Here is a 144,179-nt window from a genome sequence, read left to right on the forward strand (position 1 = left end):
CATAGCAATCAATCAATCAATCAATCAGATGCTTGCTTTAAGGATAGGTTCACAAAAGTTTGCATGATACAGTGCAGCTTTTTTACAGTGCAGGCTAGAGACAGTTCACACAGCAGTGCAAATCACATTTCAGAGCATCTCATTACTTAATGTTTTTTTTTTATTAACTTTATTTGAAGTGTCATATAGTGAGACTTCAATGTCACTGTACACCAGCATAGTGTGTCGTATTGCTATGTGGTGACATGCAGTGCCTTTAAGTGCAGTCCAGTGCTGCATTTTTCTGCATTGCACCACATCACAACAGCACTTTGGTGTCAACAGGGCACATAGAAAACAATAGCAGTGATCTGCATTTATCCAGTATAAAAAAAAAAAACACAGGTCACCGTAGATAATGTGAGTGAGTCCTAACAAAGAATTCCAATCAGAGCAAAAACTACCAATAAACTGTACAAATTTTCTGCCAGCAATGTTTTTTTTCTAAATGTAAAGTAAACATAGCAAATGTTTAAACTGAGAAAAAGTACCATTTTAAGAAAAAATAATATGGTCATTTTGAATTTGATGGCAGCAACACATCTAAAAATAGTTGGGACAGGGTAATGAAAAGCTGGCAAAGTACATGGCACTAACCAGGAAGAGCTGGAGAAACATCTGGAAAATTATTAGATTAATTGGCAAGACGTCAGTAACATGACTGGGTATAAAAAGAGCATCTTGGCAAGTCATAGTGTCTCAGAAGTAAAGATGGGCAGAGGTTCACCAATTTTTGAAAAGCTGTGTCAAAAAAACGTTGAACACTATTCAAAATAATGTTCCTCAATGTAAAATTGCAAAGACTTTTAATATACCAGTATTCACAGTAGATAATATCATCAAAAGATTCCGAGGATCTGGAGGAATCTCTCTTCGCAGGGGACAAGGCTGAAACACAATATTGGATGCCTGTGATCTTCGGGCTGTCAGGCAGCACTTCATTAAAAACAGGCATGAATCTGTGATGGACATCACTGCATGGGCTGTGAACACAGTTCACCGTGCCATCCAAAAATCCAAGGTAAAGCTCTATCGTGCAAAGAAGAAGCCACGTCTGCACACTGCCATTTTCTCTGGGTCAAAGCTCATTCAAAATGGTCTGTTGCAAAGTGGAAAACTGTTCTGTCATTAGACAAATCAAAATGTGACATGCATTTTGGCAACTATGGGTGCTGCATCCTCCAGACTACTAAGCAAAGGGACCTTTTGGCTTGTTATCAGCGTTCACTTCAAAAGCCTGCATCTCTAATGGTATGGGGGTGTATTAGTGTATATGGAATTGACAACTTGCACATCTAGGAAGCCACCAGCAATGCTAAAAGATATATCCTGGATTTAAAGCAGCGTATGCGCTCATCCAGACTTCTTTTTGAGGGAAGACCTTGCATATTTCAACAGGACAATGCGATACCACATACTGCATCTATAACTACAGTATGGCTTTGTAGTAGAAGAATCTGGCTGCCTAAGTGACCTGCCTGCAGTCAAGACCTTACACCAATTGAATGTATGAAATTAAAAATATGACAAAGAAAACCCAGGACTGTTGAGCAGTTAGACTCCTATATCAGGCAAGAAGGGGACAACATTCCTCTTCTAATATTCCATCAACTGGTCTCCTCAGTTCCCAGACGGTTACAGAGTGTTTTGAAAAGAAGAGGGGATGCTATACCATAGTAAACATGACCCTATCCTAGCTTTTTTGAATGTGCTTCTGCCATCAATTTCAAAATGACATTTTTTCTTAAAATGGTGCATTTTTTTAGTTTAAACATTTGATATGTTTTCTTCTATTGTGAATAAAATATGGCTTTCTGAGATTTGCAAAGAATTCTGCTTTTATATAGATTTTACACAGTATCCCACCTTTTTTGGAATTGGGATTTTATGTGCAGCTTAGTGTACAATTCCAGCATCTGCCAGGCACAGGAATTTAATTAACTCCCGTGTGCATATGTGGGGAGTTGCTTCATCCCAGGGCAGGATGTCAAGATGGGCGATGATATGGGACTTTGTAGAAAAGTGAGAAAGATGTCAGTGGCAGCAACAAAGTAATAAAGGACATTGCAGTGTTGGAAGAGTCCCTCTGGCAGGTAACGCTGTGATGATGTGCAAATAAACTGTGCATACTTGCACGTTATGCCAAAAACCCTGGGTATGGGCAGTGGAGTTTAATCTGCTTTAACCCTCCACTCACTGCATTTACTCAGTTTTTTTGGAATGACTAAGTCATGCCAATAGCAGCAGCTGGTCAGCCTATATAAACTAATGATGGGCTGACAGATGCCACTGTTGTTCATCTTTAGCCACACGCGGCGCATTTACCTGTGGATGTCCAAGTCTTGACACAGCTGACCAAGCATGTGAAGGGAGGGCTTTGGGACACTGTTTGGACAATGATGAGGCACCAGCACTGTCATCTAGGGGAGGGGAAGTGAATCCCATACTGCCCCATGCCTGGAAATGCCAGAATTTTTTTTCTCCCTAGGGCCCGGGGAGTGGGGGGCCAAAAGGAAAGGTGAATATATTGCTTCTAATCTAGATGAAAGTTATGGAAACCTTTTGCTTTACCCTACTTGGATAAATAAGAGGTTACTTTAGGTGACAGTGTTGAATGTAACCAAAGTAGGATTTATGCATGTATGGGGGGGAATGATCACTGTTGGACTTCTTGGCCACTAAACACGGAACCAGACATTTTTAGAAGCATGCACCTTTTCCTGTTAAAGGCACAGAATGTTATGGGGAAATATTTTTTTAAAAAGCTCATACAAAAAATGATACTGTATATAATCAACTATTTATAACTGCATTTGTGCTTTTTCTGCAAATAATTTTTTTCTGAATTTCCCAGGTTAACCCATATAATAACTGGATACTAATATTTATAGGTAAAGTTGATCCAGGGAATATCCAATTGCCTCTTGGGGGATCAGGATGGCTTTTTTCCCCTGCTGGAGTGAATTGGATCATCCTTTTTTTCGTTTTTTTTTTTTGTCTTCCTCTGGAACAGCTGTGGGTATGGGAATGTACATACAGCAGGATTATATAATGTTTTTTCCTTTTGCTTGGTTTACCTGGATGGACTTGTGTTTTTTTTCAACAAGACTATGTAAACATTCAGATATAACAAGTGATCAGTATTAATTAGAACTGTTTCACTGTTAGCACTGGTCTCTAAGGAAAGAGTAGTGATAAGGAGAAGTAGGGATCGGAGAGAGATATTCTGTGGGCCGAAGTGATGAGAAGACATTATTACCCAACTTGACTAGATTTCATACCCCCTTCACCATTAGGCATTCAATAAAAGGAGCACAAGAGCTATTAATATCTGTCACAAATATGTAAGTAAACATACTCATACCTTTACAGAAATGAAGGTATGGGACTAAATGCTATGCACGTTACTCCACTATTCTATTTAATCTGCCATTCCAGGCTACAAATCTTAGTTGTTCATCTTTGGGAATACTGCAAAGCAACATGTGATAACCACAAGGCTACTTTAATTTCCAATATCTTTTCAATTACTGATCAGTTTCTGAAATGATGATTTTACATATTTATCAGTGAATGTCTTCAGAAGCTCATTTATATGAGCCAACTTGTAAACTTGTATTTACTGGCATTAATGATGTTCTGCATCCTAAGATGTCTACAGGTAGGCCATACCTGTATAGCTGTTTACATGTTTTACTGCAGAAAATAAAATGATTTTTAGGAGAATTTACTATTAACATATAGAAATAAGTGATATTTTTGTGACTGTGCCTTTTTCTGCATGGAGAAAAATCTAAACATATGCCCGGGCAATGAGTTTACTATGAATTTTATCTTTGTATCCTGGATGTAACAGGGCTACGCATAGATATTAATGTTTGCTATATGTCTATACTACAGGTCTCATCTATCACCAGATTTTATAAATATTATATATGTAAATATATAAGAAATGAAAGTTTTTATTCAGTTGCACAGTTTTAGGTATTTTTAACTTGTATAACTCTGGCTAAAAGTAAAACTATAAAAAAAAAAAATTATTAATATAAAAATAAAACAAATTGCTACCTAGACATAGAGTTCTGTTCCATTTTGCAGATTAGACAAACTCAGTTGAGAATGTGTTTCAGTTTTCTAGTGAAACTGCGGAGGCAACTTTCCAAGAATTTTATGACAACTATGAGGTGTTTTATAATTTATATTTAATAAATAATCTTTATTTGTCACTATTAAACTGTCTTAAGAGTCGACAGCACATTTTGAGTGTTATGCACATTATGCTCCCTCTTTATCAGGGCTTATATTTATTGTGCAAGAGAAGTCTGGACAGATGGTTAATCCTGGGTTTTAACTCTTTGTAAACTAAAGTTAGAAGTTCACTCAGCTAAGTTGTCTGGCAGTAACAGTTAACTGAGCCTTCCCATCCTTTTACTCCCTATAAGCTGGTTTTCCTTGGACCCTGTCAAGGTCTCCAGTGGACAGCTGCCATACTATAAGTACCACTGACTCTTTTTGAACCGCTACCAAACTGGAGTCCAACACTCCACTGCTCAAATCCCAAAACGTATTAGATTTTATTTTTTTACTGATCTCATAAAAACAAACCCCAGTTTATAATGGGTATTATACCTTTCCTTTTCATTGCTGTGCTGAATAAGCCCATTTATGCACTGAATTTGAATGTTACAATTGAAACCACTTTTGAATGTTTTCAGTGATATTTGACAACCTTATCCCCATGACCTTGTCTCATAGTAATATCTGATTTTATTTCATGCTTTGTGTGACAAGACCACAGTATCTCTTAATTGGCTTTATAGCACAACCTTCTTTATAAAGTCAGGACTGGGGTAAGCTGTTCAAAAATGGCTATCAGCATGAAATTCATTTGAAAGCATTTAGTTGATATACTCTTCATCTGACAGTATACTGTACAAACAAAATGTACACAAATGCCATCAAACATTTGAAACTATAATAATGATGGAAACGGGAAATTTTGTATTAAATTTAAGCAGATTGCAATCTGCAAGTATAAGATTATGTAGAATTATATAATGTTTTGTTGGTGGTATGTGAGATTACAGTACCTTGAAAAAGTATTCATCCCCCTTGATATTCACATTTTGTCATGTTACAACCAAAAACGTAAATTTATTTTTTGAGGATTTTATGTGATAGACCAACACAAAGCGGCACATACTTGTGAAGTGGAAGGAAAATGATAAATGGTTTTCCACATTTTTTACTAATAAATATCTGAAAAGGGTGGCGTGCATTTGTATTCAGCCCCCTTTACTCTGATTCTCTTAACTAAAATCTAGTGGAACCAGTTGCCTTCAGAAGTCACCTAATTAATAAATAGAGTCCACCTGTGTGTAATTTAATCTCAGTATAAATACAGCTATTCTGTGATGCCCTCAGAGGTTTGTTAGAGAACATTATTGAACAAACAGCACAATGAAGGCCAAGGAACACACTAGACAGGTCAGAGATAATGTTGTGGAGAAGTTTAAAGCAGGGTTAGGTTATAAAAAAAATCCCAAGCTTTGAACATCTCACGGAGCACTGTTCCATCCATCATTCGAAAATGGAAAGAGTATGGCACAACTGCAAACCTACCAAGACATGGCTGTCCACCTAAACTGACAGGCCGGGCAAGGAGAGCATTAATTAGAGAAGCAGCCAAGGGGCCCATGGTAACTCTGGAGGAGCTGCAGAGATCCACAGCTCAGGTGGGAGAATCTGTCCACAGGACAACTATTAGTTGTGCACTCCACTCCATACTCTAAATGGTCTAGGGTTGTGAGTGGTGTGCCCCAAGGTTCAGTGTTGGGACCCTTACCGTTTTAATATATTTATAAACGATATAGGGTCTGGATTTAAAAATCCCATTTCAGTCTTTGCAGATGACACCAAGCTGTGCAGTGGAATAACTTCCTTACAGGATGTCTCCAACTTACAAGCCGACCTCAATGCACTGTTTAATTGGGCAACTATGTGGCAAATGAGGTTTAATGTTGATAAATGTAAGGTTATGCACTTGGGGGCTAAGAATATGCATGCATCATACATACTAGGGGGGAGTACAACTGGGGGAATCAATGGTGGAGAAGGATCTGGGAGTTCTGGTAGATCACAAGCTTAATAATGGCATGCAATGCCAAGCTGCGGTTTCTAAAGCAAGTAAAATCCTCTCTTGTATTAAAAGAGGTATAGACTCCAGAGAGAGAGAGATATCATATTACCCCTGTGCAAATCATTAGTAAGAACTCATCTGGAATATGCAGTTCAGTTTTGGGCACCAATTCACAAAAAGAACATTGGGGAACTGGAGAAAGTACAGAGAAGGGCAACCAAACTGATAAGAGGCATGGAGGAGCTCAGCTATGAGGAAAGATTAGAGGAACTGAATTTATTCTCTTTTGAGAAGAGGAGATTAAGGGGGGATATGATCAACATGTATAAATACATCAGTGGTTCATATAGTGAACTCGGTGTAGAGCTATTCACCCTGAGGTCATCACAGAGGACAAGGTGGCACTCTTTACGTCTGGAGGAATTTAATCTCCAAACACAGAAAGGTTTCTTCACAGTAAGAGCTGTGAAAATGTGGAATAGACTCCCTCAAGAGTTGGTTCTGGCCAGCTCAGTGGAATGCTTTAAAAAAGGCCTGGATTCTTTCTTGGATACACAGAATATAACTGGATACTAACATTTATAGGTAAAGTTGATCCAGGGAATATCCGATTGCCTCTCGAGGATCAGAAAGGAGTTTTTTCCCCTGCAGGAGCAAATTGGATCGTGCTTTGCTGGGTTTTTTGCCTTCCTGTGGATTAACTGTGGGTGTAGGATTATAACTTTTTTTTTCTTTAATGGTTGAACAAATGCACGCCACACTTTTCACAGATTTGTAAAAAATTTTGAAAACCATTTATCATTTTTCTTCCACTTCACAATTATGTGACACTTTGGGGTTTATTTACTAAAGCTGTCTACTGACAGTCTATCACATCAAATCCCAATAAAATAAATTTACGTTTTTGGTTGTAACATGACAAAATGTGGAACATTTCAAGGGTGATGAATACATTTTCAAGGCACTGTATACTATCAAACGTTTGCTGCTTACCATATAACCTCATCCTTTTATATAATCAGCATAAGATTGTCAACATTTTTTAGGTGCCACATGTCAACTTTGTGTGAAAATATCTTTTCTTAACAGTGTATTACATGGCATAGGTACATTGGGTTATGTTAAACACTAGCAAAACAGCTGTAACAGCCTAGTATAACCTCTCCAACTCCCAGTATGCCTCTGTTTTTTGCTAGTGTCTTAGAAGAACGGACATCATCTCTCCTCAGAGAAGAAAACACTTTTCTTAGTTTTTATCAAGATTTATCGATCATCTAGCAAGTTTATTCAATGGCTGCAGACCCAGAAGGGGCTCACTTTGAAGCTTGTGGATTGATTGAGTCTTTGCAATGCTGCTATAGCCATGCTTTGTGTGAAGAGGAAGAAGGGCTAGGCTGTAATGCATTTGTTAGCACTTAACTCTGCATAAGGCAGTCAACTAGATACCTACGGTGCATTGTGTTTTGTAACTCGCAGAGGGGTTTACAGGCTCGGAGCAGTGCACCCTGTCCCTGAAGAACTCCTAAATGGTATGCCTGTCGAAGGGTCAAAGACTGGTGGGAGTTGCATGTCCCCTGGATCCTGCTTCTCTATTCATTGATCTGCCTGGGGGTGGGGGTGGGGGAGGGATTACTGCAGGACCTTTCCTTTACCCAAGCTGTGGTAAGTACTATCTTTTGACCATGTTTTAGAGGGAGCCTGTGTTGGTGCATATTGTTTAGTTCCATCCTGAGGGGTTAAACCACTAGGCTCCAGCTGCAACAAAATTGGCCTCACTCCTGGTGATGGGGGCCTGGCCAGCTTGCAGTCTACTAACAGTGCTGGGTTCTTGCAATATCCTCTCTATAGGACTTGACACCGATAATTTAGATCACTGTCCCCTGCCTAAATGACAGCACTCCTCTGAGTCTTCCTTAACCACTTCAGGGGTTAACCCATCCTCTGAGGAGGCATTCTCAGTCACTATGCCTGAGTTCATGAGCAAAATTGTAGCCATGATAGCTGACGCAGAATGCACAAGTCTGGTGAGGATGAGCACGACTGTACTGTACGTTATTCCTATTTGAGGATTTTGTACATGAAGAGTCAGGGTACTTAAGGGTACTGCACAGTCCGCACATGCCTAGATTTGGAGCTATCTATATCAGCTACACCAAAAGTGACTTGGCTGGGTTGTTGTAGTCTTTTCTAGTGCATTCCCTATTGTATCTTGTCCTCTATAGTGATTGGCCTAACCCAAAAATGTCTTTGCTTCTCCTAAGTGTTTTGCCCAGCAATACCATATGGAGGGGTTCCTAAAGAAACAGTCTGTCCCCATTGTGGACCTGTTTCCTGTCTTAGCAAGGCTGACTGTCCTTGTTGAGGGCATCCCTTTGTTTAAAGGCCCAGTGGATAAGAAGCTAGAAGCCCTTTTCAAAGCCTTATTCTCCTTCACAGGTACTGCTCCTGCAACCTGTCATTGCGATCATGTCCATATGCCAGGCCTTGGGTGCCTGGTCCAAGGTTATGTCCAGGAATCCCAGATCTACCCTGATGGATTCTTCTGTCCTCAAGCAACTGAAGTTCATGCCTGTTCTCTTTTGTGTGGGCTGGCTAGTGAACATTATATGCCAAATATCAAGAATGGGCCTCAATTCTGTACATATGTCAAAGATCCTTTGACTTAAATATTGGTCTGTGGAGCACCAATTAAAGAAACACCTCTTGTGTATGGTGAGGCAAATCCTTAGACAACTTCATTAAAGTGTAACTAAAGGCAAAACTTTTTTTGGCCAACACAGCGATCACATGATCAGAAAGCTCCCAATCGCAAGTATGCATTGGAAGCTTACGGATCACTACTGGCTATCTGCTGGGAACGTGCAGGTAGTAGTTTTAACAGGGCTGTATATATGCAGCCGCCCACCCACCAAGCAGCCACATATATGTGTGTAATCACAGGTCGCTTTCACTGAAAAGCTGATCACTGGCTTTAACAAAATGTTACCAAGCTCACAACTTCAGCAATGAGGTTGTTTTAGCCACTTGAAGACTCAGCTTTTTGTGTATGGTGAAAACACCAGAGGAAAGAGTTTTGCCCCAGAAAAAGAAAGCAACTTCTCCATCTGGGAAATGTTTTACCCCTGAGACCAAAAGAGATCCTTACATTGCTCTCAGGTCTGTAGTGAAGAACAAAAGAGAGAGCGTACCAACCTTGCGCATTACCTCAGTAAGCCGTCGATGAATTTATTAATAAAATATACTCACAAGAGTAGCAATAAAATAGGCATATATTAACCATAGCCAGCACAGGGTTATAGGTCACGTACAAGTTCCATCCGAAGGGGAGATGAACTCTTGTTCAAACTAACGCGTTTCGAAGGGTAATCCTTTCTTCATCAGAGGTAGTCATAAAGAGATAAGTTACCTCTCAATAGATTGTTGTTAAACCCCACGGGGCCTACCCCCATAGGTTAGACGGCCTCATTCTTCAGAAAAATGGGAAAAGGGATAAGGGGAGTTATTTTGGCTACAGTGTGTCACAGCAGAGAATAGCATTTTATACAACATAATATCAAACATGGCATACATAAACATACAAATAACATAAGTAATAATAGAATAAGCACATAAAAAGTTAGAAAGTTAAAACTATTAGCATATATGAAAGCTTCAAATGTTCGAAAATGGAGAGGGATATGATGAAAATATTAAGCTCTTAAGAAAAATGGCATTATAAATATACTATCATTAAATTTAAAGTTAATAAAAAAAAACAAATTAAAAATTGAAATTGGATTAAAATTAGAGTAAAAATAGGGGCGTCTGTCAAGGTCCTACCTTTCTTCAGAGCTTGTGCATCTCCATGAGCTGGCATCCATCTTGGTTTTCTGCAAAGCATGGTGGGAACCTTTATGCCTTCAGGCTTCTGCGGCTCCTCCTCAGAAGGGTGTGGTTGAGCACATTTAAACCTGCTGTCTGCAAGTGTGCTCTGCACTTGTGTCCTGTATGTTGCCCTGTTGCAAGCTCTTGTGTTGTTCCCATTGCTCTCCTGGTAACCGACTCGGCTTGGACAAGACTACTCTCTGCGTTAACCCTTTACCTGACCTCCCGTTGCTGAACCCGACCCGTGACCTGAGTATTCTTTGCCTACCGTCTAGTACTGTCTGCTCCGTTGTTATTGACCCGGCTTGTCTGACTACTCTACTCGTGTTCCCATCTAGCTCCCACCAGCTGTACGCCATTGGCGGCAGTCGTTATCGCAGCTGGGGTCACTCGGGGGCCGCGACCTGGTCTCAGGCTGCGTCAAGTCCATCCCCACCATCAGGGGCCCTGGTGAAGGGTAGCCTGGGGCTTAGACTCCGCGCCCTGAGGGACTCTGGTCTGTGGGTAGTAGTTGTCGTCAGTCGCAGCGTGACCGTACCATAGGCCTGTCTGCCCATTCCAGCGTTCCTGCCCTGACAGCGTCTTAGTTCAACGTAACCGACATACGTGGAAAATAAGATCAGCATCAGGACGGAATCATTAATCTAAAATAGATCAAATTAATATACCAAAAATACTTTGTGTAAACACACACACACACATATATATATATATATATGTAAAAAATAAAATAAAAAATATATATCTATATATAAAGATTATGTACATACATACATATATATTATTCTTTTATTTTTTTTAGAAGATCCACTGTGATTACTATTTCTACTTAGATTTTGGAGTTTATTAAGATAATTTTTTATACGCACACACGCATATATATAGATATATATATATGTGTGTGTGTGTATAAAAAATATCTTAATAAACTCCAAAATCTAAGTAGAAATAGTAATCACAGTGGATCTTATAAAATATATAAATATAGAGAGAGAGAGAGAGGGGGAAGCACGCAGTATTCAGGGAAAGCACATTCTGTATCATAAATTTAAATTTTTATTTTAGAAGGTCAGAAGTAGATACCTGGATAAATAGATAGGAATCATCAATTCGGATTCAGTTCACATAGCTAGGAGGCATTCAGCCACTAAGTGTCAGTATTTCAGCCTGTGAAACAGAATTGGCAGTGAAACTGGTGAAATAAATACTGCAGAGCGCCTGCAGGTGGCAGTGGAACGCACGCCAGCTTCTTCACTACAGTTTATATCAAGCTTCCCCAGCTTCATGACAGAGCTGCACAACCTCTGATCAGTATTGGATGAACATATTTTATCATCATTAACATTCTTCCTCTGATCGGAGCCCCTGAGTGCAGGAGATGGTGGATGTATGTCATTTCTCTCAGGTCTCCAGGTCCAAAGCAGTTCTCCCATATATATTGAACCCCTAGTCATCTGAATCTTCAGGCAAATCCTTCTCACAATAAGGAGGCATCCCCTATTTGTCAGAGTGGCTGCATATCTGTTGGCCTTTGTAGTCATCAGGTCCCGGGACTTTTTAGATGGTTGGGTCCAGAACATCCAGGGGCTACAAACTGACAAAAAAAAGCAGGGTGGAGACAGAGACCAAAATTCCAAACTTGCCAACATCCCGCCAAAGATTGGCAGACCTTCACCCTACTCTAGCACAGCTCCTCTCTCAAGGAGTCAAAGCCCAGAAGTAGAACTTTCAAGGTTAATTTTCAAACCCTTTCACCATTCCCAAAGCAAAAGAGGGCATCTGCCCTATATTGGATCTAAAGTTTCTCAGTACCTTAATCTGGGTACAAAAACTCTGTATGGAATCCACCTGGTCCATCATTACTTCCCTAAATGCATGAGACATGCTGGCCATTGTGGGCATCAAGGATGCCTATTTCCATATCTCCATTTTTCTGATGCATCAATGATGCTGTGATATACCGGCCCCCTGGATCCATACCCCGCTTCCTGGAAGACTTCTCCTCCTGGCTACCCTTCTTCCTCTCCTCACCCCTCTCCCACGGCCCCACCACTGCTCTGACCTCCTCTCCCACCCCACCCTACATTCCTCATACTGAAGCTCCCCCAACACTCCGCACCTTTGACCTTACTACCATCGAAGAAGTCTCCAAGATCCTCTCTGATGCTCGCCTCACCACCTGCCCCCTCGACCCTATCCCCTCACAACTCCTACAACCTCCCTCCCCCTCCATCCTACGCTCCCTCACCCACATCTTCAATCTCTCCCTCTCCTCCGGCACTTTCCCTTCCCCTCTGAAACATGCACACATCACCCCCATACTTAAAAAGCCCTCCCTGGACCCCAATGACCCGAACAACCTTAGACCCATCTCCCTGCTCCCATTTACATCTAAACTCGAGCGCCTAGTCTACGCCCGCCTATGCTCTCACCTCAACGACAACAACCTCCTCGATCCCCTACAGTCCGGCTTCCGTCCCCTACACTCCACCGAAACTGCCTTACTCAAACTCTCCAACGACCTGCTAACCGCCAAAGCTAATGGCCACTATTCAGTGCTCCTACTCCTTGACCTCTCTGCGGCCTTTGACACAGTCGACCACCCCCTCCTCCTCAAAAAACTACACTCCCTCGGCCTCAGAGATTCTGCTCTCTCCTGGCTCTCATCCTACCTGTCACAACGCTCTTTCAGCGTTACCTATAATGCCACCACCTCCCTCTCACTCCCCCTCTCTGTTGGGGTCCCTCAAGGCTCTGTCCTCGGGCCCCTTCTCTTCTCCATCTACACCTCCTCCCTTGGCCAACTCATACACTCTCACGGCTTCAACTACCACCTCTATGCCGACGACACACAAATCTATCTCTCAACTCCCCACCTCACCCCCTCGGTCTGCGCCCAAATCACACACCTGTTGAGCGACATATCAGACTGGATGTCGCTCCACTTCCTTAAACTGAACCTCTCCAAAACCGAGTTTCTTGTCTTCCCTCCAGCCTGGACACCACCCCCCATTGACTTCTCCATCATGTCCAACAACACCACCATCAAACCCGCCCCGCAGGCCAGAGTACTTGGTGTCATTTTGGACTCCAACCTATCCTTCCAGCCCCAAGTCCACTCTTTAACAAACTCGTGCAGACTCCACCTCCGCAACATCGCCAAAATCCTCACGTTCCTAACTCCAGAAACCACTAAACAGCTCATCAACTCCCTCATCATATCACGACTCGACTACTGCAACTCCCTCCTCACTGGCCTGCCTCGCCGCTGGCTATCCCCGCTTCAGTCCATCCTGAATACGGCTGCCAGACTCATTCACCTTTCCAACCGCTCCGTGTCCACCACCCCCCTCTGCCAATCTCTCCACTGGCTTCCGATTGCGCAACGGATCAAATTCAAAATCCTAAACGCTGACGTACAAAGCTGTCCACCATACTGCCCCGAACTACATCACTGACCTGATATCTAAGTACCGCCCAGCACGCACACTCCGCTCCTCACAAGACCTCCTTCTCTCTAGTTCCCTGGCCTCCTCCTCCCATGCCCGCCTCCAGGACTTCTCCAGGGTGTCACCCATCCTCTGGAACTCCCTGCCCCAACCCATCAGATTATCACCTACTCTCCTCTCCTTTAGGCGCACCCTGAAAACCCATCTCTTCAGGGAAGCCTACCCCGCCCCCTGCTAACTTGCCGACCTCCTCCACTCTTCCTACCACTCCATCCCCCACAGCTATCTCCTCCTGTGCCACCATCCCCTCCCTCCTAGATTGTAAGCTCGAAAGAGCAGGGCCCTCGATCCCCTCATGTTTTGCATTGTATTGGTATTTTTCTGTCACATGTTCTGTTCCCCTCTGTAATGTACAGCGCTGAGCGAACTATCGGCGCTTTATAAATACTGTATAATAATAATAATAATACCTGCAATTTGCTGTAGACACACCGAATTACCAATTTGTTGTCAATCCCTTTCACCTGTCCACTGAACCTTGGGTCTTCTTCAACATATTATGCACCTCCCATGTAAACTTTGTTTTTGAAGTGTTCAATCTCTTGACATTGGCAGCTTAACCCAATGTGCATGAATACCCGTTCAGTGTCCTGTAATGTACTCCAAGGAAAGGATTTTATGGTAAATCAAAAGTCCAATTGTAACAGCCAGTTTGGACTGAAATAAAAGCTGGGTTTTATTTCTTCTTCTCCTTATTCTCCTTCTCCTCCCAACCATTTACAGCCTGTTAGGCACAAGACAATAAATGTTGGTGGCCAAGCATAATATAATCATTACATGGGTGTGTTGATTTAAGCGTTACTTGCAACAACTGGATGTTATCTAGTTGCTTCTGAGCACCCATACCACACAAAAACCAGGATATGGGTGCTGGTCACTCTTGTTTTATTCAGAAAAGGTACTGTTATCCACCTTATTGATGTTGCATGTCAGTCAGTTTGGCAAGAAAACTACTATGGATCTCCGCAATCTAGTGATAAATATGAGAAAGGGAATAGGGATAGGGATCATACTGAGTGAAAACATCTTCCTATTAATAGCCAGCCTGTGCTTTTACTGTACATCCACTAAAATGCTAGCTCCATGTATTGCGTATACTTGGTTTTTACTTTAATCCACCACACTCTTTGGCCATCTGAAGCAGAGAAATACCTTGAAATCTTTGATGTGGAGAGCATTTGATTTGTTTACCTTCTTCCCAGGATGCAGTGAGCAGCTACTTCTCAGGCAACAGTGTTGTCATGCCAGGACAGCGATAAAGCCATTAAGCCCTTGAAGAGGGCTTATTCTTGTCTCTCATACTGGCAAATGGAGTATGGGAGAGTGAAGGAAAATGGAAAAATGTATACTTATCTTTCCATATTTTTATTTTCCTGGTGCATCTTCATGGCAGCACACAAACACGTGCTGCCATGAAGATGCAGCAGAAAGGGAAAATTACAGAAAGATTAGTATACTATTTGCGGTTTTCCTGGGGCATCATGGCAGCACAGAATCGGATATACTAGAGTTCTATTATATTATTTATTCAGCATTGGACAAGCTGCTGGGAGAAATGATTCTCCTTCTGAACTCCAAGGTTGTAAGAGCCGCTGGATCAATTCTGTAGTGATTTATAAAGGTACTTCCTAAGGGCCATGTAGCTGCCTTACAGATGGTCTCAGCTGTGACCTTGGATAGTGCTACTTATGATGCTGCCATCCCCCTTGTTGAGTGTGTCCAGACCTCATGTGGTGCAGAAAACAAATTTGATCTTGTAAGATTTCCAGATTCATTTAAAGGCTAAGTTCACCTTTTGAGAAAAAAAAAAATTATAAATGCACATTTTTTGTAGGTAAAAAAAGTGTGATTATTTTTTTCCTAAGGAGTCTATAGAGCATTGCACCCATGATCAGCAGATCACAGGTGCAATGCCAGGCTCAGGCAGATAGCTGTCAGCACATACCTCGTACAGGCAGTTAATTGGGAGCAGGAAGGTCAATGAACTTTGAGAGCGCTCACCAATGCCATCAGATTGAGCTTATTTGGAAGCAAATATCAGAATAGACCCTGGCTCAGAAGGTCTGGCCTCATTGGAAGTTTCAGGGGAGGTTCCAGACTTATGTGGAGAAGTACAATATTGTATTATAGCTATCACCACTCTTTGAGAACAAACCACTCTCTGCTGCAACCTCAAAATCAGAGGCTGAGGAGGAAAGGTGTACACTATTGATAAGGTCTAAGGATGGGAAAGGGTGTCCACACCCAGAGCTCCTGGAAGCCTGTAACAGGTTACAAAGGAGATGCACTTTGTGTTTTCAGGAGGGGCTAAGAGATCTATTTCTAGTATTCCCCAAAACTATGCAATTTGACTGAGAACTTCTGTGTTTAGGGACCATTCTTTCTTGTCTACTTGAGAATGGCTGAGAGGGCTTGCAGATTGTTCTGCTCTCCTGTGTAGATTGTTCCTAAATCTAATAAGTTGCATTGAGTCCAGACCATCATTGGCTCCAGCTCGCATAACATCAATCTGATGTGTATTCCCCCCTTCTAGTGGATGTACACCACGGCTGTTTTACTGTTCATCCTTACTTGAACAATTTTTCCCAGGTGAAAGAAAGATTGAAGGTCCATGAAGGAAGCTCTGATCTCCAGGCTTAGGCTTTCACTGAGCTACAAGGTCTTTGAAGTGGTCTTCCTCTGCGTATTTTAACTACTTAACCTCCAGAAGATTTTACCCCCTTCACCACCAGGGCATTTGTTTGCTATTCAGCACTGCGCTACTTTAACTGACAATTTCTCAGTCATATAACAAATTACATTTTTAGCATTTTTTTTACACAAGCAGAGCTTTCTTTTGGTGGTATTTAATCACCACTGGGTTTTTCATTTTTTGCTATATAAAAGAAAAAATAAAAATTTTGAAAAAATAAATAGGTTTTCCTTAGTTTCTGTAATAAATATTTGCAAAAAAATAATCTCTCTTCAAAAATGTAGGCCTAAATGTATTCAGCAACATTCCTTTGGTGAAAATAACCCAAATCAATGTTTATTATTTAGTCTGTAGGAAGGTTATAGAGTCCACTCACTGGCCTGTTTATTGGGTACAGCTGCTCAATTGCTTGGTAATACAAATGACTAATCAGCCAATCACATGGCAGCAACTCAATGCATTTAGGCGTGTAGACGTGGTGAACATGACTTGCTGAGGTTCAAATCAAGCATCGGAATGGGGAAAAAAAGGGGATTTAAGTGACTTTGCATGCGGCATGGTTGTTGGTGCCAGATGGGCTGGTCTGAGTATTTCAAAAACTGCTGATCTACTGGGATTTTCACACACAACCATCTCTAGAGATTACAGATGGTCCACAAAAGAACATATCAAGTGACCGCAGTTGTGTGGACAAAAATGCCTTGTTAATGTCGGAGGAAAATGGGTAGACTGGTTAGAGATTATAGAAAGGCAACAGTAACACAAATAAACACTTGTTACAACCAAGGTATGCAGAATACCATCTCTGAGCGCACCTTGAACCGGATGAGCTACAGCAGCAGAAGACCACACCGAGTGCCAATTCTGTCTGCTACAAACAGGAAATGGAGGCTACAATTCACACAGGCACACCAAAATTGAACAATAGAAGATTGGAAAAATGTTGCCTGATCTGATGAGCCTCAATTTCAGCTGCGATATTCAGATGGTAGGGTCAGAATTTCAACAGTTCAGGCTGGTGGTGGTGTAATGGGGGATATTTTCTTGGCACACGTTGGGCCCCTTAGTACCAAGTGAGCATCATTTAAATGCCATGGCCTACCCGAGTCTTGTTGCTGACCATGTCCACCCCTTTATGACTACAATGTACCCATTTTCTGATGGCTACTTCTAGCAGGATAATGCACCATGTCACAAAACTCAAATCATCTCAAACTAGTTTCTTGAATATGACAATGAGTTCACTGTACTCCAATGGCCTCCACAGTCATCAGATCCAATAGAGCACCTTTGGGTTCTGGTGGAACAGGAGATTCACATCATGGATGTGCAGCTGATAAATTTGCAACTGCGTGATGCCATCATGTCAATATGGACCAAAATCTCTGAGGAATGTTTCCAACACTTTGTTGAATCTATGCCACAAAGAAGGCAGTTCTGAAGGCAAAAGGGGGTCCAACCTGGTACTAGCAAGGTGTACTTAATAAAGTGGCCAGTGAGTGTATATCTGAAAATTGATCAGTCCTGATGTACTGACAGCCTCATTTCTTAAAAATGTCCATAAAAAGCCAGGACAGTAACACTACCCCCCCCCCAATGACCCATTTTTTTAAAAAAGCCTCATCATATGACTGGTGTGGCAGTGATCAGGCATACAGACTGGTGACAATAGGGGGGGAAAGGGGTGATCAGGGTTTTTTTTTTCCACCTTAATTGCATATAACAGTGATGATCAGTTATAAGCAATAGTTAACTGTCAGGAATGGCTTTCCATTCATGACAGCTTGCTTACTGCTGGGACTGGCTACAGCTAATCACATGGTACAGGGTGCCAGGTACCATGTGATTGCTGTGGGTCATTCACAGAATCACAACAGTAAGCAAGCTTTTCATGAATAAAAGCCATTCATGACAGTTTGCTTACGTAATATCATATGATCACTATGATTGGTCAGTGAGTGGCCCAGTACCAAGCACAGTGATCCGCTGTGTCAGGTGGACAGAGCAGTCATGGTATTGCGTCTCTGCATACCCCACGAGGCATGCTACTTCGCATGTGTACGGGCGACATACCTGTATGTTTTTGTGCCACTGGCTAGCAGCAGATCTACTGTGAGTGGGTCGGCAAGAGATTAAGGTCACTTTGCAAGCAAGGAAGCGTAGAAACCTAAAGTATTGTATTAATGTGCTTTTGCTAAACAGATATGCTGCACATACAAACCATTTACATTTATAGAATAATAATACAAGATATACATGTAGCACACGCTACCTACGTCCTAGCTAATAAGCATGTACAATGTATGTGATTGGCATACACCAAAAAGTTACTTTGTTCAAGTCCTCTTTTCCCCTCCCTGTACTTACTGTAGCATCTTTTCCTGTCCTGAGCTCACGAAGCAGTCCAATAGGTTTGTTAGCAAATGAATAGGGAGGGCCTTAGCTTCTAAACAATATATGTTCTTTAATATTGTTCTATATTTATGCTATTAAAAAAATCACTAAAATAGCCACAGTAACACAGTAGTGAGTACCCCAGCCCTGGTGACTGGCATCAGATGTAAGGAATGCCATTGTATCTCGAACAATGAAATGGTGTATGGATACATTTGAGTGGCATAACACTACTATAGCAAATCCTTCATAAGATGGGAGTTTATTATACACTGTTGTAGAACTCATTTGTTCTATTAAGCTAGGAAGCCTACCTCCAGTTTCTGCATTCACCAATGTGCCCACCTTACGAAGGAAATCATGAATAAAAGAGTGCCCAGGTGACTCAGGCACTTGGATGCATACATCCATTATGAACGCATTGCTGGCTGGAATTTGGTCTGGATATTAAAGATCTTCTCCAGTGGTATTTGAACTGATCTGTTGACCATATCTAGCAATGCACCAAGAAAAACCAGGTGTTTGGTTTGCATTCATTGATGAGCCAGGTATTGGGCCCTGGGCCAATAGAGGGGTGTCATCTAGATAATAGTTCCGTCTGAGGCCCTTTACTCTTACTTATGCAATGTGGGGCAGAAGGACCTTTATGAATGTTCTTGAAACAATTAGGATGCCAAAAGGTAGGCATATAAATTGGAAGTGGTGCCCCAGGAATGTAAAGCATTGAAATTTTTGGAATCAAGGATGAATAGAGAGGTGGAGGTATGGGTCAGAAAGATCTACCAATATCATCCAGGGCCCCAACTGGACAGCCATAATTATAGACGTGAGAGTCCATGCGAAGGGGTGATACCTGGATGCGTCTATTGGGAGATTTCTGGTGTAGAAACTGTCTTAGGTTGCCTGTCTCTGTCTCCACTAAGGAGTGAGAATAGCAACCACAGATTTCTTCTGTTTGTGATAATGGATGAATAGATATATTGAAGGAACCTCAGTGATTTTTCTCGAAAGGCTGGCAGATTGGTCATATGAGGTGGTTCGGAGGAGGACAAGACTTGAAGGTCCAGCGATGACCCCTTGAGATAGTGGAAATCACCCAAGAATCCTTGAAGGTGCTTGCCCAGACCTACCAATTCCTGAAGATGGAAGCACCATTAAAATTTCCTAGGTTCTTGAGAAGTAAAAGAGGAGCCTTGTTTTGTCAGTTTCAGGAGAGAATACTGGGTACCTGTCCAGTCTCTACGATATTCTCTTCCCAGTTTGTATGAGCGAGAACGTTTTGCCCTAGCTCTAGGGCCTCCTGTCGGTTAGTTGTTTCTGGCAGTGGTTTTTCCTGTCTTGTGGCAGTAGACCCAAACGGCTACTGGTTACTTTTGAAATGGCTGAATCTAGGTTTCCCCCAAAAATATTGGAGCTATCATAAGGTATCTTGCACCAGTTCGATTTTGAAGAAGAATCAGTTGACTGCGTCTGACAACATTGATGGTAGCCTCTACCATAAAGTCACCTGTTATATTAAGTTTCTGGAGGGCAGTAATTACAGTTAGGTACATATATATTTGCACACAGGCACAATTTTCATACCTTTGGCTCTGTATGCCACCAAAATAAATGAAAACGAAACAATCCAAATGAATTTGAAGTGCAGATTTTCGGCTTTAATTCAAGGGGTTGAACATAAATATCAAGTACAAATTTTAGAAACTGCAGCCATTTTTATACACAGTCCCTCCATTTTCAGGGGCTCAAATGTAATAGGAGAAATTAATATAATCATAAATAAAATGTTCATTTTTAATATTTTGTTGAGAATCCTTTACTGGCAATGACTGCCTGAAGTCTGGAACCCATGGACATTACCAAATACTTTGTTTCCTCCTTTCTGATGCTTTGCCAGGTTCTAACTGCAGCTGTCTTCAGTTGTTCTTTGTTTGTGGGTCTTTCTGCCTTTAGTTTTGCCTTCAGCAAGTGAAATGCATGCTCAATTGAGTTGAGATCAGGTGATTGACTTGGCCATTACAGAATATTCCACTTCTTTTTCTTCAAAAGCTCCTGGGTTGCTTTTTCAGTGTGTTTTGGATCATTGTCCATCTGTATTGTGAAGCGCCATCCAATCAACTTTGCTGCATTTGGATGAATCTGAGCTGACAGTAGATCTCTAAACACTGCAGAATTCATCGAGCTGCTTCTGTCTTCTGTCACATCATCAATAAACACCAATGACCCAATGCCACTGGAATCCATGCATGCACATGCTATCACACTGCCTCCACCATGTTTTACAGATGATGTTGTGTACTTTGGATCGTGAGCTGTTCCAAGCCTTCTCCACACTTTTTCTTCCTGTCATTCTGGTACAGATTAATCTTAGTTTCATCTGTCCAAAGAATGCTTTTCCAGAACTGGCCTGGCTTTTTTTTTTTTAGATTTCTTTTGGCAAAGTCTAATCTGGCTTTTCTATTCTTCAGGCTTATGAATGGTTTGCACCTTGTGGTGAACCCTCTGTATTTGCTCTTGTGAAGTCTTCTCTTGATTGTACACTTTGACAATGATACAACCACCTCCTGGAGAGTGTCCTTCACTTGTCTGGATGTTATGAATAGGTTTTTCTTTGCATAGAGAGGATCCTGCGATCATCCACCACTGTTGTCTCCGTGGACGTCCATGCCTTTTTATGTTTCGCAGCTCACCAGTGTGTTCTCTTTCCTCAGAATGTACCAAACTGTTGATTTGGCCACTCGTAATGTTGCTGCTATCTCTCTGATGGATTTTTTTTATTTTTTTAATCCTTACAATGGCCTGTTTCACTTGCATGGACAGCTCCTTTGAACGCATAATGTAGGTTCACAGCAATAGACTCCAAATGCAAATAAGACACTTAGAATCAACTCCAGACCTTATACCTGCTTAATTGATGAAGAAATCACGATGGAGTAACCCACACCTGGCTATGAAACAGCTTTTGATTCAATTGTCAAATTACTTTTGGTCCCTTGAAAAAGGGGGATGGCTACTCTTAAGAGCTGTAATTCCTAAACCCTTCCTCCAATTTGAATTTACATACCCTCAAATTAAACTTGAGAGTGTGCACTTTCAGCCTATATCCATTATGTAACTATAGCTTGAATATGTTTTGGTAAATGCCTGAAAAAGTGTTGTGTCTGTGTACAAATATATACGGACCTAATGGGCGGAATGACCATTCGAGCAACCGGGCACTGCCCGAAGGACCGGGGTCAGTAGGAGCCCCATGAAATACCCCTGGTACCTTTTATAGGCTTTTTTGGGTGTGCTTTGAGTGTGGGCAAGGACACAGGGGCCCCATGATCCCTATTGCCCGGGGCCCCATGAGTTGTCAGTCTGCTCCTGGGACCTAACTGTATCTGTTTCTTGCGGACATTGGCCCTGAGTGGCTTTTCAATGTTGTTGGTCCAGGAAGAAATAGCGCTGGCAACAAATGTCAAGGCTATAGTGAGACACCATGCAGTTTCAGAAGACAGATAGGCCCTTTTGAGGTCAAGATCTGCCTTCCTGTTGAGTAGGTCTGTGTCCCTTATTGGTAAGGTAACATCGTGGACCAGGCTTATCATAAGAAGCATCAATGAAGGGAAGATTGTTGAGCCTGGGTGTGTCTTTTACGTGGTACAGCTTAGTAAGCCTGTTATTCAGGCAATGCTTCTCTATTTTTTTTAATCTTTTATAATTATTTACTGGTCCAGCTGTGAAAAAAAGTTTTCAATTCGTGCCAACATCCCAATAAAGTTATACATTACAATCTATAATTCCACAGGACTTTTTGACACATTTACCAAACAAGATAAAAAAACATTATTTTATCCAGACGTACATCATAAAAAGTTTTGACATAAAATATTGGCTGAAAAGGTTTTGTACAGTCACAATTCTGCTCATAATTGCATTTTCCCATCTGGGATTATATGTGTTTGCATCTGTAGAAACAAAAGCTAGAAGCATATCAAAGAAACTCGTCCTCAGGGGCCTGAGTAGGATCACATATGTATATGGTGAAAATATACTTATCAGCCCAAAGATAAAATCAATTCCAGCTGTCATCAGAAGAATCCCAGGGGGCAGGAAAAGAGGAAGTGATAAAGCACTCAGAGACCCAGGGTGATCAAATCCACCAAAAAAAAAAGCTATAAACAAGATCAAAACTGTAGGGATACAATCTCCGAGAGTCCAATCCAGACCTGCCACACCTGATGAGAGCAGAGTAACATAATTAAATACTAATACATACATAATACATACATTAATACATAATTAAATAATAATTTTTGCCATGGAAGGGAAGGAAGGAACCCATGGATGTTTTTTTTAAGTGAGAAAAGTGTCTTTTTACTTTCTCTGGCTTTTTGACCAAATCTTTCTATTAAGTAATATCTTTTATGGCTGTGACAAAAGGATCCACCAGGCTGAAATTGAAGCCTGTGGGGCACGGCTTGTCTGGTTCCTCTGAGTGGTCACTGAAATCAGCCCTGAAGCCTCCTCTTCAAAGTGAAAGGTACCAGGAACAGGCTGCTTTGGTGGCTCTCTAAGCTCTCTGATGCAGTCCCTAATAGATTGCTTTATAATGTACAGTGTACATTGTACACTACATCCGAGGTAGGCACCATTTGATCTTGCATTGCTTTGCTGCGGTAGGATTGGCATACCAATTTAGAAGGCAGTGCTTTGCGGCCACAAGGTTTTGTGTGTGAGGATGTCCAAGTCTCGAACATGAATGATAATTTTGGTGGTGGACTGGTTCCAGTGATGGTGTTGGTGTCCATACAAAAGGGACCTCTAAACAGCATGTGTGTGTTTGGGGGATGATAATGAAAAAGTCATAATGTTGTTATGAAACAGAAACCAAACTAACAATCTTTTTTTTTTTTTTCTTCACTTACCCTACCCTTACCGTTAGAAGAGGCAGTGACTTCAAGGTGGCACTGTCCATCGTAATGCAGAATAGATGCTGAAAGGCAGAGAAGGAAAAAGATTGCTGTAATAAAAAATAAATACTGTAGAAAGAATCGCTGCCTCAATGAGGGCACCACTGAGGACAGCAGATCCTGTGAGGGGAAGCAGGACATAAAGCAATGTCAAACCAGCAGCAGAGTTGCAAAATAACTTGCAACTCAGTGGGGTAAATTAAGCCACAACAGGGACCATTTTTAAAACCCCAACTGTGCAAAACCTTGCACCAATCTTGTGGCCATCTGCATATTCTCATAAGCCATTATTTGATGCAGCTGCCATCTTGGAAGCAGGCAAGAGGCCTACAGAGGCTGAGCTGGCCATGGGAAGCTGTGTTGACCTCTCACACATGCTCAGAAGCCTCTAGCATGGCACGACCCATCTCGGAAAAGGGAGAAGTGGGACATCATGATGGAATGATGGATAATACCTATATGACAATGCTATTCAAGTGTTTTCAATATAGAATTAGTCATGTGAATAAAATCCTATAATGTTGCGCTCCCAAAACACTCCAATTTATATATGGAATCACTTTATCTACAGTTGTGACCAAAATTATTCAACCCCCACTGAAATTGAGTGTTTTGGCCAGTTTGACATTGCTTTTGATCATTCAGTCATCTTGCTTACATTTACATTAAAGAGGCACTTGTAGGTCAGACAAATATAACATAACAGTTATAATGAAATAACCACAAATGTCTTTTCTGTGCTCACAGCATTATCAGTTTTATTCAACCCCCAAGTGACATTCAATCTTAGTACTTAGTACAGCATCCTTTTACAGTTATAACAGCTTTTAAACGTGAAGCATAGCTTGACACAAGTGTCTTGCAGCGATCTACGGGTATCTTCGCCCATTCTTCATGGGCAAAGGCCTCCAGTTCAGTCACATTCTTAGGCTTGCGCACTGCAACTGCTTTCTTTAAGTCCCACCAGAGGTTCTCAATCGGATTTAAGTCTGGTGACTGCGATGGCCACTCCAAAATGTTCCAGCCTTTCCTCTGCAACCATGCTCTAGTGGACTTGGAGGTATGCTTGGGATCATTGTCCTGTTGAAAGGTCCAACGTCTCCCAAGCCTCAGGTGTGTGACGGACTGCATCACGTTTCCATCCAATATCTCCTGGTACTGAAGAGAATTCATGGTACCTTGCACACGCTGAAGCTTCCCTGTACCTGCAGAAGCAAAACAGCCCCAAAGCATGATTGACCCTCCACCATGCTTCACAGTAGGCAAGGTGTTCTTTTCATCATAGGCCTTGTTCTTCCTCCTCCAAACATAGCGTTGATCCATGGGCCCAAACAGTTCTAATTTTGTTTCATCAGTCCACAGAACACTATCCCACAACTTTTGTGGTTTGTCCACATGGCTTTTGGCATACTGCAGTCGACTCTTCTTATTCTTTGGAGACAGCAAGGGGGTACGCCTGGGAGTTCTGGCACGGAGGCCTTCATTACGCAGTGTGCGTCTTATTGTCTGGGCTGAAACTTCTGTACCCACATCTGACAAATCTTTTCTCAGTTCCTCAGCAGTCACACGGGGACTTCTCTCCACTCTACGCTTCAGGTAGCGCACAGCAGTCGAAGTCAGCATCTTCTTTCTGCCACGACCAGGTAGCGTTTCAACAGTGCCCTTTGCCTTGAATTTGCGAATGATGCTTCCTAAGGTGTCTCTTGGTATGTTTAACATCTTTGCAATCTTCTTATAGCCATTGCCCTTCCTGTGAAGAGAAATCACCTCTTCTCTTGTCTTCCTGGACCATTCTCTTGCCTTCACCATGTTTGTAACCACACCAGTAAATGTCTAGAAGGAGCTGAGTATCACAGTCATTTTAAAGCTGCCTAATTGGTGCTTATTATGCTTGATTGCTGCTCGGTGACATCCACAGGTGTTTTCAATACCTGATGGAAAGCACCTGTATGAACCTCTGTTCTTCAGAGTGGTAGTCTTTAAGGGGTTGAATAATTGTGGCAATGAAGAAACCACATAAGAACCATTTACTACTGTATTACATAAACAATTGATGTCATTTTAGTTGCATTTGGGTAGTTACAACGTCCTTGTAGGATTTGATTCTGAATACAATTCCAAATGTACACTATAGTCCCTAAACCCCTTTACAGCATTGGGGGTTGAATAATTTTGGTCACAACTGTATGTCCTAAGAACCATATACAGAAAAAATAAAAAATATATATATAGTAGATCAAATGACATGAAAAATATACTGAATTGATATTAAAAGATACCTCCGTGATTATACTAAAATAATACCTGTGATTAAAGAATGAATATAACTTCACTTAAAAAATTATTCAAATGTTCAATGTGCATAAATAAATTAATAAATGCATATGTGAAAACAGTGTCCCATATAATAAAAGTGACTTCGTGCTGTTAATTAATCTTCAATCCATATTGCATGTGAATCCGTGACTGATTGTGAATCCTCCCATTAGTGCAGATGTACGCTCACCTCCTTCTCTGCCTATAATTAGGCTATATGCGCTTTTGGTTCTCCTCCTATGGAACCTACTTGACTAGGACTCCCTCCTTTGGAACAATGGATATCCGCCGCTATTAGCATATGCTCTGGGATTGATCCCGTCTCCAGAGGATACAACTCCTCTATACTCTCATCTCCATACGGCTCTCCACATAGGAAAAAGATCTCAACATGGTGTTTTATCCTTTATAAAGATTGGCTTTATTGACTCCAAGTATAACACTCACATGTGTTGTATTAAAATCCGTATCACAGTATGAACCGAGTCCTCCGCTGACTGTCAGAGGCATGCACCCGTGGTCCGGCAAACGAACTGACTCCCTCCGAGTGACGTTACAGTCCCACCCCAAGGGGTGGGACTGTAACACTGTTTTCACATATGCATTTATTAATTTATTTATGCACATTGAACATTTGAATAATTTTTTAAGTGAAGTTATATTCATTCTTTAATCACAGGTATTATTTTAGTATATCACGGAGGTATCTTTTAATATCAATTCAGTATATTTTTCATGTCATTTGATCTACTATATATATATTTTTTATTTTTTCTGTATATGGTTCTTAGGACATAGATAAAGTGATTCCATATATAAATTGGAGTGTTTTGGGAGCGCAACATTATAGTATTTTATTCACATTTTTTTCACATTGGTAGTTATGTGTTAGATGTTTGCGATCCGACTATATAGAGGACATATATTTTATGTTGTATATTAGGGAGACCTTTTTTTTGTTTGTTTTCTGGCTCGCAAGACACTTTAAATATAGAATTAGTCATCCTCATCAGGAAATTTTGTGATTTACACAGCCATGCAGCTTTGCCAACCAAGCGGGTGACACCACCCTTTGTAGCTTCAGTTTACCGGTTTCCTTCTTAAGCTTCAACCTGTTAATTGGCCTTTGCCTTTATTATAATCACACTACTTGAGTCAGCAAAACACAGCAAGCTGTAAATCTTGAACATTAATTAGTGGTCACTTTCAGGCTATGATGTGTAGTGGAATCTTTGCTTCACAATACTAGCTGAACAAAATCACATATTTTGGAGGATAACATTTTTCAGATGTGAATTTGTCAGTTTACCTTGAAACCTGCAGGGAGACTTCAGGATGAAATTATGAGCTGAGACCACATATGTTACACACAAGTTGGAAATTACTGATCTTTGGAAAAAAAACTTTGGTGAAAAAATGGTCTATGAAAAGTGCTCAGCAGATAAAGCCCTTAACATATGTGTTTTCTGAAATGACTGTACACTTATTTTAATGATGTAGAAAAACTATTCTGCTTATATTAATCAGCATGATTACAGAAGCTTACTAGTAGTGCACTTCACAGATGAGAAAATCTATCACTCTTTATCACAGCTGTAGTAAAGCAACATCTGACATTCTGCAACTCAAATGGAAAATAAACTGGTTGCATATTTTTTTTCCTGGTCTCTGTAATATGGTTATTGGAAAAGTATCACCAACATTCATATTTTTTTCTAGAGCTCTCAACCTTCTATATGATATACCACATGCAAACTCATGAAACAACTTTTTTTTAACTGCAGGAAAATGTATTCCTAAAATATACATTAAATAAAAATATGCATATTGACAATTGGATTTGCTTTGTTCTTTCCTATATGAAAGAAGGTGAAAAATGATTTGCTGAAAAAAGGCAGTTGTACCTATGAAGGAGAATTGTGTGACTACAGTCCTGGAAGTGGCATGGACATTATTAGATTACAGTTACTTCCCTAAGGTCCATGTTTGGTGGGTCTTTTCATTTCTTAAAATTTCTTAATAAGGCAGACTTTGCATCAGCACAAGTTTTTCAATAAATGGGTGAAGATAGTATGAGGTTTGGACACAAAGGATACAGCTTTTTGTTGAGTGCTGGATGGTGAATCTGGAGAGGAAGTCCAAGCCATTGCTTTTCTGGTTTTGGGAGTTTTAGGCCTTAGGCATACAGGTCATTTTCCTAACTCTCCTAGAAGCCTGTCCTCCTGGGAGCAGCGTTTTGATAGAAAAAAACTGCCTGATGCTTGTAAAAGTGTGTAATGCGTTCAGGCACATTTAACTTCGTCAAGCGTTTGGCCATTAATTAATTTTATTGGCCAGAAAATATAATTTATTCTGGTCATTGAAATGAATTATTTCGCAAGTGTTAAAAGCGCCTAGTGTTAACATGCATTTAGAAGCATCAAACATTTTTCTGCCAAAACTGCTGCTCCTGGACGCACTGGTAGTGGGGGTGGGGTGGGGGGGTTTCCTGCCTCTAAAAGCCTATTACTCTAAACTTCTCTTAAAGCTTATATGTGCTAACATGCAAGGGAGTTTAGAGGCAAGAAAAAAAACAAAACCGCAAGACACCCCTAGAAGCAGCTGTAAAAACATCAAGTGTGTATGAGGCCAAATTGATTGCTACTCTTAGGCTATGTTTAGGTGCGTACTACCATAACTCCATACCATAGAATGGCCAGCAAAAAAAATCACCACCAGGTATCAGTGCTGAACAATAATCTCCCAACATTGCACAATAATTAAACCTAAACATTGCACAATAATATAAGCCCTGCACTGCACAATAATTATCTCCCAACCTGAAGAGGTCAGCAATATGTAACTTATAACGTTTGGGAGTTAGGAGTATGTACAACTTGAGTTGATTAGTATGCCCGCTTACATTGGCAGTACTCACTATGACCCCTTATATTGGTGGTCATGGTACCAACTTACACTGGCAGCCAGTGCTCAGTGTGCCTCTTTACAATGGTGATTTGTGCAGTGTGCCTCTTTAGAATGGTGGTCAGTGCGCCCATTCCAATAGTGTTGAATGTACCCCCTTACATTGGCAGCCAGTCCTCAGCGTGCCCCTTTACAATGTTGATCAGTGCACAGAGTGCCCCTTTACAATGGTGATCAGTGTGCTTCCCTTTGATTAATGGTCAGTGTGCTCCCCTTACATTGGTGGTTTGTGTGTTCCTACATTGGTGATCAATGTGCCACTTTATGCTAGTGGTCATTGTGCTCCCCCTACATTAGTGATCAGTGTGTTCCCCTTAGATTGGTGGTCAATGTGCCCCTACATGAGTGATCAGTCTACCACCTTACTTTGGTGAATAGTGTGTTCCCGTTACATTAGTGGTCATTGATCTACCCTTACATTGGTTGTCAATGAGTTCCTTTGCCATTGATGGTTAGTGTTCTCCCTTTACATTAGTAATCATTGTGCCACCTTACATTAGTAGACAGTGTGCTCCCCTTATATTGGTGGTCAGTGGTTTTCCCCTTACATTGGTGATCAGTGTGCTCCCCATACACTGGTGATCTTTGCGCTCCTCTCACATTGGTGGACAGTGTGTGCCCCTTACATTGGTGGACAGTGTGTGCCCCTTACATTGGTAGACCGTGTGCGCCCCTTACATTGGTGGTCTGTGTGCTCTAATTGTCACCCTGGCTACCCCCCTTCTCTCACAATGCAGCATACTTACTACTTTATAATCTTGGCAACAACAGCAGGCAGGCAGATGAGCAGGGGACTGATGGATGGTAGTGTACAAGTGTTGATTTACAGCAGGGCTGTTCCCACCACCTTTCACGCATGAGGCAGGCTTAGAGGTGGAAGCAGCACCTGTACCAGGATGCCGGGTCTGCCCACACTCAATATGACAGTTGGGGGGACCGGAGGAGAGGTGAGACAGATGATGGTGGTAACAGCTAAGGGGTTACTTGAAGAATCTTTGAAGGGTGCTTCAGCATACTCATGCACTGCCCCTGGATGACAACATTGTTCCGTCATTGATAAGAGTATTGTATATTAGTCCTGTCACCCTAAGACAGGAAGCGTGCTACTGGCAAGATCATCCAGCCAAACAAAAGGAGAAAAAAAAAAGTAAAAGCTGTCACATCTAAAGACGAAAGCTGCAGTTTATTACATATTTGTTCTTGAGTTTAGATATGCTTTACAACAGTATTAAATCCAAAAGCAAACATTTTTCTATCTTGCAGTTTACCAATTTTTAGATGTCGTGATTGCACTCGGTTTCTTTTTTAGGCTTTCTTTCCCTAATTTTCATTTGGTCATCTGGCCATTAGGTCTATTGTTTTTCAAAAGAACAAGCTCTCTTGTAGAAGTAGTATTTAGAAGAATGAGACAATCCATTTACCACTGACAAGGGCTGCTTAAAATAATCAGCTTTTATTTATGTAAAACATTTATCTCCTCCCTCCCCCCCCCCCCCAAAAAAAAGAACCTGTTGCTGTGATTGCTTATAAATTGTGAGCTGGAGTTTGGCTTCAATCTCTTAGTGAATCTAAATCTGCTAGTACATCTTACACTCCCCTTCCCTCAGGCTGACAATGACACTGTCCAAAGGTGTCCCTGTGCTCCTTCATCCAGAATGGGGGGACACTAATACAGGAGGTGTATTACTGGCCATATCACCAGGTAAAAACAGAAGGGAAAAGCCTATAAAAAGAAAAGGAATGCAGCCACCACATGTAATGACTGCAATATATGTTTGGTTTTGGATTTAATACCAGCTTCATTCATATGGTGAAATTATCCTCTACTGCCACCTAGCGGCTTCCCCGCTGATCTTCAGTAAAACAATTTTTAGCTAACATTACCAAACATATACAGTATAACCACATTTTGTGTTTATTATTATTACGTATGAATTATACATGGTTTTAGTGGTTTGCATTTTTAAAAACTTTACTAAAAAGCATAAAATACGTTTGCACTGTTATGAAATATTTAAACCTGCTATAAATAAACAATGTCGTTGTGGAAGGCCAGTGTAAAAGCAGGATTTCTAAATGTTCGCTATTGGGCTCGCCCTTTAACATAAAAAAAGCCTTAAGTAAAACTCATGATATGTCAGCAGTTTAACAAGAAGCAGAATGGCCAACACAGCTTTCTAAAACTGGAACAAAGTCTGAAATCAGAGCTGTGTCATCAGACAATCTCTGACTCAGTTGGAAAAACCCCAGTTTATGTGTTTGAAGTAAACAGGAACTCACATTTCACTGCATCCGTGTAATATTCATGGTGTGTCAATGACATAAAGCTGATTTGCTGCCAGTTTTCATGCTTACACTCTATGGGACACAGATAAAAAAAAAAAAAAAAAAGAGTCACTACCTGGGGAGGACTGACAACTCACGGGGCCCCCGGGCAATAGGGGATCATGGGGCCCCTGTGTCCTTGCCCAAACTCAAAAAAGCCTATGAAAAAGGTACCAGGGGCATCTCATGGGGCCCCCTACTGACCCCAGGCCCTCGGGCAATGCCCGAGTTTCCAAATGGTCAGTCCGCCCCTGGTCGCTACTGTCACACACAAATCAATTCGGCCAATACTTTTTTTGTAACCCCAAAACAATTTGCCATTGCGTGTGCGAAACTTTTATGTTAATGGTTCTACACACTTCTGCAGGCTTAATATATTCAATCAGGGTTGAGATTAAAATCACAATAATTTCATTAAAATTTTAATTTTTTTAAAACACTGGTTGACACACTCGTTAAAAAGATTGAACTGAAAATACTTACAGCCTAGGTTCACATATGTGTGCGAAGCATTTTGGTGCATGTGCAACGGTACAGCAGCCCATTCTTTGAATGGGCTGCTGTACCCATGAGAAATGAGGGGAAAAGTGTGCAATCCTTTTTAAAACATTCACTGCTCAATGCCACAGCAAGGGTACGAATGTGTGGGGGCACCATTAGGAATTAATGGCACCTTCACGCATCTACTAAAGAGCATTGTGTTTCTGTGCAACGCACAGATGTGAAGTTAGAGGGGATTTAAAGGGAACTATTTTACATATGCTTTGGTTGCGCTAGGAAGGTGCGTTTTAATGAGGCAAAAGCACAGGGCCTTAGAATGGTCTATATATCCCCACATTGCACTGGAAAATGGCACTTGGAAACCTCAAGTTTGACTTTTGATTTTAGCTCTGGGGCTTTAAAGACGTTACTTATAACCAACACCATGAATGAGTCTGGATTTAGTTTGTGGAAAGTTCATTGAACCCTGCGTGATGTCCAAAAATTCCAAACTTGAAATCGAACCCCAGCTGAAATTTATGGGAGTGAATCTTGATAATCAGTTCTGGCAAGGGACTGTCAAAAAAGGCTTGGGAGCTGAGTAGTACCCTGGGGACATGTACCTGTTGGAATACAGTGTTTGTGTATTTTGTGCAACAACTACATCAGTATTCAGTAGAGACATATTCTTCAACCAGTAGGTGGCGGTGTTCATAATTTGTAGCTGCATCTATGGTAAAACTATGTCTTTTCTCTAAAGTAAAGTTTCCTGTTTGCAGAAAAGCACATGCAGACTGGTGGAAATGTTTATATCTGCATCTATGGTAAAACTGTATGTTTTTTCTCTAAAATAAAGTTTCCTGTAGTGACTGATGCGTTGGTGTCAGAAATTGTATCCCTGATTTGGTGATTCAAAACGTTCCGGGTACAATCGACTTTGGGCACCTCAGAACCCAGAATACCCTGTGGGCTGGTACAGGAACATCCTCCCCCCCCAGGGTTGATTGGCCAAGGGCTAATGTCCAGCCCACATCCATATTTCAATAAATTGAGGACCCTGAGATGTGGACGGTGCGATTCGTATGGAGCCGGTTCTATTTGACTGGTGAATCACGGACTTTCTCTGACTTGCTCCAGTCGCAGGAAAACTCTTGGTAAAAGTTTAATTTCTGTTTTTATTCCCTTTTATTTTATAGTGAATAGCCAATTGTGTGTCTTTTTGTATTTTCTGTAACTCTTTATACTTTGTACATATTTTATGCACTGCCCACTTTCGGGATATTAATCATAAAATTAATAAGTGACTTCTGGGTACCTAAGCTCGGGCTCATATCTCCGGAGAGATTGTAGTGTCTATGTGCTCAGTCTAAGTTCATTGCCAATCTGTATGCAATTGCACTGCGTGTTGGCAGATTGCATGCAGATTGTAAAGTAGCAGATCTGCTAGACGGAGATCTGTGTGTGTGTGGTGGCCCAGCAGACCAGTCTGCGGATAAACTGTTGCGTGGTGGCAAGCTACTGTTTGTTGTGTGTCTGGTGTGGGGGTGTGTGGACAATGGAAGAGTGATTAACTCCGGGGTTCTAGCTTGTAGGATAGCTGGAGGAATCCTAGAAGGGTATGCCAATTGCTAGACTGCTCCCCAACCCTTAGAGTGCACCAGATTGTATATAAGATTTGTATCTGCCTGTGTGTGGTCAGCCAGCTGGATTGGAGTTTCCCTCTAGTGGTGGCAGAGGCAGTGCAGGCTGTGAAAGTGTTTCACGGCCAGTCTTATGTGTTAAAAGTAAGTCCCCCTCATTCCCTCTTTTACCCCAAGTCACGGCCGGACATTCATGCCTTGGTTATCACTGTGGGCGTGCGTGGGTTTGGATCTGTGACACACAGTGATATGGGTTGGTGTGTATTTGGTCAGGGAAGCAGTATCAGAAGGGTGTGAGGTAACTGTATCAGGATGAGGTGGGGGGGATAGTAGCTTGTAAGCTGGCCTAGGTGAAAAAAAGGCAAAGCTCAAAGTGGGAGACATGTGAAGCATGGGTTGAGGAGAAGCAGTGTAGGAAGAGCTGATATAAGGGTGGGAAGTAAGTAGATCTGAGTGGATACCGCATACCTCTAGGTACTATCACCCTTGTTATCACCAACACCCATGTCAGTCATTACTCCCTTCCATTTTGCAGCTCCCTTTACAGCACGCCCTCTGGATTTAGTCCTAATATGCAAGGCCAGTGCTACACTATTTTGTGTGCTGGGCAAGACCAGCTACTTGCACCCCCCCCCCAAAATAAAACCTAATCTGTAGTTATACTTCACCCCTCCCAACAAACATCCTCTTTCCCCTCAAATTTTGCACCCTAGTATAAATCATCTCCCCCAAATCCCCCCTCCTAGCATAAATCCCCCCAATCTCGCCTCTTGGCACAAATCCACCTAAGTCCCTCGTCATAGCACCCCCCCCTCCCAATCCCCCCTCCTAGCACAAATCCCCTCCTAATCCTCCTCATCTTGCACACATTTTCCCAAATTCACTCTCCTAGCACAAATTTCCTCAAATTCCCTCTCCTAGCATAAATCCCCCCCCCCACCCCCAACACAAGTCCCACCCAATCACCCTCCCTAGTACAAATGCCCTCCCAATCCCCCCTCCTAACAGAAATCAAAAATCTCTCCCCATCCCCCTTCTAACACAAATCCCTCCAAGCCCCCCTCCCAGCACCAATCCTCTTCCTTCAATCTCCCCACCTAAGACTAATTTCCCCATATCCGTCTTCTAGCTAAAACCCCTCCAAATTTGCCTTTGCAACATAAAATCATCCCACCTTACCCAAATCCCCCCCAAACCTACTCCTAGCACACATCCTCCTATTCCTTCTCCTAGCACAAATTCCTCCCCACCCTATTATCCCTTATACCCTTCCAAGCACAAATAGCCCCCATCCTCCCTCCTGCATAAACCTTTCATCTCAGCACAAATAACTGTTACCCCTCCCCCACTCATTTCACTGTGTACTGTTCCCCCAACCTGTAAGCCCCCCTTGAACTTACAGGCAGTAAACCAGGTAACAGTGGGGGTTGTGCTGTGCTCTCACTCCTATCAGTGGAGCGATCCTCCATACAGCAGAGAACACAGGATCACTCTTTGATCGGGCTATACACAGTTTGATTACCCTGCCCCTATCTCCAATGACAGCTCATCTCACGGCAGCAGGGAGGCAGGGAACAAATCAAACACTGAACGTGCTGATGTAAGAGCAATCCTGTGTCATCTGTTTTATGGAGGATCACTCCACTGAGCGGAAAGGAGAGCACAGCCTGCACCTCCCAGCTCTCTCCTGTACTTTCTTCTTTTCAGGCTTCACAGCTCCAGGCTGCTCTCCCCTTGTCCCACCCGTGAGTGCGGAGATGGTGGAAGGCACAGCGTTCATGGAAAGACCAGCCTGGGGGGGGCCCACAACTTAAATCTGAACCCCACAAGATCCAGCTATGGTGGACAGTAGGGAAACCAGCAGTTGTGGCTGCGTCCCTAGGCGGCATTGCGCCCTAGGTGGTTGCCTAGTTTGCCTAGTGGTAGTACCAACCCTGCCAATACTCCCCTTTTTGAACACCCTTCCTCCTCTCTTGATACAGCTTCTGAATCCACAGGTGCTGTCTCTCCATCTTCAGGGACCTTCCTGAAACACCTGGTACTGCACTCCTCCACTCAGTACCTATGATATTCCCATGCTATTTCATGCTCATTTCTTTTGATATTGAGCTGCCCCCATTTTAAGTTACGGTTACACCGTTCTCACTTCCAGACACCCCCCCCCCCCCGAATCCCTGACTTGCCCATGTAACGCCCTCCTGGAACACCTGTTGCAGCAAGCTGGTCAATCAAAAGCAATTGTTGCTTCAATCTAAGCATACCGCACCTGGGATTCTAACTCACCAACCTACTTCTAGCACCCAAGTTTCCCCCAATATCTAACATCCCTGATAATCCTTCCCCCACTCCACAGAATTCTCTGAAGCGGTGTTTCTCAACCTTTTTTCAGTAAAGGCACCCTCTAAAATTATGGGACAGTCTCAAGGTACCCCATTCTAAAATGTAAAAACTATTCTAATAGTTTCCATAATGTGTCAACATCCACACATGTAGGACACCCAATGTTAGAGATAATTTATTCTTCCAAATCAAAATCAAATACACTTTTGCACACTGGTACTGACTAGTATTCCAGTGTTTCTCTTTTCACTAGGCTTTTCTCCATTACTCAGCTAATGTGACCCCCATCGCTGACAGAGAGGGACAGGGGAGCGGCAAACAAGGATGCTGTGCAGACAACCAACATCCTGCTTATCGATTGATGTCTTTGGCTGTTGTGATGCCGGCGACTAGAAGGTTCTAATAGGGCACAATGAAAACCTGTGGCTTTGTGTAACTAACAGGCAGACTTATTATTAATAGTATTGATCCACCTCTGGCTTGTATACATTTTTTAGGCATTTTGTCAAGGCACCCCTGAAGAAACCTCAAGGCACCCTGGTCGAAAAAGGCTGCTCTGAAGCAAAAGAAAGTAAACCCTCCCCCACTTCCACAGGAACAGAACAGGAGAGAGACACTAAAGTGTGTTGCTTATCCTCCTTGAGATCCGATGTCTCTCAGAGGGTGTTGAGTTTTCTCATAAAACCCACCATACAAGAGGAAAATTCCTCTCTGCTCAAACCTGAGGACAGGAGAGTACCAGAGGGAATTGATGAGGAATATGAAGTGGAGAGATGAAGACCAAAATAGCATCCTCTGTAAGAGAGAGAAAAATCCCCTTGGACCCACTGCAGATGATGTGCCCGAAAGCCTCTTAACCCCATATTCCCTCTGCTTTATATTCTTCATAGCAGTGAGTCCTCACTTAAATTGCAGTGGAAGGAGTTATTAACCATTAGAAACTCTATAGGTTAAGATGTCTCAAACAGCCATACCCATTCCATGTAAAAAAAAAAAAAAACTGCCAGTACAGTCGCCCTGCAGACCTCAGATGTCGAGAGTAAGCACAGGCTAAAATAAATTGACTTTACTAGAAGGAGATAGAAGATGGTTAAAGTTTCTGATATTGCATCCAAAACAGAAAATAGCAGTATAGCACTATGCCTTCTTTGACTTCAATCTTTCCTCTTAGGTGAGTGGTCATAATATGTCTGATTGGTGTGTATATATACTGTACTATATATACACAGCGGTCTGCCATACATTATGATAATTCATATATTACTGACTAGATCCCCTTTTTGTCACCAAAACAGTGTCTTTCGACGCCAAAACTGCTCTGACCCATTGTGCTATGGACACCACTAGGCCTCTGAAAGCATGTTGTGGTATCTGGCACTCAGTAGCAGATCCTTTAAGTCCTAAGTTACAAGGAGGGACCTCCATGGATCGGACTTGTTTTTCCAGCACATCCTACAAATTCTTTATGGATTGAGATTTGGAGACTTTGGAGGCCAAGTCTACATACAAATTTGTGTTCCTCAAGCCATTTTTGAATCATTTTTGCAATTTGGCAGGGCACATAATACTTCTGAAAGAAGCCACTGCTATCAGGGACCTTTCCTATGAAGAGGTGTACTTGGTCACTAACAATGTTTAGGTTTACTAGTACATCTCAAAGCTTCCAGCAGAACATTGCCTAAACCATCACACTGCCTCTGCCAGCTTGACTTCTTCCCATACTCCATCTTTTTCCCAGGTAAACGACGTACACGCAACTGGCCATCCACATGATGTAAAAGAAAATGTGATCCGTCAGACCAGGGCACCTGATTGCTTTGCTTTGTGGTCCAGTTCTGAAGATCATGTGCTCATTGTGGGTGCTTTTGGTTGTGCACACAGGTCACCATAGGCATCCTGACCGGTCTGAGGCTACACAGCCGCATATATAACAAACTGCATTGCCCAGTTTTTCTGCTTTCAACACATCAACTTCATGGACATGCTTATTTGCTGCCTAATATATCCCACTGACTTTCAGATGCCATTGTAAGGAGATAATCAATGTTAATCACTATACCTGTCAGTGAGCTTAATAGCGGGTAGGCTCAGCTCCCAGCGCAGCCAGAAAACTAAACACTGGGATGCATGTACTCTCATGCGTGTGATCAGTTTGAAATGGGAAAGCAGGAGGACTGCCAGGAACACTAGGTATTTCACACAAGGGAAGAAATACAAAGAGAACAGGATACTATTTTTAACACAAGTACATGGTACAAAAGACACATATCAGGTATATGAAATGCTGGGGGTAACATTATTTAAATGGATTTTTGCTTATACACACAGGAGGCAGGTCACATGAGAAATGATCAATAAAATGTACCCCAGCACTGTACAATTCAAACAACTCAAGCACATTTTGTTAAAGCAGATGTAAACCCAACCACTATAATCTCATATAAGCTGTAACAGCCTCTTTTATTGATATACATGTCCTTCTTGGGCATTTTGAGTTATGGGTTAACCATCTCTCACAATCTCCTGTCTTTCACCCAGTCACATGCCTTATCAAAGAAAAATTATAGTTGCAAAAAAGAAAAAAATCAATCGCAACCAGGAAAAAATATGAAGGTAGGTTATGACTGTGCACTTGGAGAGGCTGTAAAGAAACTACAGGACACACAAGTGCAGCATTAAAGTGGGCGTAAACCTTTGAAACAAAAAATTAAAGCATATCCTTCTATAATGTGTACTTGCCTGTCAAGCATCTGAGGTAGTGAGCCCATGTAAATCGCAAACTCAGGGTTACTCAGGGTTCCCCAGGGTGCGAAGTCTAAGCCCCAGCCCGATTCTTCCCCAGGGCCCCTGATGGTGGGGATGGACTTGTAGCAACCTGGAACCAGGTCAAGGCCCCCAAGTGCGACCAGCTGAGGATGCGGAGAACGTTTGCATGAGCAGGAGACAACAGGAAATCTGGTAGGAAAGCCAAGGTTAGGATGGGTAGAAAACAAGCAGTTGGTGGACGAAGCTGGGATCGGTACACGGGTAGTAAGACACAGGATACAGAAGTAGCAACAAACGGGAGCTCAGAGAGCTAAGAAGTTGCTCAGGCAAAGTGGGCAAGACTGAGCATGTCTTATATAGACAAGCAAACTAGCAGGCGGGTCAGGAAGTGATGGAAGGGAAGAAAATAAAACCCAAAGGAGAATAGCAGGTGACACCAATAGGTGAGCACAGATAAACCACACATGTGAAGGAATTAGGAACAGCACTGCAGCAAGGAGGTAAGAATACACAAACAAGAAATTGCAGGCTAACTTGTGACACTTGCCTTTATCAAAAAGCATTTAGTGGGTTTTCTATCTGCTCTGCCATTCCTCTCTTATCTCCATGAGTCACTTTTGACCAAGTATGCCTACACCAGACAATCCCAGGAGAAGGCCTTTGCCTCCTCTACAGCACACAGCAGGTGATTGACAGCCTCAACCGTGCATGTTTCCTTATGAGACCAGCCCCCCCCCCCCCCCCCCCATGTAAAAGGTGTGTCCATTCCCTCCACTCAGATCTCCGGATTACACTCAGCTGCCTGCCCTAGGCTGTGCAGTATGTGACATTAGATCCCTACCCCTGCCTTCTGAAGCTCAGAAATGCTGTGTAAATTCTGTACTTTAGCTGCAGCCCTTTCTTCTCTATAGCTGTTCAAACAGGTACAACATATGTAGGAGGATTTGATGAATCTCTGTATATCATCTGAAGCTAGTCTCTTCATTAGGTATATGTAAGGGTTTACCACCATTTTAAAAAGAGAAGTTTTTTTTTATAAATTATTTTCTTAAATTATACCTACCTAGGTGAATGCAGCACCGGCCCAATAACCTAGGCGATCAGAAGTGGAAGTTGTGTCCCCCCCCCCGTCTTTTGGAACATGTGACAGGTCCCAGAAGACTACGGGACCATTCAGAAAGCGCAGCGCTACGCGCACATGTGCAGTTGGCACCCGAGTGTGAAGCTGCAAACTGTCACAGCTGGGTGCCCACAATGAAGATGCCGGTGCCAGGAACATCAGATGGCCAGTCAAATGGGCTGCGGGAAGGACACCACGGGATCGAGGGACAGGTGACTGTTTTTTAGCTGCTGTGCTGACTATTTTTTTGCAGTGCGACTGGAAATCCGCTTTAAAGTTAAGCAAAACCTGGATATCACCTTTAAGAAACTGGGCCAGGTAGGTATGAACAGGTAAGTTGTTCTACTTCTACTACAGCTAAAAATGCTGCATATTGATTATAAACCAAATGAATTAAGTTAAAAAACCTAAAAGTTCCTTTATTGTATATAATTCAAATAAAATACCTTGAAAAAATAAAGTTCCCCTATATCTTCACCAACAATTATGGACACATTACTGATGCAAACAAAATGAAGAAAAAAAAAACAAAACACACAGGATAAGGAGTCAATTCTTTAATTATTAATATACTGATTACCGTAGGTCACATTTTCGATGGCTATCAAGCCTTCTTATGAAGGTGTGGACAGCTAGGGATGGCAGTGCTACATTCTTCCACCACTCGTGGAAGCCAAAAAGGAGATTGACAAAAATAAAAGGAAATCAAAACTAGAGTGACTAGGACATTAGGAACGTAGAAAATAAAAGTGATATCATTTTTGTATATCAGCATAAAATTAGCAGCTTTAAAATGACACACATAAGGAAAGGTTAGATTATACCTGAAATTCCAAGTTGTTATCCACAAGATTTCTTTACCATAAGACGTAATATGATGTGACAAACTATTAAATATTAAAGTGGAATTAAAGCCTAAGTTTAGTCATAAAGCAAAAATAAAAAATCAGCATAAAGGACGTTACTTACAGTCAGTAGGATGTGTGCCTTGTGCTGCTGTCGCCCCTATTAGCTGAAATCCTCCATCAATCCCCCCTCAACCTTACCACCGTAATCTTCCAGTAATGGGGGGGGGGTTTAATACAGCCTACCGAGCTTCAACAGGTTCTCATCAAGAGTACCCAGCTATGCCTGCCACTTGCGCCAGGGTGGATAAAAATCAATGATTTTTTTTTAAAAATTTAAAAAAAAAAAAAATATCTTGGATTTTTTTGATTTAAATCAGATTTTTTTTATTTAAATCAGATTTTTTTTTAAATAAAATGCTTTTTGGAGGAAAATATATTACCATCCAAAGGTTATTCCATCATGAAATAAAGATTAGTTTTTTAATTATGTAGAATAAGGCTGTATATGTTTAATTTGTTTGGTAAATAAATTCCATGAATCCATTCACAATGTTATGCTCTTCCAGAGGTTTTTGTAAGATTATTGGGCAGTTTCTCTGCCTACAAGATATTATCACAGATGATTGGTTTACTTTTGCAGTTCTCAAAACTGAATTTGACTCAGCGGAGATCACATGCCTCTTCTTCACAGCAAAAATGTTATAACATGAACAGAGTTAAGAAAAAGACCTTCATCCTAACTTCTACAAACCTATGAATACAGAATCAACCCCTTCAGTGCTAAGTTTCAAGAAGTTCAGTGAATAGAATAGAAACAATATTTTTCTGATTGTTTGGAGTGGAATAGATCTGCACAAGAAGAAAGTGAAACTAAGTGTGAGGAGGAAGGGGCTGACAGTCTAAGTTTCTTAAAATATATATATTTTGTTTAGCCAAATTAGTTACCAAACATGGATGTTTAAGCAAATAACATATGCTGGAATGTTATTGTTTCAGTTGAATAAATCTATTTAAATTGTTATTATTAAGGTAATGATTATTTTTCTCCTTCCTAAGTACAACAGAAAAGTTGTCCAAATATGAATGATTAACCTATTAAACTGGGGATAAAAAAACTAATATGAAAAGTTATTATTCTAAAAATCTTCATCTACTTGCATATTAAAGTTATACCAGCAAGAATGAGTCTTTATGTAGAAAACTAGGATTTAAATCAAGCCTTACTGACTAGTGATTTAAATCGTGATTTAAATCAAATCCACCCTAACTTGCGCTCAGCTGTTCTATTCATAGAAGCCATGCTACAGCCTCTATGAGTGAAACATGAGGCCTGGACCAGGGCAGGCCTTTCAATCATCTGCCCAACCTCCATTCATAGATCTGGTTTCGTTCATAAAAGCTATAGTACAGTTTCTATGGATGGAAAGGGCAGCCATAGTCAGGTAATCTTTAATAGTGCCTGTCACAGCTCCTCATGTACTATTAACCCCCACCAAACCAGAAGGTTATGGTGGGGGTGGTGGTGGGGAGTTGATGGAGAAGCATTTCAGCTAATAGAGAAAACTGCAGCACAAGGGACACATCCTACTGACTGTTAATGTCCCTTGCATGGATTTTTTTTCATTTTTTTAAATTTTTTTTATTTCTGACTCAACGTAGGCTTTAAGCAAATACTTCTTCTGTCCTGTAAACCAATTATGCCATCAATTATTTAGAAAAAAATAATAATAGCACTTCAAATGGTTGCAAAGTTTTTATGACTCACAGCCAGCATGCTTTTCCCAGAATTTCTAGCCACTGATTAACCACTATAGCAGTGATGGCGAACCTATGGCACGCGTGCCAGAGCTGGCACGCAGAGCCATCTCAGTGGGCACCCCAGGAGGAAGAGAGGAAGAGGAAGAGAACACGCTCTCCTGCGCACCTCCGGGGGCTCGCACCGGGCGATCTCCGTGATCGCTGTGTCCTGCGGACACAGCTGATCACGTGACATGGTAAAAGGCCAATCACAGCGGCCTTTTACTACGTGATCAGCCGTGTCCAATGACAAGCTGATCACCGGGAAATGCAAATGCCGGTTCTCGGCTGCACTTTCCTCACGCTGTCAGATCGTGAGGAAAGTACTGCCGAAAACCGGCAGTTGTCAGAACAGGGATCGGCACCGATCATCAGGGTCACTGATCATCAGTGCCCTGATGATCGGTGCCCACCTGTGCCACACACAAGTTCCGCCCACCTGTGCCCAGCAATGCGCCCACCTGTGCCCAGCAATGCGCCCACCTGTGCCCCCACCTGTGCCCAGCAGTGCGCCCACCTGTGCCCAGCAGTGCGCCCACCTGTGCCCAGCAGTGCGCCCACCTGTGCCCATCAGTGCAGCCCAGCAGTGCTGCCAGTCAGTGCCACCAGTCAGTGCCCAGCGGTTGTGCCAGTCAGTGCCCAGCAGTGATGTCAGTCAGTGCCACCTATCAGTGCTGTCTATCAGTACCCATTATCAGTGTCGTCTATCAGTGCCACCTATCTGTGACACCTCATTAGTGCTGCCCATCAGTGCCACCCATCAATGATGCCCAGCAGTGCCGCCGGTCAGTGCCGTCTGTCAGTGCCTCCAGTTGGTGCTGTCAGTGCCGCTTATCAGTGCCCATCATTTCCTGCATATCAGTGCATCATCAGAGCCTCCTCATCAGTGCTCACCAGTGCCGCCCCATCAGTGCTACCTATCTGTGCCGCCTCATCAATGCCCATCAGTGCTGCCTATCAGTGCAGCCTCACCAACGCACATCAAAGAAGAAATATTACCTGTTTGCAAAATTTTAGAATAGAAGCAAAGGAAACCTTTTATGTTTTTAATTTTTTGCTCTTTTTTCATTTATAGTGCAAAAAATAAAACACCCAGTGGTGATTAAATACCACCAAAAAAAGCTCTATTTGTGTGAAAAAATGATAAAAATTGCATATGGTTACAGTGTTGCATGGCCGCACAATTGTCTTTGTTAAGTGCAACAGCACTGAAAGCTGAAAATTGTCCTGGGCAGGAAGGGGGTAGAAGTGCCCGGTAGGCAAGTGATTAATTCCAGTGTTGGCACTTTGAAATAAAAAAGTTGGTTTTGTGTTGCAGTTTGGGCACTCGGGCTCAAAAAGGTTCGCCATCACTGCACTATAGCGTTCTTTTCTGCATTATTTTGTGTGTATTTTCTATACCCTCCATACATGAATCTAAGTTCCAACTGGTGACAAAGAAACTAGAAGTTCTTGGTATACATAATCTAATCCCCCTGTTCCAATTTTAGTGGCACCTCATCTGGTTGTAAAACAATCCATTGGGCAACTCTCATCTTTGCCTATAATCATTGTTAGAAAGCACATAACTTGAGAGTCATGGGTAGAAGAATCCCACGTGCAAAAGCCATAAACAGTTTAATGTGTATAATTTTTGTAATTAAAAAATATAATCTGTTGGTTACACAGATGTGAATCACAAAAGAAATCTGCAACTGTCACATGGATGATGCTGGAAGCAGTCATACTGCAATCATCACAGCATTTTTTAAACCCCTTTATATAGACTACATAATGATATACAGCTACAAGACAGCAAGAGTATTGGCTAAACAAATCTGAAATAAAACCTCTTAAATGGCATTTGCAGTCTTTTACACTGAAATATTTTATCCATGTTATATACAACTTATTGTGTAAATACTGAGCTTAGTACTAAGAGGCCAGCATTGAACATGGCTGTGCAGAAAAGACATGATGTGTGATGCCAGATACAGGTGTCAGAAGGAAGAACTCTGGGTAGGCTACCTTAGCTTACACACACCATCAGCAAATTATACAAGGTGGTACCAAAAAGTTAAGAATAGTTTTGTAACATGCCAACAGATGACAGCACAAGGCTGCACACACAGTCAAAGGGAGCACCAATCTTCATAAGTCAGTGTGCTGAAAGACATCGTCCTGTGTACATTGGGAGCTGTGCTATTCTGACCACGTGCGTTACCACGTCTGCTATTTCATCATGGACCGCAAGTCAGAACAAAGAGCAAGCGTGAAATTCTGCATGAAACTGGGCAAATCACTGGATCTTTGTAATGCTGTTAATATGGCAACCTTTGAGCTGGATCTTCATCTTTGGCATTTTTGGGGGTTGAGCTCATTGAAGATCTTCCTGATCTCTCACTGTCTTCCAGTGATGTTCTTCCGCTCTTGAAGCACACATGCCACTCAAAAGACCTCGAATGACTCACTGCAGCATCCCTGTAAACTTGCTGAATCATATCAAATGCCTCTGTGGCAGATTTGCCCAGTTTCACGCAGAATTTGCTGTCCATGATGAAATAGCAGACATGGTAAACGCATGTGGTCAGAAAAGCACCAGTTGCACAGCTCCAAATGTCCACAGGACGATGTCTTTTGCCACGCTGAGTTATGAAGGTCGGTGCTCCCTGTGACTGTCCCTCCACCCTTGTGCTGCCATATGTTGACGTGTTACAAAACTCTCTAAACTTTTTAATACCACCTTGTACTGTGGTCTTGCACACACCATCAGCAGGCCAGACTTTTATCAAAACTTCCACATATATATCAAGACATTTAAAAATAGAATTAATAATAGAAAACATTTAGGACTCACAAAACAGAAAAGTGTCAAATATTAAAATGAAACATTTTAAAAAAATGTAGGTAACTGAATTATTGTTAAGGCTATACATAGGATCGTATCCAATTACAAGGCACAGCCAAATTAATGTAGATTACTGCAATAAGAATATGTGCACACAGAGTGTAGGTGCATGCATATGGCTCATACAGTAGCAGGACACTGGCACATACGGGAAAACAAAGCTGAATAAACCAATGCTGGACAGATCCTCACATACTTAGTGCCAGACATTTTTGCCTAGATTTTTACAGCATAACTATACGTGTAAAATTCATACAAAACTGACACATAAAAAGGTGCCAACCTGGAAGCCATCTTCCTGTAGAGCACTTTAGAAGCCCAAACTCTTGGACACTTTAATATGCAGTCTGAAGCCAACTCCTGTGGTCCCTAGCTCTTTCCCATTCCCATTATCCTCCAGAAGCCTACTACTGGCCCATCACTGTGATGGATAGACTCATAAACCAACAGAGGACTGCAGAAAGTAAGAAGCCACAGGTCAAAGATGGCAATCTCAGGAGCTTGTCTCTGCAGAATTTGGCATTTGGCACTCCTAATGTGTTCTGAAGGACCAGAACTGGCATGCCTACAGTTAACCATGTTAATTGTATATGAATGTTATGTCCACAAGTTTGTATTACAGAGGAACTCTTGGCAAATATAAATGTCCACCATTATGTCCAGTTATGTACTCAGAAACGTTAAAGCATTTAAAAAGGATGAGTTCACCTTCTGACCAAAAATAATAACATTTTGCAGGTTACAAAATGTGCATTTATTACTTTTGGTTGCAGAAGCCTGTAAAGCATTGCTCCACCACCGCTGGTGCCATGCAGGTCTCCTACAAACCTGTCTCCCTGCAAGCAGATATGCTGACTGGAATGAACTACCACGACACTCCACAGCACCACTTTAATTACTGAGAACTACAAGCCGACAGCCACTATGGCTGTCAGGACTTGTAGCTCATTCATTCATGTGAATGAATGATGCGGCCGTGCTGTACCTAAAAAGTGACAGCTAGTAAGGGGAACCTCTCCCCGTACTTCTGTCATGGGGTGGGCAGGGGATGCAGCATTGGGAACATGTTACATGTTCCACCCTAAAAACAGTGGAACATGTAGCATCTTCCCAAAAGTGAACTTATCCTTTAAGTAAGGCCAATACAACTTTAGTAGCATTACTATACCCATAAATACATCTCCACACTGGCTTCCTATAATCCCTCGCAGAATTATAGTTAATTGGGACTGCAAGCCCGAAAAGCTCATTAGGCTCTATTGCACTGTACAGTAGCAATTCATTTACATGTTACCGTCACTGGCAGCTGAAGGGTAAGGCGTTCTTTTAGGCATACAAGAGGGAAAACACAGGGAGAATTTCACCAGTAGGATGACTATTCATAGTCTGGCGGAAGGAATGTGACCCAGAAGGTAGTGGGCTTACTCTCTGGCTGTGAAATGTGACAAGGCCAGTTTCCATCACAGAACATTATTTAATGGTCCTAATCTGCTTTAGAATACTGTAACAGGATGTTAAATGCTTATAGGAGAGGCCTGTATTTCTACTTATAGGAAAAAAGTGAGGGCCTCTCCCACCTACAGGCATACTGTGTTCAACAGTAAATCCAGCCCCGGGCATCTTCAATATGGTTTATAAGAATTACAAATATCTTTGGCAGATAAATTAAAATATCAGAGAGAATTATTAGAGACACTCTGATTGTTTCTGGGTCAAATGTTCGGAATTCTAACTCCTGTTAGATTCATTGTTTCAGGCCAGAAGAAGAAAAAAAAAAAAAAAAAAGAAGAACACAACAACATAACACGTACACTACTGGCAATTTCGCTTTTTTTTTCTTTACATTTAAATGGCCTCTAAGGTAAAATGGTGCGTACTACTAATGTTTTCCAAAGCGGAAGTGTAGCTTAAACATTCTCTACAGCTTTAGTCACATCACGTACCTGTATAAGTACTGTATGCCCCACATTATGCAGGCAGATGGATCCTGGAGAAATCTTCTGTGTAGGGGTGGCTGTCCTCTTCCTGCCACTGAACTTCTAGAGCTGTGATGGTTAACAGATTTTGATCATCAGGCGGAAAAGCAGTACAGATGACCTGAAAAGGGCCCCTCCTTCTCATCTCTCCATTGAGTTCTCTCTTCCACAGAGAATACTGCTTGTATCAGGATCTGTGTACGCGGAAGAGAATCCTGTAACTGATCAGACTTTCCCCCATTCACAGACTGTGTTACAGACAGTGTAATCAATGGAAGAATGTTTTTCAATGGAGGAGGAGGAAGAAGGGGGTGTCATCATCAGATACTGTACTGCTCTTCTGCCTGAAGATCCGAAGCAGTTAATCACTGCAGCACCAGATTTTCAGAGACAGTAAGATGACAGCCATCCCTGCACATCTTTCTCTAGGATCCAGCTGCCTGCACAGCATGGGATATCCTTTATTACAGGTAAGTGGTGTGACTAGAGCTGTAAGGATTGTTTTTTCTAGCTAAACTTCAGCTTAAGTACCATCATGCAGTGTTGATCTTTATGTCCCTTACTAAATCCTGCCATAACATACACCTAAGTTAGTGCATTATTTAAAGTGACAAGACACCAATAAACGGCCGTACCATTAAAGACAGACACCCAACCACACAAGGCCGGAGAGCAGAGGGAAAGTACGAGCTATAGAAATCTGTGCATCGATAACCCGACCAACCCCGTCATTGTGCAATTTGGACATCACATCCAACTCATTCAGTCAAGTGCTACGTGGCATCATAGCCACACAGGTACAAAAGAAAATTAACATCTGATATCTTTTACATTGTTCTTGTTTGTAAACATCTGATTTGAAGTGCTTGGCAAAGGATAAAGCCATAAATACTTCACAGGTTTCTTCGCTGAAGAATAGTTCACTCATTTGAGAAAAGCTTTCAGGCGATTTCAGCAAACTGGCTATATACCGGGTTCTGGCCAAAAACTTCCAGCAACCTAAAAATAAAAAAAGGAAAGTAAATCAAAATGAATACAGACTATCCAAACCACTGTAACAAAAGTCTTCAAGAGAACCTGTTGCTTTTGAAATCTATCAATTTGATGAAATTTATGAAAATTGCTTATCTCCTTATTTCAGCAGTTCTTTACATTAAAAAAAAAAACCTGGCCTGTTTGTGGGATCAGTTTACATTTTCCAAAGCAGAGCCCTCTTTCCATAGATCATCAGCCTTCCTTCTACCTGCCCTCATCTACTCCATATGAAAATGTATTTCTCTTTATCCAGTGAAGTGAATAAATAGGAGCCAGTAAAGATGCAGAAGCCAGGTGAGAGGAACCACAGCATGCAGTAATGACAAGGTCAATTTAATGCCACATTACGGTTTATTACAGCATAAAGTCATGTTTCTCCGCTACCTGTAGGACTGGATACTGGTAGACAGAAAAATGATAAACCAGTATAACCACTCCTCTACCTAGCATGCCTGTTTTGTGGCAAAGCATGAACAGAAACCTGTGAATTCACTTTAAAATCACTAGTGTTCTCTACACCAGTGCTCTTATCTCATTCACTGCAGTTGCTTGACCTGATGGAGCCAAGGCAGGCTCTGATGTAGACTCTGTAACTATAGGGACACCAGATTCCAAATAGCAGGTGTCCGTTCTCTCAGAAGCATACCAGACAGACACACCCAGAACCAGTAGGACAGTATGGGATGGAGTTACCCACAGCAGCCAGACTGTCTCCTCTGTGCAAATACATTGCATATAGCACTGCAGGGATGTTCGATTCCTATCGCCTGATGCCCGGGACATGTAGTTCCGGGCGTCGGGCAGGTAGTTTTTTTTCTACCTTTGGCCCTGCCGGGCAAGCAGCGGGCTCATCTGTCAGTTGGAAGCATTCGGGTGGCAGCGCTGCCACCCGATTGTTTTCACACAGTGCCAGCCTCTCACCCCCCCCCCCCCCCCCATAAGGTCTCCCAGGCTCCACTTGCCCATCTGTGGGTCCGGGACTGGCTAACCTCCATCGGCTAGAGGGGAGGGAGGAGGTCAGATACGCCCGCTCCCCTCCCCTTCTTGTCCTGATCTGGAAGGAACGTTATGATGTCACTTACGGGTCCCTATTGAGAGATTTCCAGCTCTGGAAGCCAGGATAAAATATAATGTGGTGCGATGTGCACTGCATTACATTCAATGTAGCACAGGGGAGACATGCAGGGTTTTTTAGACCCTGGATGCCTCAATAAAGAGAACCTGTCACCAAAAAATCATCACATAGGGGACTTTGCCCCCTATGTGATGAAAAAAAAAAAACTTTTTTTTTTTTAAATTGTAAAAAAAGAAAAAATTACACCCAAGCACATAGCATTCTCCCACCTCCCCCCCAAAAAAATTGAGGCCCCCCACATCACATGCAAATGTAAAAGCACACGTTGGGGCGCCTACGCATGAAAACATCTATTGCGATACACACGGCACATATCGCCGCGCACGCCAGAATGAGAGTAATAATTCTAGCATCAGGCCTCCTTCATAAGCTAAACTGATGACCTATAAAGGAGTTTTAAAAGTGGAGACCTATAGAAAATATAGGGTACTGAAGTTCGTCGCCATTTCATGAGTGTGCACAAATTTAGGATTTGACAAGTTGTATATCTACTCCGTGCAACCTCATCTTTTATATTTTACAAAAAATTGGGTAATTTATTGCTTTTATGTTCTAAAATTAACTTACTTGTATTAGGGGGTTTTATGTAATCTTCAGGCCTAAAGTAATTTTTCTTTTTAACTAGTTGCCAACCACAGATAGCCGAATGACGGCTACACTACGGCCGGCCAGTTCTGGGTGGACGTCATATGATAATCACGTGATGTGGTAAAAGGCCAATCACATCGGCCTTTTAACATGTGATCAGCCGTGTCCAATGACATGCTGATCACAGGGAAATGCAATTGCCGGTTCTCAGCTGAACTTTCCTCACTCTGTCAGACCGTGAGGAAAGTACTGCCGAGAATCGGCAGTTGTCAGAGCAGAGAGGATGATCGGTGCCCAGCTGTGCCACCCACCAGTTCCGCCCACCTGTGCCCAGCAGTGTCACCCCACCTGTGCCCAGCAGTGTCACCCCACCTGTGCCCAGCAGTCAGTGCCCAGCTGTTGTGCCAGTCAATGCCCAGCAGTTACACCCATCAGTGCGGACTATCAGTACCCATCATCAGTGCCGCCTATCCGTGCCGCCTATCCGTGCCCCATAGCCATGCCACCTCATTAGTGCTGCCTAACAATGCCGCCTATCAGTGCTGCCTATCAGTACCCATCAGTGCTGCCTATCAGTGCCGCCTCATCAACGCACATCAGTGAAGGAGAAAAATTACCTGTTTGCAAAATTATATAATAGAAACAAAGAAAGTTTTTTTTTTTTTTAATTTTTTGTTCTTTTTTTGCTTATAGTGCAAAAAGTAAAACACCCAGTGGTGATTAAATACCGTCATTCAAAGTTCGACAGGGCTGAAAGCTGAAAATTGGCTTGGTAAAGAAGGGGATATAAGTGCCCGGTAGGCAAGTGGTTAATCTTGTGCAAAGAATGCAAAAACAGCTCTGGCAGCGAAAGGGATAAAGGATAAGCCCTAACCCACCCTTTTCTGACGAGCAGCCAATCGATGCTCATTACACTGCAAGGTCTCTCCCCTCCTTGCTAGTCCCCGGGTGCAGCGCTGGAGAGAGGCAAGGAGGGGAGGAGGAGATAAACAGCACAATGTTAAAAAAAATTACGTTTAATTCGCCATAAAGCCGCTTTTGTTTTTAAAAGCCCCAGATATTCCTAATATCACCTCCAATTTAAATATAGTTTTCTTAAAATTAATTTTATTTTTTTTATCTGGACAAGTAGATTGTCATGAGGGACAAGTAGATTGGGGCACCGATTTAGTCTCTGGACAAGTAGTTTTTTTTTTTTTTTTAATTTACACACCCCTGAGCAGTAAGTGAAAATAGGTCCAAAATGCGAGGTAAGGCCTCGGGTACTCAAACTCAGGCATCTGGTGCTAATGAGGGCCAGGCAGCCAAATATGACCAGGTGGGCAAGTAGTGGAAATGGACTGAAGACCAGAGTTCCAAGAGATGCTGGCAAGCAAGAGCAGCAGTGGGATATGGCTTCCTGTACACTGAATGGCAGGAAAGAGCATGGATCGCATGTGGCAGTCCTTCAATGTTAACCCTTATGGGAAGTGGGGAATTCGGAAGTCGCGATTGTCTGAGCAGCTTTATTCACAAAGTAAGTCTTTAGAGACAGGGTCAAGTGCTGAGGAAATGCCATGGCTCTGGGTTTGGAAAGCAATGCAGACCCCGGGGCTTGAAGGTCACATTCCAGACTAACCTTGCATGTCTAGTCTGAAGAGGTCCAGGTATGGCACTTCATAAGTCAGGCTGATTCAGATAATGGCTATATAGAGACCAGCTCAAGCAGCGTTCTAGCTAGAACTCCTGACTGCAATGAATGGAACATGAACAAAATCAAAATGAGAAAACAGGCTAGCAAAAATTGGTTAGACTTCTCAGCAGAAAAGAAGAGAAGTCCATCCTCCTGCTAGCAGGCTGAATAGAAGAGGGGTTATACTGAGGGCTGGCTAACAATTTTTTCTGTTTGCCAGTGAACAATCTTTCTGTAGGCAGTATTATAACTCAACTGTATCTGAATCCCTGTGTCTGTCAATGAACGAGAAAAAGTATACATTTTCTTTACCTTCTGATGATTTCTGATTCCTCTATGAGAAACAATTGGAAGTCGCTATGGAAAATGTATGGAACTGTTTACGTATTTTCTTTTTGGCATTCTTACATCTTTTGCAGTTGAAAAAAATCTAAAAATAATCTTTATTTAAGATGTCTGTATTTTTTTATGCTGGCCTGGATAGCGTTAGAAAAAAAAAAAAGATGTCTGGCTCTATAAAAAGGAAAACACTGTGATCTCTTAGTGGTTAAAACTATTAACCGTTTTGCCTACAGGTCAGTACATCGTATGGACCTGACAGCGGGGGGGGTTTTACACACACTCCCAGTGGCTGCGTGATGACCTATAGGGGGGCTTTTAAAGCATTGCCTATAGAAAATATAGGGTTTTTATATTTCTTACCATTTCACAGGTGCACGTAAATTTCAGGTTTAACATGCTGGATATCTATTTACTCAGGGCAACCTCATCTTTTATATTTTAACAAAAAAGTTGGATAATTTATTGCCAAAATGTTGCATTTCCTAGACCTTTGCTGTAATATTGTTTGATATAAAAAATTGAAACTATCTTAGAGATTGTAAGCTCCAAGGAGCAGGGCTCTCCTAACCCTCTCATATAGAACTGTATCCTTGCTGTATTGTATCCCTGTAAATTGTAAAGGGCTGAGCAAACTGTTGGCGCTATATAGATCCTGTATAATAATAAACTACCACTATTTTGTTCTCTAGGGTGTCTTCTTTCAGAAAATATATGTTTTGGGGGTTGGTGCAACCTTCAGACCTAAAATGATTTTTTAAACATGCAAAAAAAAAAAAAAAAAAACCCTGCAAAAACGGTTCTGGCAGCGAAAAGGTTAAAGGGGATGTAATTTCTGAAGAATCCTGAGATTAGTGTAATGAGAGTAATGTAATAAATATACAATAATCAATAGCAATCAGAAATTACTTCAGAGCAGTCTTGGTTGATACAATTTACAATATGCTCCTCAACCTTTTACATCATCCTGAATATATCCGATAATGCATACAAGAAAATATTTGTTTGCCAAGGTTTGTCTGATGTTCTGCTACAAAAATGTATGATTGCCAGCATTGCTGAAATTTGAGTGTATGAGACTGGGAAAAGGGCGGTACATAAGCATACATCTAATATAATCAAGGATTAATCGGTTAAGAATGTGTGCTCATTTTCTTACTCTGAATCAGATCACTAGAACAGGAGAGCGAGACATATTATTACAGTGATGACTAAATGTATTCTCTTCTAAACATCTCCAGCTTCCTGTAAACTCATCACTTGTACAAGTTTCAATACTTATTACTGCTAATGAGATGTACTTACCCAATTATTCCAGCTGGGATGAGGAGGACAATTGCTCCAAACAGGAAGGGGAAACCTTTCATGAAATAGAGTGTAGCAGGATACAAGGAATTGAAGATGGTGGTGGCAAGTATGAAGGAGATGACCTCTACACAGGCCACAAAGGAGAATAAAGTGCCTGTGGATTATAGGGACACAATTAGAACAATTTGATTCTTTTATATTACAAAATACCATACAAATGGTTATGAGAAAACAAAAACGGAAAAAAACAAAAAACAAAAAAACACAACATCTAAAAACATTCCTACACAAAAAAAAAAAAGAAGAATCACAACTCCATTATTTACTATGATCAGCTGACCCAGATGTCATTTATCTAAATGGGTCCATTCTCTTGACAGTTCTGTCCACTTTATTCTAGGAAATTTAGACTTTTTTCTTTTTCTTTGCTCCAATAACTGATCAGATTCAGAAATGATATTCACTAAAAACACAAGTCCTAAAAACGTAACCAACCATTAATACTAACCAATAACCTCACCAATGTATCAAGGCCATAAATAATACATATTTAGTGATAAATATTCAGCAAAATGTTTGTACCCATTTACAATGTGCCATATCTCCAGTGCTGAAAAAGCAAAGATTAATTTTTTGTGACAAAAAAACAATACTGGTAGTCTTGTCATGGCTGGTCACTGGTGGCCTGAAACACAAAGCTAAATCGGGCAAAGCAAGCTACTTCAGGGGAGAAGACTTATGTGAATGCAAAGCTCTGGATAATATACAGTGGGTAAAATAAGTATTGAACATGTCACCATTTTTCTAGGTAAATATATTTCTAAAGGTGCTATTGACATGAAATTTTCAGCACATGTCAGTAACAACCCATGCTATCCATACATACAAAGAAACCAAAACAAATAAGTTCAGAAACTAAGCTATGTGTAATAAAATGGAATGACACAGGGAAACAGCATTGAATACAAGAAGAAAGGGAGGTGGAAAACTGGTATGAAAAGCCAAGACACCAACTATCAGTAATTAGAAAGCAATGCTGCCCCTTGTCTGTGAAAATTTATATCAGCTGGTTCAGTTTCAACTGATGGCCTATAAAAAAGGTGTCTCATTTCCAAGGTGTCACACAAAAAACATCTCATGATGGGTAAAAGCAAAGAGCTCTCTCAAGACCTTCGTAACCCTATTGTTGCAAAACATATTAATGACATTGGTTACAGAAGGATTTCTTAACAGCTGAATGTTCCATTGAGCACTGTTGGGGCCATACTCCGGAAGTGGAAAGAACATCATTTCACCATAAACTGGCCACAACCAGGCACTCTTTGCAAGATTTATGAAAGAGGAGTAAAAAAAATTATCAGAAGAGTTGTCCAAGAGCCAAGGACCACTTGAGGAGAGCTTCAGAAAAACCTGTAATTAGCAGGTACAAATGTTTCAAAGAAAACAATAAATAATTCACTCAACCGCCATGGCCTGTATGCACGCTCACCATGCAAGACTCCATTGCTGAAGAAAAAGCATGTTGAAGCTTGTTTCAAGTTTGCTGCACAACATTTAGACAAGACTGTGAAACACTGGGAGAATATAGTCTGGTCAGATGAGACCAAAATTGAACTCTTTGGATGCCATAATATATACCATGGTTGGAGGTCAAATGGCATTGCACATCATCCCACAAACACCAAACCAACAATGAAATCTGGAGATGGGAACATCATGGTGTGGGGCCGTTTTTCAGCATACAGTACTGGCAAACTTCATATCATTGAAGGAAGGATTAATGGAAAAATGTACCAAGACATTCTTGATAAAAATCTGCTGCCATCTACCAGGATGATGAAGAGGGTGGACGTTTCAGCAAGAAAATGCCTCCAAACCCAAAGCCAAGGAAACTCTTTAAAATAAACAAAATAAAGCTTCTAGAATGGCCCAGCCAATCACCTGACTTGAATCCAATAGAAAATCTATGGAAAGAACAAAAGATCAGGAGTTCATAGAAGAGGCCCACGGAACCTTCAGGATTTGAAGACTGTGTGTGGAAGACAGAGCAAAAACCACACTTGAGCAATGCATGCGACTAGTTTCTCCATACAGGAGGCATCTTAAAGCTGTCATTTCGAACAAAGCATTTTGTACAAAGTAATAAATACATTTCAGTTAGAGTGTTCAATACTTTTTTCCCTGTGTCATTCCATTTGATTACATAACTTAATTTTTGAACTTATTTGTTTTGGTTTCTTTATATGTATGGATTGTTACTGACGTGTGGTGAAACTTTCACGTCAATAGCACCTTTAGAAATATATTTACCTAGAAAAATGGTGACGTGTTATTTTACCCATTGTATCTTAAAAAAAACATTCCCAAAGTGGAACATCAGACAAAACATTTTTTATATATATATATATATATATATATATATATATATATATATATATATATATATATATACATATATACATATACATATACATACAGTCATGGCCGAAATTGTTGGCACCCTTGATATTTTTCCTGAAAATCAAGTATTTCACACAAAAAAGGTATTGCATTAACACATGTTTTGCTATACACATGTTTATTCCCTTTGTATGTATTGGAACAAATATAAAACAGAGGCAGAAAAGCAAATATGACATAATGTCACACAAAACCCCAAAAATGGGCTGGACAAAAGTATTGGCACCCTTAACTTAATATTTGGTTGCACACCCTTTGGAAAACATAACTGAAATCAGTCGCTTCCTATAACCATCAATAAGCTTCTGACACCTCTCACCCGGAATTTTGGACCACTCTTCCTTTGCAAACAGCTCCAGGTCTCTCTTATTGGAAGGACACCTTTTCCCAACAGCAATTTTAAGATCTCTCCACAGGTGTTCAATGGGATTTAGATCTGGGCTCATTGCTGGCCACTTCAGAACTCTCCAGCGCTTCTTTGCCATCCATTTCTGAGTGCTTTTTGACGTATGTTTGGGGTCATTGTCCTGCTGGAAGACCCAGGATCTTGGACGCAAACCCAGCTTTCTGACACTGGGCCCTACAGTGCGACCCAAAATCCTTTGGTAATCCTCAGATTTCATGATGCCTTGCACACAGTCAAGGCACCCAGTGCCAGAGGCAGCAAAACAACCCCAAAACATCATTGAACCTCCACCATATTTTACCGTAGGTACTGTGTTTTGTTCTTTGTAGGCCTCATTCCGTTTTCGGTAAACAGTAGAATGATGTGCTTTACCGAAAAGCTCTATCTTGGTCTCATCTGTCCACAAGACGTTTTCCCAGAAGGCTTTTGGCTTACTCAAGTACATTTTGGCAAACTGTAGTCTTGCTTTTTTATGTCTCTGTGTCAGCAGTGGGGTCCTCCTGGGTCTCCTGCCATAGCGTTTCATTTCATTTAAATGTCGACGGATAGTTCGCGCTGACACTGATGCTCCCTGAGCCTGCAGGACAGCTTGAATGTCTTTGGAACATGTTTGGGGCTGCTTATCCACCATCCGGACTATTCTGCGTTGCAATCTTTCATCAATTTTCCTCATCCGTCCACGACCAGGGAGATTAGCTACAGTGCCATGGGTTGCAAACTTCTTGATAATGTTGCGCACTGTGGACAAAGGCAAATCTAGTTCTCTGGAGATGGACTTGTAACCTTGAGATTGTTGATATTTTGCCACAATTTTGGTTCTCAGGTCCTCAGACAGTTCTCGTCTCCTCTTTCTGTTGTCCATGCTTAGTGTGGCACAGACAGACACACAATGCAAAGGTTAAGTGAACGTCTCTCCTTTTTATCTGCTTTCAGGTGTGATTTCTATATTGCCCACACCTGTTACTTGCCCCAGGTGAGTTTACAGGAGCATCACATGCTTGTAACATTCTTATTTATCCGCAGTTGTGAAAGGGTGCCAATACTTTTGTCCAGCCCATTTTTGGAGGTTTGTGTGACATTATGTCGAATTTGCTTTCTTTCCTCCCTTTTTTTGTTTTGTCCCAATACACACAAAGGGAATAAACATGTGTATAGCAAAACATGTGTTAATGCAATACGTTTCGTGAGAAATACATGATTTCCTGGAGAAATATCAAGGGTGCCAACAATTTCGGCCATGACTGTATATACATATATACACACACATATCTCTGTATATATATATACACACACACACCTATATACACATACATCTATATATACACACACACACACATACATCTATATATACACACACACACACATACATCTATATATACACACACACACACATACATCTATATATACACACACACACACACACACACACACACACACACATACATCTATATATACACACACACACACACACATACATCTATATATACACACACACACACATACATCTATATATACACACACACACACATACATCTATATATACACACACACACACACATACATCTATATATACACACACACACACACACACACACACACACATACATCTATATATACACACACACACACATACATCTATATATACACACACACACACATCTATATACACACACACACACATCTATATATACACACACACACACATCTATATACACACACACACACACACACACACACACACACACACTTTTTTTTTTTTATAGATTGGAGAGGGATCAGAACCTCAGTCAGTTTTTTTTATTGCCATTTATGCCCCTTCTGTGATATTAATATATACACACATTATATATATATATATATATATATATATATTAATATCACAGAAGGGGCATAAATGTCAATAAAAAAACTGACTGAGGTTCTGATCCCTCTCCAATCTATAAAAATATATATATATAATTTTTTGCCATTCATGCCCCTTCTGTGATTCTACTGTGTCACTGCCACAGGATGTCTAAGGACAAGGGTAAAATGTGGCATTTACCCTCACTTGGAGAGACTTCTATTCACATGTGGGACAGAGAGTGTGGTAACATTTGATGAATGGGCTCAACACAGAAGACTGTCATTGCAGTGGTGGAGCAGCAATTACATGTACATTGATACGGTTTGTTGCCATCGACATATGTAATACATTGGCAACAGCAAGAAGTTTTACAAACTTTCACAGCTGCTACAGCAGCCAAGAATGTGTGTAAATCTGACAAGCCAGTAGCCGTCTGTCAGATGCAAGGGATTTCTTCCACACACCCTGGGATAATTACGGCACCCCCTACGTGCTTTCATTGGAGGATCTGGGACTGGCATGGTGTGTCCCACCAGGTAGAGGGTAGTGAGACCAGCAAAACATCCATTCACTGATCTCCTCTACTAGTAAGAACTCAGAAGCAACATGTAAAATGTCACTTCTGCGTCCTGCTGTCACTTTCCCCTGCCATTTGCCAAAAAAATAAAAAACCAAACCAAAAAACAAAAAACATGAAAAAAATAAAAATAAAATAATGGAGCACCAGTATGCCTCAGTTTTGTAACTAAGCAGTATCGAGTACATGACTATAAAACACAGATGAGTGGTCCTTCAATGGACCCCTGAAGGATAAATCTGATTTCCATGTTTACTCTAACTTGGTCCAGGGTGTATGGACCAAGCAGGTCCAAGCAAACTACTTTCTTCGCTAACTTGCAGAGGGTCTCAGCGCTACAGTACACAGCGCTGTGTTGCAACTGTGAGAGCTTCTTGTCTCTCGCCCGGAACAAAATGGAGTTGGGCTGAGCAGTGCTCAGCCATTCATAGGCAGCGTTGTACTCTATAAATAAATACAAAGCTTCCTCTGATTGGCTGAGGCAAAAAGGCGAGCTAATGACATCAAACTCTTCCTGAGTCAATTTTATTTTGTTTTGGGCATGAGACGAGAAGTTTTCATCTTACAGCTGAAACACGGCACTGTGTACTGTGTGTGGCAGAGGCTATATAAATTTAATACAGCACTTAGAGCTGCTGCAGAAGTAGGAAATAGAATGAAATAGTTAATTTGGACCAGCTTGGTCAAAACAAACTATTTTACGGTATAGTTGGGGGGTGTGGTCTGGAGCACAATGGAGTAAGATGCTCGAGAGAGAGAGAGGAGCTCAGTCCACCACATCATTTCCCTGATATCCTGAAAGTGATCCCGCACTTGTTCCAGATTACTCCAGCACCCTGTGTACTATGTCCCCATGCAAAGTCTCTGAAGCCAGCTCCAAACCTGAGGAATTTCGGCACAAAGAGCGGGAGGCTCCGGGGAAAGATGCCTCCACTTCCGATTCCGAACCTCAGCTGTCTGATGCAACAAAAGTCTTGGAAGTGATATCTGCGTGTCAAGCGACACTCACCACCAAATAGAGAAGGTTATAGTCAATAACTCCCTCTTACGCAAAGACTTCCATAAACTGAGAGACAGGGTGATGAAGGCCCGCATCGGCCACCTGGAGGACATACTACACCAGCTATGCCACTCTTCTGAACACATGCAGTGCCAATTTCAACAACTTACCCAAAAGTAAGACAATATGAAGAATCAAATGTGTAGGGCACCAATCTAGCCAATTTTCCGAATAATCTCCTAAATCGTCACCTACTGTAGAGCCGCCTTCGCTGCCACATTTGAGGTGGAGAGGGCCCACCGCATGCCCATGCTCAAGCCACCTTCGGGCTCACTGCCTCGTACATTCACTACCAAGATACTACAGGGACCGGGATGCTGTCCTACATCTGGTGACAGACAAAACATCAAAGTGGCAGCCTTCCTCGACTTCTTCTCAAGGGTTCAGAGACAATGGTCCCGCATTACTGAAGTCAAACGACTGTGTTCAACACCTGAAATATGCCATGTCCGCGTAGAGGCAGATGGCCATGTCCACTTCTTTTAGGATCCAGAATTGGCATCCACCTGGTTAGACCAACCTGATCTCCACTTACCGTCCCGGCTGTTGTGAGTACTTTGCCCTACTGTAACCCTTTTTCCACTGTTGCATTATATTCCTTACTTTGACTGCCCCTACTTTCATCTCCTGGCTCATTTTCATAGACTCCCTCGGATCACTATCCCTATTCCTCTTGGACACTTACCCCTGTCAACTTCCCATAGCTCCCTAGGCTTGGGTCTTTCAAGCCATTAAAGTTACAGTAAACATGGAGATCAGATTTAAAGACTTCCCGTGTCCCTCAATGAGCAAGCAAGAAAACATTTTACTTCTCGTCCTCTTTCACAATAAGTTTAGGATGCATAGAATACAAAAATCCTATTTTCTTTCTCATCCATTGAGGGACATGGGAAGACTAAACTTCAAGCCACCCAAAAGCAGTTTAACCAGAAGAACAGGCAACACAGCAAATACCAACAGGCCCCCCTAAAAAACTACTATAGAGAATTGGGGACTAGCTGCAGCTCACAGCCACCTGAAGGACATTACGCCTGAAGCTGGCATCAAATCAGGCAGCAACATCTACCTGGTAGAACTTAGAGAATATGTGAACAGAAGACTAGCGGATAGCCTTGCAAATGAAGAAACCATTGCTTGATGCCAAAAATCTCAGGATACACTCACAGGTCTAGTAGAACCCTGACAGGAAAGGGTTGGAGACCATAAGCTTGACTGAGCCAGATGGATTCCAACGGATCCGAACAGTGGCTGCATCGGACAGTCATTGGTGCCGGGTGTCATAATACAATAGTTGCAGTGGGAGCTTCCTCCATCTGCGCTGTATAGAACTTTTTTTGTTCAGTTTGCCTTGTTAATCTGAGGCAACAGTTGTAGACCGTAGTGCCTCAAAAACAGTCTCTTCAGTCTGCACAGTGGTAATGTGAGGCAACACCTCTGGTACTCACAAAACCAGCGAGCTGATGCCTAGGAGGCTTTTATGCAGTTGGTCAGGTCATTGTAGGCAGGCAGTGGAAACAAACTGGAGATCTACCTGGTGCTTCTGGAGAAGGATCAGCAGCGGGACGGTCCTTTCACTAGGCTGAATGTCAGGAAAGAGCACAGAGCATACTTTGCAAACCAACCAATCGAAAACTTCAGTGCTCAGTCCCCCAGCCTTAGCTCTTACTGTGGTAATGGTGGGAGATTTGAAAAGGCGATTAGCAGTGCAAACAAAGGTAACTCCCAATGCTTCAGCCCAACCAGCCTTACTCACCGAGTCTTCAGAGAGAGGATCACCTATGCCACACTCTGTGGCTAACTAACAAGGTACACAGGTCTGGAAAGTATCACAATGCAGAGCCCAGTGCCCAAAGATCACATTTCAGGTCAGCCCCTCATGTCCTGCCCAGCTGGGTCTAGATACAGCCTCCAAAGCAAGGATTAGAAAACACCTATCCGGATAGCTGATATGTATGGGATATAGGCCAACTCAAACAGTGGTGTAGCGAGGAATCTTAATTAAAGTCATCAAGGAAAAAATGCCATTAATCAAAGAAGGCTGGCAAAAATAGTAGCAGACCTGACGAAAAGGCACCCAATCTTTTAGGACATTTGTAACAAACTGTTCTGATTACCAATGTTCCAACCTCCTCTAGACTGCAGTATAACATGACGGTTTCTGAATTTCTGAATTCCAGTGTCCAAGGGAAGGAAAAAAAAAAAAAAAGCAAAAACTAGGAGGTCTTTTGCATAACATGGATATTTGTGAAGACAGAAGTGTATAGTCAGATCTGCAAAGAATGCCTTCTCGCCTACAGCATATTTTTTATACCACAAATCCATTCAATGACAGTCAGCGTAACTGACAGTAATCTGGAGAGAACAAAATGCTGTATGGCTCTCGAGAACCACAAAGTACAGCAACACTATTCTGTAATCACATTACAAACCTAACTATTACATAACCAGACCCTTCTCAGATACCACAAAAGCAGTTCCTTATTCAGCTGTGATTTACACTGGCAATAAAAACTGTTACAAAGATTGCCAGGAACGCAGAGACCTTTGAATCTTCAGAAGACTTCAGTCTAACAGCAAAAAAGGTTTAATATTAACTGATTTGTTTTTCCTGTGCTAGTTAAACACCATTACAAGGCTCTGTTCTCAGGGCAACGTTTACTGTATTTACTTTAATAGATTTTTTTTCACAAAATGGCATTACCTTGTTCACCTTCTTCCACCAGCTTTGACAATTTAGAACGGATTACAGGAGTAGTCGCCATTGAAAAGAAGCGTAGTCCGTACCCTATGAGACAAAATGCATAAAAACATTTTTGTTCACTTAATTTTAAAACATACATAAAGATTAAATCTTCCACAAAACATAGGATGAAAAGAGAAATCTAAGAATCCTCCATCCACATTAATAGTGTGGATGGAGAAATCTCTTCTCTGCCAGCTACTGTATTCAGAAAGGCAACAGCCATGGCTATCTGAATATCTACACAGTGACTGTATCAGACTGGATGCCGCCACTGTTGACATTTTCCACCAGCTCCTTCAAATTTTTTAATTAGAGTTTGTTAAGCTGCGTGGTGTCATCAGAGCCACCCACAGCTTGAAATTTTGACTGATTCAAAATTAACTGGCTGAAATTCACGCCATGTATGTCAGGTTTTAGAATGTTCTGTATCATACGATGAACTTTCAAACAAACAATCATGGAGCATGTATAGTAATTGAGTTCTCAGAAGATTTTATCCCGCTTTGGTTTAGCTCAGCAGTGAAGAGTTGTTAGTCACTGCTACTCTTATGCCAAGGCCGTAATGGACTGACACTTAATACAAAAGTAAAAATAAAAGTGAATGCAAACCCTCACCTTGTAAAAACAACCCATTCAGTTTAAAACAGAAATCAAAGACAAACATTTGTGTATAGATATACAAAAAAACATTATAAATGCCTCCCCCCCCCTTTTTTTTTTTTCTTTAATAGGCGATCACATTCCCTCTGTTCTCAGCTGCAGAAAGAGCTCAGGGAGGAGAAACATCAGTACACTGATCTTCCCAGTGAAAGGCTGTGAGGGATGGGGGTGGCTAGGACAAGTCTGATCATTGGAGGAAAGCAGGCGGCACACCCAGCACAGCTAGAGAACTGACCAGGGTGTGTTCTCCTACCTAGTGTGGTCAGGTTTCAATAGGAAACCAGAGACTGGCATGAACACCAGGGATTTCACACAAAGGAAGCAATACAAAGAGTACAGGATACTTTTTTTTTTTTTTAATACATGTACACGGTACAGCAGGTACATATGAATATGAAATGTTGGGTTTACATATTCTTTATGCCCCAACATTTTTGGTGCTAAGCTCCACCCAGGTCATATGCCTGAGCTTCAGTAGCAACTTTGCCCTTTAAAGCGGTAGTAAACTTCCCAAGAAAAAAAAAAAGTTCTCCCTGCAAGGTAAGATCATGATGTGCTAGTATGATTACCATACAAGCACATTATGACAAACTTGACTTGAAACAAAACCCTCCAGTGGCGCACTGTCAGTCGCCAAGGTTTCAATCTTCACCTGGTCTTCATTCTGAGTTCGCCGGCTCTGGCCATTTGAATAGCCGAGCCGTGATGATGTCACTCCATTGCATGCAAATGGGAGTCAAGACCGTGGCACAGAGCTCTGAAGAGACAGCATACGTATGCTGTCCCTTCAGAGTGCATGCGCTGGCAACGTCATCAGCTGCTGCTTACTGGAATATCTCCTAAACGGAGTTATTTATTTTACCTACAGGTATCAGAGTTGAAAACAGGAGATTATAACAACAGGAGTCTACTAACCTGTAAGTAACAACTGATATTTCCTATTAATATTGTAACTTGGATAATGAGTGCTAGCAGGATGGTTTTGTTTCGGTGTAGTGCACAGTGTGCCGCATGTATGCAGCAATGGAGCAACAGCTCCAGGATGGATACCGCTGTGACAGATGTGAGCAGGTTGCCCCTCTGGAAACTCGTGTTACAGATCTGGAAGAGCAGGTTGCAACACTGGGCAGAACCGACAACCTTGAAAGGGATCTCCTGCTCTCTGAGCAGGTAGCTAATGGGATTGATGTGAAAGGTGGAGGGGCTAATCAGAATTATCAGGTAGGAAGATGGGTTACTGTAACGAGAGGGAGTGGTAGGGGCTCACAGAAAAGGAAGGCCGGCCCTGGGTTTGAGCACCCAAACAGATTTGCAAGTTGGGTGAAGATGTGGGGGTGACAAGCTCAGAGGTGGCAGCCCTGGATGTCACTGCTATCCCTAACAGCAGGGAGGGCAGACCATCTGGGAGGGGTGGTGAGGGTAGTGCAGGAAGGCCTAGACAGCTGGTGATAGTAGGGGATTCTATAATCAGAAGGACTGATAGAATAATTTGTTGCCAGGATCGCCTCAATCAAATGGTTTGCTGTCTCCCTAGTGCCAAGGTTCGGCATGTGGTGGACCGGGTTGATAAATTACGGGGAGGGGCTGGGTATGACCCATGATTCCATGTTGGAACCAATGACAGAATACATGGAAGGTGGAGGCACCTTAAGAATCAATTTAAAGAACTAGTCTGCAAGTTGAAGGGAAGGACCTCCAAGGTGATATTCTCTGAAATGTTACCTGTGCCATGCGCAACTCAGGAAAGACGGGGAGATTATAGAACTCAATGCATGGCTAAAGACCTGGTGTAAGAGGGAAGGATTTGGGTTTCTAGAGCACTGGGCTGACTTTTCATTGGGGTGCAGCCTATATGCTAGAGATGATTTGCACCTAAATGGAAGGGGGTCTGCTGTGCTGAAGGAGAGGTTTATGGGAAGGCTGGAGTAGTATTTAAACTAGGATCGAGGGGGGGAGAGAGAATTAGATTATAACGGGGTGGCTAGATCAGACAGGGGTCAGTACTTATTGGTGGGTGGAATGGAGAAAGATGAGGGGAGGGTTATGGCAGATAAGAAGGTTCCCATGTTAAAAACAACCACTGGAATTGGTAACATTTGTATGAAATTAAAAAATATGTAAAATACATGTGCACGAGGTGTCAATATATTAAAGTGTTTGTTCACCAATGCCAGAAGTCTGCCAAGCAATATAGGTGAGATGGAAGCTTTGGTGCATGAACAGAACTATGATTTAATTGGTACTACTGAATCTTGGCTTCATTCTTCACATGACTGGTCCATTAGTATTCCTGGCTATGTTCTCTTTCAGAGAGACAGGGTAAATGGGAAAGGTTTTGGTGTCTGTCTCTATGTGAGAAGTGATTTCAGAAGGAGTGTGAAAGAGGACCTAGCTGATGGAGAGTGTGATAAGGCTAAAACATTATGGGTGGAACTGCACATGGAGGTTGTGTACGATAAAGGTAATCATTGGAGTTTGTTATAGGCCTCCTAGTGTTAATGAGGAGGTAGGGACTCAGTTCCTTGCACAGATCGAAAGGGCTGAGACAGTGATAATAATGTGGGATTTTAACTACCTGGAAATTGACTGGAGTAATGGTACTGCAGGAACAGTTAAAGGGCAAACATTTTTAAACCTACTACAGGACAATTTTATAGTACAGTTCATAGAGGCCATAACTAGAAATGATGCTCTGCTGGACCTGGTAATCTCAAACCATGAAGAGCTTATTACGAATGCCCATAAAAAAGAACATCTGGGTAGCAGTGACCATAACATGATTTAATTTAATGTTAGCTGGAAACAGCAAGCAAATACGGGAAAAATAATTTTAAGAGAGCTAATTTTCCAAGGCTGAGAGATGCTCTCAAAGACTTAGACTGGGAGGGAATATTGACATCGATGAACACAACACAGAGATGGGAGTTCTTCAAAAGGACTGTATGTGAACACACTGCAAAATATATTCCCATGGGCAACGAGTTTAAAAGGCTAACGATCAAACCTATGTGGCTTACGGTCAAAGTTAAAAAATATATAGATAATAAGAAAAGAGCTTTTATTCAATATAAAAATGAAGGAACGCGATCATCGTTTAAACATTACAAAGAATATAACAGAATAGAGAATTTTAGCCAAAAACCACATTAACAGCTGAATGATAGGAACTGGGCTTCACATAAGGAGTGGACAGGTCTTAATCTGAAGTTGTGCAGAAGTGGAGGCCCCATTTACAACTTAGGGAGAGAGTCCAGGGAGTTTTATAGGGACACGAGGATAGATTTGCAAGCACCCTGAGGTGCCTACACATCAGCATGTTGCTACCTTTGGCCAGATCATATTTAGTCAAGTGCTTCTGCAGTTAGGTTATATTCATGCAGATGTTCAGGTTCATTGAGTTTCACTGTTCCCCCAGGAAAAGTATTGAAAGCTGGGCAGAATGCTGCCTGCAGTTAGAATTACTGGAGCACCTCTCTATTGAAGTATTGAAGTCTATGTAAAAAAACAGGTTTAGCAGGTTTGGGCAAAGGAAGCTTTAAAGACAAAACACTAGCTCTCACACAGCATAGCACAGGAAAACCACATTCAATACAGTTATGCAATGTGTGACTTTTCCTGGATTCTCACTGATACTGTGCCATCAGTAAAAAGACCCAAACACACACTTGAACTTGCAGCCTGCCATTTCTCCTCATTACATAAACAAGGCATTACCTCTTACAGCAAAATTCCCCTAATATAAAAACAGAGATACGCTTCTAATGAGGGCCCTCCTAGCCCTCTTGTATTGTTGCTGTATTGTCTCCCACTATATTGTAAAGCGCTGAGCAAACTGTTGGCGCTATATAAATCCTGTATAATAATAATAATAATAATGATCACCCAGTTTTCCAGCCTTAGAGCTCATTAACACGCAGAAAAAGTACAGCAGTTAAAAGCATATTTTCTACATGCAAGAAATGTTCCTGGCAAAGCTAAAATTCATTCACACAGGCAGACAAAACGCTGCGTTGAGTAAAATATGAGCTTAAAGTACTCGTGATTTATGCACGTACGTGAGTAAAATCTGCAGCAGTGTCTTACTTTTTTTTTTTTTCGTTTGCGACTAGAGGCAGCACATATTTCCGTACGTAGATGTAGCTGTGTGTATACATTCATTGATTACTATAGTGCTACGTTTAGATGCATACAAAACTATCTGCTGCATGCAGTTCTTTCCTGCCCGTGTGAATGAGCTCATATCACTTCTTATTTCATATCTATCGAATGACAATGGCTCCAAATTATATACCACTTGTAACACCTTCTCAAAGGTAATCAACAAATATAAATGTGTATATATTTACTCTGAAGACAGAGCCAGTCAAAAGAGGATGTCAGAGCGGCCTTTACCCTTTGGAATGATTAGTACTATTAAAAATTGGCTAACGCTGAGAAGTTAAGTATTCAAAAGACTAAAAATATATATATATATATATATATATATATATATATATATATATATATATTCAGCTTTCCAAAAATATTCCTTAGTATATTTACCTGGATCTAATCACAGGAAAAGGGGCAAAACCAAGTTGAAACAACAACTATAAAAACTTTCATGTGCTCTTGTCTAGGATCTCACTGACTATTATTTTTCTCATCAAATTCTGTGAGGTCATCTCATAAGTAGCAGATAACCAAGCATGTTGACTCCTGGCCTTGCTGCTGCACATGTTTTTCTGACCTTGTACATGAATTGCAGTAATGGCCAACAATCTTGTTTCAGGTACACGTTTTTAAAAAGAACCTGTGAGGATAGAAATAAGGCAGATCGGTCTTTAAAAGGTACAGGCTCTTATGTGCCATTGATAGCCCCTGCGTGGGCGTATCTTCCGCCTTGTTGGAGTTAGAGCACTGGTTTTTTTTATTATTATGTTTGTTATCTTATCGGTGCAATTGATAGCCCCTGTGGGGGCATGTTTTGTCGCCTGTTTTATGCTGATTAAAACTAATAAAAACCATTGAAATATAAAAAGGTACAGGCTCCAGGCCTGACATAATGATCCTGGTTTCACTAAATGAATAGTCATTGGACATCTCTAATTGTAATCTTGTTCAAGCTCAGTGAAAGATTAGGTAGTGAACCCAAAATGAAGATGAAAACCCTGCAGATTTCACATTTTTGCCATCACAGGTTTACTTTAAAGTGGTTCTAAAGACAGAAAGCGTTTTACCTTAATGCATTCTATGCATTAAGGTAAAAAAACAAAACACAAAATCTCGATCCAGTGATGTGCATGAGATCAGTGGCTTCCTCCGCTCTCTCCCTTCTTATTGGCTCAAACACAGCAATGGGAGCTGGCTTGGGAGAGAGTCTGCATGAGTGCCACCATAGCAAGCCGCTTGCTATGGAGGCACTTGTGGGGTTGGGGGGAAAGGAGCCAGGAGAGCTGGCTGGGGACCCCAGAGTAGGAGGATCAGAGCTGCTCTGGGCAAAACCATTGCACAGAGCAGGTAAGTATAACATGTTTGTTATTTTTAAAAAATAAAATGTAAAGCTTTACAAATCACTTTAACCATACACAGCACATAGTATCCCATTCATATACCCTGAATGAAGAAAATGCAGCTTAAAAGGGCCAAAAATGTTGCAAGTGTGCACAAGCTGCTGCAAGGGTACCTCATTAAGTCACATGTATTTTTTCAAGTTAAAGTATAGCGAACAAACACTTTCACGCCAATATAATGTATATGGCTAATTACCTTTACTGAACTGTATTAATACTTGAAGACAAAACAAATATGGGCCCTCAGGGTTCCACGGTATAATACCTCACCTGTAAACATAACTGGAGTGGTAGAGGCCACAGAGAAGACTACCAGGCCTGCAATATTGGATAAGAATCCCAACTCTGCCACCCAGCCATCTGCAAGGAACAATTGGAATAGGCGCAGTCCAGCCAGGCTGCTGAGGTATGTCAGGTGCTCAGCTGCTGATCCATAGCCAATAAGGAAAGAGTCCCAGCACATAGGAAAGCTGAGTTCATAAATTACCATAAGGTCCTTTGCTCCCATGTGAACAGTTATGACCAATAGGAGGGCTACACCGTACAGCCAAAGCTTGCTCTGTCGTTTATTCTCTCCAGGCAAAGCAAAGAGCTGATAAACTGTCTTATAGTGCTTGGGAGTGATCAAGCTTGATGGCTTCTTGTCTTTTATGGACTCCCTGACACAGAAATAAACATAGAAAGCAGTGAAGACGTTAACAGCCAATGCAAGCCAGAATGGGTTAATGTAGCCTTGGCTCTTTCGCCAGTACCCGCCGATGATACTGGCCACCATTCCAGCAATACCTAGACATGCCTCCAATACAGCAACACGAAATGTGCGTGACTCGCGATCTGTGATGTCTGCTATGTAAGCAAAACAGCCAGCAAGGATGGTGTTGAAGTCACCGGTGAGGCCAGCAAGAATGCGTCCAATTAATAGATAGCCAACATGTAGCTCTAGGTACATGACCAACAGATACACGCCAACTTGCAAGGTCAGTCCGATGAAAGGGAGGATGAGTATTGGGCGACGTCCCACATGGTCGCTCCATGGACCCAGGAGAGTCACCGAGAACAGGCCAACAAGCAGTCCACTCAGGTTTAAGTAAAGACTCCAGTGCGAAGTTTGCTTTTCCACTTCCTAAGAATAAAAGAGGTAGATCAAAATAAAGTATAACAGCCCATGCAATCAATACAAATAGTTTATCTAGAAATACTGATAAAAGCAAAGTGGTCAACAGATGACTGTTGTGGAGTCAGGTCTTTTTCACGAAGGCTTTCACTCGAGAACAGTTGTCTGAAGACTATCACATACAGTGAACATTTAAAAGAAGTGCAGGATTTAAACCAAATAAACAAACATTCATACATACGTAGGTGGATGCACCATCGATCCAATGCTGCATCTGTCCTCAGCCACCTCTACACCGAGAACTGAGCAATCAAAGACCATTGATCGCTTAGTTCTCGGGTTCACCCTGAGCAGGGCAGTCATCAGAAATTTTGGGGCCCTTTACACAGCTTTAGAGGCCACTTACACAGCCTGGGCCTGGTCAACAACATTCCCCAGGGCCAGCCCACTCCCACTAACCATCCCACAGAGTCCTGCAGTGCCCCTACTGTTATAACACTCTTACAACTTAATACATGAAAATGAAAAAAGTGTATTCCAAGTCATCAGTGCTTTCAAGTTTTAACAGTAAGCTAGCCTAGATTGTAAGCTCGAAAGAGCAGGGCCCTCGATCGCCTCATGTTTTGCATTGTATTGTTATTGTTATGTCACATGTTCTGTGCCCCTTTGTAATGTACAGCGCTGAGCGAACTATTGGCCCTCTTTTAAATACTGTATAAAATAGTTTGGCCAAAAATGATGAAGCCTGCCACCATGGCAAGGTACTCTTTTGAGCAGGACCCTATACTAACTGCACTACTTTTTCAATGCCCCACCAGTCTATCTTTCCCTAGCAGATCTAAGAAAACAAAAAAACAAAAACAAAGCTCTTAAAGTGGAACTCAACCCAAAAGGGGAAGTTATGTTTTAAAGGCTCGTCCCCCGCTCTACTCAAAGAATTGGCACTTGAGAGGGGCGGAGAGCAGGTGTCCGAGTTTACCAGATGCACAATCCCACCAATAATCTCCACCCCAACCATCCCCCCCGCAGTCTTCTGGGAGATGTGACAAGTCCCAGAACACTACGGGACCATTCACAATGTGAAGCACTACACACGCAGCTGGGGTGAGCACACTGCTAGAACATGGGACAGGTAACCAGGTAAGTGGCTAATTTTTAAGTCGGCAGCTAGTTTTTGTAGCTGCTGACTTTTACTTTTTTTGCACAGGAGACTGAGCAACCGCTTTATGTTTAATTCTTCCTCCATATATTCAACAAAGATGTCTCAATCCAGCAAAGAGACAGCCCATATATTCAGCAAAGAGACATCCCAATCCAGAAAAGAGACCGTCCCATTTATTCAGCAAAGAGACATCCCAATCCAGCAAAGAGGAGCCCCATTACAGCAGAGACATCCCCGTAAAGCAAAGATAAAGACACAATCCAGCAAAGGGGCAGCCCATTACAGCTGAGACATCCCCATATAACAGAGACATCCCAATCAAGCAAAACGACAGCCCAATCCAACAAAGACAGCCCAATCCAGCAAAAGAGACATCCCCATATAGCAAAGAGACGGCCCAATTCAACAAAAAAAAAATCCCCATATATTCAAAGACACATTCCAATCCAGCAAAGAGACGGCCCAATCTAGCAAACACACATCCCCATATAGCAGAGAGAAGGCCCAATCCAGCAAAAGACCACCCTTATATAGCAAAAAGACAGCCCAATCCAGCAAAGAGACATCCCCATATATTCAGCAAAAAGGCAGCCCAATCCAGCAAAGAGACGGTCCATTGCAGCAAAGAGACATCCCCATTTAGCAAAGAGATGGCTCAAACCAGCAGAGACATCCTCATATATTCAAAGAGACATCCCAATCCAGCAGAGACATCCCCATATAGCAAAGAGAGGGCCCAATCCAGCAGAGACATCCCAATCCAGCACAGACATTCCCATATAGCAAAGAGGGCCCAATCCAGCAGAGACATCCCAATCCAGCAGAGGCATCCCCATATAGTCAAAGAGACTGGGAGCTAACGGATCTGGGAACAGACTGATTGTACTGGGGGTCCCCCAGTACATTTCCCACCCCCCTTCCCAGATCAGTTAGCTCCCAGTACAATATCCCCGAGGCCAGTCTGTGTCAATCTGCACATCACCTCCATCTACTTACAGACTTCAGCAGCATGCAGTTTCCTTCTTCTAGGGCTCCTGCAGACATCATAGCCCCACCCCCCAGTAAGACCAAACCCACCCACAGACATCTGCCTGCTACACGATGCCCACAGCTCCCGGACAGCAGCAGACCTGTGTGCGGCATAGTCACAAAGGATGCTGTGACAGGAGCCAAGCAGGGTAATGACAACCATAGCTGCAGCTAACAATATCCATCCATGGGTGTGGTGGGCTCCGCTGTCCTCGGGGTCTGTTGCACCAATGGATGATACACCATTGCCCAAGCCCCCTACATAGGTATGGGCTATCCCTTTCTGATGGCAACCCTGGCTCTGAGCACACAGCTGTGAGTATTAGTTACCACTCTCTGCTCCTTAGGTGCTCACTGGAGCACCGGACTGTGGAGGGGACGAGAGTGGCTGGCTCAGTCTCCCAATGGCACACACTGAAAGGCTGAGCCAGCTGCCAGTCAGGCATGTGGATGGATCCTGACTATTGTCAGGATCCCTGCAGAGCCTGGACCGGCTCTGTGATGTCAGCTGACAACAAACTTTAGCCCACTGTCGGCTGAATCTGGACCATACTTCCCCTTTAAAGTTTCATCAAGCTGAGCAGTTTTGGAAGTCCCTAAAGTACTCTTTAGCTCCAGCATGGGATTGCTAGATACAGATCTCTATGACGGCAGTGCCAGTTGTAGCTTTAAACTGAAACTTTTCTCAAGATGTGCATGTGTAAAATCCTAACTATAAGTAATTCTTTCCAATGTTAAACACACACACATTTGCACAAGTTTGTAATTATACATGTAAATAGAGGCAGCCAAATTTGATTATATAATCAGACTCCACTTCCTGCTTTGTAGTGCTTTTGCTTTAAAAGCTCTCGTGAGATGTATAAAGGCTGCCACTGCTGACCTTTGAGAATGCTAGGTCACTGGCTGTCATTCTGATGCTTTGGCTTCAATACTTTCCTAGTCTCTGACAAGTATTAAAAAAAAAAAGGAATTCAAAGCAAAGACGGCTACCAAAGTTTTCTCATGACAGAGTTGCTTTAACACTGCTCACAATGCAAGTCCAAGAGTCTGACAACTCATTGAAAACAATGCACTCCTTGTGTGGATGTTTTATCTCAACAGAGGTTAAGCAGGGAGGCAAAGAGATTGAAAAACGAGTGCGGACTCCTAAAAGAGAGCTTGGCCTGAAGCTGCCAAAATGAAATAACCATTAGTTCGACCTTGATATTCAGTGCCTCGACACTGGAACATATTTAAGGGGAAAATAATAATTTGCACATTCAGATCAATGTGACAGGTTCTCTTCCTAGGCCACCCTACCATCGATTGATGCTCACCTTTGCTGTGCTCCCCTGCCATACCATTCATCTGTTAAAAATAACCAGCTTTTCAAGGTATGGGGAGGAGCACACGATCTTCTCACTTTCCTCCCATGATGTAGTGCTGATGCCAATTTTCAGGTCCAAACAAGGTCATATACAGAGAGGAGCACGTCGTTAACCCCGTAAAAAGCTCTGGCACAGTGCTTATACAAAGTTTACACCTACTTCCTAAGCAAATGACAGAACAAAGTGATGATTGCACTCCTATGATACCGCTCAGTCATTGTGCAATTACAGGCTGGGGAAATTCCTAGACAAGGCTCCATTGTTCAACTGCTGTGTCGTCAGCAGAGTGGTCTCAGGTAGAGTAGGATGTGTTTATGTTGTATGACAGGAGTGCCTGGATCACAAGAATGACCAAACCAAGTTCTTCATTAAAAACCATTAAGATATATTGGTAAAAGGAGAAGTTCATCTTCAGGAGCATGTTACACCAAATATTTAGGGTGTAATATGATTCTATGCACCCACCTCCTGTCACCAGAGCTTCCTTCTCCATGACAGTGGGTGGAGGATCTTCTTTTATCCACTGTCACACTTTTCATAGTCATAGTTCCTGACCTGTAGGCAGTGTGAATGAACTGTCTACCTATACAGAAGTACAGGCAGAAAGCTCTAGGCAGTGCATGTAGAATGACACAGCACCTATGATCCACTGATCGCAGGTGCAATGCTCTGTAGGTTCTAGTGAAAAAAATAAATGCACATTTTTTTCCTTCAAAATTATGTGCATGTACTTTTTTTCACAAAGGTGAACTTACCCACTAAGCCGTTTGCAAAATTCTATGTTTTATTTAGGCTGAACGCCAGGCAGAGCTCATCTTCAATAAGTAGATAGACATGAGAAGTCCAGGGTTTCAGACAAATAGTAAAAAGTTAAAGAAAACAAAATATATACAGACCTGGAATATCACTTTTACTTTAATCCTGCCTATGGTGAAAGTCACTAAACCCAAATGAACACAAGCACAAAGTGCAAAAGCCCTACAGTACGTGGCTGTACACAGAGCCATAACATAATAATCTGAATGTGGGATTTTAATTTGCTTATTAGGTGGTTTTTCACCTGCAAGTTTTGCAAAACACAATCAGTATAAATTATCTGGTGACTCAGGCAATGTTTTGATGTTTGATCCTCAATAAACAGTCACGCTATAAATGTCTAATTATGCATTTATTCACACCTATCTCCACAGTGGCCTAACAAAACTATTATTACTTACCTTCCATTTACTGCTACAGTAGTCAAACCTCACAAAGTCTCCCACAGTTTGCCAAAATCCTTTAAAAGGATGATTTTCTTTGGATGTCAATGATGACACCTGTAGTACCAAAAAAAAAACACCTGTCTTATCAGCACAAAGCTGAGCTGTGGACTTGTTTTGGTAGCCCAAAATAGAGGAGCAGTGTATACAGTGAGCTACCGCTATATGTCACTGACGGTTTTTAAATGTAATTACCGGATTTTTTTTTTCTTTCACTATAGCTCAAAGGAGGAGCTGTCATTCTCCCCGCCGCTACAGAGAACAAAGGTGCGGAGTCACTGGGGTCACTCATATGATTTTATTGCCATCACATAGGGGACTCCAATGTGACAGTATACGAGGGACAGGTCCTCTTTGTATGGGGAGAGGATGGGCAGTGTGTGCAAAGAGGGGGCAGGAGAGGAGCAATGTATATAGTGAGGAAGCAGTGTATACACTCAGGCTCCTACACTGGCTTCTGCTATATGTCAATGCCGGTTTTTAAATGTAATTACCGGCTTTTTCTTCCTTCACTATAGCTCAAAGAAGGAGCTGTCATTCTCCTCACTGCTAAAGGAAACAAAGGGGTGGGGTCACTGGGTAATCTCCCTGGGTGACCCCACCCCTTTCCTTTAGTGGTGGGTAGAATGACAGCTCCTTCTTAGAGCTATAGTGAACCAAAAAGCCAGTAATTACATTTAAAAACCGGCATTGACAGAGCGGCAGCCAGTGAAGGAGCCTGAGTGTATACTGTATACACTGCTCCTCTCCTGCCCCCTCCTTGCACAGACTGCCCCCTCACTCCCTCCCTCAAAGAAGACCTGCCACCTATATACTATCACATAGGGGACTATTGGTGCCATATGTGATAGCAATAAATCAGAAGTTAAAAAAATAAATAAAAAATATACATTAAAATGTGAGCCTCCCCACCCCCACATACACAGGCATTTTGGTTTCCATTTTCGGCCACAAGCATTCTGAATTTTCGTTTTCAGTTTTGGCACCAGAATTTTCATTTTGGTGCACTGCTAGTTTCCAGCAATGGACTTTCCCTTTAAGGCTCCATGTACACAGGGTGTTTGGAAAACTCTTCTGAATGATGGAAACTGACTACTAGAAGACGCAAGTTAAAAAACATCAGTTAAGCTGCGTTTGCATAACACGTTTATGAGCGTTTGCGTTAACTATTTCAGACTGTAAACTCAACTGCCTGTAAATGACAGTGTACATGGACACATTGGAAAACATTAGGGAGAGTTCAGGGGCTGCTGAAAAGAACACTCAACAGCCGCTGAAGGTCAGTTTAGCAGAAGCAGTGTACATGAGCCCTAAGGCCTCTTGCACATTGCAGCCTGAAAGACTTATGTACAGCATTTTTTTTTAGCTGATCCAAAATGCAGCCCATTGTTCACAATGTACCTGTACACACAGTCGTGTAAACACGCGCATATGAATGTAAACATTAACGAATTTTGCATAGGAATGTATGTGTGAAATAAGCAAATACATGCATAAATACACACGAATGCAAGCAAAACAAATGTCTGAGAAAACTTCCACAAATGCTGATATTTAAATATCAGCACCATGTGCAAAAAGCCTTAATGTGCTTTGCTGAGTGTGACAGCACGCAAGTGTGAAATGAGTCCAAGGCTGTTTTCAGACATTAGCTTTGCACAGCAGTAACTGATCACTGTACTTCCTGAGAACTGCAGAGAGGAATATAGTCTGTAAATGGAAATGAAGAGATGCACACATTTATACCCACATCAAGACAGGAGGAGGAAGGCGTGCGCGCAGCTACCCTGAAACAGGAAATGTGTTATTAGCAAAATTACCAAGTGAAAAAAAAAATAAAAAAATGAACGCAGCCACAGCACCAAGGACTATTAACCTGAAATACAGCTAGGTCCATATATATTTGGACATGGGCACAATTTTAGTTTTTTTTCCCAGGTATTTACTAAAATATTTTTATCAATAAATACCAGCACAAACCCACATAATAAATTGCATCACCCAACCTATTTAACAAACTTAAAGAAACTGTGACACAAAACCACTTTTATGCTAATGAAATAATAAAAAATATATATATATATATATATAAATAATTTTTAAGTCCAGTGACAAAAAAATCCCAAAATAACAGTCCCGTGACAAAATTAGTTAAATTGTAATTATATTGTAATTTTCATTGGATTCTTCCGTGCCTTTGATCCCTTCACCATCCACCAGTGCAACAACCAACATTAACCGCACTCACCAGATAATAGGGAGTCACACGCCTTTCAGGAATATTAAGGGCTCCTGGACCCCCTTTACTTTATATAGGACCTCCAAATAATGCCTCCTCTCGGATATGGGTACCTCTTCTGGTTACTCCTCTCACCGAATCCCCCAAGGAAAATCAGGAAGAAGAAAAAACCATAGCGTAATACCGTAGTGGTTTCTCATCAAAAAAATCTCTCCAGACCACTCACATTTTAGCAGGATATAACCCGCATTTTATTTGAAACAACAACGATCTTTCCTTAAAAACGATCCACTTTCCATGTACAGCGACTTTTGCATAAAAGACCCCACAGCCTAGTATACAGCAGGATGGCAGACCTCAGATGCAGACTCATCCACTATGCAAAAATGGCCCCTTGGAACGCACCGCTCGGCGTGCGTTCCACTCACCGGAAATGACGTCAGACGCCGGAACAGGCAACCGGAAGTGCTTCACGGTTGCACTTCCGGTTGCCTGTTCCGGCGTCTGACGTCATTTCCGGTGAGTGGAACGCACGCCGAGCGGTGCGTTCCAAGGGGCCATTTTTGCATAGTGGATGAGTCTGCATCTGAGGTCTGCCATCCTGCTGTATACTAGGCTGTGGGGTCTTTTATGCAAAAGTCGCTGTACATGGAAAGTGGATCGTTTTTAAGGAAAGATCGTTGTTGTTTCAAATAAAATGCGGGTTATATCCTGCTAAAATGTGAGTGGTCTGGAGAGATTTTTTTGATGAGAAACCACTACGGTATTACGCTATGGTTTTTTCTTCTTCCTGATTTTCCTTGGGGGATTCGGTGAGAGGAGTAACCAGAAGAGGTACCCATATCCGAGAGGAGGCATTATTTGGAGGTCCTATATAAAGTAAAGGGGGTCCAGGAGCCCTTAATATTCCTGAAAGGCGTGTGACTCCCTATTATCTGGTGAGTGCGGTTAATGTTGGTTGTTGCACTGGTGGATGGTGAAGGGATCAAAGGCACGGAAGAATCCAATGAAAATTACAATATAATTACAATTTAACTAATTTTGTCACGGGACTGTTATTTTGGGATTTTTTTGTCACTGGACTTAAAAATTATTTATTTATATATATATATTTTTTATTATTTCATTAGCATAAAAGTGGTTTTGTGTCACAGTTTTTTTAAGTTTGTTAAATAGGTTGGGTGATGCAATTTATTATGTGGGTTTGCGCTGGTATTTATTGATAAAAGTTTTTTTTGGTTTTTACACCTGTGTACAGCAGCATCTCACGGGGAATTGTGTGTCTAATAAGAGAGTCCTGGGCGCTGAGGTTTTTTCTTCTTATTTACTAAAATATATTCGAGCTATAGTTATATAATGGATATGGGCTGAAAGATCCCCTCTTTTTCAAGGAATCAAAAGTAATTGGACAATTGAATCAAAGGTTGTTTCATAGCCAGGTGTGGGCTACTCCACTATTTCTTCATCAATCAAGCAGGTAAAAGGTTTGGAGTTGATCCCAATGCCCCATACAAACGACAAGAAAAGCATACGAAAAATTTTGTGGAACCGCTGATCGAATGATTTTTTCTTTGTTGATGAGCAGGATATTTTAACCGATAACGGTATTGTGAACGAAAAATCCGGTTGAACAACAGTGAAAAATTGTCGTTTCACATACGAATGACCGATTTTCTATGCAGTGGTATGACGGTCGTATGAAAAAAACTATCAAGCGCTATCACGCATGAGCGAAAACAGAAGAAGACTCGGATGTTTATGTCCAAGGAATCTTCGTAAACACGAACGAAAAATCCAAATGTTAAAAGTAGACTGGCCTGATGAGATACTGAAACCAGAATTCTGCATATTAGATTTTATCTTTCACTATTTATGTATATAGATAATGTAATAATCTATATTATACTCATTGCTGTTAATTGTTGTGTATATCGCTTGTGGCCAGGGGCGGACTGACAACTCATGGGGCCCCCGGGCAACAGGGGATCATGGGGCCCCTGTGTCCTTGCCCAAACTCAAATCGACCTATGAAAAAAAGGTACCAGGAACATCTCATGGGGCCCCCTACTGACCCCGGGCCCTCAGGCAGTGCCCGCGTTTCCAAATGGTCAGTCCGCCACTGCTTGTGGCTACAAGATCACATGCACACTGCATCACTTCCACTTGTACGGAAGACGTCAACACTACGTATTGCCCGACAAAAGATTTTTTTTAGAATACTTAATGTGGGCCACGATTTCGATCAACGAACAAACACCTCTCGGTCGTCGGATGACCGATAGGTCGATTTTCTAATCGTGTATTCCCACCTTAAGTGTGGTATTTGCATTTGGAATCTATTGCTGTGAACCTGCATTATGCGTTCAAAGGAGCTGTCCATGTAAGTGAAACAGGCCATTGTAAGGATTCAAAAACTAAACAAATCCATCAGAGAGATAGCAGCAACAATTGACAAAAAAAGTATATCCACTATTTAGTGCAATACATGTGCTCAGGACAGCCCATTCAAGTGAATGGGCTTCCCTAATGCAACACATCTTAATGAATGTGAAACGCATGCCACAGTGTATGCTCTGGTGTGCAATCTTCACATATGCTACAGTGCATTGTTAAAAGATACAGTAATGCTTACTTTTTTTCTAAAGTTTTTAACCTCCCTGGAGGTATTCCCGAGTGTAGCTCGGGGTAAAGTTTCAGCACCACAAGCGGTAACCCCGAGCTATACTCGGGAATACCTTGCAGCGTTGCTCCAGGATCCCTTCTGCACTTACCTTGTCCTGTGCTCCCACGATGTCCCCCTTGCAGCATCCCCGGCAATGTCCTCTGGCTGATTCCGGCATCTGTCTTCCGGGTTCCTTCCCGACGTCACGACGTTCGGGGGACGGAACGGCGGGAAATTTAAAAATGTCAAAAAGTCACATTCACAAAACACACTAAAATCACATAATAAAACATTACTGTATCAAAGCATTTCACATACATGTTGTCCCTAGTGCTTTGTCTTGTGCCCTGCCTGCATTTTTGCTGTTCTTTCTGCCTGGAAACTGACATATCCATGGCATCCAAAAAGCGTCCCTTTAGGTCAAAAGCGGTTTTAGACCGGCTAGAGAAGAGCGATAGTAAATTAGAACTACTTGCAGAATTGAGTGATAATGATTTGTGGGGAAATTCGTCAGACACTGAAAACAATTTTGCGACTTTGCTCAGTGATGTGCGAACTTGGCGCTATATTTCAACTTTCAGTGTTTTTGGTTTGATTATAGAATTAAATGTATTATATTAATTATGATTATTAAATTATAATTTATGATTTCGTGTTTCAAATTTTAACATACCCGGGATGTTTACTAGACTCTTGTTTGGACACATTTCAGTTAGTTATTCCTAAAAATTACAGGCCTACAATAAAAAAACGACATATTTCCATGCAAAAAAAATGTACCGCTTTGAGCACAGAAATATGGACATAATCAGACCGCTAGGGAGGCTACATGAAATTATTTAATGCTATATATTATTATACAGGATTTATATAGTGCCAACAATTTGCGCAGCGCTATACAAAATGAAGGTAGACATTACCATTACAATACAATTTGGTACAAGAGGAAATAGAGGGTCCTGCTCGTTAGAGCTTACAATCTAAAAGGACAACATGGTGCAATGCACTGCCATCCATGTAACTGGCGCAATTTAAAAAAATTCACAAAATAGCTTTTATTACCTCAATAGGGAGTTAGTGTGAATTTTGAAAGCTATGTTTGTGTGTGTTGGTAATGGTTTCAGTGCATTTTTATAGAAAAAAAAAAAAAAAAAAACACAATCTGATAAACATTTTTAAAACTAATCAAGGAACCTACAAAATTAGTAGCACCATCTTTTTATTCTACCGGTCCTATGCATTCAGAAAATGTATGATTTGGGTGGTATTTTACAATCTCTAAAAGCGATCAGTTAAAATGAAAGGGAATTACTGCAAAAACGGTTTGGCCACCTGAGATCAAAAGTGGAGCGCAGGGTCTGGCAGCGAAAGGGTTGAAGAGCATATAGACCTGAGAGATTGATCTTTTGTTCAAAATGGTCCTAGAAATGTGTAAAAGAAGAAAAATTGGAAACATTATCAAGCAAACTGACATTAATCAATATATGTTTGAGTGTTCATTACATAGGAATGAAAGGATTAAAAAAAAAAAAAAAAAAAAAAAAAAAAGAAAGTGATGTCCAGCCGTCAGTATGTAACACACACGCCATGTATAACAATCATCTGTCCACACGTCACTGGCAAACGTTTTAGAAGACTACAACTGACTAAAACGTTCAGCCAATTTCACCAGATTTTTCAGATGATATTGATAGGCTGAGTGCATTTGGTATAGTCATTCAAGAATCATAAATATGCATATAGTGGTACAAGCCAGTAACATTTCCCTGCATCTGGTAAAGCACGTGCCTCTAGTCGCAGACAGATGTTAGACAAAGTCAAGATCCAGGTGGCAATATAATGCAGGGGGAACTTTTAAAACAACTATCCAGTCTCAGGGATTCCCTGTTAGGGCTCATGTACACTGCAGCTGATAAACTCATGTTTAGGAGCTGTTCAGCATTTTTTCAGCAGCTCCTGAACTCACCCTAATGTTTTCCTATGTGTACATGTACACATCTTTGTTTACAGGCATTTACGTTTACAGTCGTTTTTTTGAACACAGAAAACTTGCGTTCAGCAGTCGATTTTATCAGCGTTTCAAAGAAAAATGTTTATCAGCGTTTGCAGCTGAAATTTTTTTTTTTTTTTTTTAACTCTTCCAGTTCCCAATGCTGTCCAGAGCCTTTTTTCATCATGAATAATGCATGCAAAGCGTTTTCAAGGTACTCAAATGGACAAAACACTGAACACAGGATATTCCTACCAAGCTTGTCACACATTGTAATGATCAATTCACACCTCAGACCTCTCCCACTCTTGGAAACAAAAGATATGTTAATGAGCATTCACACCTCAAATTCCTCATGAAGACCCCCTGCCAGGTGGCCTTAATGACTCACTCCACCAGACACCTTCCCACCCTTGGAATCAAAAGAAATGTTAATGAGCAAATCACACCTAAGCTAATCTCAACACATACTGCTGTGTCTGCTTCTACTCTCTGTATTTCTCTTAAACAGTCTGAAATAGTTAATAATTTACCACTTTTCAGTGCATTCTGGGCATTTGGGAGATTCTCCTGTGCTTACCTTTAAAAAACGTTTCTAAACGCAAACGCACATAAACACGGTATGCAAACGCGGCTAAACATACTTTTTTTAACCTACGTTTTCCAGCAGTCAGTTTCCATTGTTCAGATGTGTCCCATGTACATGGGGCCTTAATAATTGAGATATCTAAAGGCTAGTTGGCCAAATTTCGATCGGTCTATGGGTTGGCTGGTTGTACTGAAGTTGATCCATCAACCAACCAACCTGCCAGGTTTTTCCTGCTGTCAACAGTGATCATTGTATACTGATGGCTGGGAAACCTCTAACTGTTAGCATACAATAGCACAGCGGCAAGGATTCCCCCAGCAAAACTGACTGTATTGATAGGGGAAATGTTCTCTCCTTCCATCTTCAAATTTTATAATGTATGGTTTGCTTAAAGTGATTCTAAAAGGAAAGAGGTTTTTTTTTTTTTTTATACAACAAACATGTTACACTTACCTACTCCGTGCAATGGTTTTGCATAGCGCAGTCCCGATCCTCTTCTTTTTTGGGTCTCCCGCTGGCAGTCACGCGCTATGTCTCCATTTACACATCCAGTGTGGCCCGACCCCACCCCTGCTCCTCATTGGCTCACTGGCTGTGATTGACAGCAGCAGGAGCCATTGTGTGAGCCAATGAGGAGAGAGACCTGCTCTTGTGCACATCACTAGAACGAGACCAAGCTCAGGTAAAGGGGGGCTTGGGGGGAGCTGCACCCAGAAGGTTTTTTCACCTTAATGCACAGAATGTATTAAAGCAATTCTAAAGGTTCTTTTTTTTTTGTAAAATAACAAACATGTCTATACTTACCTGCTGTATGTAGAGGTTTTGCATAGAGCAGCCTGGATCCTCCTCTTCTCGGTCCCCCACATGCTCTCCTGGCTCCTCCTGTCGGGTGCCCCAACAGCAAGCATGCCCCCCCGTCTCCTCATTAGCTGACTGGCTGTGATTGACAGCAGCAGGAGCAAATGGCTCCCGCTTGCTGTCTCAGCCAATAAGGAGGCAGAGACCAGGGACAGCTGAGGCGGTCTTTCACATCGATGGATCACAATGGAGCTCAGGTAAGTATTGATGGGGCTGGGGGTACTGCTGCACACAGAAGGTTTTTTTACCATCATGCATAGAATGCAGTGCATGTCCCTATAGCAAACGTCTTGCTATGGGGACACACAAAGAAGAGGAGAAGCCAAGATCGTCAGCAGGGGACCGAGAAGGGGAGGATCGAGGCCATTCTGTGCAATACCAATGCACAGAGCAGGTGAGTATAACATGCTTGTTATTTTAATTAAAAAAAAAAAATCTGCCTTTATTGACACTTTAAGTCTTCTGAGTTGAATGAGGTCTAATGTCATTCCATTGGAAGAATGGGGACATACAGTGGGTGTTAGATATCATGGGCCCCCCCCCCCCCCCCGACGGGTATCACCACAGCATCTAGTGCAATAATGTAGAGAGTGGCGCAGACATCATCACCATACTCTACATCATTGAAGACAGTCAAAGAGGTAGAGGGTCCAACATGATAACATGTGAAAGAGAAAAGCGTGTATACCGTATATTAGGGCTTGAAAAAGCCGCTCGCCAAATGCGAGAATAAATTCTTGTGTGGTGAGCGGCGAGCACAGATGATGGAGTGACTGCACCTGCGCTTCAAGCCTCATTGTGAAGCCGAGTTCCGGTTTCCAACTTCTAAATAAATTCCATGAATCCATTCACAATGTCATGCTCTTCCAGAGGTTTTTGTAAGATTATTGGGCAGTTTCTCTGACTACAAGATATTATCACAGATGCTCGGTTTACTTTTGCAGTTCTCAAAACTGAATTTGACTCAGCGGAGATCACATGCCTCTTCTTCACAGCAAAAATGTTATAACATGAACAGAGTTAAGAAAAAGACCTTCATCCTAACTTCTACAAACCTATGAATACAGAATCAACCCCTTCAGTGCTAAGTTTCAAGAAGTTCAGTGAATAGAAACAATATTATTCTGATTGTTTGGAGTGAAATAGATCTGCACAAGAAGAAAGTGAAACTAAGTGTGAGGAGGAAGGGGCTGACAGTCTAAGTTTCTTAAAATATATATATTTTGTTTAGCCAAATTAGCTAAAAACATGGATGTTTGTTTAAGCAAATAACATATGCTGGAATGTTATTGTTTCAGTTGAATAAATCTATTTAAATTGTTATTATTAAGGTAATGATTATTTTTCTCCTTCCTAAGTACAACAGAAAAGTTGTTCAAATATGAATGATTAACCTATTAAACTGGGGATAAAAAAACTAATATGAAAAGTTATTCTAAAAATCTTCATCTACTTGCATATTAAAGTTATACCAGCAAGAATTAGTCTATGTAGAAAACTATGATTTAAATCAAGCCTTACTGACTAGTGATTTAAATCGTGATTTAAATCAGTTTGATTTAAATCAAATCCACCCTGGTGACAGGTTCTCTTTATGGAGAGATATGGGGTCAATGAGACTCCACATCTCTCCTCTACAAAGTAAAGCATTAGATCAAAAAAAAAAGCATTGATCTAGTGCTTTAAAAAAAACAAAAAAAACAAACGGCCTTGTTTACAAGGCGCTGTAACCGGAAGTGACATTGCTCCAGTCCTCCAAGGGCATAGAGATGAGTGGAGGCCATCTTTCCTTCACTTATCTCTATGCCCAGTGCTGGGATCGTTCGGTGGTTTCTCAGGCTGACAACTACCAAGCAGCAGGCGGGTGGCGGCGAGGGGCAGCAGCGGCGGGCGAGCTTATTTTCGGCACCTGTATCGGTGTTTATTTTCATATCGGCCAATAGGGGTGTTTTCGGCCACCAAAATTTCAGTGCACCCCTACTATTGGTAATATAGTGTAGTTCTATTCAGCAGAGCAGCATTACGATGGTTCACATCACAACTTGCTGCACTGAAAGACTGCACAGTACTTTATTCAAAACAAACCACAGTAATGAACTGACACCATTGTAATCAAGCCAATTTGCCTTGTCTATGCATTGGAGCCATGCTGGGAATATTTAACAGCGTAGGCTGATGCATCTAGTGAGAAAGGGTCCATAAATAGTACAGCTTTACACCCCCCCCCCCCCCCCCCAAAAAAAAAAAAAAAAAAAGAAAAAAATTTTCTCCCTGTCAGAGCAGCAATATCAGACCAGTGTCAAACTGTATGGCCCTAAGGAGTCTGACCTATCTTCTGCCTATACCAAACAAGGGGATCATTTATGACAAAGACTGGATATAGCCATCCATTCGCCTTCATACTGCACAAACCGTGGCCCACTCATAAAAGGAGTGTAGAAAGTGTAGCTTAAGTGATTGCAAATGCTATTTTTTTAATAAAAAACATATCTATACTTATCTGCTCTGAGCACACAGGGGTGCCGAACCTTCTCTTCTTGGGTCCCCCACTGATGCTCCTAGCTCCACCCCCTCCAGCCACTTTCTATGGGGGCACTCGTGCAGGCTCACTCCTGAGTTCTGCTGCCTGTGTCCGTAGACACAGAAAGTGGGACTCGGCCCTACTCTCCCGCCACTGGCTTTGACTGCCCGCAGTGGGAGCCAATGCTGCTGCTGCCTCAGCAAAGCCTGTGAGACCAGGAAATGAGGGGAGAGAAGAGCTGCAGATGTGCACAGCACTGGATCAAATGAGGGCTAAGGTAAGTAAAAGGATGGGGGGGGGGGGGGGTGAGGGGGGAGATAATGATACCACATTTTTTTACCTTAAAGTGGAACTTTAGTAAAAAAATTAAGTCCTGCAAGATGACATCAGGCTCGCCCCTTTTTCAGGTATAGCTATGTAAAACATTAAAAATAAGTGCCTAAGCGGTATAAAATCCAGTAACACACCGTCTCACCCCGCTCTGTACATGCACTGTTGTGCTCTATTTTTTTTGGCACTGTGCTAAAAATGTAGAGGCCGATCTGCTGACAGCCTAAAGATTTAACCTCCCTGGCGGTATGATTATTTCAGATTTTTGGTGCTGAAAGCGGTACCATTATTTTGCATGGAAATTTGGCGTTTTATATTGTAGGCCTATAATTCTTAGGAATAACTTACTGAAATCTGTCCGAACAAGAGTCTAGTAAACATCCCGGGTAGGATAAAACTTGAAACACAAAATCATAAATTATAATTTAATAATCATAAAAAATAATAATATAATAATAATAAATTTATTTCAATAATATAATCAAACCAAAGAAATTTGAAATATAGCGCCAAGTTGCACATCGCTGAGCAAAGTCGCAAAATTGTTTTCAGTGTCTGATGACGAATTTCCCCACGAATCATTATCACTCAATTCTGCAAGTGGTTCTGATTTACTATCGCTGTTCTCTAGCTGGTCTGAAACCGCTTTTGACCTAAAGGGACGCTTTTTGGACGCCATGGACATTTCTCAGTTTCCAGGCAGAAAGAACAGTAAAAATGCAGGCAGGGGACAGGACAAAGCACTCGGGACAAAATGTATGTGAAATGGTTTGATACAGTAATGTTTTACTATGTGATTTTAGTGAATGTCACTTTTTTTCGTTTTCAAATTTCCCGCCGTTCCGTCCCGTCCCCCGTACATCCCAACGCTCGCAGGGGACGGAACCCAGAAGACAGATGCTGGCATTGGCCGGAGGACATTGCCGGGGACACTGCAGGAGGGACATCGTGGGAGCGCAAAACAAGGTAAGTGATCGAGGGATCCCGGAGCAGCGCCGCATGGTAAGCCTGAGTGTAGCTCAGGGTTACCACTTGTGGTACTGAAACTTTACCCCGAGCTACACTCGGGAATACCGCCAGGGAGGTTAATGCTGCTCAGGGGCTCTGGGCTTCAGTAAAATGGCAGCCTCCAGCAAGAAGAAACAGGAACAATGCTCGAGGCAATGTACAGCACACACTAATTTTGGTAGCATATTTATTAATGTGGAATGTATGATCCTTGTTAAAGAAAATAATAAAGTTGCTCTTTGTGTACAGCGACAGGTGATGGGTGCTCTTTGCATATATTGATGGGTGACGGATGCTCTGTGCCAATATTTCTCAACCTTTTTTCAGTCAAGGCACCCTTTAAAATTAGGGACAGTCCCAAGGCACCTAGACTGTCTAGGTCTATAGACTGTCCATAATTTTAAAAGGCACCCCATTCTAAAATGTGAAAAACTATTCTAACAGTTTTATATAACGCAGCAACACTCACACATGTAGGACACCCAACATTGGAGGTGATTTATTCTTTCAAAGCAAATACACTTTTGCACACCGGTACTGAGTAGTTTTCCAGTGTTTCTCTTCTCCCTCACTGAGCAAATGTGACCCCAGCACTGATGGAAAGGGGCAGGGGAGGGTCAAACTAGGATGCTGTGGAGGCAGCTGACATCCTCCTTATCAACTGATCATGTCACTGGTTTTCAGGATGGCGGCAGCTAGAAGGTCGTAATGGTGCACAATGAAAACCTGTAGCTTTGTGTAACTAAAAGACAGGCTTGTCCCACCCACTGGCATGTATTCAAGTTTTGGCCAATTTGTAGACAACACCAAGGCACCCCTGAAGAAACCTCAAGGCACCCTGGTTGAGAAAGGCTGCTCTGTGCATACAGTGACAAACAAAGGGTGCTCTGTGGATGGTGACAGATGATGGGTGCTCTGTGGAAAGGCGAAGGGTGCTCTGTGTGGACAGTGACAGATGACGGGTGCTCTTTGTACAGGTGATGGGTGCCCTGTGGATGGTGAATGATGATAGGTGCTCTTTAGACAGTGACAGACACTCTGTGTACAGGTGATGAATGATGACAGATGCTGTGTGTACAGGTGATGGGTGCTCAGTGGACAGGTGACGGGCCCTCAGTGGACAGTGACAAATGACGGGGTGCCCTGTGGACAGTGACAAATGACGGGGTGCCCTGTGGACAGTGACAAATGACGGGGTGCCCTGTGGATGATGACGGGTGCTCTGTGGACAGTGACAGATGCTCTGTGGACAGCGACAGTTGATTGGTGCTCTGTGTACAGTGACAGATGACAAGTGTTCTGTGGACAGTGAAAGGTGCTCTGTGGATGGTGACAGTTGATTGGTAATCTGTGGACAGTGATGGGTGCTGTGTGTACAGTGGCAGATGACAGGTGCTCTGTGGACAGTGACAGGTGCTCTGTGTATAGTGACAGATGACGGGTCCTCTGTGGATGGTGATGGGTGCCCTGTGGACAGTGACAGATGACTGGGTGCCCTGTGGACGGTGACAGAACACGGGTGCCCTGTGGACGGTGACAGAGCACGGGTGCCCTGTGGACGGTGATGGGTACTATGTGGACAATGAAAGATGACGGGTGCCCTGTGGACAGTGACAGATGCTCTATGGACAGTGACGGGTGCTGTGTGGACAGTGACAGATGATGGGTGCTCTGTGGACAGTGACAGAAGACGGGTGCTCTGTAGATGGTGATGGGTGCTCTGTGGACAGTGACGGGTGCTGTGTGGACAATGACAGATGATGGGTGCTGTGTGGACAGTGACAGATGACGGGTGCTCTGTAGATGGTGATGGGTGCTCTGTGGACACTGACAGAAGACTGGTGCTCTGTGGACAGTGACAGATGCTATGTGGACAGTGACAGTTGATTGGTGCTCTGTGTACAGTGATGGGTGCTCTGTGCACAGTGACAGATAATGGGTGCTCTGTGCAGTGACAGAAGACGGGTGCTGTGTAGATGGTGATGGGTGCTGTGTGGACAGTGACATTTGACGGGTGCTGTGTGGATAGTGACAGATGACGGAAGCTCTGTGGACAGTGACAGATGATGGGTGCTGTGTATACAGGTGCTCTGTGGACAGTTACAGATGACTGGTGCTGTGTGAAAAGTGACAGATGACGGAAGCTCTGTGGACAGTGACAGATGACGGGTGCTGTGTATACAGTTGACAGGTGCTGTATGGACAGTGACAGATGACGGGTGCTGTGTATACAGTCGACAGGTGCTGTGTGGACAGTGACAGATGACTGGTGCTGTGTGGACAGTGACAGATGCTATGTGGACAGTGACAGTTGATTGGTGCTCTGTGTACAGTGACAGATGATGGGTGCTGTGTGGACAGTGACAGGTGCTCTGTGGACAGTGACAGATGACAGGTGCTCTGTGGACAGTGACAGATGACAGGTGCTCTGTGGATGGTGATGGGTGCTGTGTGGACAGTGACAGAAGACGGGTGCTGTGTGGACAGTGACATTTGATGGGTGCTGTGTAGATGGTGATGGGTGCTGTGTGGACAGTGACATTTGATGGGTGCTGTGTAGATGGTGATGGGTGCTGTGTGGACAGTGACAGATGACGGGTGCTGTGTGGACAGTGACAGGTGCTGTGTAGACAGGTGACGGGTGCTGTGTAGACAGGTGACGGGTGCTGTGTAGACAGGTGACGGGTGCTGTGTAGACAGGTGCTGTGTAGACAGGTGACGGGTGCTGTGTAGACAGGTGAAGGGTGCTGTGTATACAGGTGAAGGGTGCTGTGTATACAGGTGAAGGGTGCTGTGTATACAGGTGAAGGGTGCTGTGTATACAGGTGACGGGTGCTGTGTATACAGGTGAAGGGTGCTGTGTATACAGGTGAAGGGTGCTGTGTATACAGGTGAAGGGTGCTGTGTATACAGGTGAAGGGTGCTGTGTATACAGGTGACGGGTGCTGTGTATACAGGTGACGGGTGCTGTGTATACAGGTGACGGGTGCTGTGTATACAGGTGACGGGTGCTGTGTATACAGGTGACGGGTGACAGGTGCGGTTTACCTCCGGAGAAGCTCAGCACACAGTCCAGCCCCTCCCGGTCTCACCTTCTCCAGCACATCGGTAAGGTTGGAGCAGCCCTCGGATTTGGTCCCATTGTAGCCGATGTCGGCGCTGAGCCTCTCCCACAGGTACTGGGTGGTGAGCGGACCCTGCAGCGCCACACAGAACATCGCCAGGAACATCACCGGCTCCACCGTCGCCCGACCCATATAGCAGCGCCGGGGCCCCGCTTTGTCCCGCTCCTCCCTGCCCGGCTCTGTGCCCACCACCACTTCGTGCATGTCGCTCTCACACATAGCGATGCCGGGCAGAGACTCATCGGCAAGAAAGCGGAGGGGTCCGCACTGCGGCCACAAGCAGGCTAGAGGGTGGATACAGTGGGAGGGGACCGCCCCACTCACACTGTGCACCGCCCCCAACACCACTTATCCCGCCCCATCCATACCGCCTCCCTTCTCTTTCCTCCAATCATCCCTCATTTTCCATACTGCATATTATTCCCCTTCCTCCAATCATTCCTCTTCATGTATACCGAGTCCCTCTCCTTCCTCCAATCATTCCTCGTCCATCCCTTTCCTCCAATCATTCCTTGTTATCCATACTGCATCCCTCCTCTTCCTTCAATCATTCCTCTTCATCCATACCGAGTCCCTCCCCTTCCTCCAATCATTCCTCGTCCATCCCTTTCCTCCAATCATTCCTTGTTATCCATACTGCATCCCTCCTCTTCCTTCAATCATTCCTCTTCATCAGCACTGTCACCTGCCCTTCCTCCACTCTTCTTCCAGTCACCCTTCTCTACCTACTTTTCTTCCCTTCCTCCGCTCACCCTTCCCTATCCACACTGCCTCTTTTTCCCTATCCACACTGCCTCCCTTCCTCCACTCACCCTTCCCTATCCACACTGCCTCCCTTCCTCCACTCACCCTTCCCTATCCACACTTCCTCCACTCACCCTTCCCTATTCACACTTCCTCCACTCACCCTTCCCTATCCACACTGCCTCTCTTCTTCCAATCACCCTTCTTTATCCACACTATGTACCTTCTTCCAATCACCTTTCCCTATCCACACTGTGTCCCTTCCTCCACTCACCCTTCCCTATCCACACTGCCTCCCTTCTTCCAATCACCCTTCTTTATTCTTACTGAGTCCCTTCTTCCAATCACCCTTCCTTATCCATACTGCATCCCTTCTTCCAATCACCCTTCCTTATCCATACTGCATCCCTTCTTCCAATCACCCTTCTTTATTCTTACTGAGTCCCTTCTTCCAATCACCCTTCCTTATCCATACTGCATCCCTTCTTCCAATCACCCTTCCTTATCCATACTGCATCCCTTCTTCCAATCACCCTTCCTTATCCATACTGCGTCCCTTCTTCCAATCACCCTTCCTTATCCATACTGCATCCCTTCTTCCAATCAGCCTTCCTTATCCATACTGCGTCCCTTCTTCCAATCAGCCTTCCTTATCCATACTGCATCCCTTCTTCCAATCAGCCTTCGTTATCCATACTGCGTCCCTTCTTCTAATCACCCTTCTTTATCCATACTGCGTCCCTTCTTCCAATCACCCTTCTTTATCCGTACTGCATCCCTTCTTCCAATCACCCTTCCTTATCTATACTGCGTCCCTTCTTCCAATCACCCTTCCTTATCCATACTGCATCCCTTCTTCCAATCACCCTTCTTTATCCATACTGCGTCCCTTCCCTTCCTCTAACCACTCCTCTGCTTCCACATTGCATCCCTTCCCATAGGCTAGATTTACATCCTCGTATTTCCCTGCAGCCACATTTGCACAGGCACAGGAATCTATTAATTTGATTGGGCTGGCGAAACACAGTACTTTGGTACCATTTGTTTCTGTGTGCAGCCTCACTCCACTCATCCCTCTTTATCCTCACTGCCGCCACCCACTTTGTCAAATCGTCCCTCTTCCCCGTTGAACCCAGAATCTAAAAAAAGGTGGAACAGGCTCTATTCACACTAGTGCAACTCCAAAGTTGCGCAATTTTAAGTGACTTTCATGCAACGTTACACTCTGGCACTTATGTCACAAGAAAGTCACATCACAGTAGTTCAGGAACCTTTGCAAAGTCGCTATAACTTTAAGTTGCATAGATTGGAATGGAGTGCCATTAAATTCAATGGGCTGCAACTTGTCATGCAACTTTATGTGTCCAGAGTTGCATGAAAAGTCGCATTAGTGTGAATGAAGCCTAAATCTGAGGATTTCAGCAAATGGTCTATTAACAGATTGAACAATTGAGCTCAGGATCTAATAAAAGGTCATACTCTTGAGTCTAGGATATAACAATAGATTGATCTATTTTTAGATACTTGGCTCAACTGTCCAATCTATTGTTAAATCCTGGACTCGATTCTGGGCTCCTTCATTTCTTGGCCATGACAAGCCAGGAAGAAATCTAACTGAGCAGATCTCTGCTTGGTTAGATGTCATGAAGGGCAGGGGAAAAACAGGTTTATTAGACCCCTAATGTCTCCATGAAGAGTACCTGTCACCTGCCAAATGCTATTACATGGGGATTTATTAACCCTTTGTCATAGCAATAAAGTATAAATAAAAAGTATAAAAAACAAATTAAAATAAAATGTATTAAAAATTGTTTCCTGTAGCCTCCATTGCCATGTGAACACACACCCAATGTGCACACGTGTGTAAACCACAGTCGCACCACACGTGAAATATCGCTGGGGACAACAGAGTGAGAGCAATAATTCCAGCACAAGAGCTCATGGTTAATGGTAAACTGATGAGCTGTAAAGGCTTTTAAAGCACCACCTATGGAGATTTCTGGGTACCGTAGTTTGTGATGTCATAGGCACAACCAATTTTAGGACCTGAAGACATATAAATTTCAGTCCTGAAAAAAACCTGTGACCACATAATATTATAACGCACTCACTAAATATCATGAACAAGATATGAAAAAAAATCAAAGTCCAACCCAATGAATGGTCCCAATGTGATAATAGCAATTGTGCTGTTATGGACATGAGACAGTGCTTTAGAGCCCCAAATGGACTAACACTAACCGCTGGCAATAGACCAACTATCTCTAGTTAGGTCAACAACATTTGTGGGGCATCCCCATATGCTTGCTCAACAGCTTGAGTTTTCCAGATGATCTTGCACAGATGTGAGAGGTTCACTCAGAAGGAAGGATGACAAGAAGATCTCATAGCATAAAACCATTCATCTTTATTGAAAATATGAAAAGACAAAAACTACTCACTTGTAACAGTGCCTATGTGAACCCACACCAGGTGTATGCAACTTGTTTGTTTGGGGTAAAGATGGACACCAAAACAGGAAGTAGTTTGCATTCCACCTCCCAGAAATTATTTGTGCATTAGTCAGCACATATCGCTAGCTGCAGCAGTCACAGTTCACTTAAAGCAGAGTTCCACCCAAAAGGGGAAGTTCCGCTTTAAAGATTGGTCCCCCTCTTCCCATTAAGGATTGGCACTTTTGGGGAGCAGGGGGGTACGGGTACTCGAATTTGACAGGTATCCGCTTCCACTTCCGCTGCGATTGCCCTAGTTGATCGGAAACAGAAGTTGTCCTCTTACCTTCCCTCCCTGAAAACTTGTGGGATACATGAAGGGGCCATTCAGGAAGCGCAGGGCTACTCGCGCATGTGCAGTGGGCACCCAGCTGTGAAGCCGCAAGCTGTCACAGCCAGGTGTCCACACTAAAGATGCCGGCGCCTGGAATACAGGATTGCCAGTGAAACAGACTTGCGGCGGGGGCAACGCGGGATCGTGGGACAGGTGAGTGGCTGTTTTTTAAAAGTCAGCAGCTACAGTTTTTGTAGCTGCTGACTTTTATTTTTTTTACAGAGTGAGTGGAACTCCGCTTTAAGTGATTTCATTGCTTTTTGTTTTATATGCAGTGGCACATTTATAGTTTTCATTTGTAAATCTTTAGCACTGATTGTATTATCCAAGGTGTGGAGTTAATTGGTTTGATTTAATTTTAAGACTTGACATGTTTGGTATCTATTTACTCGACGCAACCTCATCTCTCATATTTTACCAAAACACTGGGTATTATACTGTGTGTGTTTGCACTAAAATTAATTTTAATATATTTTTTCCTTAAAATTTGCCTTTGATAAACTACACACACACATATATATATATATGTGTGTGTATAACGTACAGTCATGGCCGAAATTGTTGGCACCCTTGATATTTCTCCAGGAAATCATGTATTTCTCACGAAACGTATTGCATTAACACATGTTTTGCTATACACATGTTTATTCCCTTTGTGTGTATTGGGACAAAACAAAAAAAGGGAGGAAAGAAAGCAAATTCGACATAATGTCACACAAACCTCCAAAAATGGGCTGGACAAAAGTATTGGCACCCTTTCACAACTGCGGATAAATAAGAATGTTACAAGCATGTGATGCTCCTGTAAACTCACCTGGGGCAAGTAACAGGTGTGGGCAATATAGAAATCACACCTGAAAGCAGATAAAAAGGAGAGACGTTCACTTAACCTTTGCATTGTGTGTCTGTCTGTGCCACACTAAGCATGGACAACAGAAAGAGGAGACGAGAACTGTCTGAGGACCTGAGAACCAAAATTGTGGCAAAATATCAACAATCTCAAGGTTACAAGTCCATCTCCAGAGAACTAGATTTGCCTTTGTCCACAGTGCGCAACATTATCAAGAAGTTTGCAACCCATGGCACTGTAGCTAATCTCCCTGGTCGTGGACGGATGAGGAAAATTGATGAAAGATTGCAACGCAGAATAGTCCGGATGGTGGATAAGCAGCCCCAAACATGTTCCAAAGACATTCAAGCTGTCCTGCAGGCTCAGGGAGCATCAGTGTCAGCGCGAACTATCCGTCGACATTTAAATGAAATGAAACGCTATGGCAGGAGACCCAGGAGGACCCCACTGCTGACACAGAGACATAAAAAAGCAAGACTACAGTTTGCCAAAATGTACTTGAGTAAGCCAAAAGCCTTCTGGGAAAACGTCTTGTGGACAGATGAGACCAAGATAGAGCTTTTCGGTAAAGCACATCATTCTACTGTTTACCGAAAACGGAATGAGGCCTACAAAGAACAAAACACAGTACCTACGGTAAAATATGGTGGAGGTTCAATGATGTTTTGGGGTTGTTTTGCTGCCTCTGGCACTGGGTGCCTTGACTGTGTGCAAGGCATCATGAAATCTGAGGATTACCAAAGGATTTTGGGTCGCACTGTAGGGCCCAGTGTCAGAAAGCTGGGTTTGCGTCCAAGATCCTGGGTCTTCCAGCAGGACAATGACCCCAAACATACGTCAAAAAGCACTCAGAAATGGATGGCAAAGAAGCGCTGGAGAGTTCTGAAGTGGCCAGCAATGAGCCCAGATCTAAATCCCATTGAACACCTGTGGAGAGATCTTAAAATTGCTGTTGGGAAAAGGTGTCCTTCCAATAAGAGAGACCTGGAGCTGTTTGCAAAGGAAGAGTGGTCCAAAATTCCGGGTGAGAGGTGTCAGAAGCTTATTGATGGTTATAGGAAGCGACTGATTTCAGTTATGTTTTCCAAAGGGTGTGCAACCAAATATTAAGTTAAGGGTGCCAATACTTTTGTCCAGCCCATTTTTGGGGTTTTGTGTGACATTATGTCATATTTGCTTTTCTGCCTCTGTTTTATATTTGTTCCAATACATACAAAGGGAATAAACATGTGTATAGCAAAACATGTGTTAATGCAATACCTTTTTTGTGTGAAATACTTGATTTTCAGGAAAAATATCAAGGGTGCCAACAATTTCGGCCATGACTGTATATGTATGTATGTATGTATGTGACATACAAAAACTTAAACTATCATCTTTTTATTCTACATGACCTCTGCCTTCAGAAAATATCTAATGTTCTGGGTAGAGGGTTAAGCAATTTAATGGCCAAAAATTAAGATTTTTACATGCATGCAAATAATAAAAAAATGACTTTAACCGCCTCCCACCCGCCATATAGTACAATGACAGGCGCAAGGCGGTTCTCTCGTTCTGGAAGGACGTCATATGACGTCCTCCCATTCTAACCATGCATGCGCGGCTCCGGGAGTGCGTGGCGATGGGCGATGCGCTGCGTCCCTCGGACACAGCGGATCACCGATCAACAGAAAGAGCCGGAGATGTCGGCTCGGTCATGTGATTAGCATGTGAAAGTTGTTGTAAAGCTTCCTTTTTTTAAGAATAAACTTGTTATACATAACAGCTATGTGTAATTGTATTGCAGAGCAGCCCTTCACCTTTTCTTCTGGGATGCCCCGCCGGTGATCTTGACTCCTCCTTTTCTCTGAGTGCCCCCATAGCAAGCAACTTGCTATGGAGGCACTCATGCAGGCTCGATCCCAAGCCAAGCTATGTATGTCCATAGACACACAACTTGGCCCGGCCTTGCCCTGTGCTCCCCCTCACAGAACATAACTGACAACAGCAGGAGCCAATGGTTCTATTGGTAGACTATTAGTAGACTTGAGCACTGTGTAATCATAATTATTTCTGCTACACTCTTTTTTTAGATCTTTACAACTTTCAAGGTGTTGGAGAACAATGTTACAATTGGCCCTTCCTGATTTGCCCTATATGCAGTGAGCTTCTCCATCTTATCTACTCCAGCTACTTTATAAGATCCATTTTTTCTTACTACAAATTGGGTCCAAACATTTTCACATACTTCTTTAAGGTCTAAAGTACATCTCTTAAATCAAGCTGCCCTCACATAGTCTCTTATACTTTAAATTCATTCATTGAGCCAAAGACCATATTTGGTTGGATTATTCCTATACTATGATATTGAATAATAATCAAATATCAGCTCTACAGCGTTGGTGAATTTCCCATCCTTCTGCCTCGCGTGGCCTTGAAGATCTTGGGCTTATCCTGGTGGCAGTGTCAACAGCAGCTTGCAGTATCCTTGTTTTTAATGCACTCATGTGGTCATACCAAACATATCTAAACATACGGGTTATTGTGCAATAAGTAAGCGCCATGCTTTAAAAAAGATGTATTATGAAAATGCTTATATGTACTGTGTTTTCATATCATAGAATGTACTATAGTCGGACATTGCATCCCTGAAGAAGAGAAGTCGCGTTGGATGCTTGACTGCAAAATTATTATATGTATGATCTTGTATGCAATTACATGCAATTATGACCACAAAATTGTCGGTACATTTGTCCTTTTAATGGATTTCGAATAAGCTATCATTGTTTTTATTTTGTGTTTCACTTTTTTGGGTCATCAATTGGTGCTGCCTTTAAAGTTCTATCCATGTGGGATATTCCTTTCTGTGTTAGCCTTAAAGGATGATGGCAGCTACAGACCCCTCTCACCATACTACTGTAAGGATCTAAACATAGATCAAAATAATTATGAGTATAAAACAATTCTATGCTAGTTGAAAAGGAGGGTATCATCCACAAGAACTTTATTGAAGACTTCTCAGACACACTACCATGGCAGAACTATGTTTGGTCTGTGCAGTATCCAATAAAGTTTCTTGCGCATGATACCAGTGGTTTGCAACCCTCCTTTTCAGACTTGAATCATCTGCTACAAGAGTGCGAGTGGGCTCCGTGCCAGACTGCACCTGCCCTTCAAAGCTTAAGTCTTAAGTTATTACTAAAACCAGTAATAATCTAATAAAGAGGCAATTGTTTAATAAGATAAAAAGTAGATACATTTATTTAACCGGCCCTTTGAGGGCAACCATAATGCTGATGTGGCCCAGGATGAAATGAAGTTTGACACCCCTGCCTTAGAAGTTACCCTACTGGAACTGGTTCAGAAGTTCAGGGACATCAACAAATAATAAATCTATTACTGTCAGACTTACCTCCTGTTATCTGAGGTTTTGCCTGTTTACTATGTAAGGAGTCATTTGTGCTTGGGTTTTGTCTAGAAATAAAATTTACCGTCAGCTAATTTTGAATGCTGATATTACCTGATGGAAAATCAATGTTTTCCAATTATAATTTTCTTGTAAGGTGTGGTTGATTAAAACATTTATTTTCTCATCAGCATTGGCTAATAATGGTTGTCATCACTTTATTTATTTGATTATGGTAATTACACATAAAATAAAATCTTATTTGATGACTCATCATATCACATAAATATTGGGTAAATAAGATCAGACAGAATTATTATCTTTAATACATGACACAGACTGCTTCTACAATCTGAGACAGAAATGAACTTGTTGGTTTTACCCAACAATGAAAATTCACAGCATGTGGGGCAAAGAAACCGGTTCACTTTTCTGCCCAACTCGTTTTACATAAAAATACAAAAATTGCCAAGCACTTATTAAAATGAAAAAGTAGCTTTAATGATAATAGGCTTGTCCTCCAGAGAACTGTCCCCCAAAAAGACAGAAAACACATTAGGGAGTAACGCCACTTTTGTTGAGAAAAAACCCCAAAACATTCCCCTTTGGGTGATTTATGCACATTGCAGGGATTTTAATAAAATTTGTTGCAGATTCCTATCTTTTGTTATTCTGTTTGTGTCCATGTGCAAAGTGAATATAAGTGGGAGTGATTTTATAATTATTAGTCAGCTGCTGCACTTTAAGTGTTCTAATGAGGAAAGTGGCAGGGTCTGCATGCCTTTAGATATGATTTTATTTGATAATATCTTTGCAGGGAATGCCCAAAATCTTTCTTGTATCTTAGTGCAGACTTCTTGGAAAATCGGTAAGCCAATCATACAGGCAGGAAGTTACATTTCTGGTAAGTGTTGTGTACACTGTCCATGTATAGAATGCCTCCAGGTTGCCATATTGCATTGCATTTCATAGAAAACTACAGTTCTGCAGATTAAAAAGGAAAGGTAATATTTAATAACATTCAGTTACAATATGACAATTGTATATGCTATATTATTTTTTTTCTATTTGCTATTTGTTTTTCCATGAAAGTGGAGTTACTCTTTAAATTAAATCAAAACAGTGGATTTTAACCACTTCCCGTCAACCCTATAGCAGATATACTGCTACAGGGTGGCACGGGTGCGCAAAATCACGTGTATATATATGTGATTTTGCATTTCCGGGTAGGGGGTGCGTGTGAACTGCGCGCTCGCTCTACCCGCTCCTCCATTCGCGACTGTCAATCACTGGGTTCCAGCTGGTGATTACACACTGGCCCCCTGTGATCTCCGATGATCTCCGACGGGGAGGAGAACTCCTTTGTTTACTAACAGTTCTCACCGTCGGAGAACATTGGAAATCACCGGGCGCCAGCAAGTCCTGTCAGCTTGGGCACACTGCTTTGCCTTCCTACCCAGTGCCATTAGTACAGTATCAGTGCTTTTTTTTTAGCACTGATCACTGTATTGGTGTCACTGGGGATGTCAGTGACACCAAGTCAGTTCCCCCCAGTGTAAGAATGCCTGCCACAGTCCCACAGTCCCGCTATAAGTTGCTGATCGCCACTATTACTAGTAAGGAAAAAAAAAATTCCAGTATCTATATCACCATTCGTAAACACTGTAACTTTCACATAAACCAATTTACACGTATTGGGATTTCTTTTTTCTTTAGCAAAGACATGGAGCAGAATACATTTTGGCCTAAATGTATGAAGAAATTTGATTTTATACATTTCTTTACTGCACTTGTTTAATAGTAAAAAGTAAAAAATATAGTTTTTTTCTCAAAATTGTTGGTCTTTTTTTTATAACGCAAAAAATAAAAACCCGTACAGGCGATCAAATACCATCAAAAGAAAACTCAATTTGTGGGAAAAAAAGGACGTAAATTTAATTTGGGTGCAGCATTGCATGACCGCGCAATTGTTAGTTAAAATAATGCAGCGCCGTAATGCCAAAAATGGCCTGGTCAGGAATGGGGGTAAATCCTCAGGAGGGCAAGTGGTTAAAGGCACCACATCCTTGAAGAAAATGTGACAAGAAACAAATAGGTTTCAATGCTGAAAACCACCCCTATTACAGTATCCTTCAGTGTGAACACAGTTTGTATGGTTTTTCATGAAACTTATCCAAATCATATTTTTAAAGGAGAAGTAAAGCCAAAGCTATACTTCTATAAATCAGAGAAGAGCAGTTTGTGTGAGTGCACTCCCGGTAGTGTAAAACAAGCCTTTGATGAATGCACTACATTAATTTCAACTACCCGAACAGGTTGATATCACCAAAACAACTATGGCAGAGCAGATTTCAATATATTAGGAGTCTTTCTTGAAAATTCAAAGTTGTATCATCAGTGTAGGCATCACAGTCAGTTACTAATCGGTTGCTAAAGTTGTGTGACACCACTTCCCTGAGTGCAGCTTACCTGGTACAATAACTCTGTCGACATTCCAGTGTTCCTAAGCTCTTCTGCAAACATCCGCACTGGCTCCTTTTCATCTTGCACATGTGCACCATGCCCATTCATTCCTTGGGTGAGTCGCATTCATATCAGTCTTCAGCAGTCCTGCCAAGTACACTTCTTCCCATTGGAATGAATGTGGCTTATGCTGAAAAGAATAAATAAAATGCTATTGCCAACCAACTTTTAAAATGCTTTTTGCCTGTCTGGTTCTTTCTTGCCATGAACAGTTTTGAAGCCTTTGGATCAGCATGACAGTCATGCAACCATCATTGAAGGACAAGTTTTTTATACTGGCAAAAAAGAAAGAACTTCTGTCAATTATATGTGCATGTACCACTCTGCATGTAGTATGAGGACAAGGTTCCCCTTGCAGCTGGGATTTTGGTGACCATCTGAGTCAGCCTGGTTTAGAGTGGCTCAAGGCCTTGCAGAACAACCACTTTTCTCACATAACTCACTAATTCAACTGTTATATTTTTGTATAAGAATTCAACAATATTGCAATAATACAGAGACTTAGTGGTGCCCATGGTATCCAGAAAACAGTCTCTTAAGCTGGCCATACACTGGTGAATTTTCAAATGCACATTTATAGGAATATTTATATTAACATTTGAAGTGCTGCCCCCTGTAGGAGCCGCTTGTATCTTGCCTAGGCTTTCCTCCAGATCTTCTCCCGCAGCCAAGCACACAGTATTTCTTATAGTCAGGTGCACACAATTACCACTCATTGCTCCAATGATCAGTCTAGGGGTTGTAGCTTTTTGGGGTTTTTATTTTATTTTAGAACTGGGATAGGGAAGGAATATAGTGGGATACTCTGAATCAAACTATTCACAATTGAGGACAGCTTTCTCTAAATAGATCTGCGTAGCAAACTGTACAAGGAATGGAGGAACGTCCCTCTGCAGAAATGCAGAACTTTAGTGGAAAATTGCTCTTCTGGACACCTGTCCCCTCAAGCTCACACCCAGCAGCTGACTATATAGATCCCAAGGGGGTTAAACAGCACAAATTTCAGCATCCATGTAGAACAGTCTGTACTCACAAGGCCCTTGCTGCAGGTCACCGTTCTCTGTGATACCAGACAGGATCTGTAGACATCCCCCTCAGAAGCACCCTGGGTTTCAGCATTCTGCCCCTTGGGTCACCTACAGCAGCATAAGCCAGGGAGGCAACCACTGTCCCTGGCTGAAACTCCCTTCACAGAGAAAAAGGAAGAAGAACCCAGATCATATGTGCTCACTGAATATAAATCCTAGTACCCGGCATGCTATAGGGCACCACCCCCTGTAATTGGCTGGAATGTAATCCATTTTTATGCTGCTGCTCTGCATGGGAGACTTCTGTTCACCCAGAACCTTCCAGTGTCACCTGGATACAGAATAGTCAATCACAGCAGCAGCACTGTGAGCCACGCAGGATATTCCCACTATAGCTTTCTGTTAGGCAGTAAAGCTGTTATGTTTTGCCTATCAGTCTCCTGTTAAGCAGGAGACCACACTATACTAAACTAGACTATATATATCCTAATAACTTACCTAGGAGGGTGCTACACACACATTAGAAAAAAATCTTTGTACATTAAATGGTTGAAAATCATCACAAATTTCTTCAAAATTTAAATAGCTTTTAACCCTTGCTTTTAGAATGAAAAAAACTACTCATAAATAAATAAAATCCACATTCACTATTAGAAGTTTGTTCGATCGAGAAAAATGTTTCATCTTTTGAATTTTATTGTCACTGTGGTCGAAAATGAACATCGATTTGACCCTTCTAAGCATGGAGAGTTTATTATGCATATATTGGATAGATCACTAGATGGCAGTAGGGAGCGATTTTGTTCATGATATACAGTATGTTTCCTGTACTTATACTGTTCATAGGTGTATTAGCCAGTTATTAAATACTATATTCATTTTATATGTAATAATTATTACTGTTTTGCATGTTGCATCTCTCATTTGTAAGTAGGCTGCACTGTCTAGAGGTTCATTGCAATGTCACTGTCCCTTATCCAAGATGGCGATCGCCCGCCCACACTAAGGGCGGAGGGAGAGTATTTGGCTGACCTAGTCCAGATACCAAGTAGAAGATGGATTAAGATTCATGTGTGGTTGAACACTGAATAAGAAGAAGGAGAATATTTTTCACATGGTAGGGACATTTCACTGTACGGGCGCTGAAAGAGACTTTTGTTTTTCTTGGACTTTCTGGGGGGAAAGTTATATCTTTGCGTCTAGGGATTTATACATAGTGTGGTAATTATAAGGCTACCGGTTGTTTAGATATTTAGTAGTGCCACCCACCTGTGCCCAGCAGTGCCACCCACCAGTGCCACCCATCAGTTCTGCCCAGCAGTGCCGCCAGTCAGTGCCCGTCATTGTTGCATATCAGTGTAGCATCATCAGTGCCATCTCATCAGTGCTGCCTATCCGTGCCACCTCATCAATGCTGCCTATCAGTGCCCATTGAGTGCTGCCTATCAGTGCAGTCTCATCAACACACATCAGTGAAGGAGAGAAATTACCTGTTTGCAAAATTTTATAATAGAAACAAAGAAAAAATTTTTTTTTCAAATTTATTTGCTCTTTTTTTGCTTTTAGCACAAAAAATAAAACCCCCAGTGGCGATTAAATACCACCAAAAGAAAGCTCTGTTTGTGTGAAAAAATGTATAAAAATTTCATATGGGTACAGTGTTGCATCACCGCGCAATTGTCATTCAAAGTGCAACAGCGCTGAAAGCTGAAAATTGGCCTGGGCAGGAAGGGGTAAAAGTGCCCGGTAGGCAAGTGGTTAAATCCCAGCTCCAGGCAACTGTGCAAAGGGTATTTGTTCATGTTGGTTTTGGTCTAGGACAGGGGTCTCCAAACTGCAGCCCTCTGCATGGCTTTATGTAGCCCTCTAATGTACTAGGAACGCCAATATAAGAGGGGCTTAGAAGGGAGCTCTGATGAGGACGCTGATGGGCTCAAGGTCTTTGGAATTTCTTTGCTTTATTTTACTTAAAGTGTTCCTAAACCCACAACAGTAAAATCAGTCAGTATATGCAGTAAAGCATGCTTGTTCTATTCACTGTGGAAGCTAATTAATCCCTGCATTGTGTAAAAACGCTGTTTGATCCTGACTTCTCTGATTCTCCCCTTTCTCCAGTGTCCCCCTCTTATCTCCTGATAAGACATATTGTGTGGAGTCACTCTGCACATGCTCAGTTTGGTGTGTATTGCTATAGAGGGTTTTTTTTTCCTTTGTGGGAGAGCATGTGATCAGCACAAAGCCAATCAGCACTGTCCAGACAAAGGGTCAGGGGTCATGCAGACTCATAGGACAGTCAGAGGAGAATGAAACCAGTGCTCAGATGAACACTGATAGAAGTCACACAACTGCTATATACTGCTGATGAGAAAAAAGGTGTTTAGCAGTTTATATTTACTAAAATACTGAACTAATTGCATTTTCATGTTGTGTGTACTGTGGGAGACCAGATATAGTGAAGGCAGGGTCCTGGGCTTAGTAACACTTTTTTTTTAATTCAAAATCACATGCTGATTAAAAAAATAAATACATTTGATTTTTTTTTTGTCTGCAAACATTTGTACAATATACGATGTGGTTCTCATACTGAAAATATTTTGTTACCTGATCCTCTGATCCTCCCCGCAGCTAGGCCTGTTAACCACAGCTTCTCCCCCATGCTCCAGCAGTCTAGAGTTCTGACATCAAGACCAAAGCAGGTTCCATAGCCCTGCATTGGATGTTGGGATTCTGAGAGACAGTCCACCACTGTCTGCAGTAGAAAGAAAAGGAAAATGAAAGCTTGCAGATTGCTATTATCATCATTTATATTATTCTTTGGCTTCACAAACATTGATATGCAAATACCATTTTTACCTCTGCCTCCTCTTCCCCTGTGCTTTGGGAGCTGTCATACAGACCAAGGCCAGTCTACACTCTGCTTTATTTGCATTCAGGCTGTCTGCAGTCTGCACTGTATGGTTTAGAGCAGTGGTCTCCAACCATGGCCCTTTGCTTGCCTTTATCTGGCCCTTGGGGCACTATTCCTCCAACTGACACCATTGATGGGACAATATTTCTCCCATTGACTGCAATGATGGGGCATTATTCCGCCAACTGAAACCAATCCTGGGGCACTATTCCTCCAACTGACACCATTGATGGGACAATATTTCTCCCATTGACTGCAATGATGGGGCATTATTCCACGAACTGACACCAATCCTGGGGCACTATTCCTCCAACTGACACCATTGATGGGACAATATTTCTCCCATTGACTGCAATGATGGAGCATTATTCCACCAACTGACACCAATCCTGGGGCACTATTCCTTCCACTGACACGATTGATGGGGAAATATTTCTACCACTGATACCAACAATGGGGTACTATTACTTCAACTGACACCAATTATGAGGAATCAGTCCTTCTGCCGACACCATCGTTAGGGCCCTGTTCCCCACACTGATATCATTAACGGGGCACTACTTCTCACATTGAAACCAATGATAAGGCATTGTTTCCTCCAACTGATACTGGTGCATCTTCTACTCCACTGGCCACAGTCTGACCCCCTAAAGCCATAAAGGCAGTAAGCAGGTCCTTTGCTTAGAAAGTTTGGAGACCCCTAGTGTAGACAGCAGCACACCTAAAGCCAGGCATCCATGGGCCTGAATGAGAGAAAACCAATAGATCCTTCCATCCCCAATAAAATGGATGGATGGAGGAATAATCCTTGCTGGCTATTGCAGGCAGTCAACCGCTGCACCTGTGGATGCTTGACTACTCAAACTTTGGCTGCTTCTGATTGGTCACTGTTCAGCTGACAACCCGGCTCAGTATGTTTTTCAATTGAGTGTTACTGAGCCGGGTGGTGCCATCAGGGCCACCCACAGCTGGAATTTCAGCTGATTCAGCAGGAATCAGCCAAAAGTCAAATTTGTTCATGGCCAGCTTAGGCTTCATGCACACAGGGCATTTTTGCAGCCAGTTTTAGGGGCATCAGGCGGTTTTTTTTTACTGCTTCCAAATGGCCTTCCATGTTATCCAATATGTCCATGCACACATAGACTTTTAGAAGCTTTTAGTAGCAGTAGTGTTTACAAGCAGTTAAAAAACCCCAGGGCCAGTGTATCCAGAAGCAGTAGCGTTTGGTCAGAAAAACGCTTGATGCAGAAGCTTAACGATAGGCGCATTTAGTGCTTGAGCTTTAATTTATATCAATGGCCAGAATAATTTAACATTCTGGCCAATGATATGAATTAACGCCCAAGCGCTTGACGCCTTCAAACGCGTTAGACAATGTTACAAGTGTCAGGTGTTTTTTCTGCAAAAATGTTGAGTTTCTTGATGCGTTTTGCAGTTTTTTTGCCAATAGGAAAGTATTGAGTGCGACTTTGATGCGACTTTACACTCTTTGGCACTTAAGTCGGATCAGTGTCTCAGTGACTTTGAAAAGGTTCCTGCACTATTTTGTCGCTGCTTTGATAGCCAAAGAGTGTAAAGTCGCATCAAAGTCGCACTCAATACTTTCCTATTGGCAAAAAAACTGCAAAACGCATCAAGAAACTCAACACTCATGTTTATGATGTTGTTCCGTTGAAGTGTATTGCTCCAGAAATGCAATCTGCTGCAGGAAAAAAGTCCCTGAAAAAAGTCCCCAACCCTTTCCAAAAAATGCACATATGTGAACAGGACTCCTAGGAAAAACCATGTTTAATGGACTGCAGTGCATTTCTGCAAAAAGCACTACAAAAATGCATAGATGTCAATCAGGCCTAAGATAAGGAAGGTGACGGATCCCTCACACAGGCATACGGCCGGGCTCACCCACACAGGGATGTACAGGTGTTCTGGGTGTCTCTGTGCAGGCAGTCTCATTCATGTCAGCTAGGAGGCAGCGGCTGCACAGACACAGTTGCTGCTCCTAATTTGATATCCATGTGGCGGTAGATGCATGCAGGTCCCTGAACACAGGCAGTGTGTATTTGGGCCCATGATCCCCTATTGCCCAGGGGCCCCATGAGTTGTCAGTCCGCCCGTTTTCAGGGCATTGTAAGCCTGAGATTACAACAATGTGTATTTGTGTTTGAGACACTCCCTGAACCTCCCCCTCTGCCTTTCTGACATCTTTCTGATGGATCTTTCTAACTTGATAGCTATCCACAAGTGTTAGATAAGGCTGGCAAAAAATTAAAGTAGTTTCTGGGGAATTCATTCCATTAAGGAAAAAATAACATCACTTTACTTCCTCTGATGTGGATACCTCCTTCATCTGCTCAGAGGTGAAGTAGCAGAAAGGGTTTCTGAAAGATGGTAGGTTTTTGTTACAGCCAAGGGGAAGAAAGTTTTGCAGGTATGCAAGCACAATTTTAGTTAGCTATTCTACAGAGGTTGATTATAATGATAACCTGCGCTAAATGTGTCACAAATAGTGAAACAGCAGCTGACAACATACAATAAAATGATAAAAACAGTGTGCAGCGTAAACGCCCCTGACGATGGCTTCTTATGACGAAACGTGTAGGTTAGAGCTACAGCTTGTGACGTCATCACGCCATGCACATGCTGAGTACATTTAACGTTTGTAAGTGAAATATTCTTAATACATTTTTTAAAATACTACACTATGAAGAGGTCTTGTTCTCTTTACATACATACAATTGGGACCTTTTGCTTATCCTTGTAGTTCTATACTGCATTTATGCCATCGAGTGAGTAGCAGTGGAAAAACTCTGGTAAAGAAAAGCGGTTCTGAACTCCTTGCCTTCCAATATACTCTATATATGCTATTTTGACCTCATGACCTTTGGTAATTTTTTCTGGTAGGAGGCTCTGAGTGTTGGTGGTGGAGGATCTCTTTCTCTACTTTGTGGCACAGTTTCTTCCCATGAATATGGATTTTATATAACTTTTAGTCCAACACCATAGTCTTATTTTGAGGACTTTATTTGATTATATATATTTTTTATTATATGTTTGGGGTTTTTTTTTATGTTGGGTGAACTTGCGCTGCATACTGTTTTTATAATTCTACAGGGGTTGCATGAAAATTCTGCTTTAATTATATAGCACTGTAAAACTGAAGGACATGTTGGTGATACGTACCATATCCACAACCTTGAGCTGCCCATATGCAAAGGCTATAGCATTAGGTGGTGTGGCCACTGGTAGCATGAAGGCTAAAGAGGAGGAGAGTGTGCATGGAAGCATTATGTATAATGGATTCAGTTGTATTGCTTTTGCATAAAAAAAAAATAGAAAAAGAAGAATGAAGAGCAGTAGAGCCCAGAGTTCAATTTACATCACTTTACAGTGATACTGATGATTTCTGATTGGTTAACTGATATGCTAATTAATGTCTTCTTTAGCTTTGCAATTTTTGAAATAAAATGGCTACATGTCCTCAGCCCTATAGCAGATATACTGCAACAGGGTGGCAGGAGTGCGCAAAATCAAGTATATATACGTGATTTTGCATTTACGGGTAGGGGGCACGCGCCCTACCCACGCTGTTATTCGTGGCCACGGCTGTCAATCACCAGGTCCCTGCCAGTGATTTCCTGCCGGCGCCCAGTGATTGCTGAGGATCTCCGACGGGGAGGAGGGCTGCTTTGTTTACTAACAGTCCTCCCTGTCAGCTGACACCACCCCAAAGTAAGCACTACTTACAGACAGACACAGATTGGAATTTTTTTTAGCAAAGACATAAAGCAGAATACATTTTGGCCTAAATTTATGACATTTGATTTTTTAATTTTTTCCCATGTTTTTTCCCATGACATGTTTAATAACAAAAAGTAAAAAATATAGTTTTTTTCTCAAAATTGTTGGTCTTTTTCTTTTAGCGCAAAAATTAAAAGCCGCACAGGCAATCAAACACCACAGAAAAAAAGCTCAATTCATGGGGAAAAAAGGATGTAAATTTAATTTGGGTGCACCGCTGCATGACCGCGCAATTGTCAGTTAAAATAACAGCGCTGTAACAGAAAAAATGGCCTTGTCAGGAAGGGGGGTAAATCCTCTGGAGGGCAAGTGGTTAAAAGCAAACACAAGTGCTCACAGGCACACATGCATATGTGAGAGAACGATTAGGATACCGTAAGCACATTAACTAACACGAGTCATTTAGATCTATTATAACTACATTTAGATCTATAAAAGATGAACTTTGATTTAGTTTTCCACTGACCTTTCAGTTTGCAAACATGAATGAGTATCTAAAACCAAAGTTTTTTTATTTATTTTGGATGGAGTAGGGGATGTTCTCACAGCCCGTCAGATGTTTCTCCTGTCTCCTGCAGGGGAGATTTCACTTCTTTTCCTGTCCTGGAGACACAAGAGGAAGTGAACTTTCTCCATAATGAGAGGAAATCCCCTGACACTTGTCAGGGGAAAAAGGTGCCCCATTGCCACATTTCCCTTCACTTACTGGTCCGGTGACAAATATAAGGCGGTTTGAGGCGCAAAATATGGTTCAACATAAAATCCTGTGGTTTTTCCCTGCTGGGAATAGAAGTGAATTGCTCTATGCAGCCTTACTCATGTATATGCCAACACTTTTGTGCACACGCATGTGCATATGATATATTTCTCCAACATAGAATTTCTGTGTTCAGGAAATATGTCATACACACCTGTGCAAGATAATATTTTGACTATATAGCCCATGTGCATGTCGCTTAAAGTGGATTTAAACTGATCAATACTCACCTTTCTAAAAGTTTCTTGCCTGTGCCTACATGTTCTCCAGTGTGCCAGTTATCAGTGGCTGGTGAGGGATGATGTCACTCCTGTGAATGTGCAGGAGCTAGTCATACTGACACACGGGAATCAGGCCGGCTGTTGTAAGCTGAGCTGCATATGCACATTCCAGGAATCGCTGTGCGCTGTGGATATTTTTGCTCTTCTTCTGTACTAAAAATGCTTAATCTGATTTGACTGCACACTGTGAGCTTCTCACAATATACATTAGAAGCTGCCGAAAGTCAAACACAGCCTGTCTCATTTCCTATCAGGAGGACATCCAGCATTCCCCAGCTCTTTCCTCCCCAGATGTACAGCCCCTAGTCTGCCTCTTTCTTTCACTGCTTTCAGTTCATACTGAACATAATAAACACCAACTCCATACTAACACCTGCCCCTAAAGGCATTTTGATATTTGCATAACTCCTCCCAACAGACAGCCCACTGTTTCTCACAGGGCTTATGACTTTTGAAAGGAGTAATGTCATGTTTTTAGGAAGCTACGTACCATGCCAGTACCTCCCACCAGCTATGATCTGTCTGCTTTTCATAGAGACTCACAGAGACCTTGTGATGACATCACATTTTATTAGCATGTTGGTGGGGGAGAAAGGACGGTCCAGGGAATGCAAAATATAAGCAGATTCAACTTGAGGTGTAGATTATCCCAGTTTCTAAAAAAATTACTGCTTCATGTTATACACATTCTACCCTGAGCCTGCTATATAAAATAAATGGTTGTGCTAGTATAACAGAAATTTCATATCAAATATTTATACAAATGGAAATACTCTATGGCAACATGGGATGCCCACCTATTAAGAGTAGTCCAGCTGCAGAATGATCTTGCTAGGTAGGGCTTGTTAATTTTTAGAGCCCTGTGTGGGCTAGAGGGGGGTGGGCCTGCCCATCCTAATTTAGTATTGAATAAGCTTTATTGGTCTATTGGACATAACAGTGCACTTTATATATTATGGCCACTCTTAATTTCCATAGTGGCTTTGAATTTAATAGCTGTGATGGCTTCAAAAATTCCTTCTTTGTTCCAACACCACCTATGTAGTGTCCACAGTTTTTACAAGCAGGCTATACCTGGGAAAATCTAAATATTTAGCAGAAGTCCTCAAGCCAATGGGTTACGAAGCCTGGGTGACGAAGCCTGGGTGCCAGACACATCCATACAAATCTGTGACCTCTGTCTGGTACCAAAAATTTGTTTCTACTTTCTAGAAGTGATAATAGAAGCATCGTGTTATTCTTTATTTGGAGATCTGGATGTATCAGAATTGCCCAGTTACAATAGTAACAAATTTAAATGAATCTGAAATAACAAAATTACATTTTGTCCGAAATAATGAATTATGCAAATCTGAATCGAATTTGAAAACAAATTTGAAATGTAAACATATTGCTGACTCATGCTGATTTCCTTCAAAGACTGTGTATATTAGTGTTAGAATATAGCCATCTTCCCAAATTCGAATTTCGAAAAGATTAGAGTAACAATAGAATATAAATTAAAGATTACAATATAACAGAAAATAAAGGAATAGAAAAGAATAGAATAGAAAAACAAAGATTACAATAGAATAGAAAAAAAAATAGAATAGAAAGAATATAGCTGTTTTCTGAAATTCGAATTTCAAAATAGAATGAACTAGAATTGAAAAGAATAGAATAAAACAGAATAGAATATAATAAAACAGAATAGAAACGAAAATGAAAGAATAGAATAGAAAGAATATAGCTTTTTTCTGAAAAAAAATATATAGTTGTCTTTCGAAATTCGAATTTCAAAAACAGAATAAAAGAAAATAGAACAGAATTAAACTGAATAGAATAGAAACTAAAATAGAATAAAAGCATAGAATAGATTAACACAGAATAGAGAATAGAATAGAATCAAATCAAATAGAATAGAAAAGTAGACTAGATTAGAAAAGAGTAAAATAAAATATAGAAAGAATATTGCCATGTTCCAAAATTTGAATTTTGAAATTCGAATTTTGAGTAGAATAAAATAGAATATAGCTATCTTCCTAAATTCAGATTTTGAAAAAACAGACTAAAACACAACAGAATATAAAAGAATAGAAAATAAAGGAATAAAATATAAAATAATAGAATAGAAATGAAAAAGGTAGAATAGAAAAAAAAAATTAGCATGAAATAGAGTAAAATAGAATAGAAAGTCTTCCGAAATTCGAATTTTGAATAGAATAGAACCGTCTATTCGTCACAATGAACTTGCATCGATTCAATATTTTCGATTCAATTAAATTTGAATACTTAGAATCCATTGGAAAAAATAAAATCTGGTTGAAAACAAATAAACAAAACTAAATTTAATGAAACCACTTTCATTACAAATTAAACTTAACAAAATTAGTAACTTAAAGGATAAGTTCACCTTTCGTAACGTGTTACTTGTTACACCCATATTCAAAGTGCAACATGTAACATGTTATAAACAGACTTCCCCCCGTTGTGACAGCTGGCCCAGCTGCGTCACTCATTCAGTGTTCTGTCTTAGCGGCTGTCGGCTTGTAGTTCTCCATGGCACTGTGTGGCTTTGGTAGTTCATTGAGTCTTCCTGTCAGTAAGTATGAGGTACGAAGAAGCAGATAGACTGACAGATCTGCAGGAGACCTGCATGGTGTCAGTGATCTGCTGATCATTGGTACAATGCTTTACAGCTTCCTACAACAAAAAAAAAATTAAATGTACATTTTTTTACCTACAAAAAAAGTGAATTTATTATTTTTTTGTTGAAAGGTGAACTTATTCTTTAACAAACAAACTTAAAACTTAACATATTTTTTCATTCTGCACATGTCTAATGATAAACTTGCAGTCAGTCCCACATATTTGACTGTCAGTCATTGCTGATTAGACATTTGCTATTTTATCTCTAATAATAATCTGTGCAGCTGTCCCTAGCAGATTGCAACAAAAAATAGTTGAAAGTTTAAAAGCTTTTATATTAAAAAGTATAATAAACTATATGTTCATGCAGGCAGGGCTGGTGCTGGACTATTTGCTCCCTAGGCAAGACCAGCTGCTTGCACCCCTACTAGCACATATCTTCCTCCTAGCGTAAATCCCCCCCAATCCCACCTCCTAGCACAAATCCCCCTATATCCCTCCTCCTAGCACAACCCCCTCCAAATTACCCTTCTCAGCACAAATCCTTCTCCCCCACCCAAATCCCCCCTACTAGCACAATCCCCCCCCAAAACCGCCTCCTGGCACAAATCCCCCTTTGTAGCACAACCCCTCCTCTTCCCACTCCTAGCACAAATCCCTTTCCAATCATCCCTTCTAGCACAACCCCCCCAATCCCCTCCCCTAGTACAAATTCACCCAATCCCCTCCCCTAGTACAAATTCACCCAATCCCCTCCCCTAGTACAAATTCACCCAATCCCCCCTCCTAACAAAAATCTCCCCAAATCCCCCCTTCAAACACAACCCCCCCAATCCACTCTCCTAACAAAGATCTCATCAATCCCCTGTCTTAGCACAAATCCCCCCACCAATTCCCCCTCCTAGCACAAACCAACCCCTCCCCAGCACCAATCCCCTTCCATCAATCCACCCACTTAGGACAAATTCCCCCAAATCCCTCCTCTAGCTAAAACCTCTCCAAATTACCCTTCCCAATAAAAAATCCTCCTACCTTAACCAAATCCTCCCCCCCCCCCTTTAGCACAAATCCACCCCAACCCCTTCCAGTCCCCCCAAACCTCCATCCTACTCCTAGCACATATTCCCCGTTCCTTCTCCTAGCACAATTTCCCCCACCCCCATAATCTACATTCCCCACTCTGCACAAATAGTTCTCTTTCTCCCTCCTGCACAAATAGGACACAGGATCGCTCTTGGATTGGGCTGTACACAGTTTGATCACTCCACCCCCTATAACCTCCAATGTCTTCTTTATGGAGGATTGCTCCACTGACAGGAGAGAAGAGCACAGCCCTGCACTTCCCAGCTCTTTCCTGTCGTTTCTCCTTTGCATGCTTCACTCATCCAGGCTGCTCTCCCCTTGTCCCAGTGAGTGCGGAGATGGAGGAAGGCACTCAGCGGCCAGGCATAGAGTCCATGGAAAGACCAGCCTGGGGGGCACAACTGAAATCTAGGGGGGGCATAGCCCACCCCAGCATCCCCCTAAATCCGGCCATGGCGGGCGGAGAGTACTGAAACCAATGGCCATGGCTGTGCCCTAGGTGGCTGCCTATTTCACTTACTCAGGGAGAATGTGCCCCCCCCCCCCCTTTCCCTAGGAAAGTCAAAGGAGATGCCCTCCCCTGTCACCATTTTCCTCTTGGTGTCATGAAAATCAGAGGTGTCGATAGCAGATGAATGCGGCAGCAGCGAGAAATGTGCTGCATTGAGACAAGTACACACTATAGAGGGATATACTTTGTTTGATTTTCGTGTTTGATGTTTACTATCATTTTGAGAGACTCGTGAATTTTTTTCTATCAAGCTGTCTGTCTGCATACGTAAATATCAGTTTTATTAACAATGAATGCAGTCTACTGAGAAAGCGAAGAAAATAGATATGGGATTATGAGTGTTTACGTATCATTATATTCGAATCTCTGTTAACAACCAATCTGACTTACATAATCTGTACAATAATGATTTCTTGTCTGCTCGGTTGTGTTATATCTTTAGAAATGGGAATAGTGGTGATAAATAGTAAGCGCTCATAAATAATGCAAGCAGCTGAACATATAGGAAAACACATAAAAAGTCCCAAAATACATAAACAGAAGAAATGCAGCGCTCTTAAAATTGATAATGGAATTAGTAGTAAACACAGTCCGGTAAAACAACAGTGTTCCTTGTTTCCCAGTGTAAATGGTAGAATTTTGCACTAACCAGAACGCGCATGGATAATGCGCATATGTGTATAAATCCTGAAGATCCTTTTCTCCACTTAAGGCTGGTCAGGCATATGGCTTAGAAGAATAGAGATCCTACGCCCTCATGTGGTGGGAAATGATCCAGCAGGTCAAAGCTATGACGATCCAGATGAGCCTCCACAAAGAACTGGCACAGGAATCCCAAGGGCTACAAGGATGGAAAAGCTCTTACAATCAGGAGCACTCCCTTAGATGAGAAAGGAACCCATTCACTAACAGATGCCTTCTGAAGTTCTGGCTTTGCATCCTTGTAGCCCTTGGGATTCCTGTGCCAGTTCTTTGTGGAGGCTCATCTGGATCGTCATAGCTTTGACCTGCTGGATCATTTCCCACCACATGAGGGCGTAGGATCTCTATTCTTCTAAGCCATATGCCTGACCAGCCTTAAGTGGAGAAAAGGATCTTCAGGATTTATACACATATGCGCATTATCCATGCGCGTTCTGGTTAGTGCAAAATTCTACCATTTACACTGGGAAACAAGGAACACTGTTGTTTTACCGGACTGTGTTTACTACTAATTCCATTATCAATTTTAAGAGCGCTGCATTTCTTCTGTTTATATCTTTAGAAATGCGTGGCTGAGTCAGTTAAAGCTTTTGGTTAGAACTCTGGATAATGGTCTATTAAGAAGGTACTATGTTAAAGTGAATGTATAGCCCTTACATTTTTCATATACACATGTAAACCATGTTGGCTTAATGTAAGCAGATCAATGTAATGTAACACATCCTATCAATGTGTCATTTATAACTATATACGTAAATAGCTAAGTTTGTTCTGACCCATTGAAAACAATACCAGTGTGTCTGATTATCTCAGCAGTTAAAGTGAGCTCACCCTCCACTCCAGAATTAAAGACTGAAAACTATAAATGCTGCCTGTAAGTACAGGCAAACCAAGCTGCTTTCTATTATGGCTCTCAGAAAACCTTCCTATGGGAAAAACATTAATATTATTTTTACATTGCTACAGAAGCCCCACGTACCTTCATAGTTAAGCCCCACCCACCTATCAGCCTGATTTCTCAATAGGAAATTTCTTTTTATTTATTTCTGCAGCAGCATTATTGGATATGCACTCACAGGCCACTTTACTAGGTACACCTGCTCAATTGCTAGGTAACACAAATTGCCAATCAGCCAATCACATGGCAGCAACTCAATGCATTTAGGCAAGTAGACGTGGTGAAGACAACTTGCTGAAGTTCAAACTGAGCATCAGAATGGGGAAGAAAGGGAATTTAAGTGAGTTTGAATATGGCATGGTTGTTGGTGCCAGACGTGCTGGTCTGAGTATTTCAAAAACTGCTGATCTACTGGGATTTTCATGCACAACTGTCTCTAGGGTTTACAGAGAATGGACCGAAAAAGAGAAAATATCCAGTGAGTGGCAGTAGTGTGGATGAAAATGCCTTGTTGATGTCAGAAGAGAATGGGCAGACTGGTTCGAGATGATAGAAAGACAACAGTAACTCATGTCAATATGGATCAAAATCTCCGAGGAATATTGAATCTGTGCCACGAAGAATTCAAGAATTAACGCAGTTCTAAAGGCAAAATGATGTCCAACCCGGTCCTAGCAAGATGTACCTAATAAAGTGGCAGGTAAGCATATCATTAGTGTAGGCCTCTTATCTACTCAATGGCAGACACTTCTTTGGAAAATACTACTGTATACATTATTTTGAAACTAAATAAAAGGAAACCATGATGTCCCTCCAATGATGGAACTTATGCTGGTCATCTGATATTTGACTGTTTCTTACCATAGATGCCAGGATTGGTAGGAACAGTGTAGTCGTCGCTACATTACTGGTACATTCTGTGAATATAGCAACCAGCAGACACAAGACTAGAGCGATCGCAGCTGGGGGAATACTCTGCAAAGGAGTGAGCTTATCTCCAAGCCAACTCGACAATCCCGATTCCTATATGAGAAGAAAAAATAGGATATTGACCCTTTATTCCAACATAAAGCAGCAAGATAGTAGAGATAGGTGCAGTTTTCGTTTACCATAAGAGTAGCCCATCTGCGTCTCATTCCAAGCATGTTTGACATCCAAGCTAGGTGGATATATTATCTGTAAGTATATTACCTGTGTAGTATGATATCACACAGCCTTTCTTAAAACTCTTAAAGAGAGGCATTTCATGTGTGTTTTAAGGGCAAGTTCATGACTGGAGAAGTGACAGAACAGACTCTGTATTCCAAAGTATTTTTTTCTATGATATATTAACAATTTTTTGTGTGGTATTATGTAACCTTACACTTTAAGGCAAAACTATGTCTTACCTCGCTGCCCTTAGCTAGAGCAAATCCTCCTCCCAGCAGGATGACAATGTTCCAGGGCATCTTCTGGTTCAACCAGTTATTAAGTCCAAAGGTTCACATACTTTTTCCTCCTTGCACTGTGAATGTTTACATGTTATGTGCAATTAAACCATGTAGTATTATGTTCAGCAGACTGTGTTCTTCTATTGTTGTGACTTAGATGACGTTCAGAGCACATTTTATGCCCAATTCATGCAAAACTCCACGTAATCCCAAGGGGTTCACATACTTTTTCTTGCAACTGTAAATGATGGTCTGTAGTAGTCAAAGTAAAGCTCCAAACAAGTAGCTGAATATGTTCTTTAAGATCAACCTTGTCTGGTTAACAATAAATACAGATGAAAGGCCCCTACAATAGAAGAGATATTATACTCACCTCTGTGGTGGTCCTTGTCTCCTACCTTCTCTCCATTCCAGCCCTCAGCTTTTGTCAGCATCTTTAGCATTCAACACATCCATGAGAAGAGAAAGAATTTTGCTCTTTTAACCATTTGGCATCAGTTTAGGGAAGTGCTTTTTCTGCTCTAGCATGTCTGTACCCCTGTGCATAAATATGGAGGTACTCAAGTGTCCTGCACAAAGCCCTAAACTCAACTCCATCAAATACCTTTGGGATGAATTGGAACACTGATTGCAAGTCAATTTTTCCATTTCATTATCAGCACCTGACCTTGCAAATACTATTTCCAACAGAAACATTGTGTAAATCATGCCCAGAGTGGAGGCCATTATAACCACAAAAAGAAGACAATGCAATATTATTGCCCATTATTTTTGAATTTCCCAGAAGCTCATATAGGTGTAATGGTCAGTTTTCCATATACCCAGAGTACAGCCATTTCATGTGTATGGGGAGCTGTACACAGCATTTTGCCTGCCAAAGTGAAGAGGTGGGGGAGGAAAGGCCGGAAGTTACATTGAATGGGCTCAGGCACCCACATGCAGGAGCCCATACTCTACAATGGTGCAGCCAGCCCACATATTGCTAAAAATATTCATATCTCATCTCCCATCACTGTTGAGTGATTGCCTTTCTATGTCCATCTTAAGATCAGATAAACCAGCCAAGGTGGAGATTTGATCTTAGGCAACTTGATCCTATACACATTTTTCCTTTAATGTTTTTGGCCATCATTTGTGGACTCACATGTACTTCCAGATTATGGTGATGACCACAGAAATGATTGTAAGTGTATATACACAGAAATTACATGGCCAGAAGTGCCAAGGGTGAATTTCGTCAGGGCTGAATCATTTGCAACCTAAAGGTGTCAGTTAACATCAAATTAAGTAATTTAAGATCTCATCAGGACCAATTCCATTCCTCTGTACTGTACCAATATTATGTAAAGGAGCTTGTTTATCAAGAGCTAATATTTTTTTGGTTCAAGAACATTAGGTTAAAAAAAAGCTATCAGCAATGGGTCTTGAAATTTGGATGAATTTTTCATTATTCTGAAATTCTGATGTATCCAAATTTCTGAATACAACAGTACAGTGGATATAAAAAAAAGTCTACACACCCCTGTTAAAATCTCAGGTTTCTGTGATGTAAAAAAATGAGACAAAGATAAATCATTTCAGAACTTTTTAAACCTTTAATGTGACCTATAAACTGTACAACTCAATTGAAAAACAAACTGAAATCTTTTAGGGGGGGAAGTAGACATAAAAAAAAACGAAAAATGTGGTTGCATAAGTGTGCACACCCTCTTATAATTGGGGATGTAGCTGTGTTCAGAATTAAGCAATCACATTCAAAATCAGGAGTCAGTACACACCTGCCATCATTTAAAGTGCCTCTGATTAACCCCAAATAAAGTTCAGCTGTTCTAGGTGGTCTTTCCTGACATTTTCTTAGTCACATCCTACAGCAAAAGCCATGGTCCGCAGAGAACTTCTAAAGCATCATAGGTGCATTTACCCAGAGAAAAGCCGCAGGAGTCAATGCGTTTTTCTAGTTAACAGTGGAGATAGGAGATGGGTTCATCCAGAGCCATACAAAGCAGTGCACTTACAGTGTAAAGCACACACACAACACACAGTAAAGCAGCACACAGTTAACCCTTTGATCGCCCCTCATGTTAACCCCTTCCTGCCCAGTGCCATTACTACAGCATCAGTGCTTTTTATTAGCACTGATCACTGTATTGGTGTCACTGGGGATGTCAGTGACACAAAGTCAGTCTCCCCTCCCCCCCAGCGTCAGAATGCCCGCCGCATTCCTGCTATAAGTTGCTGATCGCCATTACTAGTAAAAAAAAAAAAAAGAAAAAATTCTAGCATATTTACATGCATATTGTAAATACTTTAACTTTGACGTAAGTCAATTAGTTTACATTTATTGGGATTTTTTTTTTAGCAAAGACATGGAGCAGAATACATTTTGGCCTAAATTTATGTAAAAATTTGATTATTTACTGGAGATGTTTAATAGCAAAAAGTCAAAAGTATAGTTTATTTTTTTTTTTCAAAATTGATGATTTTTTTTGTTCATACGCAAAAAATAAAAACCGCACAGGCGATCAAATACCACCAAAAGAGATCTCTATTTGTGAGAAAAAGGACGTAAATATCATTTGGGTGCAGCATTGCATGACCGCGCAATTGTCAATTAAAGAAACAGCTCTGTATTGCGAAAAATGGCCTGGTCAGGAATGGGGGGTAAATCAAGTGGTTAAGATGCGACTTTCATGCAACTTTTGAGAGTTTACATTGCAGTCTATATCACTCCAGTCGCATGAAAGTCACATAAGTAGCACAGGAACCTTTTTAAAGTCGCTGTGACTTTCGTTGCATGGATTTGAACAGCTTCCATTGAAATACATGGGTTGCAACTTGTCATGTGACTTTTGTCAAGTTTATTTTTTCCCCAAGTCGCACAAGGGTGAATGGAGCCTTGAACACTATGTGAAGGAGGCCAGGCCTTGGAGTGCTACTGCATTCAGATCCATATGAAACTGAACACAGGGTTCTGTGCTGGAGCCCTAATCCAGAGCTCACAGGAGGGAGTGAGAGAAGGGAAGGCAGCCAGCAGTCCATGTACACACCTTGTCTTTGGGTTGAATAAATACATTCAATACGTGCAGCACCCCACACAGCTCCAAGTATCCTCCATACCACTGGAAGGCCCGCTCCCCCCTGCGCCGGAAGAACTGCTCCCAGTACTCGCTGGAGGAGAACTGCTTACTGCTCTTCGGTAACAGATTCATCTCCCCACCATCACTGCCTCTGTCACCGCATGGAGCACACAGCCAACACTTCCGGGTCACAGCTGTCCACCTCCTCATTGGCCACATTCTTCCCAGAAAAAGATTTTCATTGGAAAGACTGGCTGAAGACCGGAGCTCCACTTTCAACAGGAAACATGTGACCTCCATTCCACCATTTGTTTTTGTTAATGAACTTTAAAACATTTGGAGTGAAGGTCACATGTTTCCTGGTGAGTGGAGCTCCACTCTACATCCTCTGCTCGTTTGTTGCATTAAAGTTCACTAGCAAAAAAAAGGGGAGTGGAAGTCATGTGTTTCCTATTAAAAATGGAGCTCCATTCTGCAGCCAGACTCTATTGGAAAGAGGAGACTGTGGACAGGAAGTGGGAGGAGCCTTTGGGCCAGAAGTGGGAGGAGCCTATAGACAAGAAGTGGGAGGGGCCTGTGAGCCAGAAGTGGGAGGGGCCTGTGAGCCAGAAGTGGGAGGGGCCTGTGAGCCAGAAGTGGGAGGGGACACACACGCATCGCCTAGCAACCCCAGTACCGCTGCTCAGTCTGGAGCTGGCGCTCCTGGGATCAACATCGATTCGGTGCTGCAGTGTGGCAGATCGACGGACCAATGGACTGTGAAGCCTGGGCAAGCATTTTATCTCATTTCATCTCTGAGCGAATGAAGGAGGAGATCGCGGAGCAGGGGGCAGGTACTGTGTATCTTTTATATTACTATATATATATATATGAATGATCGGTGAGGTAATTGGGGTGGAGTAGTTATTGGGACCGCCCCCATGCAGCTGATGAACTCTGACATTCAGTGAGGGTGGATCTAGAGAGAGGAATCAATAGGCCGGTGTAGCGGCAAGATGAGTATCCCATGTAAATCGGTATCCCCCGAAGACTTGGTGTGCCTTAAACCTGCACATGTGCAGTTGCTTCAGGGGATACAGATTTTCATGGGATATTTATCTTGCCACAGCTACACCCGGATGGATGTTCCCGGTGGTTGGAGGGGGAGCTGTGGTCTGCAATCATTGGGTGATGGGACAGAATGTCAATGTGTATGTACTGATCTTTCATAGGATCGATCTCCTGTGTGCACAGCCAACCCCCTGATCTGTAGAAGCAGTAATAGATAAACATGGGAAGAAGCAGATGATTGCAGGATGACCTTGCAGCCTCTTTATTCCTGTAGTAGTGCAGGTCTGGGACATGGCTCCATCACACTCAGACTCACACAACACTTACCCTCCTAAGGATCCCCTCCACCTTCATGACCAGGACATTTTGGTGCTGTGTTACTTTAACTGACAATTGCACGGTCATGAAACACTGCACCCAAATGAAATGTATGTCATTTTCCCTCCATAAATAGAGTGGTATTTGATTGCCTGTACATTTTTTTTAATTTTTTGCACTATAAACAAAAAAGACAGACAATTCTGAAAGTTAAAAAAAAATACTTTTTGCTGTAAAACACTAATTTAAACAAATGTAAACAAAACAAATTTCCTCATATATTTAGGCCAAAATGTATTGTGCTAGAAATACATGTAAATTAACTGGTTTATAGTGTCTACAAATGGCAGTATATGTACTGGAATTTTCATTTGTACTAGTAACGACAGCGATCAGCAACTTATAGAGGGACTGCGGTGGGCATTCTGACACTGGGGGGAACTAACTGCCACTGATATCCCCAGTGATCACTGCTAATAAAAAGCACTGACACTACTAATGACACTGGGCAGGAAGGGATTAACTTTTGGGCAATAAAAGGGTTAACTGTGTGCTGTTTTATTACAAAGACAGGTCTGGATAAAAGCGCACAGATGTGTCCCAAAGGAAATAAGTGAATGGTATATGTCAACTGTGATTGGTGGGGAAAAAACTCACTGCTGCCATGGTAAAAACACATCGGTTTGTGGAAAGTATGAACAGGAGCCAGGCGCTGTGTAGTTTTGTGATAAAAGTAATACACCTTATATGGAAGCCTGGCTTCTTAAAGCCACAGGCTGGTTATCTATTTTTTACCATATGAATTATTAAAGGCACACTTCCATATAAGGTGTATTACTTTTATCACAACACTACACAGCGCCTGGCTCCTGTTCATACTTATTACAAAGACATGCTGCTTTGTATTTCTCTGCTGTGCGGGCGCAGGTAGGGCGGCGCTCGCGTAACCTCTACCCGGAAATGCACATCACGTATCTAAACGTGATTTTGTGCAGCCCGGTAGCAGTACTTCTACTATAGGGCGGCAGGCAAGCGGTTAACCGCTTACCCAATATCTGACCAGGCTATTTTTTGCCATTTGGCGCTGCATTATTTCAACTGGTAATTGTGCGGTCATGCAATATTGTACCCAAACAAAATGTGTCTTTTTTTTCACACAAATAGAGCTTTCTTTTGGTGGTATTTAATCACCTCTGTGTTTTGTTTTTGTTTTTTTGCACTGTAAACAAAAAAAGACCAAAACTTTTGAAAAAAAAAACCAAATTTTCTCATTTCCATTACTGAAAATATCCAAAAACTCAAATTTTGTGATAAATTTAGGCCAAAATGCATTTTGCTATGTCTTTGGTATAAAAAAATCCCAGTAAGTGTACATTGATTGCTTTGTGTGAAAGTTATAGCATCTACAAACTATGGTATAGATACTGAAATTTACACAGCTTTTACTTTCTGACTGCCCATCACATTTCTTGAGGAGCTAAAATGCCAGGGCAGTACAAACACACTCAAATGACCCCTTTTCGGAAAGTAGACACCCTAAGCTATCTGCTGAGAGGCATGTTGAGTCCATTGAAGATTTATATTTTTTCACAAGTTTTTGGAAATTTTTTTTTCTTTTTAAACAAAGTTGTCATTTAAATGGTACATTTCTCACACATGTCCTGGGAATATGTGGAATTACACCCCAAAATATACTCTGCTACTTCTCTTAAGTATGGGGATACCACATGTGAGACTTTTTGGGAGCCTATCCACATACAGGAGCCTGAAATCCAATGACCCCCTTGAAAATTCCTCATTTCACTTCCTCACTATGATGGTTTCAGAGGCTCTAAAATTCCACGATAACACAATCTGAGTCAATGGAACACTATATTTTTTTACCATAAGTATTTGGAAAATGACAGAAAAAAAGTATTTATTTTTACACAAAGTTGTCACTTAAATGATTTATTGCTCACACATGCCATGGGTATATGTGGAAGTACACCCCAAAATACATTCTGCTACTTCTACCGAGGATGGAGATACTACATGTAAGAAACTTTTTAGGAGCCTAGCCAACAGGAGCCTGAAATCCATTGACCACTTTAAAAGCCTGAAGGTGCGTGACTTCCTCATATCACTTCCTCACTGCCTATCACAGTTTGAGACGCCCTGAAATACCAGGATAGCACCAACCCTCCCCCCCCAACTTCCACATGGCCCCTTTCTGGAAAGTAAACCCAAAGAGTTTAATAAGAGGCATGGTGAGTATTTCACGGATCTAATTTTTTCTCACAAGGTTTTGAAAAATAAAAAAAAAAGTTTTCTTCCTTCATTTTCCAAAAATTTGTGGCAGCAAATGAGATCTGCAAAATACTCACCAGGCTTCTTATCACATGTCACATGAGTGTCTACTTTCCAAAAAGGTGTTATTGGGGGGGGGGGGGGTTGTACTATTCTGGCATTTCAGGGCCTCTGAAACTGTGATAGGTAATCAGAAAGTGTAATGAGGACATAAAGCCCTTTAAAAGCCTGAAGGTGCTTATTGGATTTTAAGGTCCTGTATGCGACTAAAACTGCCAAAACATCCCTCACATGCGATATCCCCATACTCGGGAGAAGTTGCAGAACAACTCTGTATAACAAAAAAAAATTATTTTTTTTTTGTTGTCATTTTATGCTCAACATTAGAAGTTTATGCCACACATCACTCACACTTCTAACCGCTTCAAGACCAAGCCTTTTCTGACACTTTTTGTTCACATGATAAAAATAAGTATTTTTTGTTAGGAAATTACTTTGAAAGGGATTACTTTGATGCAGTTGGCCATCTTAAACATGTATTGAAATACATGTGCGCTAGAAATCCCTTTGGGTATCAGGTCGGTTAGGTAGTTTGGGGCGGCATTGTGAATGGCTTTGTAGGTCAGATTTAGCAGTTTGAATTTGATGCGCTGGGCAATCGGGAGCCAGTGAAGGGATTGGCAGAGGGGGGTGGCAGATGTGGAGCACTTGGTGAGGTGGATGAGTCTAGCCGCTGAGTTCAGGATAGACTGGAGTGGGGATAGCGTTTGTTTGGGTAGGCCAGTGAGAAGGGAGTTGCAGTAGTCCAGGCATGAGATGAGGAGGGAGTATAAGAGTTGTTTAGTAGTGTCTGGGGTGAGGAATGTACGTATCTTGGAGATGTTGCGGAGGTGGAGCCTGCATGATCTTGATAGTAATTGGACGTGGGGTAGGAAGGAAAGGTTCGAGTCCAGGGTGACACCCAGGACTTTGGCATGTGGGGTGGGAGTGATGGTGGCGTTGTTAGTAGTGATGGAGAGGATGGGGGGGGGGGCGCGGGAAGATCAGGAGCTCGGTTTTGGACAGGTTTAATTTGAGGAAATGGAGCGACATCCAGTCTGATATGTCGTTCAGGAGGTGGGCGATGCGGGCGGAGAGAGAGGGGGTGAGATGGGGGGTGCAGAGGTAAATTTGTGTGTCGTCATCATAGAGGTGGTAATTGAAGCCCTGGGAGTGTATTAGTTTGCCAAGGGAGGAGGTGTAGATGGAGAAGAGAAGGGGCCCGAGGACAGAGCCTTGGGGGACTCCGACAGAGAGGGGGAGGTGGCAGTGTTATAGGTGACGCTGAAGGAGCGTTGGGATAGGTAGGAGGAGAACCAGGAGAGAGCAGCGTCCCTGATGCCAAGGGAGTGCAGTTTAGTGAAGAGAGGGTGGTCGTCAGTGTCGAGGGGGGGTGACTCGAGGAGCTGTGAGGGGATAGGGTCCAGGGGGCAGGTGGTGAGGCGGGCTTCGGTGAAGACCTTAGAGACCTCCTCAGGTCTCTAAGGTGGAGCGTTGGGCATAGTGAGGGGGTAGTGCGGCTATGAGGTCGGGGTGGGTTGAGGGGATGATGGAGGGCGAGGGGCTGGGTGGAGAGGTAGATTGTGAGTTGACAATGTCCTTACGGATTGCGTCAATCTTGTTTGGGAAATGATTGGCAATCTCGTGGGCGGTGAGAAAGGTGCTGAGTGGAGGTGGGGGGGGAGAGAGCAAGGATTTGAAAGTGGAGATGAGCCGCGAAGGACAGGTGGAGAGGGTGTTGATAAGGGTTACGAAATAGGCTTGCTTGGTGGTGTGGAGGGAGGTGGTGTAGGTGAGGAAGGCGGCTTTGTAGAGGGAGAAGGGGATTTGGTTTTGCGCCATAAGCGCTCCAGCGCACGACTGCGGCGTTTGAGACGTTTCGTATGATCGTTTTGCCAGGGTTGAAGCGGTCAGGGTCTGGTGTAACGCGTGGTTAGGGGTGCCAGGGAGTCGAGGGCAGACGACATTGAGTCGTTGTGCACAGTAGTGGCCAGGTCAGGGCATGACAGAGGGAGGATACTGTCATACAGACGGTCAGCTGCCGGGTGGAGATGGGTCGGTTTCAGATTGTGGAGGTTGCGGGTGATGGTTAGACGCTTTGGGGGGGGGGGGGGGGAGTTAAGGTAGGGGGAGATGGAGAATGTGAGGAGGTGGTGGTCAGAGAGGGGGAAGGGGGTGTTAATGAAGTCGCGGGGGGTGCAGAGGTGGGAGAAGACGAGGTCCAGGGTGTTTCCATTGATGTGGGTGGAGGACTGTGTGTGCTGTGTGAGCGCGAAGAAGGAGGTTAGGAGGAGGAGTTGGGAAGTAGCCGGGCTGTTGGCGTTGATCGGGATGTTGAAGTCCCCTAGGATGATGGTCGGTAGCTCGGAGGAGAGGAAGAATTAAGCCAGGTGGCAAAGACGTCTAGGAAGAGGGATGCGGAACCAGGAGGCCGATAGATTACCGCAATCCTCAGGGGGGTGGGAGAGAAGAGCCGGATGCGGGAGGGGGGGTTAGAGAGGACCTGGAAGGTGCTCAGCGTTGGCAGGGGCATACCGACCCCACCGCCTCTGCGGCCGCTCGGTCTGGGTAAGTGGGTCCAGATGAGACCTCCATAGGAGAGTGCTGCAGGGGAGGTGGAGTCAGTGGCTTGGATCCAGCACTGATCACTGTATTGGTGTCAGTGAGACAAAATCAGTCGTCGTCCCCCAGTGTCAGAATGCCCGCCGCATTCCTGCTATAAGTTGCTGATCGCCATTACTAGTAAAAAAAAAAACATTCTAGCATATGTACATGTACATGCATATTGTAAATGCTATAACTTTGACGTAAGTCAATTAGTTTACATTTATTGGGATTTTTTTTTTAGCAAAGACATGGAGCAGAATACATTTTGGCCTAAATTTATGTAGAAATTTGATTTACTGGAGATGTTTAATAGCAAAAAGTATCTTTTTTTTTTTTTCTAAATTGTCGATCTTTTTTTGTTTATAACGCAAAAAATAAAAACCGCACAGGCAATCAAATGCCACCGAAAGAAATCTCTATTTGTGAAAAAAGGACATAAATTTAATTTGGGTACAGCATTGCATGACCGCGCAATTGTCAGTTAAAGTAACAGCTCTGTATTGCAAAAAATGGCCTGTTTAGGAAGGGGGGTAAATCAAGTGGTTAAGATGCGACTTTCATGCAACTTTTGAGAGTTTACATTGCAGTCTATATCACGCCAGTCGCATGAAAGTCACATGAGTAGCACAGGAACCTTTTTAAAGTCGCTGTGACTTTCGTTGCATGGATTTGAACAGCTTCCATTGAAATACATGGGTTGCAACTTGTCATGTGACTTTTGTCAAGTTTAATTTTTCCCCAAGTCGCACAAGGGTGAATGGAGCCTTGAACACTATGTGAAGGAGGCCAGGCCTTGGAGTGCTACTGCATTCAGATCCATATGAAACTGAACACAGGGTTCTGTGCTGGAGCCCTAATCCAGAGCTCACAGGAGGGAGTGAGAGAAGGGAAGGCAGCCAGCAGTCCATGTACACACCTTGTCTTTGGGTTGAATAAATACATTCAATACGTGCAGCACCCCACACAGCTCCAAGTATCCTCCATACCACTGGAAGGCCCGCTCCCCCCTGCGCCGGAAGAACTGCTCCCAGTACTCGCTGGAGGAGAACTGCTTACTGCTCTTCGGTAACAGATTCATCTCCCCACCATCACTGCCTCTGTCACCGCATGGAGCACACAGCCAACACTTCCGGGTCACAGCTGTCCACCTCCTCATTGGCCACATTCTTCCCAGAAAAGGATTTTCATTGGAAAGACTGGCTGAAGACCGGAGCTCCACTTTCAACAGGAAACATGTGACCTCCATTCCACCATTTGTTTTTGTTAATGAACTTTAAAACATTTGGAGTGAAGGTCACATGTTTCCTGCTGAGTGGAGCTCCACTCTACATCCTCTGCTCGTTTGTTGCATTAAAGTTCACTAGCAAAAAAAAGGGGAGTGGAAGTCATGTTTTTCCTATTAAAAAAGGAGCTCCATTCTGCAGCCAGACTCTATTGGAAAGAGGAGACTGTGGACCGAAAGTGGGAGGGGCCTGTGGATCCGAGGTGGGAGGGGCCTGTGGATCCGAAGTGGGAGGGGCCTGTGAATCAGAAGTGGGAGGGGCATGTGAATCGGAAGTGGGAGGAGCCTGTGGGCCAGAAGTGGGAGGAGCCTGTGGGCCAGAAGTGGGAGGAGACACACACACGCATCGCCTAGCATCCCCAGTACCGCAGCTCAGTCTGGAGCTGGCGCTCCTGGGAACAACATCGATTCGGTGCTGCAGAGTGACAGACCAATGGACTGTGAAGCCTGGGCAAGCAGGTGGAGCCAGCGACATGTGGGCGGTGATCATGTCATCTCTGAGCGAATGATGGAGGAGATCGCGGAGCAGGGGGCAGGTACTGTGTATCTTTTATATTACTATATATATATATATATGAATGATCGGTGAGGTAATTGGGGTGGAGTAGTTATTGGGACCGCCCCCATGCAGCTGATGAACTCTGACATTCAGTGAGGGTGGATCTACAGAGAGAGGAATCAAGATGAGTATCCCATGTAAATCGGTATCCCCCGAAGGCTTGGTGTGCCTTAAACCTGCACATGCGCAGTTGCTTCAGGGGATACAGATTTTCATGGGATATTTATCTTGCCACCGCTACACCCGGATGGATGTTCCCGGTGGTTGGAGGGGGAGCTGTGGTCTGCAATCATTGGGTGATGGGACAGAATGTCAATGTGTATGTACTGATCTTTCATAGGATCGATCTCCTGTGTGCACAGCCAACCCCCTGATCTGTAGAAGCAGCAATAGATAAACATGGGAAGAAGCAGATGATTGCAGGATGACCTTGCAGCCTCTTTATTCCTGTAGTAGTGCAGGTCTGGGAAGAGGAGACTGTAGACCGAAAGTGGGAGGGGCCTGTGGATCCGAGGTGGGAGGGGCCTGTGGATCCGAAGTGGGAGGGGCCTGTGAATCAGAAGTGGGAGGGGCATGTGAATCGGAAGTGGGAGGAGCCTGTGGGCCAGAAGTGGGAGGAGCCTGTGGGTCAGAAGTGGGAGGAGACACACACACGCATCGCCTAGCATCCCCAGTACCGCAGCTCAGTCTGGAGCTGGCGCTCCTGGGATCAACATCGATTCGGTGCTGCAGAGTGACAGACCAATGGACTGTGAAGCCTGGGCAAGCAGGTGGAGCCAGCGACATGTGGGCGGTGATCATGTCATCTCTGAGCGAATGATGGAGGAGATCGCGGAGCAGGGGGCAGGTACTGTGTATCTTTTATATTACTATATATATATATATATGAATGATCGGTGAGGTAATTGGGGTGGAGTAGTTATTGGGACCGCCCCCATGCAGCTGATGAACTCTGACATTCAGTGAGGGTGGATCTACAGAGAGAGGAATCAAGATGAGTATCTCATGTAAATCGGTATCCCCCGAAGGCTTGGTGTGCCTTAAACCTGCACATGCGCAGTTGCTTCAGGGGATACAGATTTTCATGGGATATTTATCTTGCCACCGCTACACCCGGATGGATGTTCCCGGTGGTTGGAGGGGGAGCTGTGGTCTGCAATCATTGGGTGATGGGACAGAATGTCAATGTGTATGTACTGATCTTTCATAGGATCGATCTCCTGTGTGCACAGCCAACCCCCTGATCTGTAGAAGCAGCAATAGATAAACATGGGAAGAAGCAGATGATTGCAGGATGACCTTGCAGCCTCTTTATTCCTGTAGTAGTGCAGGTCTGGGACATGGCTCCATCACACTCAGACTCACACAACCCCCCCCCCCCCCCCTCCACCTTCATGACCAGGACATGTTGGCGCTGTTTTACTTTAACTGACAATTGCGCAGTCATGCAACACTGCACCCAAATGAAATGTATGTCCTTTTCCCTCCACAAAAAGAGTTTTCTTTCAGTGGTATTTGATTGCCTGAACATTTTTTTTAATTTTTTGCACTATAAACAAAAAAGACAGACAATTTTGAAAATTAAAAATAAATATTTTTTATTTTTTGCTGTAAAACACAATTTAAAAAAATGTAAACAAATTAAATTTCGTCATATATTTAGGCCAAAAGGTATTCTGCTACAAATATATGTAAATTAACTGGTTTATATTGTCTACAAATGGCAGTATATGTACTGGAATTTTCATTTGTACTAGTAATGACGGCAATCAGCAACTTATAGAGGGACTGCGGTGGGCATTCTGACACTGGGGGGAACTAACTGTCACTAACATCCCCAGTGATCACTGCTAATAAAAAGCACTGACACTACTAATAACACTGGGCAGGAAGGGATTAACTTTTGGGCAATAAAAGGGTTAACTGTGTGCTGTTTTATTACAAAGACAGGTCTGGATAAAAGCGCACAGATGTGTCCCAAAGGAAATAAGTGAATGGTATATGTCAACTGTGATTGGTGGGGAAAAAACTCACTGCTGCCATGGTAAAAACACATCGGTTTGTGGAAAGTATGAACAGGAGCCAGGCGCTGTGTAGTTTTGTGTTAAAAGTAATAACCTTATATGGAAGCCTGGCTTCTTAAAGCCACAGGCTGGTTTTTTATTTTTTACCATATGAATTATTAAAGGCACACTTCCATATAAGGTGTATTACTTTTATCACAACACTACACAGCGCCTGGCTCCTGTTCATACTTATTACAAAGACATGCTGCTTTGTATTTCTCTGCTGTGCGGGCGCAGGTAGGGCGGCGCTCGCGTAACCTCTACCCGGAAATGAACATCACGTATCTAAACGTGATTTTGTGCAGCCCTGTAGCAGTACTTCTACTATAGGGCGGCAGGTAAGCGGTTAACCACTTACCCAATATCTGACCAGGCCATTTTTTGCTACTTGGCGCTGCATTATTTTGTGCAGCACTGTAGCCAGTGGTGTATTTTGGTTTTGTGCTGCCCTAGGCAAGACTAAAATTGGGCACCCCCCCACATCTAAATTTGCCCCACCCTTTCATTTGCAAACTCCACCCCTTCCTCTTTAGGCTCCACCTCTTCCTATTAGAGCTCCACCCACTGACAATGATGGGGTGCTATTCCTCCCACTGACACCAATGATGGGGCACTATTCCTCCCACTGATACCAATGATGGGGCACTATTCCTCCCACTGACACCAATGATGGTGAACCATCATTAGTGGCAGTGTGTGAGGAATAGCGCCCCATTATTGGTATCAGTGGGAGGAATAGTACTCCATCATTGGTGTCAGTGGGAGGAATCGTGCCCCATCATTGGTGTCAGTGGGAAGAATCGTGCCCCATCATTGGTGTCAGTGGGAAGAATCGTGCCCCATCATTTTTGTCAGGGGGAGGTATAGTGCCCCATCATTGGTATCAGTGGGAGGAAGTGCCCTATCATTAGTGTTAGTGGGAGGAATCATGCCCCATCATTGGTGTCAGGGGGAGGAATAGTGCCCCATCATTGGTGTCAGTGGGAGGAATAGTTCCCTATCATTGGTGTTATTGGGAGGAATAGTGTCCCATCATTGGTATCAGGGGGAGAAATAGTGCCCCATCATTGGTATCAGGGGAAGGAATAGTGTCCCATCATTGGTATCAGTGGAAGTGACCCATCATTGGTGTCATTGGAAGGAATAGTGTCCCATCATTGGTATCAGTGGGAGGAATAGTGCCCCATCATTGGTATCAGTGGGAGGAAATGCCCCATCATTAGTGTCAGTAGGAGGAATAGTGCCCCATCATTGGTGTCAGTGGGAGGAATAGTGACCAATCATTGGTGTCAGTAGGAGGAATAGTGCCCCATCATTGGTGTCAGTGGGAGGAATAGTGCCCCATCATAGGTGTCAGTGGGAGGAATAGTGCCCCATCTTTGTTGTCAGTGGGAGGAAGTGCCCCATCATTGGTATCAGTGGGAGGAATTGTGTCCCATCATTGGTGTATAGGGGCAGCAGGACAGGAGGAGCGCAAAGGGACAGGCGAGAGGCAGTGGGACAGGAGGAGCGCAGAGGGACAGGTGAGGGGCAGTGGGACAGGAGGAGCACAGAGGGTCAGGTGAGGGGCAGTGGGAAAGAAGAAGCACAGAGTGAAAGGTGGGGGGCAGCGCAATGGGGGGCATGGGGCAGGATTGGGGAAACGGAACAGGAGTAGCGCAGTGGGACAGGTGATGGGCAGTGGGACCGAGGAGCGCAGAGGGACAGGTAGGGGGCAGCGTGACAGGGGGGTGTGGAACAGGATCGGGGCAGCGGGACAGGAGAAGCGTAGGATAGGTGAGGGGCAGTTGGACAGGAGGAGCGCAGAGGGACAGGTGGGGGGCAGCGTGACAAGGGACATGGGACAAGATCGGGGCAGTGGGACAGGAGGAGCGCAAAGGGCAAGGATCGGGGCAGTGGGACAGGAGGAGCGCAAAGGGACAGGTGAGGGACAGATGGGGGGCAGTGTGATGGGGGGGGGCATGGGACAGGATCGGGGCAGCAGGAAAAGAGAAGCCCAGTGGGACAGGAGGAGCGCAGTGGGAAAGGTGAGGGGCAGTGGGAGAGGAGTAGCGCAGTGGGACAGGAGGAGCGCAGTGGGAAAGGTGAGGGCCAGTGGGACTGGAGTAGTGCAGTGGGACAAGTGAGGGGCAGTGGGACAGGAGGAGCGCAGTGGGACAGGTGGGACAGGTAAAGGAGCACAGAGGGACAGAAGGAGCGCAGAAGGATAGGTGAGGGGGAGTGGGACAGGAGGAGCGCAGAGGGATAGGTGGGGGGCAGCGTGAGAGGGGGCATGGGACAGGATCCGGGCAGCTGAACAGGAGGAGTGCAGAGGGGCAGCTGGACAGGAGGAGCGCAGAGGGACAGGTGGGGGGCAGTGGGGACAGATGACCACTTTGAAAGCCTGAAGGTGCGTGACCTCCTCATTTCACTTCCTCACTGCCTATCACAGTTTCAGACACCCTGAAATACCAGGATAGCACCAACCCCCCCCCCTTTCCACGTGGCCCCTTTTTGGAAAGTAAACCCAAAGAGTTTAATAAGAGGCAGGGTGAGTATTTCGCGGATCTAATTATTTCTCACAAGGTTTTGAAAAATAAAAAAAAACAAAAAATCTGTTTTCTTCCTTCATTTTCCAAAAACTTGTGGAAGCAAATGAGATCTGCAAAATACTCACCAGGCTTCTTATCACATTCCATGGAGTGTCTACTTTCCAAAAATGTTTTATTGGGGGGGGGGTTGTACTATTCTGGCATTTCAGGGCCTCTGAAAGTGTGATAGGTAATAAGAAAATGTAATGAGGACATAAAGCCCTTTAAAAGCCTGAAGATGCTTACTGGATTTTAAGGTCCTGTGTGCGACTAAAACTGCCAAAACATCCCTCATATGCGATATTCCCATACTCGGGAGAAGTTGCAGAACAACTTTGTATAACAAAAAAAAAATTTTTTTTTTGTTCTCATTTTATGCCCAGCATTAGAAGTTTATGCCACACATCACTCACACTTCTAACCACTTGAAGACCAAGCCTTTTCTGACACTTTTTGTTCACATGATAAAAATAAGTATTTTTTGTTAGGAAATTACTTTGAAAGGGTTTACTTTGACGCAGTTGGCCATATTAAACATGTATTGAAATACATGTGAGATAAAAATCCCTGCTGTGGAAAGTTTGCTAGAAAGGGTATAAAGCAGTGGGCAGAGAATTGATTCAAAATTTCTAGTCTTCACTGAAGGGGGTCTGCTCTCGGATGTCTTCACTGAGGAGTGTCAATACATCCGGGGGTGTACTGGGGTGTCTGTGCTGAGGGGTGTTTGTACTGGTGGTTACTGGGGGTCTGTTCCATTGGTGACGTCTGTAGTTGGGGGTGACCTGTACAAGGCGATTCTGTACTGGGAGTGTCTATCCTTGAAATTTCTGCATAGGGGCATGTGCATAAAAGGGGCGGACTGACCATTTGGAAACTCGGGCACTGGCCGAAGGCCCGGGGTCACTAGGGGGCCCCATAAGATGCCCCTGGTACCTTTTTCATAGGCTTTTTTGAGTTTGGGCAAGGACACAGGGGCCCCATGATCCCCTATTGCCCGGGGGCCCCATGAGTTGTCAGTCCGCCCCTGGTCCATAATTAACTACATTGAAGCACACTACCATACTTTGCAGAGCACAGTGTTTCAAAAATAGTATGCATTTTTTAGCTTTGATGTGAAAGTCATACGGAGTTTCTATACTGTTTCAGCACCCCCTAGAGGTTGCATCCTTCGCGGCTGATCCGTAAAGTAGGTGGATCTCCGCTTGAGGTCGATCCTTCTAGGGGACTGGAAGAGTATGAAGTCTGCACTGCTGTCCCGTCTGTGTGTGCTGTCTCGACTGTAAAACGGGGAAGGAGGTATACCCATCTACGGAGGATAGACAGCAGAACCTTTTTGACCAGAGCATCATCAACACAGCAAATGTGTGTGCAATAATGGTTTGTGTACTGAGGGTTGTGTTTTCTGGGTGGGTCATTAATGCAGGGTGCAGGGGTTCTGTACTGGGTGTGTCTATGGAAGGGTCTGTACTCAGGAGGGGTCTGTACTGATGTGGACTGTACAGGGTGAATCTGCACTGGGAATATTTAAACTGAGGGGGGCTCTACTTGGCTTTTCTGTACTGGGGAATCTGTACTGGGGATCTGTACTGAGGCGGACTGCACTGAGGGAGTCCTTACTGGGGAGGGTTCGCACCAATTTGTCTTTACTGAGGGTTGTCTATACTTAGGGAGGTGTACTGGGGTGTCCGTACTGGTGGTTACCGGGGATCTGTACTAATGGAGGGGGTGTGTGATTGGGATGAATCTGTACAAGGTGGGTCTGTATTGCATTGTCCAGGTCAGTAACCAGACCTGCACCTGTAGCTCTTCTACATCTTTTGCCTATCTGCCCTATAATGGCACTATATCCACTAGAGCAGGGGTGGCGAACACGCGGCTCTCGAGCCGTGTGCGGCTCCCGGCCAAAATGAATGCGGCTCTGGAGCGGCCGGTCCGGTATTTCCACCGCGGCCGTGTCAGAATACCGGGCCGGCCGCTCAGCTCTGCAGCGGGACCTTATGGAGATGACTGCTGACCTTTGGGGAGGTGGGGAGCGGGTACCTGAATTTGACAGGTACCCGCTCTTACTTCTTTGTTCTTTGATCTTACCTGTTCCTCTATCCAGCGGCGCGCTGTCTTCCGGCTTCTGTAGTGTGGGCACTGGGCATGACAGCCGGGTGCCAAGTGCGCATGCGCCAGAAGCGGTGCTTTTTGTGAATGGTAAGGCGGTACCTGGGACACATGACAGATCCCAGAAGCCGCCGGACCAATCACAAAGCGCAAGTGCTTCTCGCTCATACGCACTGGGCACCCGGCTGTCATGCCGAGCGCCATTACAGAAGCCGGGAAGACAGCGCGCGGCTGGATCGAGGAACAGGTAAGATCAAACAAAAACTCTGCGGAAGTAAGAGCGGGTACCTGTCAAATTCAGAGAGGGATTATTTTGACGCAATTGGCCACGTTAAACATGTATTGAAATACATGTGAACTAAAAATCCCATTTGTGGAAAGTTTGCTAGAAAGGATATAAAGCAGTGGGCAGAGGATTGATTCAGAATTTTTAGTCTTTACTGAAGGGGGTCTGCTCTCGGATGTCTTCACTGAGGAGTGTCAATACTTCCGGGGGTGTACTGGGGTGTCTGTGCTGAGGGGTGTTTTTACTGGTGGTTACTGGGGGTCTGTTCCATTGGAGGCGTCTGTAGTTGGGGGTGACCTGTACTAGGCGATTCTGTACTGGGAGTGTCTATCCTTGAAATGTCTGCATAGGGGTATGTGCATAACAGGGGCGGACTGACCATTTGGAAACTCGGGAACTGCCCGAGGGCCCGGGGTCACTAGGGGGCCCCATAAGATGCCCCTGGTACCTTTTTCATAGGCTTTTTTGAGTTTGGGCATGGGGCTGGGTCATTAGGGGGCCCCATAAGATGCCCCTGGTACCTTTTTCATAGGCTTTTTTGAGTTTGGGCAAGGACACAGGGGCCCCATGATCCCCTATTGCCCGGGGGCCCCATGAGTTGTCAGTCCGCCCCTGGTCCATAATTAACTGCATTGAAGCACACTACCATACTTTGCAGAGCACAGTGTTTCAAAAATAGTATGCATTTTTTAGCTTTGATGTGAAAGTCATACGGAGTTTCTATACTGTTTCAGCACCCCCTAGAGGTTGCATCCTTCGCGGCTGATCTGTAAAGTAGGTAGATCTCCGCTTGAGGTCGATCCTTCTAGGGGACTGGAAGAGTATGAAGTCTGCACTGCTGTCCCGTCTGTGTGCGCTGTCTCGACTGTAAAACGGGGAAGGAGGTATACCCATCTACGGAGGACAGACAGCAGAACCTTTTTGACCAGAGCATCATAAACACAGCAAATGTGTGTGCAATAATGGTTTGTGTACTGAGGGTTGTGTTTTCTGGGTGGGTCATTAATGCAGGGTGCAGGAGTTCTGTACTGGGTGTGTCTATGGAACGGTCTGTAGTCAGGAGGGGTCTGTACTGATGTGGACGGTACAGGGTGAATCTGCACTGGGAAGGTTTAAACTGAGGGGGGCTCTACTTGGCTTTTCTGCACTGGGGAATCTGTACTGAGGGGGACTGCGCTGAGGGAGTCCTTACTGGGGAGGGTTCGCACCAATTTGTCTTTACTGAGGATTGTCTATACTTTGGGAGGTGTACTGGGTGTACTGGGGTGTCTGTACTGGTAGTTACCGGGGATCTGTACTAATGGAGGGGGTGTGTGATTGGGATGAATCTGTACAAGGTGGGTCTGTATTGCATGGTCCAGGTCAGTAACAAGACCTGCACCTGTAGCTCTTCTACATCTTTTGCCTATCTGCCCTATAATGGCACTATATCCATTAGAGCATTTGCATTTTTCAGAGTAGAAGAGAGCCTGGCCAGAGAGGGATTATTTACTTGCAATTGGCCACGTTAAACATGTATTGAAATACATGTGAACTAAAAATCCCTTTTGTTCAAAGTTTGCTAGAAAGGGTATAAAGCAGTTGGCAGAGGATTGATTCAGAATTTCTAGTCTTTACTGAAGGGGGTCTGCTCTCGGATGTCTTCACTGAGGAGTGTCAATACTTCCGGGGGTGTATTGGGGTGTCTGTGCTGAGGGGTGTTTTTACAGGTGGTTACTGAGGGTCTGTTCCATTGGAGGCGTCTGTAGTTGGGGGTGACCTGTACAAGGCGATTCTGTACTGGGAGTGTCTATCCTTGAAATGTCTGCATACGGGCATGTGCATAACAGGGGCAGACTGAGCATTTGGAAACTCGGGCACTGCCCGAGGGCCCAGGGTCAGTAGGGGGCCCCATAAGATGCCCCTGGTACCTTTTTCATAGGCTTTTTTGAGTTTGGGCAAGGACACAGGGGCCCCATGATCCCCTATTGCCCGGGGGCCCCATGAGTTGTCAGTCCGCCCCTGGTCCATAATTAACTACATTGAAGCACACTACCATACTTTGCAGAGCACAGTGTTTCAAAAATAGTATGCATTTTTTAGCTTTGATGTGAAAGTCATACGGAGTTTCTATACTGTTTCAGCACCCCCTAGAGGTTGCATCCTTCGCGGCTGATCCGTAAAGTAGGTGGATCTCCGCTTGAGGTCGATCCTTCTAGGGGACTGGAAGAGTATGAAGTCTGCACTGCTGTCCCGTCTGTGTGCGCTGTCTCGACTGTAAAACGGGGAAGGAGGTATACCCATCTACGGAGGATAGACAGCAGAACCTTTTTGACCAGAGCATCATCAACACAGCAAATGTGTGTGCAATAATGGTTTGTGTACTGAGGGTTGTGTTTTCTGGGTGGGTCATTAATGCAGGGTGCAGGGGTTCTGTACTGGGTGTGTCTATGGAAGGGTCTGTACTCAGGAGGGGTCTGTACTGATGTGGACTGTACAGGGTGAATCTGCACTGGGAATATTTAAACTGAGGGGGGCTCTACTTGGCTTTTCTGTACTGGGGAATCTGTACTGGGGATCTGTACTGAGGCGGACTGCACTGAGGGAGTCCTTACTGGGGAGGGTTCGCACCAATTTGTCTTTACTGAGGGTTGTCTATACTTAGGGAGGTGTACTGGGGTGTCCGTACTGGTGGTTACCGGGGATCTGTACTAATGGAGGGGGTGTGTGATTGGGATGAATCTGTACAAGGTGGGTCTGTATTGCATTGTCCAGGTCCGTAACCAGACCTGCACCTGTAGCTCTTCTACATCTTTTGCCTATCTGCCCTATAATGGCACTATATCCACTAGAGCAGGGGTGGCGAACACGCGGCTCTCGAGCCGTGTGCGGCTCCCGGCCAAAATGAATGCGGCTCTGGAGCGGCCGGTCCGGTATTTCCACCGCGGCCGTGTCAGAATACCGGGCCGGCCGCTCAGCTCTGCAGCGGGACCTTATGGAGATGACTGCTGACCTTTGGGGAGGTGGGGAGCGGGTACCTGAATTTGACAGGTACCCGCTCTTACTTCTTTGTTCTTTGATCTTACCTGTTCCTCTATCCAGCGGCGCGCTGTCTTCCGGCTTCTGTAGTGTGGGCACTGGGCATGACAGCCGGGTGCTAAGTGCGCATGCGCAAGAAGCGGTGCTTTTTGTGAATGGTAAGGCGGTACCTGGGACACATGACAGATCCCAGAAGCCGCCAGACCAATCACAAAGCGCAAGTGCTTCTCGCTCATACGCACTGGGCACCCGGCTGTCATGCCGAGCGCCATTACAGAAGCCGGGAAGACAGCGTGCGGCTGGATCGAGGAACAGGTAAGATCAAACAAAAACTCTGCGGAAGTAAGAGCGGGTACCTGTCAAATTCAGAGAGGGATTATTTTGACGCAATTGGCCACGTTAAACATGTATTGAAATACATGTGAACTAAAAATCCCATTTGTGGAAAGTTTGCTAGAAAGGATATAAAGCAGTGGGCAGAGGATTGATTCAGAATTTTTAGTCTTTACTGAAGGGGGTCTGCTCTCGGATGTCTTCACTGAGGAGTGTCAATACTTCCGGGGGTGTACTGGGGTGTCTGTGCTGAGGGGTGTTTTTACTGGTGGTTACTGGGGGTCTGTTCCATTGGAGGCGTCTGTAGTTGGGGGTGACCTGTACTAGGCGATTCTGTACTGGGAGTGTCTATCCTTGAAATGTCTGCATAGGGGCATGTGCATAACAGGGGCGGACTGACCATTTGGAAACTCGGGAACTGCCCGAGGGCCCGGGGTCACTAGGGGGCCCCATAAGATGCCCCTGGTACCTTTTTCATAGGCTTTTTTGAGTTTGGGCATGGGGCTGGGTCATTAGGGGGCCCCATAAGATGCCCCTGGTACCTTTTTCATAGGCTTTTTTGAGTTTGGGCAAGGACACAGGGGCCCCATGATCCCCTATTGCCCGGGGGCCCCATGAGTTGTCAGTCCGCCCCTGGTCCATAATTAACTGCATTGAAGCACACTACCATACTTTGCAGAGCACAGTGTTTCAAAAATAGTATGCATTTTTTAGCTTTGATGTGAAAGTCATACGGAGTTTCTATACTGTTTCAGCACCCCCTAGAGGTTGCATCCTTCGCGGCTGATCTGTAAAGTAGGTAGATCTCCGCTTGAGGTCGATCCTTCTAGGGGACTGGAAGAGTATGAAGTCTGCACTGCTGTCCCGTCTGTGTGCGCTGTCTCGACTGTAAAACGGGGAAGGAGGTATACCCATCTACGGAGGACAGACAGCAGAACCTTTTTGACCAGAGCATCATAAACACAGCAAATGTGTGTGCAATAATGGTTTGTGTACTGAGGGTTGTGTTTTCTGGGTGGGTCATTAATGCAGGGTGCAGGAGTTCTGTACTGGGTGTATCTATGGAACGGTCTGTAGTCAGGAGGGGTCTGTACTGATGTGGACGGTACAGGGTGAATCAGCACTGGGAAGGTTTAAACTGAGGGGGGCTCTACTTGGCTTTTCTGTACTGGGGAATCTGTACTGGGGATCTGTACTGAGGCGGACTGCACTGAGGGAGTCCTTACTGGGGAGGGTTCGCACCAATTTGTCTTTACTGAGGGTTGTCTATACTTAGGGAGGTGTACTGGGGTGTCCGTACTGGTGGTTACCGGGGATCTGTACTAATGGAGGGGGTGTGTGATTGGATGAATCTGTACAAGGTGGGTCTGTATTGCATTGTCCAGGTCAGTAACCAGACCTGCACCTGTAGCTCTTCTACATCTTTTGCCTATCTGCCCTATAATGGCACTATATCCACTAGAGCAGGGGTGGCGAACACGCGGCTCTCGAGCCGTGTGCGGCTCCCGGCCAAAATGAATGCGGCTCTGGAGCGGCCGGTCCGGTATTTCCACCGTGGCCGTGTCAGAATACCGGGCCGGCCGCTCAGCTCTGCAGCGGGACCTTATGGAGATGACTGCTGACCTTTGGGGAGGTGGGGAGCGGGTACCTGAATTTGACAGGTACCCGCTCTTACTTCTTTGTTCTTTGATCTTACCTGTTCCTCTATCCAGCGGCGCGCTGTCTTCCGGCTTCTGTAGTGTGGGCACTGGGCATGACAGCCGGGTGCTAAGTGCGCATGCGCAAGAAGCGGTGCTTTTTGTGAATGGTAAGGCGGTACCTGGGACACATGACAGATCCCAGAAGCCGCCAGACCAATCACAAAGCGCAAGTGCTTCTCGCTCATACGCACTGGGCACCCGGCTGTCATGCCGAGCGCCATTACAGAAGCCGGGAAGACAGCGTGCGGCTGGATCGAGGAACAGGTAAGATCAAACAAAAACTCTGCGGAAGTAAGAGCGGGTACCTGTCAAATTCAGAGAGGGATTATTTTGACGCAATTGGCCACGTTAAACATGTATTGAAATACATGTGAACTAAAAATCCCATTTGTGGAAAGTTTGCTAGAAAGGATATAAAGCAGTGGGCAGAGGATTGATTCAGAATTTTTAGTCTTTACTGAAGGGGGTCTGCTCTCGGATGTCTTCACTGAGGAGTGTCAATACTTCCGGGGGTGTACTGGGGTGTCTGTGCTGAGGGGTGTTTTTACTGGTGGTTACTGGGGGTCTGTTCCATTGGAGGCGTCTGTAGTTGGGGGTGACCTGTACTAGGCGATTCTGTACTGGGAGTGTCTATCCTTGAAATGTCTGCATAGGGGCATGTGCATAACAGGGGCGGACTGACCATTTGGAAACTCGGGAACTGCCCGAGGGCCCGGGGTCACTAGGGGGCCCCATAAGATGCCCCTGGTACCTTTTTCATAGGCTTTTTTGAGTTTGGGCATGGGGCTGGGTCATTAGGGGGCCCCATAAGATGCCCCTGGTACCTTTTTCATAGGCTTTTTTGAGTTTGGGCAAGGACACAGGGGCCCCATGATCCCCTATCGCCCGGGGGCCCCATGAGTTGTCAGTCCGCCCCTGGTCCATAATTAACTGCATTGAAGCACACTACCATACTTTGCAGAGCACAGTGTTTCAAAAATAGTATGCATTTTTTAGCTTTGATGTGAAAGTCATACGGAGTTTCTATACTGTTTCAGCACCCCCTAGAGGTTGCATCCTTCGCGGCTGATCTGTAAAGTAGGTAGATCTCCGCTTGAGGTCGATCCTTCTAGGGGACTGGAAGAGTATGAAGTCTGCACTGCTGTCCCGTCTGTGTGCGCTGTCTCGACTGTAAAACGGGGAAGGAGGTATACCCATCTACGGAGGACAGACAGCAGAACCTTTTTGACCAGAGCATCATAAACACAGCAAATGTGTGTGCAATAATGGTTTGTGTACTGAGGGTTGTGTTTTCTGGGTGGGTCATTAATGCAGGGTGCAGGAGTTCTGTACTGGGTGTATCTATGGAACGGTCTGTAGTCAGGAGGGGTCTGTACTGATGTGGACGGTACAGGGTGAATCTGCACTGGGAAGGTTTAAACTGAGGGGGGCTCTACTTGGCTTTTCTGCACTGGGGAATCTGTACTGAGGGGGACTGCGCTGAGGGAGTCCTTACTGGGGAGGGTTCGCACCAATTTGTCTTTACTGAGGATTGTCTATACTTTGGGAGGTGTACTGGGTGTACTGGGGTGTCTGTACTGGTAGTTACCGGGGATCTGTACTAATGGAGGGGGTGTGTGATTGGGATGAATCTGTACAAGGTGGGTCTGTATTGCATGGTCCAGGTCAGTAACAAGACCTGCACCTGTAGCTCTTCTACATCTTTTGCCTATCTGCCCTATAATGGCACTATATCCATTAGAGCATTTGCATTTTTCAGAGTAGAAGAGAGCCTGGCCAGAGAGGGATTATTTTGATGCAATTGGCCACGTTAAACATGTATTGAAATACATGTGAACTAAAAATCCCTTTTGTGGAAAGTTTGCTAGAAAGGGTATAAAGCAGTTGGCAGAGGATTGATTCAGAATTTCTAGTCTTTACTGAAGGGGGTCTGCTCTCGGATGTCTTCACTGAGGAGTGTCAATACTTCCGGGGGTGTACTGGGGTGTCTGTGCTGAGGGGTGTTTTTACAGGTGGTTACTGAGGGTCTGTTCCATTGGAGGCGTCTGTAGTTGGGGGTGACCTGTACAAGGCGATTCTGTACTGGGAGTGTCTATCCTTGAAATGTCTGCATAGGGGCATGTGCATAACAGGGGCAGACTGACCATTTGGAAACTCGGGCACTGCCCGAGGGCCCAGGGTCAGTAGGGGGCCCCATAAGATGCCCCTGGTACCTTTTTCATAGGCTTTTTTGAGTTTGGGCAAGGACACAGGGGCCCCATGATCCCCTATTGCCCGGGGGCCCCATGAGTTGTCAGTCCGCCCCTGGTCCATAATTAACTGCATTGAAGCACACTACCATACTTTGCAGAGCACAGTGTTTCAAAAATAGTATGCATTTTTTAGCTTTGATGTGAAAGTCATACGGAGTTTCTATACTGTTTCAGCACCCCCTAGAGGTTGCATCCTTCGCGGCTGATCTGTAAAGTAGGTAGATCTCCGCTTGAGGTCGATCCTTCTAGGGGACTGGAAGAGTATGAAGTCTGCACTGCTGTCCCGTCTGTGTGCGCTGTCTCGACTGTAAAACGGGGAAGGAGGTATACCCATCTACGGAGGACAGACAGCAGAACCTTTTTGACCAGAGCATCATAAACACAGCAAATGTGTGTGCAATAATGGTTTGTGTACTGAGGGTTGTGTTTTCTGGGTGGGTCATTAATGCAGGGTGCAGGAGTTCTGTACTGGGTGTATCTATGGAACGGTCTGTAGTCAGGAGGGGTCTGTACTGATGTGGACGGTACAGGGTGAATCTGCACTGGGAAGGTTTAAACTGAGGGGGGCTCTACTTGTCTTTTCTGTACTGGGGAATCTGTACTGGGGATCTGTACTGAGGCGGACTGCACTGAGGGAGTCCTTACTGGGGAGGGTTCGCACCAATTTGTCTTTACTGAGGGTTGTCTATACTTAGGGAGGTGTACTGGGGTGTCCGTACTGGTGGTTACCGGGGATCTGTACTAATGGAGGGGGTGTGTGATTGGGATGAATCTGTACAAGGTGGGTCTGTATTGCATTGTCCAGGTCAGTAACCAGACCTGCACCTGTAGCTCTTCTACATCTTTTGCCTATCTGCCCTATAATGGCACTATATCCACTAGAGCAGGGGTGGCGAACACGCGGCTCTCGAGCCGTGTGCGGCTCCCGGCCAAAATGAATGCGGCTCTGGAGCGGCCGGTCCGGTATTTCCACCGCGGCCGTGTCAGAATACCGGGCCGGCCGCTCAGCTCTGCAGCGGGACCTTATGGAGATGACTGCTGACCTTTGGGGAGGTGGGGAGCGGGTACCTGAATTTGACAGGTACCCGCTCTTACTTCTTTGTTCTTTGATCTTACCTGTTCCTCTATCCAGCGGCGCGCTGTCTTCCGGCTTCTGTAGTGTGGGCACTGGGCATGACAGCCGGGTGCTAAGTGCGCATGCGCAAGAAGCGGTGCTTTTTGTGAATGGTAAGGCGGTACCTGGGACACATGACAGATCCCAGAAGCCGCCAGACCAATCACAAAGCGCAAGTGCTTCTCGCTCATACGCACTGGGCACCCGGCTGTCATGCCGAGCGCCATTACAGAAGCCGGGAAGACAGCGTGCGGCTGGATCGAGGAACAGGTAAGATCAAACAAAAACTCTGCGGAAGTAAGAGCGGGTACCTGTCAAATTCAGAGAGGGATTATTTTGACGCAATTGGCCACGTTAAACATGTATTGAAATACATGTGAACTAAAAATCCCATTTGTGGAAAGTTTGCTAGAAAGGATATAAAGCAGTGGGCAGAGGATTGATTCAGAATTTTTAGTCTTTACTGAAGGGGGTCTGCTCTCGGATGTCTTCACTGAGGAGTGTCAATACTTCCGGGGGTGTACTGGGGTGTCTGTGCTGAGGGGTGTTTTTACTGGTGGTTACTGGGGGTCTGTTCCATTGGAGGCGTCTGTAGTTGGGGGTGACCTGTACTAGGCGATTCTGTACTGGGAGTGTCTATCCTTGAAATGTCTGCATAGGGGCATGTGCATAACAGGGGCGGACTGACCATTTGGAAACTCGGGAACTGCCCGAGGGCCCGGGGTCACTAGGGGGCCCCATAAGATGCCCCTGGTACCTTTTTCATAGGCTTTTTTGAGTTTGGGCATGGGGCTGGGACATTAGGGGGCCCCATAAGATGCCCCTGGTACCTTTTTCATAGGCTTTTTTGAGTTTGGGCAAGGACACAGGGGCCCCATGATCCCCTATTGCCCGGGGGCCCCATGAGTTGTCAGTCCGCCCCTGGTCCATAATTAACTGCATTGAAGCACACTACCATACTTTGCAGAGCACAGTGTTTCAAAAATAGTATGCATTTTTTAGCTTTGATGTGAAAGTCATACGGAGTTTCTATACTGTTTCAGCACCCCCTAGAGGTTGCATCCTTCGCGGCTGATCTGTAAAGTAGGTAGATCTCCGCTTGAGGTCGATCCTTCTAGGGGACTGGAAGAGTATGAAGTCTGCACTGCTGTCCCGTCTGTGTGCGCTGTCTCGACTGTAAAACGGGGAAGGAGGTATACCCATCTACGGAGGACAGACAGCAGAACCTTTTTGACCAGAGCATCATAAACACAGCAAATGTGTGTGCAATAATGGTTTGTGTACTGAGGGTTGTGTTTTCTGGGTGGGTCATTAATGCAGGGTGCAGGAGTTCTGTACTGGGTGTATCTATGGAACGGTCTGTAGTCAGGAGGGGTCTGTACTGATGTGGATGGTACAGGGTGAATCTGCACTGGGAAGGTTTAAACTGAGGGGGGCTCTACTTGACTTTTCTGCACTGGGGAATCTGTA

General features: G+C 43.2%; 3 protein-coding genes across 7 annotated transcripts in view; 1 reads left to right on the forward strand and 2 right to left on the reverse strand.

Moving 5' to 3' along the window:
* Positions 1–4,273, forward strand: part of LRRC75A (leucine rich repeat containing 75A) — a 458,606-nt gene extending 454,333 nt beyond the window's left edge. Inside the window, exon 4 of the mRNA XM_089683806.1 lies at positions 1–4,273. This exon is cut by the window's left edge and continues 4,155 nt beyond it. The gene's annotated coding sequence lies outside the window, so the exon portion shown is untranslated.
* Positions 4,274–40,085: 35,812 nt separating this feature from the next.
* On the reverse strand, positions 40,086–89,998 carry SLC46A1 (solute carrier family 46 member 1). The gene is made up of 5 exons (XM_089683807.1): positions 89,656–89,998; positions 68,703–69,555; positions 62,179–62,262; positions 53,126–53,282; positions 40,086–48,050 (listed from the first exon to the last, which is right to left on the reverse strand). Exons 1-5 carry the CDS (start codon positions 89,905–89,907, stop codon positions 47,993–47,995), a joined length of 1,404 nt encoding a protein of 467 aa, XP_089539933.1. The 5' UTR covers positions 89,908–89,998; the 3' UTR covers positions 40,086–47,992.
* Positions 89,999–97,651: 7,653 nt separating this feature from the next.
* On the reverse strand, positions 97,652–119,290 carry LOC149457441 (solute carrier family 13 member 2-like). 5 transcript variants are annotated; one of them, XR_016313635.1, is made up of 6 exons: positions 119,088–119,290; positions 115,472–115,633; positions 111,181–111,470; positions 103,646–103,793; positions 99,963–100,146; positions 97,652–98,477 (listed from the first exon to the last, which is right to left on the reverse strand). XR_016313635.1 is itself a non-coding variant. In XM_089683808.1 (4 exons), the coding sequence occupies exons 1-4, from the start codon at positions 119,247–119,249 to the stop codon at positions 98,470–98,472; spliced, it is 480 nt and encodes a 159-aa protein (XP_089539934.1). In that variant the 5' UTR covers positions 119,250–119,290; the 3' UTR covers positions 97,652–98,469. The 5 variants fall into 5 exon arrangements, 2 of the variants coding, with proteins under 2 accessions (XP_089539934.1, XP_089539935.1); XR_016313634.1 differs by lacking the exon at positions 111,181–111,470; XM_089683808.1 differs by lacking the exons at positions 99,963–100,146; positions 111,181–111,470.
* Positions 119,291–144,179: the final 24,889 nt, after the last annotated feature.

Source organism: Staurois parvus, unplaced genomic scaffold (assembly GCF_062004578.1).
Source record: "Staurois parvus isolate SC_StPar_1 unplaced genomic scaffold, SC_StPar_1.0 ptg000321l, whole genome shotgun sequence".
Classification (NCBI taxonomy): domain Eukaryota; kingdom Metazoa; phylum Chordata; class Amphibia; order Anura; family Ranidae; genus Staurois; species Staurois parvus.

Bases quoted from the DNA above. Each gene is read 5' to 3' on its own strand.
- SLC46A1 (XM_089683807.1), bottom strand. From the start codon at position 89,907: ATGTGTGAGAGCGACATGCACGAAGTGGTGGTGGGCACAGAGCCGGGC. The intron at 62,263-68,702 runs GTGAGGTATTAT...TTTGTCTCATAG, and splicing joins CACTCCAGTTATGTTTACAG to GGTACGGACTACGCTTCTTT. The intron at 48,051-53,125 runs GTAAGTACATCT...TTTTATTTTTAG, and splicing joins ATCCCAGCTGGAATAATTGG to GTTGCTGGAAGTTTTTGGCC.
- LOC149457441 (XM_089683808.1), bottom strand. From the start codon at position 119,249: ATGAATCTGTTACCGAAGAGCAGTAAGCAGTTCTCCTCCAGCGAGTAC. The intron at 115,634-119,087 runs GTGTGTACATGG...CTTCTCATATAG, and splicing joins TTATTCAACCCAAAGACAAG to GAATCGGGATTGTCGAGTTG. The intron at 103,794-115,471 runs GTAAGAAACAGT...TTTCTACTGCAG, and splicing joins TACCAATCCTGGCATCTATG to ACAGTGGTGGACTGTCTCTC.